At 43.2% G+C, this 121,896-nt stretch overlaps 1 protein-coding gene across 1 annotated transcript; it reads right to left on the reverse strand.

Moving 5' to 3' along the window:
* Nucleotides 1–34,399: 34,399 nt before the first annotated feature.
* On the reverse strand, nucleotides 34,400–121,270 carry MCHR2 (melanin concentrating hormone receptor 2). The gene is made up of 6 exons (XM_075126191.1): nucleotides 120,821–121,270; nucleotides 89,108–89,315; nucleotides 73,624–73,833; nucleotides 39,017–39,211; nucleotides 37,881–38,000; nucleotides 34,400–35,433 (listed from the first exon to the last, which is right to left on the reverse strand). Exons 2-6 carry the CDS (start codon nucleotides 89,287–89,289, stop codon nucleotides 35,109–35,111), a joined length of 1,032 nt encoding a protein of 343 aa, XP_074982292.1. The 5' UTR covers nucleotides 89,290–89,315; nucleotides 120,821–121,270; the 3' UTR covers nucleotides 34,400–35,108.
* Between the last annotated feature and the right edge of the window lie 626 nt (nucleotides 121,271–121,896).

The raw sequence follows: 121,896 nt of genomic DNA on the forward strand, positions 1-121,896 counted from the left end.
CTGTTTGCAAGTCAAGCTATGTGGGTTGTTTCTTGCTTAATATGTATTCTGTAATAATTGTTTAATTTATCAAAAAAGAACTAGATAAATTCCTGGAGGATCGGTCCATAAATGGCTATTAGCCAGGATGGGCAGGGATGGTGTCCCTTGCCTCTGTTTGCCAGAAGCTGGGAATAGGCAACAGGGGATGGATCACTTGCTGATTAGCTGTTCTGTCCATTCCCTCTGGGGCACCTGTCATTGGTCACTGTCAGAAGACAGGATATTGGGCTAGATGGACCTTTGGTTTGACCCAGTATGGCCGTTCTTATTTCTGCATAGACTAGTACATACAAAAAGCTACATTGAAAGAATGTTAAGGTTGCAAAGTCAAGCACTCAAAAGTTAGGAAATATCAGACTTAAGATTGCCTGTGCAGCCTCAGTTCGTCCCCCTGATGTGTATGCATTATGATAGTATGTGATTGTGTAATTAAAAACTATCTTTTTCCAGAGGACCCCTGCCTCATTCCATTCACAGCCTTAGCTGTAGCAGTGCTACCAGCTCCACTTATAATACCTCTTTAGATAAGATTTAAAAGGAACTGGACAGAAATCTATCATCTCAGCCATTATTGTAAAGACAGTTCTTTGCAGGTTCTGGAACACAGGCTTATGTCCGCTGCTAGGCAGCAGATGTCATTTATCTTTTGAATTTGTTTGCTACTAAGACAGATGATTTTAATAGCTGCCAAGTTCCCTCCTTTCACACAGAATGCAATATTCCAATCCCTCATTTTGCCCATTGTAGTTATGTCCGAACACTGGTTTCAACAGTGCATAGCAAAACTTCTTACCAGATCTAGCCACTTCTCTGCTTCACTAATTTCATTGTGCATTAGGACTGTAGAAACCCACTTGAGGTTTTTTGCACACAGTTTTAGTTAACGTAAACCAGTGTGATTTAAACAACTATGGAGTTTGTTTAAATTTTGGTTTGGGAGGAACCCAAAGCAGAACTGAAGCCAATATGGGTATAACTTGCTGGCTTTGTTACAAATCAGGTGAGTTATGCCATCACCTCCTTCAGCAGGTGCTGAGCCCTTTCTTTGTCTGTAGAAGTGCTCCACTCTATAACAGATCTGAGTTCCCTTTTAGGTATTTTCCAAAGGGTGCATTGGCTTGAAAACCCACTCTTCTTTTCCAACATCTTTGAGAATCACGCAGCTGGCTTGATCCTACCTATCCAGTTTTTTTGCTTAGCATGATAGTGCCAATCACTTGTAGTACTTAAGGAGTACATATTGCCCATCCACTCAGAATCAGTGGAACCCTCAAGCCCTTTCAGCCCCCACCCTGCCCAGGGAAGAGCTGAAAAAGAAAACAAAGGAAATTAGCTGTTGCCACCAGCTAATCAAACAGCATGTGCACAAACCTCTTAGGACACCAAAAATCCAATCCTGTTATTAAAAAAGGTAAATTTTATTAAAAAGAAAATACATCTGGAACTTAGGCTTTTGCTAGATTTTAAAAGAGCAATTCCAAAAATCAAGCACCAAAATAGCTTTCTTGGGGGTTCAGTTTAAAGGTTACAAGCAAACAAAAGCATCTGGGGTTAGTACAGAGAAGATCCACAAGCCAAAATAAACCTGATTGTGTCTGTCTAAAGGTTCCCTATCCAAACTTTTTCTAGGTATGGAAGATAAATTTTCATACCTGGTTCAAGCCTTACATAGCATTGCTGCTCCATGTCCCTGCAGCCCAGAGAACAACAAAGAGAATTTTTTAGAATTGGGAAAAACTTTCCACCTTCCCTTTGGCTCTTTTGGTCAGGTAAAGCAAGCAGAGAACAGACCAAGAGGGATTTTACGGCTGGCTGGCTGGGTGTCCCTCAAAGGGAGCTACTCCCCCTTCATGTATTACACTCCTCAAGGTGCTCCTTTAAAAAATCCGAGCAAGATACACCTACTGTTCAAGGATTTCATCCAATTTTGATAAAGTCAAGATACTGAAAGCAGTGTAAATTGCTGTAGTTAAGCCTAGCGTTAGCTTCAGTATCATGCAGTGATAGGGCATTATTTCAGAGCTGTGGAAAGTTATTGCCTTGATAATGCCAGTAGTGTTGAGACGTCAAGTATTGTTAAATTGGGTTTTCTGAGGAAAAGATCACAGATGGCAGTCCAGGGTGTAAGGTCAGGTTAAGGTAAGTATAGTCCTACCCCTACAGACACCCTTTAGGCACAAAGAAAAGGAGTACCTGTGGCACCTTAGAGACTAACCAATTTATTTGAGCATGAGCTTTCGTGAGCTACAGCTCACTTCATTGGATGCATACTGTGGAAACTTCTTCTGCAGTTTCCACAGTATGCATCCAATGAAGTGAGCTATAGCTCACGAAAGCTCATGCTCAAATAAATTGGTTAGTCTCTAAGGTGCCACAGGTACTCCTTTTCTTTTTGCGAATACAGACTAACACAGCTGTTACTCTGAAACCTTTAGGCACACTTGATTTCAGAACAGAAATTCAAATGTTTGTTTCATTGGAAAAAATCAGTTTTTCATTTTTTTCATGGAAACCTTAACATTTTCAACAAAACTGGACATGTCTTCCAACAAAATGGAAATTGACAAAACATTTTCTGTAGGAAAAAATATTTTGGTGGAAAATTTTCAAGAGCATCTAATTCTCAGTCACAGGCACTCTGGAAACATGTCAGAACTCGGACACATTTAGAAGGAGATGTGCCATGTTTTTAGTTTTTCATCATATCTTCTGTAAATGAGACACTAGCACTTCCCAACAGTCAGGCTGCTGATAAGGTCCCTGAGCTCTAAGGATGCTTCAGTTGATCGGGGAGTCTTGTGTGGGAGGGAAAAATCTTGTGGCCTCTTGTGGGAGGAAATACTTGATATGGTAGTTCAACTTCGTACAGTGAGTACGATAAGGCAGTCCCCTCCGGGGCATCCTCCAGAAGCAGGCTGTGGCACAACAGGTGCTGGTGCCTCTGTTTCCCTTTCCTTTTCCCATGAAAGGAACCTGGTCTCTGTGTCCAGTTCCAAGGCATGCATCTGGGCATAACTTATTAATGTACATTCCAATTCCCACATACAACATATCAAGGTACAGTGGTTGTTTTTTTTCCATTCCCCTCTTAAGGGACATCATTTTCAGGTCACCTAACGCTCAGTTACCAATTCCTTTATGCCCTTGTTCCAGGGCCCTGCGGTCCCAGCCATCCACCCAGGAGTGTGACTAGCCTCATGATGCTTCTACCCAGAATAAGGCAGGAAAGGGAAAGATTGCAAATACCTGAGTATATATCCTACATCCAGAGGCTAACCGTTATTGTTCCATCAACATGAGCAGCAGTGGTCTGTTTGGGTCATTGGGCTGTCTGATTTGAGAGGCCAGACTTCTCAGGCTTAGTGCCTGGGTGTGCCCAGTCCAGCCTCTAGTCCAGCAAATGAGCCTGGCCAGGAACCTGCAAGTGTCTAAGTAGTGTCTTTCACTGGGGCCCCTCTGCTCTGGCTCCCTGCTGAGATGCTGCTCCCTTATACATCCCTATGATGGGGTATATAAACCCCACACTAGCATGGAATGGGTTAAGGAGCTACTTTGGACTGGAATGGCTCTGCCCTTGCAAATCATGCCAGGACTGGAGGAGGAGTTAAAAGGGAGCAAACTCTTTTCCAATTTGGGCAACGCTGGGAAGAGAACAGGCAGTTGAGCCTCTGCAGTCCTGAAGAGAAGACTGACAGCCTGTCGAGTCCCTGCTTTTGCAGAAGGAAGGTGCAGGACCCCTTAAATAAAAGGGGAGAGAGGACTGATACTTACACTGGAGCCCCAGTACACTCTGAGGTGGACAATGATTCTCCAAGGACCCTCTCTGCAGTAAGAGAGGTCCATACCCTGGAGGGAGCTGCTGACAGGTTTTCCTTTTCCTTTCTTTGGTTTTAGCCTGTTTATTGCTTGCAGGCTGTTTGTAGTTGTGCCTCTGAGCCTGAGAGGGGATTAGACTCCAGAGGCCTCAGTTGGAGAGTTGAGCGCCAACCTGCTAGAAAGATGCCCTGTAACACCTGCTAGAGTGGGGGATAATTGGACTTACATGTATGCACTTCCCATGTAGCTAGGGGTTGTGCTCTACCATGGACAGATTTGTGACCATCCCAAACAGACCTGCACACAGCTGTATCATTCAGCAGTCACAGCCTGTTGAAACATACGACTTTGTCCACAATTCCTTGGGCTTCTCTCCAGCACCCTGATGCCATGTGACTCCCATTGCCAAACCGAGCCCAACCACTGCTACATTCAGGACCTTTCCCCTTATTCAGCCAGGTAAATGGATGTGAAGTGAGGAGGGGACTGATGGGGATTGTAGTCCACTGCTTTTCAGATCCATCACACAAGTCTGGTTTTTTGTGTGTGTTTTTTTTTTTTTCCAGAGCACTCTAAAAAACCCAAACCACCTCTGGCTCCTGGCAACCCCACTCAGTGCCCTGGTGCTGAGGTTCCATTGATCTGTTGCAGGAGTGGCGTTACAATAAAAGGGGACATGGATTTTAAAAGTAAAATCCCAACAAACCTCACAGCTCAAATGAGGCATGAGGGGCCTATAAACTATTAGGGACTCTGAATTCTAATCCCCTTTTTTGGGGGGCAGGGGGAGATTCTATTTAAAGAAGATTCTGGGAATACCTCTTAGAGATTTAGAACTAAATTCTGCATAATTGGTCAAAGGTAGGCAACAGCTCTTGCCAGACAAGCTAATAACAGGGCTTCATTGAATTCTTCATCCTTTATTCTTAAATGAAATTATTTATTGATTATATTACAGTAGCACAGAGTCCCCAACCTACCTCAGGGCCCCATTGTGCTTGGGACTGTGTGTATATAATTACACAGTCCCAAGTGTTTATAATCTACATGAACAAGACAAAAATAGTGTTCCCATTTTACAAATGGGAAACTGAGGGACAAAGATTAAGCTACTTCCTAAGGTCAAACAGGAAGTCTGTGACCATGCTGGGTGTGACACTCGCAGCTAGCTAGCTTAGGACAACTACCACAAGGACTCCTTGTGTGGTTTGTGGTGTTTGGTTTTTTTTACAGGGGGTACAAAGGAATGTAAATAGGTTAGCAGACACAAGGCCATTCACTTGTGTTAATAAAGATCAGGAATAGACGTTAACTGTATTTACCTACATCCTGTTAGATATATAACAGTGTAACCAAATTAACCTGTAGTTGCTAAATCCTTTTCATGTCTTATAACTCTGTAATACCTCTACCTTATGTACGCAACTATACTCAATTGTCATTATATCCAAAGAATTTACTTAATGGAGTATTGTTTGGCTTTCACATTGCATTTACAAGACCGAAGCCTTAGGGCTGAATTATTGAATCTTCAAAACAAGTGCCACTGGGACTTTTCACAGACTCCAGTATCTATTCTTTGTCTGAGGAAAGCACATACTGTGATGGGTTTTCTGTGAAGACACCTGTCAGCTTGCTTTCTGTGCAGGAGAGCTACAAATACAATTCATGGGAATGATTCAACATCTCTGATCTACTGAACTCTAAACAGGGGCAGTTTAAGCCATTGGACTGAGATTCCCCTCTCCCCACTCCCCCCAAAATTTTGGGGTCCCCTGAAAGATTCATGGAAGGACTCCTGGGAGAATTAGCAGACCTTATATCTCTAACAACTGGACTTGTATATTGTGATTCAACTTGCTTTGACCTTTTAGTAACTCATTTCTTCTCTTAGCTAAAACTTTAGTTTTAGCTACTAAAAAAATTGGCTACTGCCTACCAGTGTTGTCTTTAGGAAGATCTGGAGTATATTTTGACCTGGGGTAAGTGACTAGTCCTTTGGGAATAGAAGAACCTAATGTGTAGTGAATTTTTGTTTTAATAACCTTTTATCGTAAAGTCTTGTTTGTCTGGGTGGTGGTAAGGGGCTGGAATGCTAAGGGGACTTGTCTTTATTCCAGGGTAAAACTAGTATACTGGTCTAAGAGTACATTTTTATTTCTGATTTGGTGAATTCTAATGCTTGGGATATCTGCCTTATTTTCTGACGGTCTGTCTTGAGTTCGGCATTCTCTGCTGTGAGTCACTCCAGCAGGCATCATGACAATGGGTGTTGAACTTCTTACCAGAAGAAAACTAAAGAGATGTTTTAAGGACCCCTGCTTTCAAAATCAAGCTTAATTTCTCCCTCCTCCCCCCCATCAAATTAGGGTCAATCACTGTAGCCACAGTAAAAGAAAACTTAAGCACCTTTAAAGGATAAACTAAAACAGTTTAACAGGGAAGGTAAAACAGATATAAGGCAGGTATGGAACAGATCTAAAACAGACATGAAACAAACAGGTAAAATAGCTTGATGGTTTTACCAAACACAATGGGGCATGAAGTCCAGACCCAACTAGGATAAATGGGCTAACAAATAGCTTTAATGTTACAGTTAGGGCTTGTCTACACTAACTGCCAGATTGGCAGGCAGAGATCGATCCAGTGGGGGTTGATTATTGCATACAGTGTAGACACAATAAATTGACTGCTGAACACTCTCCTGTCTACTCGGTACTCCTCCAGAACGAGAAGTGCAAGCGGAGTTGACGGGAGAGCATCAGCTGTTGACTTACTGCAGTGAAGACACCACAGTAAGTAGATCTAAGTACGTTGACTTCAGCTACGCTATTCACATAGCTGAAGTTGTGTATCTTGGATTGACCCTGTGCGGTAGTGTAGACAAGCCCTCTCGCTACAGTCTGGATGGACTCAGCTCACTTCTTTGTCGCTCACAGGTAAAGGGGACCAGGACCAGGGAACTTGGAGGACCATGCCACCAGGGATCAGAAATCGCAGATGTCTGGCAGAGGTAAGGATCACTGGATGGATCGCAGGTAGGTGGTTGATGTTCTCTCGAAGAACTGCATGACCCGAACACAGGAACGGGGTGCCTCTTGAAAGGACGGCAATCTGTCACATTATGTCAGTCCCTTATATCATGTCCTGTGTGACGTTATCTGGATAAAATACTACCATGTAGATCATTGTTGCTACCACTGTTATATAATTGCAACAAATCTGGTACAAAATGTGTCATGTAAGATGTCTATGGAAAGGTTATGGTTTGCTGAATGATTATACTATTAGTATGCATGTATCATTTTTGTATTTGAAGTTATGAGTATTGGCTCTATACCTGGATTTCAAATATATTTGCTCCTGGGGTACTGCCCACAAGGTATTTAGCCTGCACTCATCAAGGAACACTTAACTCACAATGGACCATGCCTATCTACACTTAAAGGGCTTTCCTGCTATGACTAAGCAAAATCATGCATGGACATGTGACCTGCCCATGTGACTCCAAATACCATCTTGCTATCTGTAATTTTGCCTTAGCTATACTGAGGGCTTTGTTTGAAACAATGGGCTTCCCTCCACATGGCAGAAGCTATAAAAGGTGCTGGAAACATTTCTATTTTGCCTCTTTCCAGCTCCAGCCTCTTTCCTGCTCAAACCTCTGGACTAATACTAATGGGAGCATTCTAACCAAAGGACTGAGGACCTTCCAATGATTTGGAAGCAACCAGAGACTTGACTTAAGCCAGCAGTTTATTCCATTACTGCTACAAACACTTTGAACCAAGAACTTTGCATTTATTGTATGTATTTGATTCCTTTAACCAAATTTAACTCTCACCTTTTTATAAATAAACCTTTAGATTTTTAGATACTAAAGGATTGGCAACAGTGTGATTATTGGGTAAGATCTGAGTTGTATATTGACCTGGAGGTGTGTCTGGTCCTTTAGGATCAGAACTTTTTATTTGATGAAATTGGTTTTAATAACCACTCCTTTTTAAATATAGGTCAGGGTGTTGAATCTAGGACTGGAATGCCTAAGGAAACTGCTTTTCTGACTTCTTGTTAACTGGTGTGGTGAAACAGAAGTTTACTTTTGTTGATGGTTGGTTGGTATATGTTAAAGGAGGAATAACCACCAGTTTTTTGGGGTGTGTCTGCCCTATTTCTCAGCAGTAGTCAACTTTGTCCTGAGTTTGGTATTCTCGGTTATGACCCACAAAGACACGGCATAGGCGCCAACTTCTCCTGGCACCAGTGTGTACTCAACCCTCCCCCTGGCCCCACCCTGACTCCGCCCCTGCCCTGCCCCCATTCCAACACCATCCCCTCCCTGCCCCTATTGGATTCCTTCCCCAAAATCCCCAGCCCTGCCTCCTCCCCTGAGCACACCACGTTCCCACTCCTCCCCCCTCCACAGCTTTTATGCCATGAAACAGCTGTTTTGCAGCAGCAAGCACTGGGAGAAGAAGCATGTGGCATGCTTTGGGGAGGAGGCATAGGCAAGCTTGGGGGGGGGGGGGGCAGGAAGCTTGGCTGCTGGTGGGTGCCGAGCACCCACCAATTTTCCCCTGTGGGTGCTCCAGCCCAGAGCACCCACAGAGTCAGCACCTATGAGGCATGGTGACATCCTGTTACCAGGCAGATTACTCAGGATCCTGTGACCCTTTCCCGCTCTTTTGTCTGAGTTTCCTGCCTTTGTTCAGTTGCTGGGCAGGATTACATAAACAGTAACAAGAAAAGGAGTACTTGTGGCACCTTAGAGACTAACCAATTTATTTGAGCATAAGCTTTCGTGAGCTACAGCTCACTTTGGATGCATAGCTCACAAAAGCTTATGCTCAAATTGGTTAGTCTCTAAGGTGCCACAAGTACTCCTTTTAATTTTGCAAATACAGACTAACACGGCTGTTACTCTGAAACCTGTCATAAACAGTAACCAATCAAAAATTGGACACCACCAAAAAGGCACTGCGCCAAGCATGAAGACAGTGCACTAAAATGGAGGGTAAAAGACCATGACAAAAACAAAATGGCTCAAACTCCCAACAATCTTAGCTCTTCTGAAAGCTAGCTCACTGCCTTAACCATGTGATCAGTACTGAGCAGATTGATATTGTGATGGAGGCTGGGTAAAACCTCGTTGAAGTTGGTGGGCATGATAGCTGCTGGTTGTTCAGGATAAAAGTAAGAAGCAGTTATGCTCCTTTTTGGAGTAAGATAGCTGAAATAATAGAAGCTGCTACCCAAAACAAAGGCCACATTCAAGGCCAGTTAGAAACTAAGCTATATGGGCAGAGGGTTTTCACTGGCTATTGTTTGGTGGATGTCTGTGTCTGTGAGCAAAAGCACGCAGAGAGAAGCAGCCAAAAAACAAACACAACCCCCAAACCGAGCAGACAAAAGAACCTCTGGAAAGTGGTCCTTAGAGAAAGCGTAGACAGAGCGTTTTGGTCTGAGTGCTGGATGGAAAGAGGCTTGGAACCATGAGCAAACGAAGTAGCCTCCTGTTTGATGCCTACTGTGGTCAGAGAAATGTGACTGTACATTCTAAGTAAATGAACTGGCTCATGTCAAAAATAGCTTACTATATCAATTTCTCCTCCTAATGGGAACAACCCTCAAGACTCTGATTAGTGGCTAACCACTTGGGTCAATAAGGGATGACAATATCATGAAACATTAAAGAATTTTTCTGAGTGAAAATACTGGTTCTTATACCGGTCATGGTCTCAGGGTAGGCTGCCTCTTCTGAGATCCTTTCCCAGTCCTCCATGTGGCAGGTTTTTGCCTCCTCTTCTGTTTGGGGTCAAATCCCACAATCCAACCACTCTCTGAGTCTCCAGGTTACTTCCCTTGTGTCCAACCATGTTACTTACAGGTCCAGCTGGACTTGGACCCTGCCAGAACTCTCCTTCAAGAGCTTGTGACACAGAAGCAGTTTCTCCAAAACAAATTATGATTTATTTTGCCCAAACAATATGCAGTGCTTAGAGAAGAACCTTTAAAAATAACAAGACAACATGCATGTAGGTGTCTGTTTGGCATTCCCCTCAAGCCCCCTATATAGACATGACTTATGCTTGATGTCCCCTCTTCCCTTTAGGCAGTGAGTTACAGCGCATTTGCTGCAGACCCTGAATGTTAGTCAGTCTGTGTGTGTCGGCCTTACTGCATGCTGACTGTCTCTCTGTCAACTTCCAGCAGGCCTGAGCACACCCCCTCCCTTTCTGCCAGAGGGCCTTTTTTAACCCTTCAGAGTCCTGTAATCTCAGGCCTAGCCCACTGAAGAGGAAAAACATCTTAATATGGATGGTGCCAGCACAGTAGTTTCTTCCCCCATTTGATGTCTCAGACATTGTCTTAATTCCTTTGAACTGGGTATCTGAGAGGCTGTCTTATCTGTGCCATTGTCTTACCCTCCCTAGGTTCCTTAATATCCCCCTTTTTAAAGCCTCCTTTATCTGAATATACTGAATTGAACAGGGAAACAGGGTCATAAACATTTCCCCCAATTTGTTAGAACACCCTCAATACTTTGTGTACTCTGTAGCATGATGCTAAGCTTCAAAACTATGAGCAGACACTCAGTTTGGTCATAGAATATCAGGGTTGGAAGGGACCTCAGGAGGTCATCTAGTCCAACCCCCTGCTCAAAGCAGGACCAATCCCCAGTTTTTACCCAGATCCCTAAATGGCCCCCTCAAGGATTGAACTCACAACCCTGGGTTTAGCAGGCCAATGCTGAAACCACTGAGCTATCCCTCCCCCTAAAATATGAATGTTGTTGGAGAATGCAGGCATCAATCCTGCTACCTCTCACATGCTAAGCGAGTACACTACTGTTTGAGCTAATTCCCCATCTTTTCACCTCTTGTTACTTTCAGATGTTTTTTTGACCCATAAGGGTAAGTTTGATGGTCTCTTCAGGAGAGGAGAGAGCAAAAAGATAACACAGCTGGGAGGAACCAAATTTCTTCCTTGGTTGGACACTTCTCTATGTACTAGGCTCTCTCCTCATTCTGGACTCTGGAGACAGTATTCTGGAGAGCAAACTCTTCCTGGTGTAACAAGGGAAAGCTAGTGTCCTCCTGCCCAGTGCACCACATGCAAAAACTAGCAGCAGTTTGGCCCTTTATAATTATACCCTTGTTATGCTACTATCATTGCATTAGTTGTCCACTCTTGTGCTATAATGTTTTAATTAAAGATAGGTGAAGCAGAAGTAAAAACCACATGAAATCTTTTTTCATTCTCCTTCTCTGGAAAGAATTAAGAATAAGCAAAGAAATGGAGGTGGATGTTTTGACACATTCCTTTTGACATATGTTTGAAAGGTCTTGTTTCCATTCCAGTGCGGAACAAAAATGAATTTCAAAGCCTCCAAAATTGCCACAAAACAGCATTATCATCCAGCCTGTTCTAACAATATCATTTTGGAACACAAGTACTGTACTCAATCACCGTTTACTTATGGATTAAAACTTTTCATTTTCTTCTAAAAATGAGGTCATTGTTCTTTAAGTGACATGTTAGTGTAGTTATCTGTACTTTTAAAATATTAGCAGACCAAGTGCAGGATAATAAATTAAAATTCTAAGTCAAGCGGACTAGAATATATATATTTTTTTCATATTAGTGAATGATGTCCATGATTGTACACCCTTTCTGTGGTCCTGACTCAGTAGTAATTTCCCTCCTGATTATCATTTAAATGTGGTTACTTATCTCATCAACCTATTTTAATTTATTCCCTAGCCCACAAATAGTCTTTTTTGCTCATACAATAGCTCTTTCTACCAATTACTTTTCTGTTCATATGCTGTTTGATTTTAATCATTTTGTCTGTGGTTCCTTTATCGTCTTTGATTCTCCTCCTGGGGTTTCTGAAAATTGAAGTCAAATCAGCTAGTAGAAGGTGTCTCAAACTACGTTGACCAGTGACTTATCTGTTGGTAGATGTAGAACACGTCATTAGTTTCTTAAGATAGAACTGCTGCAACTCTCTCCTTTTTTTTTTTGAGTGGCTTCTTTTTAATGTGGGTCTATCTCTGATCTTTTCTTTCTATGCCTTTGGACCTTTTATTCAGTTCAATTATTTGAAATCAGTTAGAAGTAATTTTTTTAAGACTGGTAAAACACTAGGGCAAAAATTCTGATATAAATGGAAGCCAGTGGAGCTGTGCCAGTTTATACCAGCAGAGAATTTTACCCTAGATATTATCTAAATATCTATAGAATGGGTTTCCAAGGGAGCTGAATACCCAAATCCCATTAAAATTGAATGGATTTGGGTGTCTAACTACTTTAGGCTCCTTTGACAATCACAACTGTAAATAACACCTATAAAATGTCACTTTTTATAACTCTTTAGGGTATAATGTGAGAAAATACCAGTTAATGCTGGTAACTAACCTGTGCTTATAGGAAAAAATATTTTCTGATTGCCAATTACCATAACCTGTGTCTGGGTAGGCAATGTTTCCCATAGTTTCTAGTTATGTAGATAACACTCACTAGGCCAGTGTAGTTTCTCCCTGTAATGGCTGTCCTAATGGTTATGCAGTTTAGTACTACCTCACAGCAAAAGGAGATTTTAGCCAAAGTGGTCAGTAGGTCTGTACTTTGGCTGTTGAAATTCCTGTAGCATTTGACCCCTATTTCCTTTCTTGTACATTCTGTTGTTGTTCTTCTTCTTCCTTCTGAGTTTTTTCTCCTCTTCTGCTTTTATAGTGACTTATGAAAGCATATAACTGAATCTGTCACGAAGGAAAAATGGTTCTTTTATTTATTAGAAATCTCCATTTCCATATCTGAGAGTATATTTTGTTAATGTTAAAACCTTTGGCACTGGGAATGGAGTTATGGAGTCAATATTTTATTTTGCTGCTGATGGTGTTTAGTACATCCATTTTGGGTGGATTACTCATAACGCCCAGCCCAAATAGTAAGACCAGGTGCTGATCTGAATCCTCTCCCACAGGCAGTGAAATGGCTTTGGGGCCACTAGTCAGTGGAGTAGCTTCTACAGGGCTAATAGCCAGCAAGTTGTGCCTAACCCTAATCAGGTGATTTGTCCCATTTTTTTGTTTTCATTTGAAAATGTTCTTAAAAAAAACCACCATTTTTTTATTGGAAAAACTTTGACAAAAGCTTTTTTCAATGAGCTGTACAAGGCAGAGCTTATACCATATGAGGACCTAACTTGAAGTGTCTCTGAATCCACTTTGAACTCCTCACAACAGTTAATTCTTTCTTGTCAAGCCTCTGAAATACTTGTTCGTTCTTCAGAGTTTTTTTAAAAAAAGCCCTGTCTCCCCTTTTCAAGCTAATTACAGTTAATTGTGATTAGGAAATGTTCAGATCTATTTCTTCAGATATACAATAACACTTGAGGGCATCCAAGATGCAGTGTTGGTTAACAAAGCGTATGATGCCTATACTCTTGGTTAACTACAGGAATGGACCAGGGAATATGGTGCCAGGTTCTTCTATACACCAAACTCAGTTTCTTCAATAGTTCTGGAAAAGTCAGCATAAAGTTAAGGCCAAATTAGCCAATATTTAATCACCAACATAGCCTGAAAACACAACCTTATTTTTAAACACTACTACTACTATGAGGATTAAGGGGCTCCTGCCCTGGGGCTCTCCAACTGGAGGACACTCAAAATGAGGGAGCTTGCACACCTCCATAGTATCATTCCTCTCCCCACCCATACCAACCCAGCAAAGAATTCACATGTAGGTTAATATAGGCAGTATTGATAAAGGCACAAAATGAAGAACGCCTAGCAAGAGACATCTAATGTATTTAAAGAACCTCTTCTTGCATTTTAAGCAAGAGAAAGACAAATGAAAGTGTTGGTCTTCTATTTAGGGGGGAAGGAGAGCTAATAACTCATAACCACAAAAGGGCTGAGGTGTTTAATGCCTATTTCACTAAAAGGTTAATGGTGACCAGATACTTCACACATTTAGTGTTAACAAGGTGGAGGGAATGGAAGCCAAAATAGGGCAAGAACAGTTTAAAGAACATTCTGTACAGTGAAATCACCCTTGAAGGGCTGCTCCAGGGCAGCACCAGACAGAGGTGTCCCTAGTAGCATAACTTCATTGGAGAAACACATGGGTACTAGGGATTGCACTCACTAACCTGCTCTGTTAGGAGGCTATCTCTATCCCTTCATTGCTACTTTTGATATTATGTTGAAGATGTTCCCCCTTTGCAGAAGCCTGAGTGTGACTCTGGTGGTGGAAAATTAAGATGAATAATTCCAGCCACAAACACAAATTGAGGCATTTGAAGGTAAAAAATGAAAGATTTACACAAAATTGAGACTACTATTCTTAGCAGGATCCAATAAAGTTCTAATTATGATAGGCATTTAATGATCTTGATTAGAATTCTGCAAGGGTAACCATACAAATAGTAAAGGAGTACTTGTGGCACCTTAGACTAAAGTGCCACAAGTACTCATTTTCTTTTTGAGAATACAGACTAACACGGCTGCTACTCTGCACACTATTTGTATGGTTTCAATCAGGGAAATGACAGTGAACTATAGTCCTCCTCCAATTTGGATTTCCAGTGTTCCATACTGATATCCGATGAAAACTTATGCTCAAATAACTTGGTTAGTCTCTAAGGTGCCACAAGTACTCCTTTTCTTTAAGCTTAAACTGAGTTACTAGAATGCATCATAGAACTGAGAACATGAGCTCTAGATATCAAGGACCAAATTCTGTTTTCAGCTGTAGCCGTTCAACCCTATTTAAGTCAATGGGAGCTGCATCAGGAAACTGAGGACAAAATTAATTTATACATATAGGGGTTAAGTTAATTATTAGCTACACTTAGGTTTCATGATCTAATCCTGCTACTCATGTGAGTGTACCAAATGACTTCCAGTCCACATTTGCAGCTCCCTATTTACTTCCCAGGTGATTATCTGACCCCTTTTGTTGTCAGCCTCGATGACCATGATGTGGCATGTTAATTGTCTAGACCAGCGTAACACCCTGACAAGGTAGGTCTGCTTTTGAAGGTATACACTTATAATTCTTACCCTGTATTAAAATGGAATCACAAGTCAGATTAATGTCCATTTAAGTCATTAGGCCTACTCTTACGCTCAAAATGAGGCACATGCTTAAGTACCTTGTTGAATTAGGGCCTGACTGATCTGTAGCTCCATACTGCAGGTTTGGCTACCGATTGCCATAATAATCATACCACCAATTAATGTTATAATGAATTGACATAATATAAAAAGTAAATTATAAATGACTTAAACCTGAAGAGCTCTGGAAGATATGTTTTTATGAAAGTTTCTTTTCTGAGGAAGAGCTCTGTGTGGCTCAAAAGTTTCTCACCAAACATGAGCAAATAATGGCACAGATCCTCAGCTGCTGTATGTCAGCATGGAGCTATGGCATCTACACTAGCCCCAAGACCTGATCCAAAGCCTTTAGGAAATACATCAGTAATTTTTTTTAAATTACTTAGGGTACAATCCCACATTCCTTGTATTCCCAAAGGTGTCCACAGGAATTCAGATTGATCATCATTTGCTGTACATACCACTGGAAATATACACTTTTCTTTAAAAATCAGATGCATTTTAGCATAGCAATTTGCTCAAATCTGAATTCCAGTTTTAAATAGCTAATGAACTCTTCGCCAATGTTTTCTTTCCGCCCTGTATTGTAGCACACTGGGTTTTGACTTTGGTTCAGTGCTATATAGAGTAGCTCTTGGCTAACCATGCTCTGAAAACATTTGTCATATCTGCCACTAGAAGCTATGTGGGTTGCCTGTGGTCTGAATTGGTATTAGGATTTCTTGGCACTTCAGCATCTTGCACTTTTGAGTTGGTATCACATATCAGCTCTTGTTTCAGTTACCATTTTTAAAGCCTCTTTCCTCAGGTACTTCACTTTATATGGTAGACAAAATTAGGTGTAATATAAAAGATTAAATAAACAACTTAACTTCCTTAACAGAAAACTAGACACTCTGCCTGATCAATATCAAATGACAAAGGGCTTTACCCTGCAAAGTCCTGAGCACTCTGAAGTGCATTGAGTAGCCCCACTAAAATCAGATACATCAAGTTAAGCAACATGCTCCACCTTTTAGATGGGGACCAGAGTGCTTAGCACCTTGCAAGATCAAGTCCAACATGCATTTATTTGCATGCTGCCCTTTGTCCATCCATTGAAGATCTAAAGTGAAATGCTGGATCCTCAATCTGATATCATTTTCACTCATGGACCCCCACCCATTAAAGACAGGGGCAGACTTTTGCCAACTGCCTTCACAAGTTTTTGCATCAAGCATAGTGGGTATACATGTGTAATAGTATCAGGCTATATTAGTTCATTGAATGGAAACACATTAGTGGCAGGTGTAGGGGGAAAGAAGGGGAAATACAACTTATTAGGTTCACTTGAACCAAGAGGTAACAAGGGATATGGGCCAGAATTTTCAAGTCCGTTTATCTAAAGTTTGACACCTAAATCTATATTTAGTCATCTAAATAAAAGTGGCCTGACTTTCCAAGGTGGTGAGGACTCACAAAACCCATATAAGTAATCAACTCTTAAAAATCAGGCTGCTTTTATTTAAGTACTAAATTACAGATTTAGGTGCCTAATTCTAGGAATTCAGGTTGGAACTATTGTCATTTGGCCCTACTGCTCCAACTTGAACCTTGTCCTTAAAGGGTTCCAGCAGCAGTCATATTCAGAAGAAAAACTTTTTTTATTCACTAGCTTTGCTGCCATGACATTTCAAATCCATTTTCTCAGTTGGCCATGTCTTACAGATTTGACAGCACCAAGGTACATTTGAATCTGCTTTTACTGGGGAAGTTCTTCAAAGCTGTTGGCTGGACCTGTCTGTGTGTTGGAAAGAATATTGCAAGTTGATCTACTATATTAAAAGCTTAACCAAAAACTTTACTTTTCTAGTCTTCAAGACTCAATCCAAATTTAAAACAGCTCAGTGATTTTCTTTTTCTAGTTTCTATTTTATTCAGGTTCTTATACCACCGTTAGCATAGTAGTATCTGAGTGACTTTCAACAGTGCTGTAAGCCACATAACTAACATCTGTCACATGATTTGTTCTTTGTCTCATCCTTTCCCCAGAAATAGACACCCTTTTTCTTGATTGGTAATAGATATTTGATTACAACTTGCCTGCCTGCCTGTTTTAGCTGTGGTCTTTCATTATAATGCATTAAATTGTATGCTGGAGAAGTATGAAATAACTAAAAGTAGTTTGATTCAAAATACATGCTACTGTGCATTCTGACACAATACATAGTGGGAGACACTGAGAACTTGAGTCTCCAGTCTTACTGAAATTGAATAGTGTGACAGGTATGGCAATTTCCTGCCCTGTTCTAGACAAACCTTATTGAATTAAGTCAAATCTGTTTGAATTGAGTTTAATGTCTTTGGAGTCTGTTGTATTAAACAAATGATTTATGCATCTGTGTGGGTCAGGGATTTATGTATTTCCATGAAGTGTAGCTAGAGTTCCTCCAGGAATTGAGACCAATGGGGGTTGTTCAGGTAACTTCACTCATAAGAATGGCCAGACCAATGGTCCATCTCACCCAGTGTCCTGTCTTCTGATGGAGTTGATGCAAGATGCTTCAGAGGGAATGAACAGAACAGGGCAATTTTGAATATCTTCTCCATTCATCCAGTCCCAGCTTCTGGAGGTTTAGGGACACCTGGAGCATGGCTTTGCATCTCTGACCCACTTGGCTAATCTCCATTGATGAACTTATCCTCCATGAACTCAGCCAGTTCTTTTTTTAACCTAGTTATACTTTTGGCCTGCACAGCAATGAGTTCCACAGGTTGACTGTGCATTGTGTGAAGAAGTACTTTTTTGTTTGTTTTCATTAATTTAGTTCTTGTGTTGTGTTATCTTCCCAATTCACTTTCTCCACACCAGTCATGATTTTATAGACCTCTACTAAATAAATAAAAAAGCTGTGCTATCCCTTTTCCAAGCTGACCAGTCCCAGTCCTCTGTTTTTTTGGGTCTCCTTGTATGGAAGCTGTTCCATATCCTTAATCATTTTTGTTGCTCTTCTCTGTTGTAACACTTCCATAAAAGCATCACCAACTGGAGAGGCTTGCATATATTAGTTCAGGTTGGATTCTCCAGAGACCAAGGCAAAGAAAGGATTTTCAGATAAATAGCACAAGTTAAGCTGACTCAGGACCTTCTTTCCAATACAAGAAAAGGACAGGACCTTGTGTCCAGGAGGGAGCCCCAATCCTTCCTGGGAAAGGTTGGAAGGACTTGGCCTACTGTGTGCTTGTTCTGAACTGAAGCTATGATGATCTTGCAACCACAGGAAAAACCCATATGAGGGTTTTGAAGGACAAATCACCAAACTGGAGTAGGGATGATCTCTAGTAAGCTTATTAAAATGTATGTACATTTTTATTATTTTATTGTTTTGTCTGTAATGCTTTTACCTTAAGAATGGAGGTGCTTTCTTAGAAAGAGCTGTGGTGTAGATTAACAGATAAAACTATGGACAAAAATACCCTATCACATAAGGGTGAATACTTTTTACATATACTTTCACTCCATATCTGACCTCTCAGTCTTTGTCCTCTAAAGGAAACCTGTATAATGGTCCCTTCTGGCTTTAGAATCTTCAAAAGGTGAGCCTGGCCCTAAATTCATAACTTTGCTGCACACTAAAAAACATTGACTTGACTTAGACTGGTTTTATGGCTCATTACAACAATTTGTAGCACACCCTACTGCCTGCTAATCCTTTATTGCCCATGACATTAAGAGGTCTCTTATGGCATGTGTGAACTCCTTATGCTTAACATCTGTCCCACCTTGTATTTCACTTAGACACTCTAGTTACCTTCTCCTGACCTGACAAAGAGCTCTCTGTAGCTTAACAGCTTGTCCCTTCCACCAACAGAAGTGGTCCAATAAAATATATTACCTCACCTACCATGAATATTTATTGCCTCTTAAACCTTAATATTTTATTAAGTTGAAATTTCCATATAAACATCACAATGCAAAATGAAAATTATAAATTTAAAATGACCATCTGTGGCATGCAGCATAACATTAACATACATATGTTTGACATTATGGGGCTCACCCATATCCATAAGGGGCTTTATCATCACCAGCCATGTATCTTTGGGTACCTTCATGCTGTGCTGCTATGGTTCAGAACTCTGACACCAGTAGCCAGCTTACTAGCATAATGTTTCACCCAGGCTTTCACCTGCCTGGTTACTCCTCGCAGGGTGACTCAATAGCACCTCTCATCCAGAGTTTCCCCTAATCCATCCCCCAAGTTCTTAACTACCAGACATGCAGACTTTCCCCCTATGGTTAATCACCCACTAAGGCATGAAACCTGCCCCAAGTATCTGTTCACTTTAGCACACATCCTCCACACAAATTGCACATCAAAGATCTGCTTGGATGAAAAAAAATAAAACTTTATTTAATAGAAAAATCATAATTTCAAAGATGAAAGAGTGAGGGAAAGCAAATGTATACAAGTTACGTAGAAAGCAAACAAGATGTGATTCAGGCTTTACACTTCTATATTAGCTATTTTCCCTTCTCTAATACAAGTTACTATTGCCTCTGAACTGTTTCCGAGCATGCCCTCTGTCCTAGAGGGGATCCTGTGTTTCAAGGACAGTACTCACCTGTTTCTCTCTCTCTCTCTCCCTCTGGCATGATGACTCATGGTTATTTAGAGTGGGGAAAACTCACTCCTTTCTCAGTTTTCCAACACTGGGGGTTTTCTTTTCACTGTCTTTGCATTAACTTTAATGGTCCATGATTGGGTCTTCCTGGCTGAGAGTGGATGGGTATTTGAAGTTGGTTGTATTTAAACTACTAGCCTGGGAGGTGCCCCCCCCATCTGATAACTTGACCCCCTGCTGCGATGTGATGCTGGAGTTGCACCACAGTTACAATTAGAATTTTCTATACACATGTACATGCATACATTCATAACCATAACCTGTGTATATATCTCCTAATGTCCATTGTGACAAAGTTCCTGCTCTACCTTGGTGGGTCTTGTGCTTATTGGCGGATTTGCTCGCCTTGGAGCTTCATGGCAGCCCTCAGCTTGGCTGGTTTTCTGAACCCAAAGTCCAGGTCAACTCCTACTGTGTCTGACCAGGAGTTAGGAGGATTCGGGGGGAACCCAGGCCCACCCCCTACTCCAGGTTCCAGCCCAGGGCCCTGTGGAATGCAGCTGTCTAGAGTGCCTCCTGGAACAGCTGTGAGACAGCTACAACTCCCTGGGCTACTTCCCCATGGCCTCCTCCCAACACCTTCTTTATCCTCACCATAGAACCTTCCTCCTGGTGTCTGATAATGCTTGTACTCCTCAGTCCTCCAACAGTACACATTCTTACTCTCAGCTCCTAGCGCCTCACACACGCACCACACACTGAAGTGAGCTCCTTTTTAAACCCTTTTTAAAGCCCTGATTAGCCTGCCTTAATTGATTCTAGCAGTTTCTTGATTGGCAGCAGGTGTTCTAATCAGCCTGTCTGTCCTAATTGTTTCCAGAAGGTTCCTGATTGTCCTGGAACCTTCCCTGTTACCTTACCCAGGGAAAAGGGACCTACTTAACCTGGGGCTAATATATCTGCCTTCTATTACTCTCCTGTAGCCATCTGGCCTGACCCTGTCACAACGCATAGTAATAAATGTAACTCCCCTGCCTCTTTAGCTGGCTAAAAAAAAAAAAAAAAAAAAAAAAAAAAAACCTTCCCTGTTACCTTACCGAGGGAAAAGGGACCTACTTAGCCTGCTCTCCTGCTGCTGCCCTCTGGCCTGGGCTTTCCTTGCTTTTTGCCCCTGCTTTCTGCTTCCCCCTCCCCGACCGGGCCAGATGCTCTCCCCGCTTTCTTTTCTTTTTGTTGTTTTTTTTCTTTCTCTGCTGTTGCTAGAGTGCTGGCTGGCTGCCGGCTGGCTGTTAGCCTCCCCCGCCTGCCCTCGGACGCTGCTGCCACTCCAGCTGAAACCCTCCCCCCGGTCCGAGAGAGGGGGAGCCTGCTGGCCCGCTTCCCCGGAGGAGGGGTGTGGAAGGACCCAGACCCAGCCGCTTGCTGTTTGTCTGTGGACCCGTCTCCAGTCGAGAGGACTTTTATCACTTGCTCTGGCATTTCTGGAATGCAAAAAAGAAAGCCCGGCACAGACAGAGAAAAAGCTGTCCGCCGGAGGAACACCGCCCGGGGAATCTACAAATTGCTGTGGAGGGGGCCTAAGACTGAGTAACTTTCGAACTGTGTTCTTGTGTGGGGGGAGGCCTTGACTGTGTCTTAACTTTGTTTGTAGGGACACAGGGGATGTGGCACGGAGCTGCCCCCTTGATCCATCTGTGTCCTCCCAACCCCCACACTACGATCTTCACCCCCGCACTCCACCATCTTTGCTGGCTGTCTAACATCTGCCTCTCTACTCAGCTGCTCGCCCTGATTCCACCGCGTGGGCCGGAAGCACCAGCCAACCAAACAGGACTCTCTGGACAAGCGTATGGTGGTTCATGTGCTCCCCCCCACCCCGAATTGTCCACCCCACAGCTTGTCCCTTTCTACCTGATCCCAACTCCTGTTAATCACCTGCCACCGCCCCTGCTGGGGCACTGGCAATGGAGAGCACCGGGGTGACCTCCGCCACTGCCATACCCATCGCCTCCCCAGACTCTAGGGAAGCCCCCCCAGTCGGCGGGAAAGGCCAGGGCAAGAAGAAGGGGAAGGGCCCCGCTAAAACCACTGGGCCCTCCATGGTAGGGGCCACCCCCACTGCTGCAGCCCCGCCACCGACCACGGCGTCCTCCTCTGCTGCCCCCTCCACCAGCTCTGCAGATGTCCCTCCCTCAGCCCCCAGGATGTATGCCCGGGCGGTGGCAGCCCCCCTGCCTGCCGCCTCATCATCTCTCCCACCCACCACCTCCACCACCATCAATAGCGGCCGGGGCCCCTTTCCCACCATGACAAGGAAGCACGGTGTCCGATGCCTCCTGGTGCCCGCCTCGCCCCACGTGGAGACCTACATGCGGGTGTTGGTGAGGGTGTGGGGCCCTCGGCCATTGTGGCATACTCCAAAATGTATGGGAAGGTCATTTTCTTCTTAGCATTGGAGGCTGCTGCCCAGGAATTGGTGGAGAGGGGCCTGGGGGTGAGGGGGGATGTTTGTCCCCCTAGAGCCGCTAGAGGACCTGGGCGTCCGCTTGGTCCTGACCTCTGTCCCTCCTTTTCTCCCCAATGCTGCCCTGCTACCACCCTTTCCACCCTGGGGAAACCTGTTTCTGTTATCAGCCCTCTCCCGTTGGGCTGCAAGGACCCCACCCTCTGTCACATTTTTTCCTTCCGCCGGCAAGTGCAACTTTTACTGCCATTGGCGGCGCATGACGGAGTGGCATTCGAAGGGTCCTTCCTAGTCCCCCACCAGGGGACCCGTTACCTGGGGAAGCCCAGTGCTACCTCTGCCGGGCATCGGGGCATGTCTGGAGGGACTGCCCCTTAGCCTGGCAAGGAGAGGTACCTAGGATCCACGAGACCCGGCAGGACATCGGCCCCGTCATTGCCGACGCCCCTGGCCACCCGGTACCTGAACTCGCCCCCCCCCCCCCCTCTTCAGACCACCGCTACTCCCACTCAGGCCCAAGGGGCACCTCCCCTACAACACCCAGACGAGCAGGAGGGCCCTGCCCTCGCTGCTGACAATCTAGCGGGGCCTATGGAAGAGGGTCTGGCAGAGATACCACCAGGCATGGGAGAGAGCCTGCCCTAGGGAGAATCCTCCCTCCCTTATGCTGCCCCACTGTTCCCCCCTAAGTCCCTGAGCCATTGCCTTTACCCCCTGAAATGACCCCTGCTAACCAGCCCCCAGATGATGCCATGGAGGGCTGGGCCCTAGTCCAGGGGAAGTGAGGCAAGCGGAAGGCTCGAGCTCCGCCTCATCTACCCTAGGCAGAGGCCCCCGGGAAGATCAGGAAGGGGGGCACTGATGCCGAACCTTCCGCTTTGCCCACGAGTGCGTCCCATCCACCAGTGTCAGCTGGGAAAGACATGGCAGCACCGGAGGGTAGAGTCTCCCCTCCACGGGAGACCCTCCCCTCTGAGACCCTCGAGGAAGCCCCTTCTGTCCTGACACTACCCGAAGCCCCCGTGAACCCTAAGGCAACCATCGTGGCGGGTGCCGGCAGGGAGAACCCCGAGGCGGCGGAAAGTGTCCTCTCCTCCATGTTCGAGGCGATCGAGGCCTTAGATCTGACCCCAGTCGCCCAGGGGGAGGACAACCTTTTGCCAAAAAATCTCAATCTGGGCAACCTCACTCCACCCCTCTTTTCCCCATGCTCCCTCCCCTTAACTGCTGCTTCCGCTTCCACTTCCGAGGAGCCCCTGGACTCCTCCACCAACCCAGCCACTGATGGCACCCCGCTGACGACCACCAAGCCTGCTCAGGTGACAGTCGGCGCCACGTGGCCGGGGCACGAGTCGCCAGGGACACCCCCCGTTGGTGCGGAGCAATCGATTTCCTTCCCGGGCGGAGGCCTTACAGAAGATAATCCACCTCCTGAGGCTGTGGCCGCTAAATCCACCACAGAGCGTGCACCCAGTGTCACTGAGAGCTCCCTCCCCACCCCCTTAACCCTTGAGCCTGATCGGAGGCGCCACCATCCAGCTGCTTGCCTCCCGAAACCCAGAACCTCACCTCTGCCCCTACCCCTTCCCCTACCCCTATCCAATTTACCTCCTGCAATGTTATTGTTGCCCCCGGGGCTGTCTCCTTCCCTTTCCCAACTGATGACCCCCAGGGAGCGGCCTTTGTGTTCTCCTGCCCCGACCCACTAGGAGCTGCTGTTTTCCCTCCACCGCCCCCTATTCGCCCCAGAGCTTGAGGCGGGCCTAGAAGCTCCAGCCCATCAGACACCCTGTCGGGGGTCCGCACCCTGCTTGTCTGTTTTAGTGGACCACAGGGCTGCACCAAGGGCCCCACCGGGGAATAACCGGGAAACCGTAACCCCACCCCCCCATGAGCTGCGAGGAGAGCTGCGGAAGTTTTTAGAGGATGTCCGTGGCTCCCGCAACAAGGTACAACTTGCTCTCCAGCGATGGGGGGACTTTTCTCAAATCCTCTGGGCCACAAGGGCCCTCATGGGGAAAGGTAAAGGGACGGGGAAGCAGGATGCTGTGGCCTACTGGCAGGTCCGCGTCTTCCGTGAACAATTACTCACCTACGGGATGGGTCACGGACTGCTGCGCGGCCCGCTGGGAGATGCGAGCGTCCCTGCCAGTGAGGACGCCCCCGACCCTCCCCATGACACCTCTCACCATCGCAACATTGAACACCCGGGGTTGTAGGATGGCTCTCCGCAGGTCCCAGGTGCTCTCCTTCCTTCAGGAGGGAGGGTACTCTGTGGTTTTCCTGCAGGAGACACATACGGACCCGATCGCCGAAGACAGTTGATGGCTGGAGTGGGGGGACAGGGTCTACTTTAGCCATGCCACGGTTCGACAGGCTGGAGTGGCGACCCTGTTCTCCCCCGACCTACGGCCTGAGGTGCTAAGGGTTGCCGAGGCCGTGCCGGGTCGCCTGCTACATCTCTGGGTCCGTATGGAGGAGCTCGTGGTTAACCTCGTTAACGTCTATGCCCTGACATCGGGCCAGGAGCAGCTGCAATTCTACCAGCGGGTGTCCGCCTTCCTCGGCACCTTAGATTCTCATGAGTGCCTGGTCCTGGGAGGGGATTTTAATACCACCCTTGAGGAACAGGACCGCTCGGGGACCGAGCAGAGCCTGGCCACCTCAGACACCCTCCGGGAGATAGTCGAACAGTGGACATCTGGCGCGACCACCACCCGGATGACACTTCCACGTTCACCTTTGACCGGGTGGAAGCCCATCGGTTGAGCCACTCCCGGTTGGACCGCATTTATTTATCACGCTTCCATCTCTCACGAGCCCACTCCTCCAGCATTTGGCTGGCCCCATTTTCTGACCATCATCTAGCCACCGTGACAGTCTCCCTCTGTGCGGAGAGGCCGGAGCTGGCCTACTGGCATTTTAATAACAGCCTGTTGGAGGATGAGGGCTTCGTGACGTCCTTCTGGGAATTCTGGCTGGCCTGGCGAGGGCAGCGGCGTGCCTTTCCCTCGGCGTGGCGATGGTGGGACCTGGGGAAGGTGCGTGCCAGGCTTTTCTGCCGTGACTAAACCCGGGGCACCAGCCTACGGAGAAATGCGGCGATAGAGCAGTTGGAACAGGAGGTCTTAGAGCTGGAGAGGCGTCTGGCCGCCAGCCCTGAGGACCCGCTCCTCTGCAGAGCGTGCCGGGAGAAGCGGGAGGAACTCCGGGCCCTCGAGGACCATTGGGCCCGGGGCGCCTTTGTTCGATCCTGCATCCGCCTCCTTCGGGAGATGGATCGCGGCTCCCATTTCTTCTATGCCCTGGAGAAAATGAGGGGGGCCAAGAAACACGTCACCTGCCTCCTGGCAGAAGATGGCACCCCCCTCATGGAACCAGTGGAGATGTGCGGGAGGGCCCGAGCCTTCTATGCAAGTCTTTTCTCCCCGGATCCGACCGACCCTGGTGCTTTCAGAGTGCTCTGGGAGGAGCTCCCTACGGTCAGCGTGAGTGACCGAGACCAGCTAGAGTTGCCTCTCACTGTGGCCGAGTTCTCGGAAGCCCTCCGTCGTATGCCCACTAATAAGTGTCCAGGCATGGACTGGCTGACCGTGGAGTTCTACCGCGTGTTTTGGGACGTCCTCAGCCGAGACCTAGTCACCATCTGGGCTGAATCTCTGCAGAGCGGGGTCCTCCCTCTTTCGTGCAGGCGAGCTGTGCTCGCTTTACTGCCGAAGAAGGGGGACCTCCGTGATTTACAAAATTGGCGTCCCGTCTCGCTCCTCAGCACGGACTACAAAATCGTAGCGAAAGCGATCTCGCTGCGGCTAGGGTCCGTGCTGGCGGACATGATCCACCCAGACCAGACCTACACCGTCCCGGACCTCAGTATCTTTGATAACCTGTTTCTGGTTCGGGACCTTTTGGAACTCGGGCATAGAGACGGTCTGTCTTTCGCCCTCCTGTCCCTAGATCAGGAGAAGGCATTTGATAGGGTGGACCATGGGTACCTCCTGAACACTCTGTGAGCGTTTGGCTTCGGAACCCAGTTTATGGGTTTTCTCCAGGTGCTGTACGCCTCCACAGAGTGTCTGGTTAAGCTCAACTGGACCCTGACCAAACCGGTCAGCTTCAGGCAATGAGTACGGCAGGAGTGCCCCCTCTCGGGCCAGTTGAATGTTCTGGCGATCTGCCTCCTCTGCAGGAGGTTGACAGGGTTGGTGCTGTGGGAGCCGGAGCTGCGGCTGGTCCTGTCGGCGTACGCTGATGACATGCTCCTCGTAGTCCAGGACTTGGGCGACTTGGCGCGGGTGAAGGCTTGCCAGGCCATCTATTCGGCAGCCTCCTCTGCCCGGGTCAACTGGGTCAAGAGCTCTGGCTTGGTGGTAGGAGACTGGCGGTAGGTGAGCTCTCTCCCACCTGCGCTTCAGACCATCCGGTGGAGCGCGGGTCCGCTGCTCTACCTTGGCGTTTACCTTTCTGCCACGCATCCCTCTCCGCCAGAGAACTGGGAAACTTTAGAGGGCGGGATGATAGAGTGGCTCCAGAAATGGACGGGACTACTCCGATGTCTCTCTCTTCGTGGGAGAGCACTGGTGCTTAATCAACTAGTCCGTCCAAGCTCTGGTACTGGCTCAACACCCTGGTCTCGGCCCCGGGTTTCCTGACCAACCTCCGGACATTGATTCTGGGGTTCTTTTGGTCAGGAATGCACTGGGCCCCTGTAGGGGTTCTTCACCTACCCCTGAAGGAAGGAGGACAGGGCCTGAAGTGTCTGTACACTCAGGTCTGTGTCTTCCACCTCCAGGCCCTACAGAGGCTCCTTTATAGTGCAGGCAGTTCGGCGTGGAGCATACTGGTGCACGCCATTCTGCGCCGCATCCGAGGGCTCCGATATGACTGGCAGCTCTTTTATCTCTGTCTGGGAGGTCTTCCGCGAGACCTCTCCGGGCTGCCGGTCTTCTACCAGGACCTCCTCCAGACTTGGAAATGGTTTTTAATGACCAGGTCCATGGCGGCCACTGAGGGGAGCCCCTGCTACACAACCCCCAGCTCCATGTGCAGGTGGCGGAGTCCCGCTTGGTGCACCAGAGCTTGATCCTGGCAGAAGTCACGAGAGTCAGAGACCTCCTCAACTACGACTGGGGAGACTGGCTGGATCCCCTGATGCTCGCTCGGCGCATGGGGCTCTCCAGACCTCGTACCCCCCGGCGTGTACTTCAGGAGGTAAAGGCCGCTTTGCCGCCCGCTGCTAGAGCTTCCCTCGATCGGATCCTGCTTGAGGGCACGTCCAGCCCACCCTCTACCCCAGGCCCTCCGGACCTTTTAACTGGACCCCTGCCCCGTAGACCCAATCGACCCCCTCACCCCTTTACGGCGAGCCGGCTGCATGAACTGCAGCCCGTAAGCTTCCAAACCGCGCCAAGGAAACATCTATACACGCTCGTACTCCACACCCTTCATGCCCTCAACACAAAGTGGCGAGACCTTCTGCCACCTTTGGAGGGTGAGCAGCCCCAGTGGGCCAGCCTATATTCCACCTTGGTTCCGAGGCCCATCGGGGACCTCAGATGGCGGCTCCTTCACGGAGCTGTGATCACGGGCACGTACTTGGCGCAGTTCAACCCCATCCCAGATACTTGTCTCTTTTGCGGTGTGAGGGAAACCCTGGCATACGTATATTTGGAGTGTGCCAGGCTGAAGCCCCTGTTCTGGCTCCTCACAAATCTTTTATTACATTTTTGGTTGCATTTTTCCTCTCACCTTTTTATTTATGCACTCCCCATCCGTGGCCTCACAAAGTCGCGGGATATCCTAGTTAACCTCCTCCTGGCCCTGGCTAAAACGGCCATCTATAAAACCAGAGAGAGGAGGTTGGCCGATGGAGTTTCCTGTGACTGTGGGGCCATTTTCCGATCCTCGGTCCATTCATGTATCCAGGCGGAGTTCCTCTGGGTGGCATCCACCAACTCCCTTGATGCTTTTGGGGAGCGGTGGGCACTGTCCAAGGCTCTCTGCTCAGTGTATCCGTCCGGCTCCCTTTGTTTTGACCCTTTGATTGGGGGAGAGAGTAAGGGACCCCAGCCCCAGCCATTGCTGCTGTGGACACCACCATCTCAGAGGGGTCCTTTCACACGTGGGTGCACGTGCCCCCTCCCCGGGTTGTCCACCCCACAGCCTTCCCCTTTTGTTGGGTATTTTCAGAGGAGGGAATTGTTGGTGACACTCGGGCATGGCTCCAGGTAACTCAAGGGGGTGGCAGACCTTGAGAGTTGATGAAGCCCCCTCGCTCTGGACCACCAGGTAACTCGGAAGGGTGGAAGACCATGAGAATCGAGGAAGCCCCCCCGCTCTGGGCCCAGGCAAGCTTGAACACTTCCCTCCCCTGAAGCTAATGAGAAAACAATTGTGATTAGTTGCTGTGTTACACATTGCATATGCTGTTGTTTTGTTTTGTAAGTGTGTTATGCAAATAAAAAAATTACTCTCCTAAAAAAAAAAATTACTCTCCTATAGCCATCTGGCCCAACCTTGTCACACCATCAAGTTCAGAACTTTACAAGCTTTCATAAAAGACCTTACCTGACATTTATAATCCTATATATATATACACACAGACAAGCAGTTGATCAATTGCTTATTCTTTGGGGTTCAGACCCTCTGTTCTTCCCTTGGAACGTCTGGACCCTGACTGTTAAAAACATTTTTGCATATTGTAACAATTTTAATATTAAACCATAACTTCAGATAACTTGATACTTGGCAACTAACTGGGCAACAATGTAGACAAGGCAGGGAAGGGTAGTGTGAAGCAGGGAGAAGAAGCAGCGGGGTGGGGTGGAGTCAAGAGATGGGAGGAAGAGGAAGTGGAAGGAAGTCTAGACCAGCCACTGGGCCCTTGGGATTCCTTAGTTAAATGTTTCTAAAAATGGAGCCTCAGATTTCTTCAGACTTGTACAGTTGGTCCCTGTGGTTGAAAGTGACCCTTTCTTTTGTCAAAAGGTCAGAAGGTTCAGGGTACCATCATTCTATTCTGTGCATTGGTTTACTTTTCCACCATGATAAAATCATTTGCTTCGTGACCATGGCTGCTCTCAGAAACCCTGAACGCTGTGTTGATGAGAGGCCCAAATTCATGAGTAAATATCCTAATTTGCAGTTCTCGACCAATGTTTGACTGTCTAAGCACCGAATCATTTTAATTCTTGTGTCAACTTCTTTCCACATGTTTAACTAAAGTATATACTCACAATTCGAGTGGAAGTTTGCCCTTATTTTTAAGACAGCGCTAGCATGTATCTGAAGGAACAGCTTTAATTGTAAGCAGTCAGTGGTGTGTCCAGTACAGTCTTAATACATTTTTGTTGTTACACCTAAATTTATAGAAGTATGTTTTGCATTACATAATATAATTCATCACTGTGGAGTCTTTAAGGAATGCTGCAGCTCTTAATCTCAGGATTTAATAATACTGTATCTTCAAGACTCAGAGTCCTTTCTCTTCAGAAAGGCAGACATGGGTGACATGAGTCTCTGGAGTTTGTGGAACTGTAAAATTGACAAGAATTGTAGCCAACAGCTGATGTAAGTAACGCAGTGTCTACAAACAGACACTGCGTCACCCTACCTACACCAACCTAAGCCCTATGCCTCTCGTGGAGATGGAGTTATTATGACTGTGTAGTAGGGCACTTGTATCTGCAGGAGCAATGCTGTAGTGTGTACACTGACATAGGTAGATATAAGCTGCCTTACGTCAACCTAACTCTGGAGTGTAGATCAAGCCTAAGTTAGTAGGGGAGGCTCTCTTATTGGCTGAAGAGCCTCATTAAAGTCATCTGTAGTTATGATGGGGACATATGTATCTCTATGAAGCTCAGCAAAGAATATATAATAAGTCTGTCTTATCCATATTGAATCTATATATGTTAGCCAGGATCATTTCAGACTGATTTACAGTGGTTCTGAGTATGAGAAATCTACCCTAAGTATCAAAGATAACAGCAATAATATTTACTGTGAGTTTTCTGCGGAACAGCACAGAGCCTCCTCTAGATTTTGAAGTGTGACAGCAGACAGAGCGCTACCAACCCAGTCCTGTTCCAACTTGTGAGACTCTTCTACAGTTAAATGAGTTTACTATATAAATGCTATGGTGACATATAAATGCTATGGTAACAATGGCCTTTTTCAGCCAGGCTTAAACTTTCTTACATAGAACCCCATGTGTAGGGACAGAGGGTCCCAGACACTTAACATAGTTGGTCTAATAACCTAGCAGAGAGCACAACTACAGCCAGACCTCCAAGGAGCTGGGAAGTGGTGGAAAGTGTGGGATGAGGCACTGCTGGGGATGTTCTCCTCCCCATCTGCTGGGACCACACGGTACCAGTAGGACCCACACACTTGTTGGATTATGAAGGTCAGGAGGAAAGAAGGGGAGACAAGGAGGTTTGGGGAGACAATGGTGGATGGGGAACAGACACAAAAGGGAACCAGATAGAACATATCAGAAAGAAAAGAACAACCTAAATTATAACTATGAAGTAAAAATTTATGTGCTTGAACCAGTGCCATCCATTACTAGGCACCGAATGGAACACTAACTAAATATGTGTGTGTGTGTGTGTGTGTGTGTAATAATTATTTTGGGGGGGGATAATGTGGGGTAGGCAGCATGTCATTGCTCTCCCAGGTACTTTCCAAATTCTTAAATGGGTACAAAAAATATTATAAATGGCAACCCCACATGGGAAACATCCCCAACAAATTGGGCATAGAATATTTGGGCATAGAATTGGGCATAGAATATCCCTCGGGGGAGGGATAGCTCAGTGGTTTGAGCATTGGCCTGCTAAACCCAGGGTTGTGAGTTCAATCCTTGAGGGGGCCATTTAGGGATCTGGGGCAAAAATTGGGGATTGGTCCTGCTTCAAGCAGGGGGTTGGACTAGATGACCTCCTGAGGTCCCTTCCAACCCTGATATTCTATGATTCTATGATTTGCAGTTTATATTCCATGAAGTAGCATGCATCCTTCGGGTAGTTCTGAGAGTCTCTGAGATTGTGTAGGATGCATGTCTCAGCAGGCTTCTGGATCAGGGATCTTCTTTGTCTTATGATTACAGGTATGTCTTGTAATGTCAGAGTTCCTACACAGGGGGAATTTTCTGCTGGAGTTTCCTTTCCCGCTATTTCAAACCATTTTCAAATAATGAATCCAAAAACTATTACCCTAATCTTAATTGCATCCAGGTAAAGCAACATCTCCAGATGCATAGTTTGCATCCTGAACATATCTGAAGGTTGCATTATGTGTGACCTTGCAGCAAGATAAGTAGGTAAGGAAGAACAATTGTGGGTAGCTACCCTTATTGCTGTCTCTAGGTCCATGCTGCAGATATCCACAAATGATGGAATGGCACAGTCTAAGTCAGACGGGATCTTCTTCTGTTCTCAGGGTTCCCAACAATATGCAGTTGGCTCTGACTCTCAGCTGGTCACTGTAATCTGTATGTGATTTTGACTTAGGGAGGGGAAAGGGTGGTCACGCAGTGGTGGATGCAGGAGGAGGATGGTGGATTTCCCAGAGAAGTTGGGAGCTCACTGTGTCATGTTCCATGGCCCCCACGTGAATACAAAAAATGTCACTTAAATCTTAATAATAATTTATATTTCCTCAGCTAGTGTACATATGTCCAATATTAGTACGATTAAAACTAAAATATATAGTCTGCGTGCCACTACACCACATGTAGTTTGATTAAATTTTGAATATTCAGAACAAACTATTTCAGCTGTACATCCTACAGATTCTGATTGTGCAGGACTCCTCTAGAAAGATTTACATTTGCTACTTTGTATGCCTTTTCATGAAACTTCACCGATGGGAAATCATTGGGAGTGTGCTGGTTAGACGGCTGTTGGTGTTGACTGCATTGTTTTGCTCTGAAAATCCTCCCGAGCCTGTGGTCTTTCTTTTAGTGATTCTGATAGATGCTGATCATCGGCGCAGGAAAACAAAGACACTACTGCTCTGCACAGCCTGGCCCAGTACAGCATAGGCAGTTGCAGTGCACACTTACTTTATTAGTTCATCAGGGTGACAACCCAGTGCTGAAGGGAACTACTTCTAATGGTGAGAACATTTCATTCTCTGTAATCGTTCATCCTTGCACTTTCTGCTGAGATCACCACCAAGGATGTCAGTTACATTTATGATTGTTTTGTGAATACTTGTCCCCAGGGAACTGGACAGAGGCCACCAAGCCATTTCACACAGACACCTTCCCATCCCCCTAACACCTGTAAGATGATGGTGACTTTCAGACTCCATTGAGCTGGGCTGAATTTGGATGGATGGCTTGAGGCCCTGATGCAGCAAAGCCCTTGACCACATTCTCACATGCCGTCCCTGGGACTACCGCATACTTACAATTCAGTGTGTACTTAAGTGCTTTTGCTGAATGGGGGCTATAGCGGGGAACTGCTCCACATCTCCTCCCATTACCAGCTCCTGAGCTCTCCAATTTCCCGCTTAAAAGCACCCAATAACCTGTCACCTACTGCCTGGCAATAACTTAGTCTGGGCAGTGACATCACTGTTGGCATCATAATGAATATAACTTTATAGACGTCATGTGCTATGAAGATCTAGAGTGTTGCTATTTACTTCAATGGGAGTAGGATCAGGTCCTTAATGCCTCTGAGTGCATACTGCACAACAAGTCTAACAAGAGCTTGATTTTATTTTTGCCAGTTGAGCATCTTGGAAACTTTCAGGCGGAACATTCTAATTTAACCATCAAAGTTTCTCTCTAAACCTATTACCATAACTTTGAATAAAACAAAGTACTTCCAGTGCAGAGCTCTAAGGAGCTGCAGTATAGTGTTAATAGATCCTAACAGAAGGAGCTGTGTTTTAATTACAGTGTTTTGTACACATTTAGAAAGCAAATTATTTGAAGCCAGAGCTATAGTCAATACCTGCAGTGCTAACGAAATTTTAAATAAATGTCTTCTTCAAGGAAGTATTATGAAATTATAATCTCCTTGGAAAAATTACATCAAAATTATTTATCACTGGTGGGAAATACCCATATAACACATTGGTGGGTGCGTTTTACAGGCCCCACTCTGTGCCAGTTCCCAGAGGATATGAGCTGTTACAGCCCGCAGCTAAGGGGGTTTGCCTCTTTAGCTCAAGCTCTAACAGCTCATGATTTTTAACTCTGGAGGTGTCTGATTCAATTCCCAGTGTGTTGGCCAAGAAGGTGGCTTGTACACGTACACCCCCCACACCCCTGCATGCACACGTACATGTACACACGCACACAGTTTCAGTTTGACTACAGTAACAAAAGTAATTGCATTGCCTGTTACAATTTACCCCTGTAGACATGGACAGATTCTTCCTTCAGATCCATATATTCCCTCTTCAAAGTTACTTCAGCTGGAAGTAATACAAAATTTCCTACTGGACCTTCAGAGTAATTTAAAAGTAAATAGGCTTGTAAACCCCCCCCCCCCCCTTAATTAGGCTAGTTTCAATGCTTATTTCAGTAAAATGGAATACTTTAGATAAATCCAGAAGCTCTGGGTGGTTAACAAAGAAATACAAATTTAAAAATCGTTTATATTCCTTTATTAATTTTTATTAATGTAGAATTTTCCACTAAATAAAGGAATAAACATTTACTCTGCATAAATGTACTTGATATATATCAATTTGACTTTTGAGCTACTGAAATTAGAACAATGGGGCCTGGAAAAAAGGTAGGAAAAATGATGAGTTGTAAACTATTTAAAGTAATGTGAGCCCTGGCACCCAGGGCTGAAGACCTTGGGCTTTGGTCGCAGGCTCCAGCAAGTCTAAGCCAGTCCTGGAGACCCCATTAAAAGGGGGTTGCGACTCACTTTTGGATCCTGACCAAAAGTTTGAGAACCGATGTCCTAGAGCAATGTTCTATTGATCAAGCATAGCTTTGTTTTCAGTATTACCAAAGTAAAAATTAAATATTTTTCTTTTAGCCAAGTTGTGTAAACATGGTCCCAATGCACTGCTTATTCAGACAAAACTCTCATTGATTTCAATACTTCAGTGGATGTTTTGCTAATTTGATCAGGCCCCACAGTATTGTTTTACTATATTATGGTGATCTTAAGGAAATCAAACAGCTAAGATGCTGGCAACATTTGGCAATGTCAGGCCCAGTTCTTCCCCTATTGAAGTGAATGGATTTTTTGTCATTGACTCTAGCAGGAGCAGATTTTAGCTCTTTAGGGAGTGAGTACTCTTCTTAAGGCCGCCTTGGAAGTGGTGGTTTTGAAAACAAGAAACAATGATCCCAGAAACACACAGCTCTTTGTCAAAACATATGTTTATTATTTTCAGATGTACATTTAATATAAATATTAGTGCACTTATTTCATCGTTTGTAAGCACATGTACAAAGCTGAATTTGAAAGCATTACCCTCCTTCCTCTCCAAGTTCCTTCTGCTTTGTCTCTCCCCTGTCTCTTAATAGCTGCAGGAGTGGGCACCCAAGGGGAGATGATTGTCGAAAATCAATAGCTGCTAGTGCTGCTTTTAGACCGGTTGCAAGTTAGTACTTTTTGGCTTGTTATAAGTAACTAACCCATCACGTGCATGACATCGCACACAATGTCATGGACATGATGGGTTAGTCGCTAATAGCAATGTCAGTTCTTGAATACTTGTCTGAACATACCAGCCACAGACAGTCCTTTTATCATGTAACTGCCAGTGAACTGCACATTTTTAGAAGCTCACTTTGGTCTTTATGCTTGTAGTATTCACCATTAAGGAGACAACTGGACAATAACAAAGAATACTTTTGAACAGCTTCCTTCCACCACGTACCCTAATTTCCAAATAGTGGGCCTGATTCTTCTCTCCCCCTAGCTTTACACTGTTGTAAGTCCATTGACGATGATGAAGTCACTCCTGAGTTACAGTAGTATAAGTGAGAAGGGAATGAGGCCAAGTCAGTTTAACCATAAAAATAGACCTGTATGTAATACATCTCTCTCATTGAATAGCCCCTCCTTTTAAAAGCTTGACCTCAGTGTGTTTTCAATATTGTTAACTTCACGTTCTGTCATCTTGAGCTTGACATTGGTGCACCGAGGCAGACGCTTCCGAAAGTTCCCGCTAAGTAGTATGTAAAGGAAAGGGTTAATGCCACTGCTGGCGTAGCTGAGGCAGATGGAGAAGTAATAGCTCACATAGAATGCCAGTGATGGCTGAGAAACCTGAAGATTCACGAGCTGTATCACATGGTATGGGGCAGCACTTACAACAAATACACCGACCAGCACCAGCACCATCTTGGTCAGTCTCATGACCCTTCGTCTTGGGATACTGGTATTGTAACTGCAACACAAATGTGAAGATTGGTAACTGTTAAATGAAGATAATATAAAGGAAAGCACAGATCAGTAAGACAGTGTATTTTGGGCAAAATTTAGTCCTGACAGAAGCAGACACAACACAACTGAAATAAAAATGAAGTTCCTGGGAATTGTGTCTGCTTCAGTCAGGGCTCAATATGGTCTTATGGGTTCATTAGTATAGGTGGCACTGAAAAGATTTTTTTAATAGACCTGATTGATGGCAATTTGCTATCATTCAGAATATTGTGAACAAATATCTGCCCCTTCAGCATTGGGACTGTGCAGATTTGGGGCCCACAATTACTTCTGACTGTATTGTTTGAACTGGGGCACAAATACAGGGCACAAGATCATGGCTGGCCCTTATGTGGTCCTAAAGAGGTTGATAGGAATGATGCAAGGAAACTTCTCTCTACTATGCAAGGGTTGGCTATTTTTGAAGAACCTATGCACACTATTCCCTCTCTGCAGTCGCTGGAATGCAAGACACCACAAATGGAGTGGAGAAGAATACGGAAGAAGAATCCTCTGCAATAGGTGGTGGTGCCTGCCATGTATGCCATGTATACAAGGGATCTTGAGGAGAGATATGACTAGGGCTGGTTGAAGATTTTCTATTGAAATTGTTCTTTTTAAATGTACAATTGCGTTTTTGACTAAACAAATTTTTCATTAAAAGCATCTGCTTTCTGTGGAAAATTTGAAAAATGGAATGCCCCCAAACTGTAATATTTTGTCCGAAAACCAAAATATTTTGATGGCAATGCTGCTGCAAAGCCTCATGAATATTGTAGTTTGGTGGTCTCCTGTCCCCCTTCTCTTCTATGGGCTGGCTCCTTGGCCAGACTACATCTTCCATCCTTCATCATGTAGTGGAAAAATTAACCACTTGTTGTGTTTGGATCAGAACAAGCCTGAGGCTCCTTTATTGATTACAAGCGCGGGGGTGGAGGGGTGGTAACGACTCTCAGTAGCTACCCTCCAATGCAAAGCACACACAGCTTTTTAAAGCTTAAAACCACAGACAAATTACATATACTTCCGTATTAATTACCTTATTTGGAATACATTGCAAAATTAACATTTGTCAAAAGCAAAAACAAGTGTCTCCCCAACTAGGCCCCTCCTGTTAGTCACTGTCTGTTCTTTTGCAGTCAGTGACCTTTCTAACACAACTGTTATGGTTATATATTTCATAAGCGTGACTATTACAAATTTGTTCTGCCTGGGGACTTTTCCATCCTGCCCCTTCATGCCCCTTATGCACAGAAAACCATTGTTCCTTTTGGGAACTTTCCACTGTGACTTCTCCTACCCCTTGATACACATAAGCAAGCAGGATATCAGTTTACGGCCTGCAGGCAAGCTTGACCAAAGTCAGGGCCTTGACCTGAGTTTATGTCCTGTTATTTTTCCCTCACAATCATGAACAAGGATTTTCATGATACACCACCTCTTCTCTCTAAGAGAGAAGATCATGGTGCATTTTGGGAGATGTAGTTTGACCAGGTTGCCTGGCCCATAAAGGAGAATGGTAGCTTGAGAAACCTGAGCTACTACTCCCATAAGGCACCCACAGCATTTCCAAATGGAAATGTTTTGGCCAAAATATTTCAGGTTTTGACCAACATTTTTTTTAATATTTGAATTTCTGCCAAAAATTGAAATTTTCAATGGAAAATTTTAGTTTTTAATTTTCATTTCTGAACTTCCTATTTCTCCACCCCCACCTCCACCCCAATTTTCAACTAACTCTAATCAAGAATTTGGTCCTCGCTATCAGGAGTTCTAACTCAGTCAGCACCTGAAATCATTTCTTTTTAAAAAAAACTGCTTCAACCAAAAGACAAAACCACACCAATTTCCCATCACATTTTGGAGAAATAATTCTTTTTTGAGATAAAAAACTATATGCACAATTGCAGCCAGGAACCTATTTCTTTTGGATTATGTTATAAGCCAATACTGGAAATATTGTTATAATGTTATAAGCCAATGGAAATACTGACACAGCTCAGTGCTGGAATAGCAGGGGACAAAGCTCAGTACAGATATAACTGGGTGAAATATAATGGCCTGTGTTATAAAGGAGGTTAGACAAAATGATCTCATGCCTTTAGGGGTTTAAACTCAATGTGCATGTATAAGCCTTAATTCATTATGTTTTAAAAGAGTTTCTATTAATAATTCTGTCACATAGCTTCATGAGACAGCATTCGTATCTGAGAAGGTTTTTGCCCACCAAACCAAACCTAATTATGGGCCTGAGACTACAAGGTGCTGTGTGTCTGGTCTGAGGTGCTGAATACCCTCAGCTCCTACTGACATCATGGGAGTGAAGGGTATACAGCGCCTTTCAGGACTCGGCCCCCCGCGAACAAGTTCTTCCCACCCCTAGTAGCATATCTGAAATATAAAATACTTTACCATCCTGCTTTCTTGTTTTGCTGATACATCTCCCATGTGTAACATAAAATCAATATATAGCAAATGAATATCAGTGGTAATGGAAAAAAGAAAGTTGTTATAGTCAGATAAAGCGTGTACCTGGAAAACAAAATGCAGAGAGAACAGACAACGTGTTTACATAATGCATATAAATAACCTCAGAAATGGAAAAAAAATATATACAACATTTTTCAGAAAGTGGCCTCTGATTTTGGGTGTCCTAGGACCTCACTTTTGGAACCTCAACTGAAGTCAAGAGGAGCTGTGAGTGTTCAGCACTTCTGAGAATAAACTCCCAAAACACTCAAGCTAGGCCCTCAAAAACTGAGGCACACAAAATCAGAGGCCTCTTTTGAACATTTTGGCTGTGATTTAATTATAGGACAAGATATGTAGTGTACAGTTAGTGGCTCATGTACTCTGGGTATCATTCTGAAAGAACATGAAACATACAAATATGAACTCAGTAGAGTATCAACATTTTCGAAAGTGCTCAGGGTTGACCTAACTCGGCTGTCATTGAAGTCAATGGTAAAATTTCTATTGATTTCTTGTATCATTAGTTCCTAGCATTATTATGAATGCCAAGCACATCTGAAAATCCCAACCTTCATTTATTTTTCTTCCCAAATGACAATTCTATAAATAAGGCAGAAATCTGGGCAGGGCCTGATGCTGAAGGGCCATGTGTGTGTTTTGGAGAATGTAGGTTAATTTTTTCATGGGCCATAGCCTCAAACAAGCATAGCCTGCCTGGACAGACAGTGCACTGAGAGATCTCTATATGGAAGAGAAGGTACCTAATTCCAGCCAGAGACTCAGCACTCCAGGCCATATCCTCAGCTGCTGCACATCAGTGTAGCTCCATTGCATTCAGTTGTGCTGAGGCCATCAATATTCGTAATAATATCTAGGACTACTTTAGTGGAGATAGCACTCTGAACTGCCAAGCAGGACACCAAAGTTTGGCTCATTCTTCTGTTCCCTCATGTCACTGAAAGGAATGCTGCAGACAAAATGGGCTTGGACCTCAGCTGGTGTGAATCAGAACTGAAGTCAGTGGAACGACTCTTTCACCAACTGAGGGCCTGGCACTTGTAGTTTTAGAACCTTACCAAAGTACATCATCAGGTGACGTTAGATCGAAAGCACAACTCTCCAAGCCATCTTTGAATTTGATTACTTTTGAGTAGACCCACACAGGAAACACCAGGATCAGTGAAGCTGCCCACAGGCATATATTAACTCGAATAGCCTTGGATCTTGTTCTCAGGCTAGTGAGGCGAAATGGTTGTACAAGAGCCAAGTACCTGCAAAAACAGGTAACAGAACAATATAATGGAAAATATAAAATGAACTAGGAAGTTTATATAGTTGTCCCTAAAGTAATAAATAAAATATCCATTGCCAAAAGTGAAAGCTGCTTTTTAAAAGTCATATAATGCTACAAACAGGAGGAAAAAGCACTTTGAATCTGCAGTTTATTCAAGCAGTTCTCTGAACAGTCCACAACTGCAGTTATGAGTCATTACGCTTTGGTTACCACTATTAAAATATGACCATGTAGATCTTTGTTGCCACCACTGTTATATAATTGCAACAAATCTTACACAAAGTGTGTCAAGTAAGGTGTCAATAGAAAAGTTATGATTTGCTGACTATGATTATGCTATCTGCATTCATGTATCATTTTGGTATTTGAAGTTCTGAGTATTGACTTTATACCTGGATTTCAAATGTTTGCTCCTGTGGTAACATCCACAAAGTATTTAGCCTGCACATCTTTGTTAGGATATAGATATTCAGGCCTGTCTGCAAAGGTCTATACTTTAAGAATTTAGGTATATGTTTATCACTTAGCTATAGAGGTATGAAAGAAAGAATCAAAATCACTGTCTGACTGTATAAGGCCTTTTCTCACTGTGACAATCTGAGGCCCTGTTCTTAGGCTAAGGCCTCCAGCTAAGCAGCAGAGGCAGCCATAAGCTGGGAAGCGAATGGTCACATCCTTACATTCCAAACTAGTCACATTGAAATATGGTGCTATTGGGCTGTTAGGAATACAATCCTGTCCTGATAATGCCGATCACCTTCAGAGAAAGGGAAGTGCCTAGAAGATGTAAAAGGAAACTTACTTTGATAGCATCCTGTCTGGCAAGAACTCACTTATCAATAGCTGGGATGTGAAATCCTCATTTCTTTGTTGTTCTATCACTGTAGTCCCCATTTCCCTATTGTTTGTCTATATAATCTCTGTCTGGTTCTGTGACTGTTTCTGTCTGCTGTATAATTAATTTTGCTGGGTGTAAACTAATTAAGGTGGTTGGATATAATTGGTTAAATAATCGTGTTACATTAGGTTAGGATTGGTTAGTTAAATTTCAGTAAAATGATTGGTTAAGGTATAGCTAAGCAGAACTCAAGTTTTACTATATAGTCTGCAGTCAATCAGGAAGTAAGGGGGGAATGGGAACAGGGAATTGGGGTGGGTGAATTGGAATCATGTTTTGCTAAGTGGGGGGGGGGAATGGGAACAGGGAATGGGAACAGGGACACAGGTAAGGTTCTGTGGTGTCAGAGCTGGGAAGGGGGACACTAAGGAAGGAAATTGGAATTATTGCTTGCTGGAAGTTCACCCCAATAATCATCAAATTGTTTGCAGCTTTGGACTTCGGGTATTGTTGCTCTCTGTTCGTGCGAGAAGGACCAGGGAAGTAAGTGGGTGAAGGAATAAGCCCCCTAACAATCTTGAAGGGACTATTCAATAAAGTGGCCCATCAAAGAACACTTAACTCACAATGGAAGATGCCTATCTACACTTAATGGACTTTCCTGTGAACTTTGTAGCTGGAGTATGAGTAATGGTTTCTGCTTTGACTAAACCATATCAAGCATGGACATGTGACTTTCCCATGTGACTCCAAACACCATCTTGTTACCTGCAATTTTCCACAGTGAGAACAATGGGATTCCCTCCACATGGCAGAAGCTATACAAAAGGCTCCATTTGGCCTCTTTCCTGCTCAAACCTCTGGACCATGAACTTCTACTAAAAATGGGAGCATTCTAACCAAGGGACTGAGGACCTTCCAAGTATTTGGAAACAACTAGAGACTTAACAATCCAGCAGTTTATTCCATTACTGCTACAACCCTGATCCAAGAACTTTGCAATTATTACACGTATTTGATTCCTTTAACGAATTTTAACTCTCACCTTTCTTTCTTTTTATAAATAAACCTTTAGATTTTAGATACTAAAGGACTGGAAACAGTGTGATTGGGTAAGATCTAAGTTATATATTTCCCTGGCTATGGGGTTTGTCCTTTGGGATCAGAAGAACTCTTTTGTTTGATGAAATTGTTTTTAAATAACCACTCATCAGTAAGTCTAGTGTTTTTTGTGGTGATATAAGGACTGGAATGCCAAAGGAGACAGCTTTTCTGACTTCTTTTTAGCCACTGTGGTGAAACAGATGTTTACTTTTGTTGCTGGTTTGGTATATCTTATGAGAGAATAACCACCAGTTTTGGGGTGAGTCTGCCCTATTTCTCAGCAGTTTATCCTGAACTTGGTATTCTCAGTTGTGACCCACAAAGGCACGGTTACAACCACATCCTTTAACTGCTTGTGCTTTTAATAAATGATGGTACTGGAAGAAGTCAGTTTCAGGACTCATCCCTAAAAGAAATACACAAAAAGAAGACTTTAGACTGAATTATTTCCTGGAAGGGGATGGGGATATAACAGTGTACCTAAGACTTTTTTTTCAATATAATTAAAGGCCAATCTGACATATTTGAGTAATAGGATCCCTCAAATCTGCTGTAGTTGTGTCTGTAGAATTTAAAAGATTTACTATCACTACTGCCAACGAAATAGATTCTGAACAGTTCAGAGAGTTCACTAACTCACAAGTAAACCTACAGCTGTCCACAGTTTACAAATGCTACAATATAAATTCAATTGAAATTTCATGACCTACATATTTTGTAAAGCTCAAAGTGGATTAAAGTTGTCTCTTCTTGAGCTAAAATCCAGAAGATTAAATGAAACAATTTATATGGCAGAGATGTAACATTTAAATGTTTACTCAGGAATGTATAAGATAGACACTTAAGTACATTGCATTTGACATCCTTTTTCATTCCAGTTAAGGTCAGATCTTGAGGGTGATAATGCTATTACTAACATCGCAGCTGGGTTAACCTGTAAATAATTTCTTAGGGGAGAATGGTGCCAGATATTTTGGAATCTATGCAGGGAAATTCCATTTTCTCGGTGAAAACAATTAAGATTAAGTTCTACTTTTCTGTCTGCATCTTTCCACACTGCAGTGGCAGAGTCCGAGAAATGTGGGGCAGACCATGAATAGGGCCAAAATGCACAGAGTACAAATCAGCGTATGGTCTCCAGAGATGGTGTAAAGCTTCCACACGCACTGCCCTGGAATCTGCTGCCGCTTTTTGTATGTCTTCCTCATTAGAATCATAGAGCTCAGTGTTCTCTTTGGGACTGGACTCTTCAGCTCTGCTTCTTGAATAAGATTATAATATCATGGAGCCGAGGGATGAGAAGATAGAGATGGTCTTGTTGTTAAGACACTGGATGGGGATTTAGGATATCCTGCATCAATTCCTGGCTCTGCCACAGATTTCCTGTGTGGCCTGCGTTGTGCAGGAGGTCGGACTAGATGATCATAATGGTCCCTTCTGACCTTAGTATCTATGAATCTATGAATCGTGATTCTATATGCTTCATTAGAGAAGCCTGAGAATTACTGTAATATATACTAGCTTGTCACAGTCACAAGGGGATGTAAACATAGCTAAGGGTCAGTTTGGCACAATTACATCCCAACCAATCTACCCTCCGTTCCCTGTTGTGTATGTTGCAGGGAGAGTATATGGTGTACAAACCTCTATGGTGGCTCTGTCATTAGAATCACACAACAGAATCACCCTTGCACTGACATGATTCTCACTGTGCTGGTCAAAAAGTGTGTGCATTCACAAAATGCAGGTAGTGCAGTGCAAAGCAGCCACACTGCATCTGAGGAAACAGCCCATTGTTTTGTCAATTAAAAAAGCTGGGTTTGGTATAATTCCTTAGAGTTCCCATTTCTAGTTGGGTTCAGGTGTGTTACAGAGGTGATATCTTTGCTCTAAGTCAGGAAAAGGGAACCTCTGGTTTCCTTACCCTTTACCAACTGACTTATCAAGGGGGACTAATGATGGCATCGAAGGAGGCTGTATTTCCCACTAGTGGCTGTAGAGTAGTGCTTTAGGGCAACTGGCTAGAATGGGAAGGTGATGAAGGCAATGGGGCAGTCTCAGAGCTCTCTGCATGCCTTGCAAAAACAGCAAGTAATTAAAATATTTGATTTCCAAACCTAGGAAATGTGCTGGACAGTGCTCCCAAACAGTACCATAGCTCTGCATTTAACATGCAGGGGTAGATTCTCGCCTGCACTGGAGCACTCCTCTGAGGGAGGAGGAGGGCATCAGGGAGCTCCCTGATCCTGAGTCCGGTCCCAGCCCTGATGAGACTTAGAGCAGCAGCCAGCCTGCTCTAAGATCCATCACGAGTTTAAGGTCCTGTAATGAAACTTCTGCCAGCGGAGAATGGTTGTGGCAGAGCTCCACCACTTCTTCCCCCACAACACATCCTCTATGCCAGGAATAGGGGAGGCAGTGCAGATGTGCCAGCAGAGTTCTCTTTACCAGGGGAATGCTCTGTTGGGTATTATGGCAGTTTTGCCCCTGAAGTGGTGCACGGGGGCTATAACCCAGAAAGAAAATCGGGTCCTATTTCTTAAACCAATACCAAACAGCAGAGCTAGTTGAAAAGTATTGAATTTTAAAGTTTACCAAAAGAAAAAAAAAACCAGGCACTTAATAGTGAAAAAGATTTCTATTTTTTCAAACCAGCCCAGCTCTACCAAACGGTTCAACAATATTACTCTTCCTTGTCCAGATACCCCATGCCCATTTTCTACTTGAATGGATTCTGAACTGGAAAGAATTTTTAGATAGACCCAGTGAACCGTGTGCCTGATTCAATTCATATTGACTTATATGGGAGTTGGGTTGGCCCCTAATCCTTTAAGAAGACTGAAATAGTGGATTCATAATCACAGCAGCCTTCTGAAAATTGGGAATTCAGTATTTGCTAACTGCTACAAAGACGTCTGTATCAAGAAGCAAAACAATTCATAGAAATCATTTTCTAAGTTATTAGTAAATCACTTCCCCCCCCCGAACTCTGGAAAATTCCACCTTAATGTTTTGAAGTCAAATTATTTAAGACTCCTACTAGTGTAAGACACTTAAAAAGAGAAAAAATAAAAGGGACAATTGGTGAAAGGCTGATAGAATTTTTATTACTATTAACTGATTTTTAGTGCTCCTGGAATGGACAGGATTGACAGTCCTTCAGACTGAGGTACACTAGGCAACTACAATATCAGGCTGAAAGCTTTCACATACTGCCAAACAAGTATGCCTCACCCTTTTTCTAAGGCAGTGGTCTCCAATCTTTTTAAGCATAAGATCAATTTTTGAATTTAAGTGCAACCCAGGATCTATCCCGCCCCTTCCCTGAGGCCCCACCCCTCCCTCCATCTCCACCTCCCTCTGTTGCTCGCTCTCCCCCATCCTCACTCACTTTCACTGGGCTGGGGCAGGGGCTTGGGATGTGGGAGGGGGTGTGGGCTCTGGGCTGGGGCCAAGAGGTTTGGAGCGTGGGAGGGGGCTCCAGGCTAAGCTTGGGATAGGGGATTGTGGTGCAGGAGGCGGTGAGGGGTGCGAGCTCTGGGAGGGAATTTGGATGCAGGAGGGGGCTCCAGGCTGGGGCAGAGGGTTGGGGTGTGGGAGGAGGTTTGGGCTGTGGCCTCTGGGAGGGGGCTTAGGGTTGGGGTGCAGGATGGGATTCAGGGTGCAGGAGAGGGTATGGGGTGCTGGGGCTCAGGGCTAGGGCAGGGTGCAGGAAGGGGTACGGGGTGCTGGCTCCAGGAGGGGCCCAGGGCAGAGGGTTGGGGTGTGGGTGGGGGTACAGGGTGCTGTCTCTGGGAGGCAGTACAGGGTGCTGTCTCCAGGAGGGGACTCAGGACTGGGGGTTGGAGTGTGGGAGCGGAGGGGAGCGGGCTCCCGCCGGGCGGCGCTTACCTCAGGCGGTGGTGCAGCGGGGCTAAGGCAGGCTCCCTGCTTACCCTGGCCCCATGCCACTCCCTGCACTGTTGGCATGTTCCTTCATTGCAGCTCAGGTGTGGGGAGGCACATGGCTCTGTGTGCTGCTCATCCCTGCAGGCACCACCCCCACAGATCCCATTGGCTGCAGTTCCACATTCCTGGCCAATGGGAGCTGTGGGGCGGTGCTTGCAGGCAGAAGCAGTGCATGGAGACCCCCTGCCTCACCCCCGACTCAGGGACATGCTGGCTGCTTCCTGGAGCGGCATGGGGACAGGGCAGGCAGGAGTGTGCCCTAGCCTCACTGTGCTGCAGGAGTTTTAGTGGCTGGAGATTGCAATCGACTGGCAGAGGCTCCGCGATTGACCAGTCGATCGCGATCTATCAGTTGGTGACCACTACTTACAACTACTGTTGTAATTTCAAACTGGAAAACTGCAGAGGAAACACAACTACTTTATGCAATAAACGTTCTTTATCAGAAAACTAGTATCTCTGACATGCCATTTCACAAGGAAAATGTCATGTAGATATTGTATATTCAGTAAACTACAATTATTACAAATAAAGGACCAGATTATCCTCTCAATGGAGTTATTCCTGATTTACATGACTACATATAACAGCAGAATTTTGCCAGTAAACAAATATATAAAGCCACATATATGTATGATTTTAACAGTAGTCTCTGCAAACTGAGCACAACATTCTGCTTTCAGTTGCACTTGGGCAAATCTAAAGTAATTCTACTAAAGACAAATGAGTTACTATGGATCTTCACAGGCTGAGTTAAACAACTACCAGATGAAGTATCGATCATATTGAAACCTTGAGGTTAAGTAGACAATGGAATAACCTGATATGTGAGTTCATGGAATGTAATAGTGTAGATGCTATAAAAACCTAAGATTACTAACACTGTCTCCCACTATCACCCAATAATACAGGTGGATGGACTAAATGAGCTGAAATGCTCCTGTCCAAACTTAATGATAAATAATTGAAACTGTGGTTAACCACGTAGTAACAACTTTCCTATACTAGACACTCATACTCTATAGTGATAGATCCAGGAAAGTATACAGAGAGGTAAATCATCTTTACATTTTATGTGAATTAGATATAAAAGTATCTTAAGCCTTCATAGAGTCATAGTTTCATAGAGTTTAAGGCCACAAAGTACTACGAGATCATGTAGCTTGATCACCTGCATATCAGATACTGTTAAATTTCATCCAGATACCCTTATATTGAGCCCAGTGATGTCAGCATTTCAAATCCTCAGGAATCTAATCTGTTGTGTGCCACTGGGAGAGAACAGAAGAGACTGAGGTGCCACCAATGTTAGAGGCCCCTGCAATGGCAGGGAATTGGTTGGTGAGATGATCCTAGCAGGCAAACCAGTCCCATGCTGCAGAGGAAGGAGAAAATTTCTCAAGATCCACCCCACTCAGACGTTGGGGAAAAACTGGCAATCAGTTTGACCCTGAGCATTTGAGCTGAACACCCAAGCCAGCCATCTAGAAAGTGGCTTCTCTGTACCTCCTCAGAACACTGATCCATCCCATAAACAGTATATTGTTTATTTTACTTCAGAGCAATGAAGATTCATGTTTCAGCTGACTGCTACCCTTTTCAGTCATGCCTATGGCTATAAAACCCATTCTTTCATTTTTCAAGTTGTGTAATGAACCGAGCTCTTTTTCACTGGAATCTGACAGAATATGACATGTAACAAAAAATTATGGCAGTTGTTTTTCCCATGATTACTATTAATTGTGGTCTCACAATCACAATGCTGGAGACAGAAATAACAGGCTGTTTGAGTGATCTGGATATGAGACGATATGGGTTATATGCCAAGGGTTGTTTGAAATGCTCCACATTTATAATGCAGCTGGCATTGATTTGCCCTAATTTGGGTAGATCTGGCTGTACTAATCTAATTTTTTGGGTCACAGAATCAGATCCTGATATCACTGGTATCAGTTACATTAGTGCAAATTGGGACTAATTCTATCTTACCTCTTGATAAGATGCTTATAACTTTGGAATTACTCTGGATTTAGACCATGTAATTGAGATTGGAATTTGGCCCATTCTCCGTACACAAATACAGTGTCCTAGTTACTCATTTTTATTTAAATTTGCTTTCATTATTCTATGTTGTAAAACAACTAAGCTGGTTCACAAAAAAATATGGTCAAAATAACAGTCTTTTTCACTAGAAGCTGTAAAGGCATTTCTAGAATCTGACATAAAAAAGGGATGATTGACAGTATGAAAAATCTTAGAATAGTTGCAAGTCAGTGTAGAATGTAAATATATTGAGGCATTTAAAGTATGGGGGAGCAGAGCAAAGTGCTGCTTTCCCTCTTCTGCTGACTTGCATAATAACAATACTAATACTAATACTTATTGTGGTAGAGCTCCGACCTTGTCCCCCCCGTGGGTCCCGCACTTCCAGGCGGTTTATGCTAGCTTCAGAGGCTCGCTGCAACTCTCCACGTAACCCTTCCCTCTCTAGGGCCAGGGATACAGTCTACTGAGCCCTTTTCATCATAAGCCAACAATGGAGGTTGGTGAGAGAGTTCCCACAGTCTCTGTTGCTCCTACAGCCTCATGCCAAAACAGTGTAGGTCCCTTGAGGGTGTCTTCATTAACCAGCCCTTTCAGCCACACTTCCTTTCCTCTGGCTCCTCTCTGCCTGACTGGAGTGAGCCCTTTTATATTATCAGAGGGGCCTTAATTAGAGTCAGGTGGTCACATTAGCTTAATGGCCTCACCTGACTCTTTGCAGGTTAATTGGAGTCAGGTGTTCTCATTAGCCTGGAGCAGCCCCTGCTCTGGTCAGTCAGGGAACAGAAAACTGTTCATCCAGTGGCCAGTATATCTGCCTTCTGCTACTCTGCTGTATCCACCGACTCCCTTGACGCCTTCGAGGAGTGGTGGGCGCTGTCCGGGGTTCTCTACTCGGTGTCCCCGTCCGGTTCCCTTCGTTTGACCCTTTGACCGCACTCCCGTCCCCGTTTTTCATGAGTTGTCCCCCGTAATCATTTGGCTCTCCAGGCCCTGTGGATCTCCCCCTTAGGCTGGGGGGGGATCCTTTCGTAGTGGACGAGCTCTGCCCGCCCACTTCCTGGATCCCAATAGGGCTACTCTGCTGTATCCACCGACTCCCTTGACGCCTTCGAGGAGCGGTGGGCGCTGTCCGGGGTTCTTTGCTCGGTGACCCCGTCCGGTTCCCTCCGTCTGACCCTTTGATTGAGGGGAACAGCAAGAGACGCCAGCCCCAGCCGTTGCCGCTGTGGATACCATCATTACTGTCATCTAGGAGGGGTCCTATAATACATGGGTGTCTACCCCCCCCACCCCTAAACCGCCCACCCCGCAGCCGTGCCCATCTTGCTGGGCACTCTCAGGAGAGGGAGGATCGGTGACACTGGGCACGGCACTAGGTAACTCGAAGGGGTGGAAGACCACGAGTGTCGAGGAAGCCCCCCCGCTCTAGGCCACCAGGTAACTCAGGAGGGTGGAAGACCACGAGTGTCGAGGAAGACACCCCGCTCTGGGCCCAGGCTAGCCTGAACACTTCTCCCTCCTGAAAGCTGCTGTGTTATACCTTCTGTTTGCGTTGTTTTGTTGCATAGTAGTTTTGTTTCCTTTGGTAATTCTTGTAAGTGTTACCAATAAACTTCTTTTCTGTTTAAAAAAAAACAAAAAAAACCCAGAAAACTGTTCATCCAGTGGCCAGTATATCTGCCTTCTGCTACTCTGCTGTATCCACCGACTCCCTTGACGCCTTCGAGGAGCGGTGGGCGCTGTCCGGGGTTCTCTGCTCGGTGTCCCCGCCCGGTTCCCTTCGTTTGACCCTTTGACCGCACTCCCATCCCTGTTCTTCATTAGTTGTCCCCCGTAATTATTTGGTTTCCCAGGTCCTGTGGATCCCCCCCTTAGGCTGAGGGGGGATCCTTTAGAAGTGGGCGAGCTTTGCCCGCCCGCTTCCTGGATCCCAATAAGGCTACTCTTGTGTATCCACTGACTCCCTTGACGCCTTGGAGGAGCAGTGGGAGCTGTCCAGGGTCCTCTGCTCGGTGTCCCCATCCGGTTGCCTTCGTTTGACCCTTTGACCGCACTCCTGTCCTGTTGTTCATTAGTTGTCCCCCGTAATTACTTGGTTTTCCAGGTCCTGTGGACCCCCCCCTTACGCTGGGGGGGGGGGGGGGATCTTTAGCAGTGGGTGGGCTTTTCCAGGTCCTGTGGACCCCCCTCTTAGGCTGGGGGAGGATCATTAGCAGTGGATCCCAACAAGGCTATTCTATTGTACCCAACTGGCCTGGGTCTATCACATTATATAGAGCTTTTCATTAGTAGATCTCAGTGCTTCCCCTCACCTCCTGCTTCTCGTTGGCTGGAGTGGTAAGAATTTCGCCTCACTGTTTGAATCTACTATAAGCACTGAATATATGAAATTGTTGGACAGCAGGTTTAAAACAAATAAAAGGAAGTTCTTCTTCACACAGCGCACAGTCAACCTGTGGAACTCCTTGACTGAGAAGGTTGTGAAGGCTAGATCTATTACATGGTTTAAAAGAGAACTGGATACATTCATGGAGTCCATTAATGGCTATTAGCCAGGATGGGTAAGGTCCCTAGCCTCTGTTTGTCAGAGGGTGGAGATGGATGGCAGGAGAGAGATCACTTGATCATTACCTGTTAGGTTCACTCCCTCTGGGGCACCTGGCATTGGCTACTGTCGGTACACAGGATACTGGGCTGGATGGACCTTTGGTCTGACCCAGTATGGCCATTCTTAAGTTCTTATGTTCTATATGACTACAAAAAGACCAGTAATATTCTCTTCTCTTCACAGTACTGTATTTCACATAGAACTGTATAGTATAATATACCACAGTTGCCATCAGTCATCGGATCAAAGTGTTGTCTAGATCAAAGCTATCAAGTAGTCAGTACTTGCATTTATTTGTATTTGTGATCATATATTTCTTAAGTTTGTTAGGTGCCTGAGAGTCATTAACAGGGCTGAAACAAGGCAAGGCCTGTCATATAATGGAGCGGTGCTTCCCACTTCATAGCCAAGGTTGGAAATAACTTTCTGTTATGCCTGGTTTTCTGACTTCTGCATTGCTCAAATTTTCCCCAGAGAAGCCAGACCCCCTTGAAATTTTACATGCTGCCTCTAAACCCTGGGTAGAATTTTTCTGGGATGTTTGTAAAAAAACAGGTAAGGAGTTGTAAAGATATGGGAATTTCAAAAAGTGCCCATTTCCTTTTTTGGAAAATGTTTCTGTACTTTAATGACAGTGTATTCAAAATGCATCTACCCTGAAATGTATCTGTACTATAAAGTGTATCAAAATTGTGTAACTTTTTGGGGCCCATCATAGCTGCAAAATGGTTTGGCCAAGAAACTCCAGATTTGTTTTATGTTGTGGGCTTCGTTGAAGAGAGGAGCAATTTAGTGTTTTCTTGGGACCTTTTCTCCCAAGCACCATTTACTGGCATGCTTAGTGCAGACCACCATTGAATGTTCACCAGCATTCATACTCTCCTCTTTCAACAAACTACTGTAAAACAACCCAAGTTCATATATTTTAATATTACTAAGATATCACCCTCTACCTGTCCTTCAAAACACTCAAGATATACAGCACATGCTTCATTCTATTTTCTTCATATTTTCTTGTACTCTGTTAATGATAGTCTTTAGCTTTTTAACTCTTTGGGTCATGTTACCTGTCAGCTCTCTGTGTTCTTGGGGAACCAGAGCTCAGTACCCAGCCTGTCTGACACATGAAAGACCTCCCCCCACCCTGCCACAGCCTCTGCTTGAACCAAAGAGGGTCAGAAGAAAGACTTACAAAAAGCAATGAAAAGACACACCTAAACGCCTCTGGACAAAGGTGACAGGATTAAGGAAACTCCCTTCGCCTCATTTGCATCAAAGATGGGACAGGGAGGCATCTCCATGAGCATACAGAAGGGAGAACAGAGATTCCAAGGCAAGAATGGCAAAGAACTCTGGGACCAGAAAAGCAGGGAAGCACTGCATGATGTGGAATCTCTGCTTCAGATGTTAATGAACCTACGCCTGCACACACCTAGCTCAGTAGTTATCAGACCAATTCTAATAATTATTTATTGCTATCCAAAATACTGAAGCTGCCTAATTGCATTGTGAGCTCCCTGGAAGGAACGCTGCCCATATCCAGGTATGATCAGTTCCTGTTGTCTAGCCTGAACAAAACAACTTTGGTATACTCCCTTGAGCCATCAGTTTACCCATAAACAAATCTAGTGTTCCCCCTTGAACCATTGTTCTTTCCCTACAAAACCCATGCTCAAGTAAGTGCTCTGATGCCTGGATCTAAAATCTGCATCAGTTCCACTGGGTCTTCATCTTCTCCTGATTGATTGTGCTGGGGGCTCTGCCTGTCTCCAGCACTCCGGACCCTCAGCTACCACCACCACCACCACCTCAGAACCCCGATCAATTCAAGCTTTATGGAGTGGTGAGAACCTAACTCTCTCACTCTCTCTCTAGCAATACTCCTTGTACCTAAGCTAAAGATCCCTGCAGCGCCCAAAAATCCTATGGGATTTGCTCATCAAGTGGGTTACGACCAGAACAATTGTAACGGGAAAGTGGGAATAGGGATGTGATGAACCTGGGGCATATGAGGGTGGCAGATTGAAAGTGTTGCTCCACCCAGCCTGCTAAGTGCCCACGGCATATGAGGGTGACAGCTTGGAAGTGCTGTTTGACCCAGCCTGCTAAGTCCAGGACATACAAGGGGTCAGCTTGGGAGTGCTGATTAACCCGGTCCGCTCAGACGCGCTCTGTTAATGTGTGTGTGTGTGTGTTCATCTGATTCTGGGGCTGGAAGAACCCAGCCCTGGGGAACCTAGGCCCTGCAGGATAGCTCCATTGGGAGGGAACTTGCAGAAGGGAGAAGTAGAGCTCCATATGAGAACACAAGTGACACAAGCCGTACATTGATAGAATTACAGAACTCCATCCCCCCACAACCCCAGAAGAGTAACCCTAATAAATGACAGGTTTCAGAGTGGTAGCCGTGTTAGTCTGTATCAGCAAATGAACGAGGAGTCCTTGTGGCACCTTAAAGACTAACACATTTATTGGAGCATAAGCTTTCGTGGGCTAAAACCCACTTCATAGGATGCATGCCGTGGAAAATACAGTAGGAAGATAAATATACACACAGAGAACATGAAAAAATGGGTGTTGCCGTACCAGCTATAATCATAGTAATCAGTTAAGGTGAGCTGTTATTAGCAGGAGAAAAAAAACCTTTTGACAGGCCAGTCCTTGCTTACAGACAGCTCCCCAACCTGAATACTCACCAGCAAATACTCACACTCAAATACTCACCAGCAACCACACACCACACAACAAAAACACTAACCCAGGAACCTATCCTTGCAGGAAAGCCCATTGCCAACTCTGTCCACATATCTATTCAGGGGACACCATCATAGGGCCTAATCACATCAGCCATACTATTAGAGGCTCGTTCACCTGCACATCTACTAATGTGATATATGCCATCATGTGCCAGCAATGCCCCTCTGCCATGTACATTGGTCAAACTGGACAATCTCTACGTAAAAGAATAAATGGACACAAATCAGACGTCAAGAATTATAACATTCAAAAACCAGTCAGAGAACACTTCAATCTCCCGGGTCACTTGATTACAGACCTAAAAGTCACAATTCTACACCAAAATCTTCAAAAACAGACTCCAACAAGAAACTGCTGAATTGGAATTAATCTGCAAACTGGACACCATTAAATTAAGCTTGAATAAAGACTGGGAGTGGATGGGTCATTACACAAAGTAAAGGTATTTCTCCATGCTTATTTTCCCCCCTACTGTTACTCACATCTTGTCAGCTGTTGGAAATGGGCCATCCTGATTATCACTACAAAAGTTTTTTTTTTCTCCTGCTGATAACAGCTCATCTTAACTGATTACTTTCGTTATAGCTGGTACGGCAACACCCATTTTTTCATGTTCCCTGTGTGTGTGTGTGTGTATATATATATATCTTCCTACTGTATTTTCCACTGCATGCATCCGATGAAGTGGGTTTTAGCCCACGAAAGCTTATGCTCCAATAAATGTGTTAGTCTTTAAGGTGCCACAAGTACTCCTCATTCTTTTTCCTAATAAATGAGCATACCCCAAGGAAATGGGCAAATTTGGTAACAAATTGCTGGAGGAACACGGGCAGCATGTGACCCTAATCATGTGGTACTTGTTAAGTAGTTGCTCCGGAGTGGGAAAACTGAGGCACAGACCTGAGCAAACTCTCTCTTTCTTTTTCAGACTAAGCTTCTTTAGCGAGGTCCCTCTCTCATAGAATATTTGGTAATGACCTGTAATGTTTAAGTTAAGAATAAACTTATTCTGTGCTTAGAATAACTGTGGGACTGTGCAATAAGGAGTTAAGAGTTACTTTTACTTTAAAAGTAAAGATTGTATAGCAATACTGTGACTGCGTGAAAGGGCTTTTGGTAGAGACCAAGAGTGAGATAAGGGAAATAGAGATGGCTGAAAAAAAACCCTTGGCTGTTCTCTTGAGACAGGAGAAAAGCAATAGGTTAGAGAGATGGGTAATGAAGAAGGGGAAACACCCCTGAGAAAGGGGGTGCTTTAAGGGTGAGAATCCTCTGGTTGAAGTGAGTCTGAATAATATTGCACAACCATTATGCCATGGGGTAGCGCAAAGGATGCGGCTGCTGCATGAGCATTATTTTATGTACATCTGGACATGGCTGAAATGGTAAAGGGAAGGCAGGAACTGGAGATGGAGAAAAAGCAGTTACAAGAGCATTTGAACTGAGAGACAGTCGGGTGTGAATTTATAGCAGAAAAGCTGAAAATGGTGACCCTACTTAGAAATTTGCAAGAGGAGAGAGACAAATCAGCAAAAAGACTACCTCAGAGTCCATACAGGCTATCGCATTTGCGAATAATGGTCCTCACTCTGCCAGTCACCCTCCCAATTATAATCCCCTACCTCCCACAACCCTGGGCAGTGCTGACCCAAGGAGACCCTTAGGAACGTGATTTGGAAGGAGCTGGTGAACTTGGGGGAGGATATGGGAATATATGATCATCAGCACCTCAGCATCCTGATTAATGCTTTGTCTTGGGACATGAGAAGAACAGAGTTAATGCAGGGAGCCCCCCCTCAGTCCACTGCCCTGGTACGGACTGCGTCCCCCATGCCCACTACCTGTCAAAACCAGATCCCTGCTCCCTCTTTTGAATGGAGGTTCTCGAGGGAGTTGGCCGATCGATAGTGGGCCTCCCCAGCTGATTGCAAGACTTCAGTGCAACGTATTGGGGACACCTACTGTGAGGGCTACAGTGGGGAACCCAGGGATATTAGCCTAATTGCTAGTGGACACTGGAGCATCAGTAAACATTCTAAGTCCCCGGTGGATCTCCGGAGGGAGACCCACCACTAAACAGGTTCAGCTCAGCAGGTATGGGGGAGAAATCCAAGAAGCTTTGATCTGGCAGGATGTTCCCTTGCAAATTGACAGACTACAGGGGAAAGTAGAATGCTGTGCTCATGAGGGAAATGCGAAGGGAATCCTAGGTGTTCCTTTCCTCTGAACATTTCAGCTAACTGTGGATCTAGCTAATGGTGAGTTATGGAGGTGAGAAGGGCGGGGTGGTGGTGCAGAAATCTCTGCTGTGCATTGTTGTGCTGCTAAAAAGGCACCCACAGCCACCCTAACCTCCATTAATGATGCATGGGTAAAAGAATTTCACAGGGGATGGACTAAAAATAAAGTTGAGTGTGGAAAAATAGATGCTGATATTTTGATTGAGGGAAAAGATCCCCCCACTCAAAGGCAATATAAATTCTCAGCTGCAGCAGAGGAAAGCATTAAAAATACTATAGACTGTCTTTTGGAACAAGGGGTGCTCGTGCCTATGCAAAGTATCTGCAGTTCACCAGTATGGCCAGTCCTTAAGGTGGATAGTGTCACTTACAGAATGACAATGGACTTGCATGCATTAGATGCAGCTACCCCTGAAGCAGCCCCTGTAGTAGCTGAATACAATGAAATCGTAGCAGTGGTAGCTCAAAATGGTTCTGTGTGATCGATTTGGCTAATGCTTTCATGGCTATACCCCTCCATCCTTCATGTTGGTATAAGTTTGCTTTTACCTATAGGGGACAACAATATGCCTTCAGCTGGACTCCCCAAGGTTTCCATTCTTCCTCTAGTATTTGTCATGCCCACGTCTCTGAAATGTGGAACCATTTGCGCCCTGACCACCACTCACACGTAATTTCAGATGTGGATGACATCCTAATACATACCCTCACTTTGGAAATAGGGAAATCACCAGGGAGGTATTTACTATAGTGTAGGAAACCGGATTTAAGGTAAATAGAGAAAAGGCTCAGTTAGTACAGCAACAAGTGAAATACCTGGGTGTGTGTCTTGGGGACAATGGCTGGACTCCCAATCAACAAAGGGTAGAAATGATAGGAAAGCTACCTGCTCCTACTAATATGCACTCCCCACGAGCTCTCTTGGGAACTTTTAATTTCTCCAGGGAGTTCACTGAAATGTTCTCTGACAAAGCCAAGCCTCTGTATTCATTACTAAAAAAACCCAGGATTTGGGAATGGGGAGCAGACCAACAGACTGCCCTGGCCACATTGAAACAAGGTTTGGCTAAGGCTCCTGCCCTGGCTTATCCTGATCCTGCCCTGCTCTTTGTAATTCAATTGGCCTCCTCAGAAACAAGCATCTGAGCTACTGTTAACCAGAGGCAATGCGACAAGCTCAGAGTCATGGCATATGCCTCCAGGCTCCTGGATCAAACAGAGCAAGGCTTTACCCACTGTGAAAAAGAGTGTCTTGTGTCAGTCTGGAGCCTCACTCATTGGGAATTTATTATTGGAGGGTCAAAGCAGATACATCATATTGGGGAAAATACAGGATGGCCAGATCTCTAACCCCAGCATTGCTCAAGAGACTCTCACCCTAGTAAACCGAGGAATCAAGTTTAAAAAAGAGCAAGTCATTTCATCAGCCCCGTTTTGGGCTAATTATAGAAGGAGAGGAGCATACCTGCCTCCTCCCCCTTGTAAAACACCTTGAATGTCCAGTCAAGGGAGGCCTGAGGCCTGCAGATGCTAAACAGAAGTGGTTTGCAGATGGCTCAAGTTTCTACCTTATGGATCATCCCCGAAAAAGATATAGAGACATCTGCATAAATGATGGAGAGATGCTCCAAGGACCAGCTCGCCTCCATTCTGTCCAAGCAGCCGAGGTGGAGGCAGTGAGAGCTGTCCTAGCTTATGAATCCCGGGACACTTCTGTTACTATTTACACTAACTCTGACTGGACAGCCAGAGCAATCACTGTGTGTCTCCCCCTTTGGTTGAATAGAGAAATGATAGCCGCAAATGGGTGCTCCATTTCTCATTCAGAAAAATGGAGACAGATAGCAAGTCTGATCAAGGAAAGAACTGGAGACACCTGGGTGACTCACACAAAGGGGCATCAGAAAAATCACTCAGAAGCAGCACACTGGAGCAACAGAGCTGATGCCTTAGCCAAAGCTGCTGCTTCTAGTAACCACACTAGAGACACAGACCAGGTAGAACAAATAGAGGCTGTAACTACCAGGGGAAAAACTTTAGACAAAGGAACAGATACCTTGGACTTAAGTACCCTTCAAGATGGGGGATATAGAAATGGTCCTTAGCCAAGATAGGGAAAGATCCCACAGGAAAATACAGGATTGAGCAGGTTGGAAATGTCTGGTGGGCAGTGGATGCAGGTGGTCAAAGGCACTGGTAGTACTCAGCCAGGTATGGGGGGACCTGATTTAATTTGTGCATCAGCAAGGGCATGGAGGAAAACAGGATACTTTAAATAAGGTTAAAGATACAGGGTGGTGATCAGGCATGAAAGCGGATATAGATCAGTGGTGCGATAATTATCTGCACTGTGCCATGGTTAATGCTGATTGTCAGGTTCAAAAAAATGCATTGGAACACCAAAGAATAGAGGGTCCCTGGTCCCAGATTCAGATAGATTACATAGACCAGTGGTTCTCAACTCTGGTCCACCGCTTGTTCAGGGAAAGTCCCTGGCGCACCAGGTCTGTTTGTTTACCTGCCGCATCCGCAGGTTCTGCCGATTGCGATACCATTGGCCGCGGTTTGCCACTCCAGGCCAATGGGGGCTGCTGGAAGGGCGGCCAGCATATCCCTCAGCCCGCGCTGCTTCCTGCAGCCTCCATTGGCCTGGAGCGGTGAACTGCGGCCAGTGGGAGCTGCGATCGGCCGAAACTGTGGATGTGGCAGATAAACAAACCAGCCCGGAGTGCTGGGGCTTTCCCTGAAGAAGTGGTGGACCAGAGTTGAGAACCACTGACATAGGCTGTGTAGTGGGGCAGCTGCCCCACTCTGGTGTGAAAGGAGTTAAAACAAGCCAGAGACGCTGCACAGAGCCCCAGCCAATCCTGGAAGGGCTTATTGGGAGCCAATCAAGTGGAGGCTTGAAAGCAGCCAATCAGGGCCAGGCTGAGCCCTATAAGAAGGCTGTAGGGCAGAGCGGTGCAGTCTCTCCCTAGAGGGTAAAGGCAGAAGAACTGGCTCTTAGAGAGAAGCACCTAAGATAGGGTCAGGTCAGCAGAGGTTGGGAGAGCTCTAGGCTGATGACTGCCAGACTGGGGCTCTGACCCAAAGGGGCAGAGAAAGTGCTAGGGCAACAGGGAATTGGCCCAGGGAAGCAAGCAGTAGAGGAGAATTGGAGGAGGGCAGTAGGTGGCTGTTGCTAGAGCATCTCTGGTTTGAGGCCCAGAGTAGTGGATGTGCCACCCCCTACCCTTTTCCCCTCCACTTGCCAGTGATGAGTGGCTAAGCCAGACTGCAGTTTGTCCAGAAGGTGCTGGTACCCTGGAAGGTGGGGAGAGCCAACGGAGCGGGCACAGCCAGAGGACAATGTCCAGAAGTGTATGCCATGGTCTGGGAGTGATATGCATTCAACTGTGAGGACAGTGGAGACTCATAGAGTAACGGTGGGCAAGACACCACTCGTGAAGGTGCACCTCTGAAAGAGCTAATTCCGTAATCAACCAGCAGGAGGTGCTGCTGTGGTGAGCCTGCACCCTGTTAGAGGCCCTTTACCCACTAGCAGTAGAGGGAATAAATACTGTAGATCCCTTCTCCAAATGGGTGGAAGCCATCTCTACTAAAACCAACACTGCCTTGGTCACAGCTAAGCAGCTCTTTAACATAGTTTTCTCAAGAATGGAAATTCGGAGAGTAATTGATTCATCCCATCAATGGGGGAAATTATTACCTATCAGCTCTGTGTTCTTGGGGAGCCAGGGTGCAGTATCCAGCCTGTCTGACTCACAAAAGACCTTCCTGTCTTTCCCCCAGCCTCTGCTTGAACCAAAGCTGATCAGAAGAAAGACTTACTGTGATAAATGAAGGGGTGGGAGGGTAGCTCCCTTTTATGGACACCCAGCGAGAGAGTTAGCTATAAAATCCCTCTTGGTAGTTGTTAGCTACTTGTTTTATCTGTAAAGGGTTAAGGAAGCCCATAGGTAAAAGGAAGGGAGTGGGCACCTGACCAAAAGAGCCAAAGGGAGGGCTTTTTAAATTGGGGAAAAAAACTTTCCCTTTGTCTCTCTGTCTGCTCTCCAGAGAGAGGAGACAGAGCAAAAACAGGGCTGAAGCTATGCTGTAAAAAGCTGTGAACCAGGTATGAAAATCACCAGATGATACCTAAAAACTACTCAATTTGAAACCCCAGATATGTAAGTAGATCAGGAAATGTCTAGAAAGATGCAATTAGGTTTATCTCTTATTTCTGTAAGGCTTCTGGACTCCTCTGTGCTAACCCCCAAATGCTTTCGTTTTGCTTGTAACCATTAAGCTGGACTTCAAGAAAATGATTCTTTTTAAATCTAGCAATAGCCTAAGTTCCAGATGCGTTTCCTTTCTTTTTGTTTTTAAGTACAGGTTTGGGATTTTGTGTCCTAAGAGGTTTGTGCATATGTTTAATTAACTGGTGGCAACAGCTGATTTATTTTGTGTTCTTTCTCAGCTCTTCCCTGGGGTGAGGGAGCTGAAAGGGCTTGAGGGTGTGCCTTCCTGGGTCAAAAGGGGTTTTCTGCACTTGGATGGTGGCAGCATCTACCCATCCAAGGTCAGAGAAAAGCTGTAACCTTGGGAGTTTAATTCCATAATCCTTATGGGCCCCCACCTTCTACACTTGAAGTGCCAGAGTGGGGAATCAGCCATGACGCTTACAAAAAGCAATAAAAAGGCAGTGGAAGACACACCTAAACCTCTCCGGACAAGGGTGACAGGATTAAGGAAACTCCCCTAGCCTCATTTGCATCAAAGATGGGACAGGGAAGCATCTCCATTAGCATACAGAATGGAGAACAGAGATTCCAAGGAAGAACCACACTGAACTCTGGGACCAGAAAATCAGGGAAGCACTGCATGATGGAGAATTGCTGCTCCAGATGTTAATGAACCCATGCCTGCGCATACCCAGCTCAGTAGTTATCAGACCAATTCTAGTAATGAATCCTTTATTGGTATTCAAAATACAGAAGCTGCCTAATTGCATTGTGAGCTCCCTGGAAGGAACACCACCCATAGTCAGGAATGATCAGTTCCTGTTGTCTAGCCTGAACAAAACAACTTTGGTATACTCCCTTGAGCCATCACTTTACCCATAAACAAATCTAGTGTTCTCCCTTGAACCATTGTTCTTTCCCTACAAAACCCATGCTCAAGTAAGTGCTCTGATGCCTGGATCTAAAATCTGTATCAGTTCCACTGGGACTTCATCTTCTCCTGACTGATCATGCTGGGAGCTCTGCCTGTCTCCAGCACTCCAGACCCTCAGTTGCCACCACCACCTGGGTACCATGATCGATTCAAGCTTCACCGTGTGGTGAGAACCTAACTCGGTCTCAGTCTCTTTCTCTCGGTATAGCCTTCTGACCCTGACTTGTGTGATCAGTTATAGTTTTCTAAACCTGACTTATGTGATCAAATTTAAGTTAGATTTAATATTATAATGGGTTTATTTGGCTCCCCTTGTATGGTTATTAACTGCCAATAAATAGCTTTCATGGTTAAGCTGGTTGTTTGTGTCTCTCTCTCTGTCTGTGTGTGTCTCTCTGCGTGTGTCTGCAGCAACACTCCTCATACCTAAGTTAAAGGTCCCTGCAGTGCCCCAAAATCCTGTGGGGTTTGCTTATCAATTGGATTACTACCAAAACAATGGTAACATGAAAGTAGGCATAGGGTCATGCTGAACTTGAGGTATATGCGGGTGGCAGCTTGGAAGTACTGTTCAACCCAGCCTGCTGAGTCCAGGACATATAAGGGGTCAGTTTGGGAGTGCTGATTAACAGAGCACATCTGAGAGGATTGGGTTAGTGTGTGTGTGTTTGATTCTGGGGCTGGAAGAACCCAGCCCTGGGGAACCTAGGCCCTGCAGGATAGTTCCTTTGGGAGAGAACTTGCAGCAGGGAGAAGTAGAGCTCCATATGAGAACACAAGTGACACAAGCAGTACATTGATAGAATTACAGACACCCCTCCCCCCCCAAGAAGAGTAACCCTAATAAATGAACATATCTCAAAGTAATGGGCAAATCTGGTAACAGTCAGGGACTCTTATTTGTTTGCACATTTTACCTATTTCACAGTGTGATGTACATCTGTAGTGCTAGATAATGATATAATCATAATGAGTTTTGAAAGCGATTCCTGTGTATGAAAATGCATTATTTCTATACTTTTTACCAGTCATCTGTTTTTTTTTTATAGCACACAAGCTGTATGCTAAATTTTTGGAAACATCTGCAGTATATTCTGAGATGGAGACCATCATTGCTCCAAAGACTGAATTAATGCAACAGTCTTTGATTTGTAAATGCCTATGAATCTATTACTTCGAAGGTGGCTTTAAATTAGAGAAGACAATAATGTGCAGGTGCATGTATAGTAAACTTACAGATCATTACTTTGTATTTTCTTTAACCAAGGCAACTATTGTTTGGAAGAAATGGATTCTTGAGGCCTTAGAGAGGAGCAATGCAAGTTTAGCAGCCTTTTTAGCTTATCAAAAACAAGGTTGAGAGATGACTTGATTACAGTGTATAAATACTTTCATGGTGATAAAATACTGGGTACTAAATCTAGTGGGGAAAAAAGCATAACTAGACCAATAGCTGGGAGGTGAAGCCAGACAAATATAAACTGGAAAAATGTTATTGAGGGTGATTCAGGAAGGGAATAAACTCCCAAGGGACATGGTGGATTGTCCATCTTGTATGTTCTTCAGATCAAGACTGGATGCCTTTCTGGAAGATATGCATTAGCCAAATACAAGTTTCGGGGCTCAGTGTGGGGCATCTAAGTGAAATTTAATAGCCTGTGATATACAGGAGGTCAGATTAGATGATCTAATGGTCCTTTCTGACTTTGAATTCTATGAATCTACGCTGCCCTTTCTCTACTATGTACTCTGTTTGAATAGAGAATGGAGTTTCATTTTAAAAGAGTGAAGGCAAAATAAAAAGGGGGGAAAAATGTACTTGCAAATTTGAGCACTCCCTGATACTGCTTTTAAAAAGCTTATATTTTCTTATGTTTTAGCATAAATGTGTTTTTTTTTCAATCCAAGATGAAGAATTCTGAAGCAGTTCAAAGGTGAATGTCTGCTATCTAAACATTTTAATACAATTTTATTCATGGTGGGGAGGGGAAGAGGCTGATTTTCATTTTACACCATTTTGGCAGTGTAAAGGGGCTGTAAAGTGGAATAAATTATTTACATCTACTTTAATGTCTCTTTACCTGACCAGAGAGGCATAGGCAGCCTTAGGGCAAATGAGATTTCTGGTTGAGCAATGGACTGGGAGCAAGGAGACCTCGGTCTAATCTCAGTTCTGCTGAGTCTGTATGACCTTGGACACACCACCTCTCTGTGTTTCAAGTGCCCAACTTGTAAAATGGGACTAATAATATTTATCCACCTTTTGTATAGTACTTTGACATCTTTGTATGAAAAGTGCTACATAAGTGCAAAGTATGTCAGTATTATCATCCCAATTTTGTAAACTCTAATTTAGAGATGCCACCAAAGTTCTGGGTGCTTATTAGACTGGAATTCAAATGCTAAAGCTTTTGAGATTGGCCCATCACTTTTCCATCTGAGCTACAGAAAAAGAGATCAACCGAATTCATGATATCATAAGACCTGAAGTTGATTTACTGGACATTTAAACAGGCAAATCAGGTTCACAATTATTTAGATAGCGATACATTACTCAGACTGAGTAGTACCTTACACCAACGGTAATCTCATTGATTTCAATATGATTAATCCTAGGGCAATGAACTACTTGATGTGAATAAGGATATCACAATCTGGCCCTTAGATAATTTTTATTCCTTTAAATGTTTTATGATGGCTTTACTTTCTGGATCATTTAATTATTTGTTTGGGCATTTTCAGCAATTGAAATTTGACTGTAAAGGAAATACTGCTTCCCTGTGTGTCTAAATTCATTAAATTTTCAAGCTCTTATTCCTTGAACTCATCAATGCAGAACCCAAAGCTGACAAAATGAAATCTAGCATAAGGGAAATCACTAAATTGACTGACACAAGTATATCCTCATGTGGCTAGATTTGGCCCAGGAGATGCACCAGTAGTTCCCTTCCTTGGTGTGAATCAAACTTACCCCTGAAAAGCATGAGTTCAGGCTGGTGCAGGAAGGTGTAACTTATCCCTTCCTGTAGCAACAAGAATGAATCTGGCTTGAAATATTTCTTCACTTCCTTGGCTTTAACAGTTTTCCTTTCTGTGAATGCTGCTTTTCTCACTGATTTCAGTTTTGTCTGCCATTCACATTCAGTGTACACTGCTACAGAAGGAACCAGACTCCATCTAATCTAATTCTACTGTCAGTCAAGCTCCTGGGAAGGATGTGTTAGGATAGGCAAACTAAGTCTTCTCAGAACAGCCCTGATGTCCCATCCCAGGAGAAGAGGAATGCATGGTCCAGTACTAACATCTCTGACTGAGCTCCACTTCAGAAGGATCAATGAAGATGTCATTCTCAAGAGTCTTCCTCCCTTTCACCAAAGCTTTTGTAGGAGAAAGCCCTCCTCAATTGTGGAAACCCTTGCCAACTTCAGCAAGGTGGCAAACCTCCAGTGCTGTGTTACCTTCAGTGTTATGGGGAACCTTCCCAAATGCCTACCAAAGAAAGCACAGCATGTTAGAGCAGCTGCATTCTCCTTAAACCTCTCTCCTCCATTTCCATTGAACATTCACACATGTGGACCCCAGACAGCTCTGAGTGTGTCAAGATAGGGGCAGGGCCAGCACCAGCGTTCCAAGCAGGCACTTGGGGCGGCAGTTAGCAAGGGGCGGCAGTTCCTCTGGCCGTGGTGGCAATTTGGTGGCAATTTGGTGGCAGCTTCTCCCCTTTGTTGGCTGCGGTGGCAAATCGATGGCAGCTTCTTCCTTTTGCCGTCCATGGCGGCAGTTTTTTTTCACTGCTTGGGGAGGCAAAAATTGTAGAGCCGGCCCTGGGTAGGGGAGATATGCCTCATAGCTTACAGCCCCTTTGTCTTTTTTTCTCCATGTTTACTTCTGTCCTTGCCATTCTGTAGAGGGGAGTATCTGGCTTCCCCTATACTATAACACTTTAAATCCTAGATGTGTTTAATGATTAATATGTATTATACAATAGATAATTTTAAGATGCTGAACTTGCATTCTCTCAAACTGTGAACTAACTGAGTATAATGGAGAATTTAATCAGGAATACTGGTGTAGCAACAGGGGATGGAACACTTGATGGTTGCCTGTTCCACTCATTCCCTCTGAAACATCTGGCACTGGCCCCGATCGGAAGACAGGATACTGGGCTAGATGGACCTTTGGTCTGACCCAGTATGGCCATTCTTATGTTCTTATGTAGAGACTGGGGATCTGCCTCAGTGCTGGCCTTACCATGTGGTGAACTGAGGCAACTGCCTCAGGTGCCAGACTGTGCCACATTGTGTGTCGGAGGGTGGGGCCACTAGGACCCAGAGTGTAGAAAATTGTCTGCTGCTGGTGTATATGTATTCTCTCTAGATGCACACAGATGGTGGAGTGCCATGCTAGAGGAAGGAGGGCACAAGAGACATAACAGGCAGGCAGGAGAAAAGGTGAGAGGGAATAACAGAAAGCAGCAGGAGCTGCAGGGACAGGGAGGAGGAGGAGCCTCTTATGTACCTCTCTAGCACCCCCAGGAGTCTGGACTGATTAACACCAGCTTCTCAGGGAGCTTCCTGTTTCCTGCTGCTTCCCTGAACCCACTTGAGGAGAACAGGCAGTCAACTGAAATAGTAGGAGCCAGTTAGGCCTTTAAGACGCTGATATCTTCCCTCACTCAGGCCCTGCTACCAGTCTGCTTATTGGTCCCCTTGAATTGAGTGTTGAGAGCCACTATAGCTGGCACAGAACAGCAGCCATGAGTGAAAGAAGAAAACGCCCCTCTGGGGCAGCATTCAGAAAAAGAAAAAGAAAGCAAAGGAAGCTTTTCTATCTAAACAGAAAGGAGCTCTCCTGAAATACATAGACACAAATGTTCATGGTGAGCCTTCCGGCCTCAGTGAGGATGTGAGTGGTGAGGAGATGCCTGATCTTCCAGTTAGTAAGAGTGCAGGTGACCTGGCAGCTACTGCAGCATCCGTATCTCCAGCTCAAATGGATGTAACCACGCACATTCCTGAAGAAAAGTGTAGATCAGAGAAGAGTGTGGTGGAGGCACAAGAAACAGCTGCTGCTGAGTTTAGTTCCTTAAGTCTAGATGATCCAGGACTGTGGAGCCACTTGAGCAGTAGCCTGAGGGACTTCCTTGTACTGCATGGGCCACAGCAAGTGAAAACTTCATGTTCCCCAAAGACAATGAAAATAGAAGAAGTTTCCATCCAACACATTACTGGCGTGAAATCCCCAATGGTGACAAAGGGGAGAGGCCATGGCTTATGTACTCCAACCCTCAAATACTGCATACTGTTTTTGTTGCAAACTCTTCCAATCTAATGTTCCAGCCACATTGGGTTCTAGGGGAACCAAGGACTGGAAAAATCTGGCTAGAAATCTGGCATGCCATGAGAAGGCAACAATCTGGGACTTCCCCTCGTGGCGAACGGGGGAAGTCCCAGATGACTGGAAAAAGGCTAATGTAGTGCCAATCTTTACAAAGGGGAAGAAGGAGGATCCTGGCCAGTCAGCCTCACCTCAGTCCCTGGAAAAATCATGGAGCAGGTCCTCAAGGAATCAATCCTGAAGCACTTACATGAGAGGAAAGTAATCAAGAACAGTCAGCATGGATTCACCAAGGGAAGGTCATGCCTGACTAATCTAATCGCCTTCTATGATGAGATTACTGGTTCTGTGGATGAAGGGAAAGCAGTGGATGTATTGTTTCTTGACTTTAGCAAAGCTTTTGACACTGTCTCCCACAGTATTCTTGTCAGCAAGTTAAAGAAGTACGGGCTGGATGAATGCACTATAAGGTGGGTAGAAAGTTGGCTAGATTGTCGGGCTCAACGGGTAGTGATCAATGGCTCCATGTCTAGTTGGCAGCCGGTGTCAAGTGGAGTGCCCCAGGGGTTGGTTCTGGGGCCGGTTTTGTTCAATATCTTCATAAATGATCTGGAGGATGGTGTGGATTGCACTCTCAGCAAATTTGCGGATGATACTAAACTGGGAGGAGTGGTTGATACGCTGGAGGGCAGGGATAGGATACAGAGGGACCTAGACAAATTGGAGGATTGGGCCAAAAGAAATCTGATGAGGTTCAATAAGGATAAGTGCAGGGTCCTGCACTTAGGACGGAAGAACCCAATGCACAGCTACAGACTAGGGACCGAATGGCTAGGCAGCAGTTCTGCGGAAAAGGACCTAGGGGTGACAGTGGACGAGAAGCTGGATATGAGTCAGCAGTGTGCCCTTGTTGCCAAGAAGGCCAATGGCATTTTGGGATGTATAAGTAGGGGCACAGCGAGCAGATCAAGGGACGTGATCGTTCCCCTCTATTCAACATTGGTGAGGCCTCATCTGGAGTACTGTGTCCAGTTTTGGGCCCCACACTACAAGAAGGATGTGGATAAATTGGAAAGAGTGCAGCGAAGGGCAACAAAAATGATTAGGGGTCTGGAACACATGACTTATGAGGAGAGGCTGAGGGAACTGGGATTGTTTAGTCTGCAGAAGAGAAGAATGAGAGGGGATTTGATAGCTGCTTTCAACTAACTGAGAGGTGGTTCCAGAGAGGATGGTTCTAGACTATTCTCAGTGGTAGAAGAGGACAGGACAAGGAGTAATGGTCTCAAGTTGCAGTGGGGGAGGTTTAGGTTGGATATTAGGAAAAACTTCTTCCCTTCCAACCCTGATATTCTATGATACTATGAAATCATCAGAGAGCATTCCATAGGTGGAAAGAGCTTGAGATGAGACTAAGGGTAAAGGCCACCATAGATGATCAGCATCAAGAGAAGATTGCATCAGAGTCTCTTTACTGGGAAAACGTTCTGAAAAGACTCATTGCCATTGTGAGAATGCTTGCTACCCAAAACCTAGCACTGCATGGCACTTCAGATCAGCTGTATGTGCCAAACAACGGAAACTTCCTTAAAATTGTGGAGCTGATGGCTGAGTTTGATGCTGTGCTCCAGGAGCATCTAAGAAGAGTCACCACCCAAGAAATGTACACACACCACTACCTTGGAAAAACCATTCAAAATGAGATCATACAGTTACTGGCAACAAAAGTCAAACAGAAGATTGTGGCAGATCCGAAGTCAGCAAGATATTACTCTGTTGTTCTGGACTGCACACCTGACATCTGCCATACGGAACAAATGACTTTAATGGTGTGTCTTGTAACAACAACAACAGAACCTAGTGAAAATGTCCCTACAATGGTGACTGTCAGAGAGCATTTTCTAGAATGTATGGACATTGATGATCCATACCAGGAGCTGGTATGACAAATGTGCTCCTTCAAAAGCTGGAAGATACGGGAATTGGGATATCTGACATGAGAGGTCAGGGCTACGATAATGGTGCCAACATGAGAGGAAAGAACAGAGGAGTGCAGACATGGATCCGAGAGTTTAAACCCTCGCTTTTTTTGTCCCAGCAGTTCTTTCATTGAGCTTGGTGGTTTGTGATGCAGCATCAGCTTCTAGTGAGGCTGCTGAATTTTTTTAGTGTAATTCCGAGCACCTATGTATTTTTTTCTGCATCAACCCATTGAAGGCAAATTTTGAAGCAACATCTGGGAACATCCTCTCTGACCCTGAAACCACTGAGTGCCACACGACGGGAAAGTCGAGTGTAGGCGATAAAGCCTATTGAACACCAAATTGAGAAGATAGATGATGGCATCGTTACCATTATGGAGGATAATGCTATGATAGGAACTGTTTGTGGGAGAACAGTGGCAGAGGGAAATGGAATCACCAGAAACATACATAACTTCAAATTTCTGTGTGGCTTAGTGTTGTGGCATGACATACTGTTTGAAATAAATGTTGTAAGCAAGAGACTCCAAGGTGCTGACCTTGATATATCTGGAGCAATGGAACAACTGGACAAAGCAAAGTCATACCTATAGTCTTACCGGTTAGATGAGGGATTTCAAAATGTTCTGAAGAGTGCACAGAAGTTGGCAGAGGAACTTCACACTGAAGCTATTTTTCCCACCCATTCAAGAATACAAGAATCACTGAAGAAGAAGAAGACATTTTGATTACGAGGCACGGGATAATCCCGGAAGAGACCCCAAACAACAATTCAAAGTTGAATTCTTTAACCAGGTGCTAGACTGTGCAATACAGTCAGCTGAAGAATGTTTCATGCAGCTCAAAGAACACAGCAGTATATTTGGGATGTTGTATGATATTCCAAAACTCTTCACTATACCTGAAGAAGACCTACACCAGTAATGCAGGGCTTTAGAGAGAGTGTTGACACATAATGATATGTGCAGTATTGATGCAAATGATTTAGGTAATGAACTGAAAGCCCTTTCAAGATACATTTCAGCAGGATCAACTCCAAAGGCTGTTCTGGAATAATATCTGTGCACAGATAAGACGACCACCTTCTTTCCAAATGCTTTTGTTGCTCTGTGCATACTTCTAACACTTCCTGTAACAGTTGCCAGTGGAGAACGCAGCTTCTCCAAGCTGAAGTTAATAACACATCTACGCTCCACAATGACACAGAAGAGGCTGGTCGGTCTTGCAACCATCTCAATAGAGCACGAGCTGGCTCAGACTGTGGACCTTCAGCAGGTAGCAGTTCAACTCTCTGCAACCAAGAAGGCATGGAAAGCACCACTTTGATTATTCCAACAGCTAAAAATGCCAGTGTTTACTATGCAGACAAGAAAAGTTACATTTGTTGTTCAGGCGTTTGAAAGTTTAGTGTTACTTAATTTTTGAACAAGGCATTTTAAGGTGTGTTTTCCCTTTTATTGGGCTAGGTAGCAGAGCAGTACCCTGAGAGGAGTAGAACAGGAAGAAGGCAGAATTGAGACCTTTCAAAGTTTTGGCCCAAGCGAGGGGGCATGGGGGCATCTTTTGAGCTCCCTGCCTTAGGTGCCAAAATGTTGTGGGCTGGCCCTGATCTGCCTGAACAGGAATACTTGACCAATTTTTGTTCCACTGACTTTAGGTATGTTTGGATATGAATTTACATCACAAACTCAGCTTCATGGCTCAGGACTCTTTCTATAATGGGTCTTAACGGCAACACCAAACTTTAGGGAAGCTCATATTTAGATCTGAATCTAAAGTGTCTTATCCTGCTGCCCCCACTGAAATCAATAGGAGCTTTGCTGTTGACTTTTGCAAGACCACAGACACATAGGACTCAGCCACGGAGCCCAGATCTATCTCTAACAGTTTTATAACTGTTCCAGTGTCACACATTCCAGTGTAAATCAGGAATAAATCTTCTGAAGACAGTAGAGTGGAACCAGTGTAAACTGATGTAAGAGTGAGTCAGGCTCACAGTGATTGGTTTTGCTCACATCTTGACTAAGATATTTTAGTTTTATGACCACATTTAATTTACTAAAATACATTTTTGAATACTAATAACATAAAGCAAGGAGGCTTTTTTTCCCCATAGGGAGAGGCAGGTGTTAATTTTTGGATTATCTGCACATTTCTGTCTGGCAGATAGAAACAGAAAAAAAATGAGTGATTATATGAGGTTTTCATATCTGAATTTAACCTCTGGGATTTATATTGTCTGTCATGCTCTGGTGTGTTAAAACATTTTCAAATCAGACTTTTTTTGCAAAAGAAAACATGTTAATGAAATGAATTTTATCTGAAAGGAAATCCATTGAGATAAGAATGTATCTGAAAGAACTCATTATACCACTAATCCTTGGTTATCTGAAAGATAAAATTAACCAGGCATAACTGTGATTTGAAGTTTCAGGATACTTTTCTGTAAACATGACTCAAATGTCATTGAGTCTGCCATTCTAATTTAGTGTCCCAAATTCCTGATTTACTTCTTGATGGATTTAGATAACATGGGTTGGATCCTGCTCATATTTAAGTGAACTGGAGATCTGACCTTTCCTTCACTAGGAGCAGAGTAAGACTGTCTTCAATTAAACTGCTAGAGCAGCTGCTTCCATCGACATAGTGTTATCTACACTAGGGGTTGGGTCATCTTAACTGTGTCACTCAGGGGTGTGGATTGTTGACATCTTTCAGTGATGCAACTGGGTCAACCTAACTTGTTAGCGTAGGCTTGACCTGAGGCTCCATGGACAAATGTAAGTTTGACTTCTAAATTGATGTGAATTCAATTTACACGCCAAGAGGATAGAAGAATAGGATTGTAACAGGAAACACCAACAGAAGCTTTAATATATAATATAAACCAAGTCCATGTACTGTGATGAGTGGAAGTGGAGAAAGTAAGGTTGCAGAGGGACTTAATTTTGTGTGCACCAGGAGCTGAGGAATGCAAACCAAGGTTGCTGACACTCAAACAGCAGAGCCTCAGTGTATAATACTGGACTTTCAGTTTGTTTAATACAGTTCTTTTCCAACCACTCACCTGCAGTAACCCTTGTTGCTAATGAAACAGCCCCCTGAAGAAAAAAAAAACACACATCTCTACTTATCTTTGTCTTTCCATTATTGCACCTCCTGTTCCTGTCCAAGGTGCATGCCCTTCTTGAGGAGGTCTAACACCCAGGAGCAGATCCACAGGCCTGTCAAATCTGTCTCATGTGCTCCATTGATATAAAAAAATTCCCCTCGGTTTTGGGGGTCTGACTAAAGAAAATGGGTGACCAGAGTTCCCTCCCTCTCCAGCAAACCCCAGCTGCCAGGACAATTTAGAAGAGTTTTGAGGCTGTTATAAACACTCCACAAGACTGGAGTGAGGTCTAATGTCCTGAGAAGCAGAAAGCCACACAGTGACCTCCTCCAACTCAACTCCTGAAAGGTTCTGGCCCCCTCTATACTAGTGTACAGGTAATCTTTCCACTAAACGTCCTCGCCTAGAACATTCCCCAGAAGGACATAATAGTCCTTCTAGATCATGCTGGTAGAGGCTGGGATCATTTGTTGATGGACTAAATAGTCATAGAAAGGAAGCTACTCAGTTGACTTAATAATGTTTGTATATGAACCTTTGCTTGCAGATTCATACAGCAGCACTTGTGAAGTGGATAAGTTAACTTGCCCTTTAGATGGAGCTGTAAAAGTGGTGGTCAAAGAAGGCGAGAGGAAGAGCTGAATTTGGTACAGTCACAAGCACTATTAATAATTCTTTGGGGAAAAAATCTGCTTCTCTGTAGATTGTTCTGGTGTCCCCTAAGCCAGTTTTACACTGATGTAACTCCACTGACTTCAGTGGATTTACTCTTGATTTAAAGGACATCAGAATAAGCTCTGATGTGTGTCTCCACCTCCACTAAAAGGACAGGAGCTGTGAGTTGTTCCTGAGGATGTGTCCCTTTAGCAACAGACTAAAGTTCTTCTGCCATGGCTTCAGCTTTGTGTTATGTACTTAATGTTTGCTGGTGACATTAACATTAATCTATATTAAGCAGTGCAAATGTCTCAGTGACACTGTGGGAAACCTTGTTGTAAATGACAATATGCATTAGCAACCCAAGTAGTTTTTACAGTTTTGCTTAAATGATTTATTAAATATTAAATCAAGTAAGTGAAAGGCAAACCCTGCTAGGCTGCCTGTACAATTTCCAACTAACATTGAGAGGCAGCTGTTTGTCACTTCTTGAAGCACTCATCTATAAAGTTGTTTTTTAGGGAGAAAAGGCTATGATATCAATATCACGACTGGATAGCTCTCTAATGTAGGTCATGAAGGACCACTTCTGGGGCAGTGTTTCTGGGAAAAATAATATTATCCAGCAAGGTGACAGACACTAATGAGGATCTGGTAGCCAACATGCTCAACCTATCTTTGTTTGGAAGTGGCCACACAGTTCTGAATTGATTCCACACTTCTTTGAAGACATTTTTATTTTTGGAAATCTAAAAGAGAATATGAAACTACTAGAGTTATGTAAAACATTTGCCACAAAAGTTACAAAGAAAACATAGGTGGGGCTAGTAGGGGAAACAGTCATCTAAGTTCCTCTGATGTTTTAGTTCATTTCCTGGGTGGGTTATTCATCCCCACACCTGGAGCAGCTCCCTGCCTCCTCCTAAGGATCTGACCTTTAGATTTTTGCTTTTTATCAAGAATTTGGGATAATCAATTGTTAAAATGAGCTAAGTTCTTGAAAATATACCTATTTTTAAATTTTCACTTAATAAACATTTCTGGGTGGATTTGAAGCTGCTGGTCTTAACCTATCAAACCCTGAATAGTTTGGAAGCCAGTTACCTGAGGGACACTGTCTCCCAAACCATACTGCCATGATTGGGATTAGGGAGAGAAAATAAATGGGAGTTAGGCACTTTGAAAACCTTCCCTCAGATAACTACATTTTAATAGCTAAACTTGGTTCAAAAGAACTTAGAAATGCAGGAATGGGGCTCCCACACCATAAATGTTACATTTAGAAACAAGTGAGGCTGTCTGGTTGAAGTGCTGGCTCTACAAGTCCTGCCTGGGAACTAGTTTAGTTGTACACCCTATTTTTATATTTTGGTTCATTTTCAAATGACTTGGCTTGTTTCTGCCATGTTCTTCTCTACTTCAGGTTTGTGCATGTCCCAGAACTTACCTTACCTCCCCTTTGCACCAAACAATAAGATGGTGAATAATGTTGTGCAGAAATCTTTGAGGAATAAAATTGAAACACGGTTTTCCTCACAAACGATGAGCAAATTCATGAACAGAGCCTTAAAAATTGGATTTGAGTGACAATTATCATTTTCTCATTTTTTTTATTCAATTTCTTGTCACTCAATTGTTATGTCTAATGTTACTACATTTATCTATCCCATAAAAACTGGCTGTAGTTACCTACTTTTAAAGCTGTTTCTAGATTTTATTTTTCTGTTTTATTCTCCATTGATATGCCTTCAAGTTTCTATCCTTTAGTCCTCTCTTTTTTTCTCCTCTGATGATATGATCCATGTCCGTGGTTTTAGTCAACACCTATCACAGCAACAGCTTGCAAATCAATCTTTCTACCCCTCACCTCTTAATCCTAACTCACATCTCTTTTACATTTCCTTAATGCTTTCCTTCTATTCCTGAATCATTGGGGTTTTTTTTGTTCACACTTTCCACTATACTTGTGAAAGCATCCTGGGTTCAACATATTACTTACCCTTCCTGTCCATGGTCATATCTCTCTTTAAGATCACAACTACACAAAAACTGCTTTTGGACCTTGTTGACATGATTAAAATTGAGATTCCTGTTGTACAGTCAATACTGTCACTGATTTCCAATAAGAAAAATAGTTTTCAGAATTAATGTAAACAGATATACTATTTCTCACCTCTTTATTAAAAATCAAGGTTTCTGTAGTTCACCTTGAAGTCATTTTAATGATCATTACACTATAATCATTAAAATATATATAGTTTCTTTGGGAAATTGACTATTAATGTAATCTGCACCCACAATGAAGCAACCTGCATAAGCATGTACTTAACTTTAAACCCAAGCTAGTTCCACTGAAGTCAATGGGATTGCTTCCATGCTTAAAGTTAGGCATGTGTTCAAGTACCGTCTTAACCCGGGGCCTAAAATAGCAAGAAAAGGGTATTCATATTGTTTGTAAACTAACACCTGCAGGAAAGAGAACATTTCTTATTCTTGAATTAATAAAGATGAATTTGTGGAAAGCACTTTTTAAATGTGAAATTAAAATAGTGTTGCATTTGTTATACAGAATTAGGATATATTCAGATTAAACCACGTACCTGTCCAAACTCATGACCGTCATAATAGCGCTGCATGCAAACTGGTTGCATGTGTCTAAGGATGTAATGATGGTACACAGAGGGCTGCCAAACACCCACTCTCCTCCACGGGCCCATTGATGAATGAGAAAGGGCATGCCAATGATATGAACCAAATCTGCTACAGCCAGATTGCAGATATAGATATCTGGAATGGTTTTTTTTCTAGACCTGAAATAAATGGGGAAAACAGATTACTTGACAAAGTCAATAGCAATGTTGCTGAGCTAATGTTGTTTAGTTTTTAATGCCAACCCAAACTTCTCTTTGAAAAACTGAATAAAAGTTTAAAAAGTCTCTGGGCCTGATTCTCCACTCTCAATACTTCCACTGTAGGTGATGGAGCTCCATGAGGTAAAGCTACTGTAAGAGACGAGACTCAGGCACTCTGACCTGGGTACTAGATTATGCAGTGAACCAAGGGCTAAATTTTTAAAGGGACAATTTCGAAAATCCCACTGGGCCCCTTTCAGCACCTTTATAAATCTGGCCCAAAAGCACTAATTGGCCACCTCCGATTGTCTGGATTCTAGTTGCAGTTTAGGTCACAAGTGAAAATGATTTTCAGTAGCTCCCACAAAACATTTTCCATGCAAGTCACCACACTTGAAGCAAGTAAGCAGACTTACAAATGCTGAACATATCTCCTCAGATGAAGAAAAGTGTATAATTATATATCTGGGAATGAGAGGAATCTCCTTTGCTAACAGGGCTGCAAGGGGATGCGAGACATGGCAAGATTTGTTTGTTTGCTTATGTAAAAGAGAGAATAGAAATAATAGCGAGGAGAGGAATGAGAGAGGACAGTGAATTTTGGTACTTTGAATTAAAACACTTCTATTGTTATTTTGGCCATATGCCATCATAATGCCTCAACTGTTATCAGTTATCATAAATACATCCTTCCATGTCCCATTATATAAGAACGGCCATACTGTGTCAGATCACTGGTCCATCCAGCCCAGTATCCTGTCTTCCAACATTGGCCAATGCCAGGTGCTTCAGAGGGAATGAGCAGAACAGGTAATCATCAAGTGATCCATCCGCTATCACCCATTCCCAGCTTCTGGCAAACGCAGGCTAGGGACACTTCAGAACATGGTTTTGCCTCCCTGCCCATTCTGGCTAATAGCCAGTGCTGGACCTGTACCTCCATGAACTTATCTAGTTCTTTTTTGAACCCTGGTATAGTCTTGGCCTTCATAACATCCTCTGACAAAGAGTTCCACAGGTTGACTGTGTGTTGTGTGAAGAAATACTCCCTTTAGTTTGTTTTAAACCTTCTGCCTATTAATTTCATTTGGTGACCCATAGTTCCTGTGTTATAAGGAGTAAATAACACTTCCTCATTTACTTTCTCCACATCATTCATGATTTTATAGACCTCTATCATATCGCCCCTTAGTTGCCTCTTTTCCAAGCTGAAAAGTCCCAGTCTTATTAATCTCTCCTCATAAGGAAACTGTTCCATACCCCTAATAATTTTTGTTGCTCTTTCCTGTGCCTTATCTTCTTCTGGCTCAACTAGCAAAGATGACCCTGCTCATTCTCAGAGGGATTATCATATAATTTCTTCATCTTAAATTGTAGCTTTTTTATTCTCTGGCTGGTGATGTGTATTCACATTTTTAAAATATATTACACACATGTTAAACTATGTTAAAAGAGCATTATTAAGTTTGCAAAGTCAAACACTCAAAAGTTGCAAAATACCAGAATCAAGGTTACCTATATAAACTTAATTTGCCCCCCCCCCCCCCCCCCCCCCGCAAATGCATTATGATACAGTCTATAATTACATGATCACATATTTTTTTTCCACAGTACTGCTGCTTTGAGGAGTGAATCAGGGTCGTGTACTGAAGGAGGGTGTTGTCTCTAGGACCTCTGCCTCATTTATTACAGAAGCTGTGTAGTGAAAGAGGCAGGAAAGGGATTGGAGGAGATCAAAGATTGTCTCCTAGTTAAAGCAGCTGAATACAACCCTGGAGAACTGGATTCTACTCCAGTCTCTGTGACAGAGTTCTTGTGTGATGTTGGGCAAGTTACTTAAACCAAACTCTTCACAGGTGGTTACTAGTTGTGTGTTCCTCTTTTCTGGATGCCCAAGTCGATAGCCTGGGGTCTGATTTGCAGAAGGGCTAAACACTCTCAGCTGCAAGTGAAATCAATGGGAGCTGTTCTTGAATATATAAAGTGCTAGATAGTGCAATGAGAAGTTGGAAGATCAGGTGTCTCAAATTGGGCACCCAGTTGTCCTTAATCTCTGTGCCTTAGTTCCCTGTCTGTAAAATGGGGATAATACCACCCCTCATCTCACAGGGTTGTTGTGAAAAAAAATTGTTTGTGAGGCACTCAAATGTTATGAGAAAAGGAGGACTTGTGGCACCTTAGAGACTAACAAATTTATTTGAGCATAAGCTTTTGTGAGCTACAGCATCCAATGAAGTGAGCTGTAGCTTACAAAAGCTTATGCTCAAATAAATTGGTTAGTCTCTAAGGTGCCACAAGTCCTCCTTTTCTTTTCGCGAATACAGACTAACACAGCTGCTACTCTGAAACCTGTCAGTTGTTATAGTGACTAGTACAGTACCTAGCACAATGGAGTCCCAGTTCATGAGTGGGGCTCTATGTGCTATGATAATACAAATAACTAATAATAAAAGCCCATTCTGTCTTTGGATCAGGGTTTGAATAGTGTGCAGTAAAAAAAGCCCTGGGGACATGCACTGAACAATCCAGAGAAAACAAAATATTGAAGAGCTGCTCATTCAGTGAGCACTGTCCATCCTATTCATAGAAGGAGGCAGGGGTTGTGTAGGGAAAAAATAGTGTGTGATCATATAATTAAAGATTTATCATAATTCATTTCTATAAAGGGGCTGAATTAAGGTTGCACAGGCAGCCTTAATTTGGCATTTTTTAACTTGGAAGTGCTTGACTTTGCAAACATAGTTAGGTTCCTATAGCACAGCTTTTGTGTGTTCAATGATATCTGCAGACAGTGGGTGAGAGCCTCAGGTAGTGTAAATTAGAGAACTCCTCAATGGAGGATGAGGATCCGGTCCTTTACAAAAAATAAGTTCCTAGCTCAGCACAGGCCTCAGTTGTGTGTGGGGAGGAGAGAGAGAGTGAGTGAGTGAGTGTGTGTGTGTGTGTGTGTGTGAGAGAGAGAGAGAGGGGTGTGTGTGCAGGAGTGGTGTTTGTAGATGGGCTGTGCTTCAGCATGTCACCTGTGTAACTAACAGGCTCTCTGACTTTAGATGGCCATATTGTTACATAAACAAACCAAGAAGCACAGAGACAGAAAAGTACCTTTTCAAAACACATTTAAGAGATATATTTTAATTAAAAACCTCATGGGGGTTATTACAGAGCATTAGCTAGTTAATCTGGGCACTTAGGCCCCAGTCCACCAAAGCCCTGAAGTACATGTTCAACTTTAAGCATGTGAATAACAGACCCACTGACCACAGCTGGTGAGAACAGTCCCACTGGGTTACTTGCATGCTTAAAGTTAAGCATGTGTTAAAGTGCTTTGTAGCATCACGGGTATATTCTGAGTATTTATCTTTTCCCCAACAAAGAGCAGACAACCCAATACAGGCTCAAAAGGTTTTCTGAAAGCAATGGGTGCCCATAGTATTCCTTTTCAGTCTACTTTCCAGTAGAGGCTTATTTGTCAATCTCACTGCAAAACGCAAAAGGTACGAAGGCAGATCTGCAGGCAAGAAAATTCATCTGATGAAGTGAGCAGTAGCTCACAAAAGCTTATGCTCAAATAAACTGGTTAGTCTCTAAGGTGCCACAAGTACTCCTTTTCTTTTTGTGAATACAGACTAACACGGCTGTTACTCTGATTTCCACTTGTTCATACTGCATTCAGCACACTGATCACACTATTGGCACTTCACGAATAATATTAATAACACCACACAAACAGTGTCCCAAGTTTCTTATTATTTGTACTGCAGCCACCACGTCTTAGAATGTATGAAATAAGAGTATTTCAAAAGACACAAATTATAGCTCAATGGAACCAGCTAGACATAAATGATTGTTTCACACATCTCTAATAAGTAATGAAATATGCTCCTACCTCATCTGGCTATGATGTTGAAAGAACAGAGGTACAAAGCTATAATGTTTGTTTGCTGGAACTGATGATGAAGCATGTGGAGATGCTTGTTTGTGTTTGTTTGTTCTTTCCTCCCGTGTTTATAGACAAACAGTCTATAACCTTGTCTATGCTGAAAGAGCCTAGAAGATCTCCAGAAAACCCCTTGTTGCTCTTCAGGCATCTAGTGGTTCTATTATGTTTAAACACTCAGACTTTCCAGAGAAAGCTTTTGTATGCTCCATGTAAACATGTTTACCAGAAAGTTAAAATTTTCCTTGTTGTAGGGCTTTTGAGCACCACTTCATACATAATAATAGGAGAGATCCTGCCAAGCATTTCTGAACTTACACTTGGAAGCTCAGATTCTCTACTCTGTCAAATGTTATGTTACGATCATCTCAAGGCAACTGAAGCACTATTAAAGGCAGTGCAACTGAAGAGCATGAGACAAGTTCTTGAATACATGAAAATAAAAGATGTGAACCTTTCAAGTGCAAATATTTTTCTCTGGATGTTTTGAAAACACAGGTCTCTGTTTCTGTTTGGCTCCCCCCGCTGATAGCTCCAACATGGAATTGTCAGAGAAGGTTGAAGCCTGGGACCGAGTGTAAGACAAAGAACACCCCCCCATACTGAGAACACAGTAATTGTTGTGGGAGAGATGACATGCTTTTTTCCATGGTGTATGTCAAGGTACAAGGATCTATGGATATTTAATTAGAGACCAGGGGATAGGAGGGTACAAAGGATTGGGGAGTGAACTTGTTTGCATGCTGAATTTTGCACAGCTCTCTTCTGGATACTGAAAATTCCTGTAGTTTGTCAGAGCTACCACAGTACTGAAGTATAGACCCATTTGAAACACGTTATTGCCAACATCATTTTAATACCAATGTATTGGTTACAGTTTACCTATATTTTATTTAAGAATTGTTGTCTATAATCTGTCAACATCACCATTTCTACCCCTATCATAAGAACGGCCATACTGGGTCAGATCAGTGGTCCATCTAGCCCAGGATCCTGTCTTCTGATAGTTCCCAATGCCAGATGCTTCAGAGGGAATGAACAGAACAGGGCAATTTCGAATGATCCATCCCAGGTCATCCACTCCCAGCTTCTGGCAGTTGGAGGTTTAGGGACACCTGCAGCATGGAACTGTGTCCCTGACCATGTTAGTTAATAGCCATTGATGGACCTATCCTCTAGGAACAAATCCTGCATTTTGGCAGATGGTTAGATTAGATGACTCTTGCAGTCCATACTAACCCTATCGTTCTATGATTCTATCTAATTCTTTTTTGAACCCAGTTATACTTTTGGCCTTCATAACATCTCATGGCAATGAGTTCCACAGATTGACTGGGCGTTGTGTGAAGAAGTGTTTCCTTTTGTTTGTTTAAAACCTACTGCTTATTCATTGGTTGATCCCTAATTCTTGTGTTATGTGAAGTGCTAAATAACACTTTCCTACTCATTTTTTCCATATTATTCATGATTATATCAGCCTCTATTATGTCCTCCGTTAGACATCTCTTCTCTAAGCTGTACAGTTCCAATCTTCTTAATCTCTCCGCATACAGAAGCTGTTCCATATCCCTAATAATTTTTGTTGCTTTTATCTGAACCTTTTCCAATTCGAATATATCATTTTTGACATGGGGTGACCAGAACTGCATGTAGTATTCAAGACGCGTGGGTACCATGGATTTATATAGTGGCATTATGATATCAATGAAACACCACCAAAAATGCAGCCTAAAGACTTGATTGCAAACCCTCTTTCTCTCTTTTCAGTTATGTTTCCTTTTCCTTTATTGAGTTTAAAACTCTTTCAGCAATTGCACAGAAATTACATGGGCAATCAGCTTTCTGCCCAAGCCATGATAAGCCATGTGGGCAATTTCCTGTTCAATAATTGACACATCCATATAGCCACATGAGAGATAACTTAAATAATCAAGATTTCAGTTCTACAGATTCTGTAAATGTGTCATTTCTCTAGCTAGTTCAGTCTTATAGCTAACACTCTTCCTCCCAGTCACACAAATCAGGAAATCACTGAAACCTGTCACCATGCAAGGCACTAAATTTAGCCATATGAAGTGGAAATCCATCAACTTCATGAAAAAACTCGTGCAGATACAGACAGACATCATCTTCCTTTCCAAATGCAAACAAATGGACATAATACCAAAAGGACTGAAAGTAAAAAATCCATTACAATCAACATACCACACAGATTATAGTGAGAGATTATGCCACACACTCTCAAAGAAACCGCGGAACCACCTGATCAACATCCTATACAGCAAACAAGAGAAGATCAAGAATGAACTCTCAAAACTAGAAACTCTCTTAAAAAACCAAGCTTCCACACAAACTCCCTCGTGGCGGGACTCCACAAAAACTAGACAAGTCATATACAACACACACTTTGCATCTCTACAGAGGAAAGCGGACACTAAACTATCTAAACTCCTACATGCCTCAAGGGGCCACAATAGTGCTTCCCTTAACTCACCTAACAATATTGTTAATCTATCCAGCTATACTCTTAGCCCGACAGAAGAGTCTGTCCTATCTTGTTTCAGAGTAACAGCCGTGTTAGTCTGTATTCGCAAAAAGAAAAGGAGTACTTGTGGCACCTTAGAGACTAACCAATTTATTTGAGCATGAGCTTTCGTGAGCTACAGCTCACTTAGCTCACGAAAGCTCATGCTCAAATAAATTGGTTAGTCTCTAAGGTGCCACAAGTACTCCTTTTCTTTTTGTCCTATCTTGGGGTCTCTCCTTCTGCCCCACCACTCACACAAACATGATACAGTTCTGTGGTGACCTAGAATTCTACTTTTGACATCTCCGACTCAAGGAATATTTCCAACACACCACTGAACAGCACACTAACACACAGAAAGCTTCCTACCAACACTACAAAAAGAAGGATTCTGCGTGGACTCCTTCTCGAGGTTGAAACAACAGACTGGACTTCTACATAGAGTGCTTCCATCAACATGCACGAGCTGAAATTGTGGAAAAGCAGCATCACTAGCCTCATAACCTCAGCTGTGCAGAACACAACGTCATCCACAACCTCAGAAACAACTCTGACATCATAATAAAGAAGGCTGACAAAGGAGATGCTGTCATCATCATGAATAGGTCAGAATATGAACAAGAGGCTGCTAGACAACTCTCTGACACCGCAGTCTACAGGCCATTATCCTCTGATCCCACTGAGGAGTACCAAAAGAAACGACACCATCTGCTCAAGAAACTCCCTAAAGAAGCTCAGGAACAAATCTACACTGACACACCCATAAAGCCCCAACCAGGGGTATTCTACCTGCTACCCAAAATCCATAAACCTAGGAATCCTGGATGCCCCATTATCTCAGGCATTGGCACCCTGACAGCAGGATTATCTGGCTATGTAGACTCTCTCCTCAGGCCCTATGCTACCAGCACTCCCAGCTATCTTTGAGACACCACTGACTTCCTGAGGAAACTACAATCCTTTGATGATCTTCCAGAAAACACCATCCTAGCCACTATGGATGTAGAAGCCCTTTACACCAATATTCCACACACAGGTGAACTACAAGCCATCAGGAATAGCATCGCCGATACCATCATGGCAAACCTGGTGGCTGAACTTTGTGACCTTGTCCTCACCCACAACTATTTCGGATTTGTGGACAATTTATACCTTCAAGTCAGTGGGACTGCTGTGGGTACCTGCATGGCCCCTCAATTTTTATGTCTGACTTAGAACGCTTCCTCAGCTCTCGTCCCCTTATGCCCCTACTCTACTTGCGCTACATTGATGACATCTTCATCATTTGGACCCATGAAAAGGAGGCCCTTGAGGAATTCCACCAAGATTTCAATGATTTCCACCCTACCATCAACTTCAGCCTGGACCAGTCCACATAAGAGGTCCACTCCTAGACACTACAGTGCTAATAAGCGATGGTCACGTAAACACTACCCTATACCGGAAACATACTGACCGCTATACTTACCTACATGGCTCCTGCTTTCATCCAGACCATATCACATGATCTATTGTCTACAGCCAAGCTCTAAGATACAACTGCATTTGCTCCGATCCCTCAGACAGAGAAAAACACCTACAGAATCTCTATCAAGTGTTCTTAAAACTGCAATACCCACCTGGTGAAGTGACGAAACAGATTTACAGAGCCAGAAGGGTACCCAGAAGTCACCTACTACAAGACAGGCCCAACAAAGAAAGTAACAGATCGCCACTAGTCGTCACCTACAGCCCCCAACTAAAACCTCTCCAGCGCATCATCAAAGATCTACAACCTATCCTGAAGGACGACCTCTGACTCTCACAGACCTTGGGAGACGGGCCAATCCTCGCTTACAGACAGCCCCCCAACCTGAAGCAAATACTTACCAGCAACTACACACCACACAACAAAAACACCAACCCAGGGACCAAAACCTGCTACAAACCCCGGTGCCAACTCTGGCCACATATCTATTCAGGGGACACCATCATAGGACCTAACCACATCAGCCACACTATCCAGGGCTTGTTCACCTGCACATCAACCAATGTGATATATGTCATCATGTGCCAGCAATGCCCCTCTGCCATGTACATTGGCCAAACCGGACAGTCTCTACATAAAAGAATAAATGGACACAAATCTGACATCAGGAATCATTGCATTCATAAACCAGTAGGAGAACACTTCAATCTCTCTGGTCACTCAATAACAGACCTCAAAGTGGCAATTCTTCAACAAAAAAAACCTTCAAAAACAGACTCCAACGTGAAGCTGCAGAACTGGAATTAATTTGCAAACTAGATACCATCAGATTAGGCCTGAATAGAGACTGGGAGTGTTTGGGTCATTACAAAACCTAAACTTAATTTCCCCAATACTAATTTCTCCCTACTTTTACTCACACCTTCTTGTCAACTGTCTGTAATGGGCCACTCTCTTATCACTTCAAAAGTTATGTCTCCTTCCTTGGTATCCTGCTAATTGATTTATCTTGTTAGACTGACGTAACACTAGGTAAAGCAACCCCCATCCTTTCATGTATTTATACCTGCTCCTGTATCTTTCACTCTATGCATCCGATGAAGTGGGTTCTAGCCCATGAAAACTTATGCCCAAATAAATTTGTTAGTCTCTAAGGTGCCACAAGGACTCCTCATTTTTTTTTTGCTGATACAGACTAACACGGCTATCACTGAAACCTAATCAGGAAAGGATTTGAAAGACTGATCCCAATTCTCTTACAAAAAGGAGTATTAAATAGTACTTTGAATGGATATTGCAATAATTCATACACTAATTGTCATTTCAATAACAACTTTGGGGGACCTGGCAAGTGCACTGTGTGCTGTCACAAATCATAATTCATCCTATTCCCGTCCAAGAGCCTGCACTAACTAGTACCTTGAGCTCTCAGCAGATGTTCTGAATCTCAAAAGGATTTGCTCCCAATCAGTGGCTCCTCTCAGCTTAAACACCAGACAGACGATCTATACCATTGCATACACAAACACACAAGGAAGTCTCTCGAGGGATTGGTTACAGACCAAAATTAACTGAATCTCAGTCAAACCAGAAAACATCATTTACAGATACCTAATGGTTCCAATATTGATGCAATGCATGAGGAATTCTAAGCCTCCAACATTATTATTGCTTTGGTTTCTGAAATCAGTCTAAGGGAGAAACAAGGAAAACAGGCTATACTTTCCAGTTCTTTCTTGGTGCAGAGGAATTGTGCACATCTCTCTTCCATCTGAGCAGAGACATACAGCAAAACAGTCCAGGATCACACTTCACACAAACCAAGGTGCCATTTGCATAATTTTGCCCTTCCTCCCTTCTCAACCTTCCTTAGCAGGTTCTGGACTGCTTCTTTGTACTTGGGAATAGAGAAGCTCTACTCTTCCTTCCCTGTGGGTGAAATCCACTCTTGTTCAGAAGGCCAGTACAAGGTCATTGAGCCATTTAGTAGGGCTTTTATGGGACTTTAGTGCTGACCTTCTGCATATGGATGAATTTTGCCCAAAGTGCATTTTTGGGGAGCTTTTAAAAATTGCATCATACGGTCCAGATCAAATTAGCTCCATTTGCATGTAAAAATAATTATTTTCTAACTGCCAATCCTGCAAGCTCAAACTGCAATCTGAAAGTACAGGATTCTTTCTGGATCTTGTATCACTATTAATAAAAATTCTGCAACTGGAACATGGTTCATAATCTCATTGATGACATAATAGCAGGGACAGAATCCAGCTTCTATCTCAGCAGTTGATTCTTTGATGCTAACTGAAGAAAAAAATAGTAAAAAAATGTATTCAGTAAAGAAAGAAGATATGACCTGACACATATTGGAAGCAGATCTTTTCAGCAAAAGGTGAACATTTTATATAGTCCTGTTTTGGAGTAGAGCCAAACTTTAAATATAAATTTTTCTACAATCTCTTCTGTTTGCTTATCTACTGTAGTCAATGTCAATAATTACAACATTGAGTTTTTAACTGCACTGTTTTCAGATCCTTCTCCTTTGTGTTAGTGTTCATGTCCATACATTTCAATAAGTAAAATTTTCCCATGGAAATGCAGTTTAAATGATATTTGTATAAAGTCAGTGTCTGTCTCTATTCTCTTCTGCCTCTTGTTATTCATGCCAGACAAAGGCCTTTCAAGAGGAAAAAAAAAACCCTTTGTTCCTTTTTAGTTTTCCTTTATTATAACATTTCAGAGACTATATTATGAATTTTAAAAGCTCAGTGAACATTCTCTTCCTTTCTATCCATTCATTCATTTTCACAGACATATCCCCCTTACTTCCAGCCCATACAAACTCCCATGGTCTTCTCCACAAAGATCAGGAGCTGTTTTTGGTGCTAACTTCTACAGTACATTAGACATTTGGGGCTAGATTCACAAAAGGACTTAGGCACTTAGCTGCCATTTTAGGTACCTAAGTCCCAGAATCAGGCCCCACTGGACTTCACAGAACCTCTTCTAAGCTGCTGCTGCTGAACTCTGTAGGCATCTAACCTCACTTGGCATCTAAATTTTTGCAGTCAAAGTTCCCTAGACACCTATGTCTCTGCTTCTGTGCATGCGGAATGCAGCCTCTGACCAGGCTTTTCTTCACCTGCCTTGCCTGCAGGGCTCTGTCATAAATATAAAGGGAAGGGTAATCACCTTTCTGTATACAGTGCTATAAAATCCCTCCTGGCCAGAGGCAACATCCTGTTACCTGTAAAGGGTTAAGAAGCTCAGCTAACCTGGCTGGCACCTGACCCAAAGGATCAATAAGGGAACAAGATACTTTCAAATCTTGGTTGGAGGGTAGGGAGGAAGCCTTTTGTTTGTGCTCTTTGTTTAGGTTCTTGTTCTCTCTTGGAACTGAGAGAGGCCAGACAGAAATCCATCTTCTCCAACCCATCCTAATCCAAGTCTCCAATATTGCAACCAGTATAGGTAAGCCAGGCAAGGTGGATTAGTTTATCTTTTGTTTTATGTGAATTTTCCCTGTGTTAAGAGGGAGGTTTATTCCTGTTTTCTGTAACTTTAAGGTTTTGCCCAGAGGGGGATCCTCTGTGTTTTGAATCTGAATACCCTGTAAAGTATTTTCCATCCTGATTTTACAGAGGTGATTCTTTTACCTTTTCTTTAATTAAAATTCTTCTTTTAAGAACCTGATTGATTTTTCATTGTTCTTAAGATCCAAGGGTTTGGGTCTGTGTTCACCTGTACAAATTGGTGAGGATTATTATCAAGCCTTCCCCAGGAAAGGGGGTGTAGGGCTTGGGGGGATATTTTGGGGGAAGACATCTCCAAGTCTCTTTCCCTGTTCTTTGTTTAAAACGCTTGGTGGTGGCAGCATAATGTTCAAGGACAAGGCAAAGTTTGTACCTTGGGGAAGTTTTTAACCTAAGCTGGTAAGAATAAGCTTAGGGGGTCTTTCATGCAGGTCCCCACATCTGTACCCTAGAGTTCAAAGTGGGGAAGGAACCCTGACAGGCTCAATCTGGTAAGCATGCTCCATGATGGGGCATCCACCTCACACTGGTCAGTAAAGGAGTAATGGAGCCCTTTACTGCGCAGAAAGCAGCCAATAGGAGAGAGGTTGTGAGGAGCAGCCAATCAGGGTTGGGTAGGCCCATATAAGAAGAGCTGCAGGGCAGAGCAGAGGCAGTAAGTAGCTCCCTGGAACTTAAGGAGGGAGGATGAGCTGCCTTAAAGAAGGAAGAAAGCTAGCACCCTGGACATAGCAGTGCTGGGCAGGATCAGGAGAGTGAGAGCAAGCTCCTGGATGACTGCTAAAACTGGCATTTTGAGGCCCTGCGATAAGGGTGGAGAAGGTGCTGGGGTGGTGGGGAAGCTACCCAGGGAAGTAGACTGAGCGGTTGGAGGGGATGCAGCTCATGGCTGCCATCTACAAGGTCCTTGGGTCAGGACCTGGAGTAGTGTATGGGCCTGGGTCCCCCTCTCACCACTGAGGAAGTGGCTGGACCATCAGTCTGCAGGACATTCCCCTGGAAGGGGGGAGCACAGAGTGCGGCACAGGTGGAAGTATGTGTCCTAAGGAAGACATCACGGTCCTGGGAGTGATGTAGGTCCTGGAGCAGAAGTGATGACAGCAAGACATCAGCAGAAGAGGGTGCACTGGTTGGCAGAGCTAATCCCCAGAACAACCAGCAGGAGGCACCGCAGTGGTGAGTGCACCGTGTCACAGGCCCCTATAGGTGAACTTACTCACAAAACAGTGGGGGGAGGAGGGCCTCCCTCATAACTTTTAGCCCAATGATAAGGTACTCACCTGGGCCATGGGAGACCCCTGGTTCAAATCCTCCCTCTTCCTGAGGGGGAGGAGGAATTTGAACTAGGCACTGCCATTTCTCAGAAGAGTGCTCCACCCCTGAGCTATGGGACATTCTGATGTGGGTGTCTCTCAATCTCTCCTGCTGAAATTCTTCCACTGTGACTACATAATGTAAAGTCATTGGAGCAGGGGGACTGCCTCTCCCATATCCTGGGTGAGTGCATTAACCACCAGGCTACAGTCACCTCTCTCTGGCCTAGTGATCCTATCATTAGTTATTCATAGTAGAACAGCTTTGACAGGAGAGACTGAGGGAGTCCCACATCAGAATATCCCATCGCCCAGTGACTAGGGTACTCCCCTGAGGGGTAGTAGAGGCAGGATTTAGGACGCACCCCTCATGTTGGCATCTCCCATTGGCTAGCTTAGGTGTTTCCCTGTTTAGTGTGTTGGCTTTTGTGAATCTCATTCCGAGGCACCTATCTCTTCCCATTCATTGTATAGGGAGCCTAGGTGCCAAACTCAGGGTTTGTAAACACCAGTGATTTTCTAGGTGCATAAAATGCAGTCAGTGTCACCACACCTAAGCTCCTTTGTGAATGTAGCCTTAGTGCTTTAGAGGGAGATTTTCAAAGGCAGAACAGGCTATTAGGTGCCTAATTCCTTTTTGTGTCGTTGGAAATCTGCCTCCTTAAAGTTCACTCTGTCTATGGACAGAGTTCATTTATTAAATCTTGCTGATGCTGACATGCATTAGCCTTAGTCTATCATGTTTATTACAATTTGCATTACGGGTGCTTAGATCAAATCAGCTTCTGATGAAATGTCTTTCAATTTTGTGATGAAATCATGCAGTTGAGAGTCTCACTGTAAAAGTGTTGATAGAATCAGGAGATTAAAGATATTTTCTTCTTGCACAAAAATATAATTCATAATTGGGCCAGAGGCTGAGGTCCAAGAAGTCTGCTTGACATTGCTAGATCACAGCAAAGCAAACTTAAAGATACAGCTAGGGATTTCTCTGACACAAAGGAATCTTCATCTGGCAGAGAAGTTCTTGTTACTGGGAGTAGGGGGTAATGCTGGGGAAAGTGATGAAATCCTGGAAGGCCATTATTAACCAGAAGAGTGTAGATAGTCTGCTATAAAAAATAAGCTTAGGTAGATTCTGTTTTGAAAAAGTGTATGTTTAAGTAATATTTTTAAAGTAATTCTATAAAAACAAAAACAACTCAGTCTCAAAATAAGTCGTGTGGCTTCCAAATGGATGTCTGAGCAAGAAAACAATCTGTATGTAAGGGTCAGATGTTTGCATTTATATTTTTTGTTTGAATGTCACAGAGTAACAAGTCTCTTGCACAGATTATCCCTCTTAATCATTTTGAGTCCTGAGAGAAAATGCTAACTGGATCAAACTACATTGTTAGAGAGGGAAAGTGTAACAAAGTCAAGACTCACTGGAGTGGCGCCTCCTGCTGGTCAACCTGGGAATTAGCTCTTTTCCAGCCTTGGAGCTCCCTTTGCTGGCTGATGGCTCACCTGCCTCACGCCCCCCCCATGTCCCTCCCAGTGCCCTTTACCTCAGGGTGCTGCCCCACCCTCTGGGTCTTCCCTCCCAGGGGAACCCCCAACCCTCTAAACCCACCTTGCCTCAGTGGCTACTGTCAGTAATCATCTAGCTCTCTTTCCCTGGAGCAGACTACAGTCTATAATGGCCACTCATCATTGGCAAGGGGGTAAGACCAGCTGCCGCCACCTAACCCTGAGCTACACTTCTGCAACCCCAGTACCTGCTTTAGCCTTTAGCAGGGTTTGCCAGGCTGGAGCACCTCTTGCCTTTCCCCAGTACTACTCTACTTTGGGTACCCTAAGCTCCCAGGCAGCCAGGTCCTTCTCTCTCCACAGCTAGAGAGAGACTCACTGCCTTCTGGACCCACAGCTCTTTTATCTAGGCCAGCTGTGGCCTGATTAAGCCAGCCACACCTGGGGCCAACTACCTCGCCAACCTCCCTCAGCTACTCTTAAACCCTTTCCCCATGGAGTGGGGCAACCACCCTACTATGGAAGGTGATGACTTTTTTTGATAAAACTTAAGGCCCTACGCTACCCAAGTTAATGGGAATTTTGCCACTGAATTCAGTGGGAGCTAGATCAGTTTCTAAACTCTCAATTCAAAAAAGCATCCCTATTGCGGAAGAAAGCTTACATGTGTGCTTAAGTCCCACTGAACTCAATAAACATGTGCTTGAAGTGAAGCATGTGCTTAAGTGCTTCCCTGTGAAGGGAGGGATCTAATCATATGTTTATGTGCTTTCCTGAATCGTGGCCCAAATTTGGTTAGACAGAACTGTGTGTCAAAATGACTACCTAGATCATGAATTATTTATTGTACTAGTCTTTGCTGGACAATTCCATTCCTTAAGGTATTCAAATGATTTGTTTACAGCAGTAAGTCTCAGTTGCAGCACATGCTAAATTCCATACCTTACTATGGTGAACACAATGAGGATATTGCCAACTAATCCCATTGAACAGATAATCCCAATTAGAGAGGGAAGGATGATTGTTTCTGCTGCACTGATCACTTGGTAGTAATGCCCTCCACTCCAGGATCTGTTGAACAAGACAGGTGTGCTATTCCAACAGGAAGGCTGGATTTCATTCATTCTTCAGAGATGTTAGATGCTTAAATCTGTAACAGCAACAGAAAATAAATTATTCATAGACTCTTACAATTTGAATGTTTCATTAGTCAAGCACACTATCTTGGGATACATGATTTTTAATTACAGTTTGAATTTCATAAATACAATCTTCCAAGTGGTTGTTTATGTTCATGAATGAACTCAACAGACTTAGATAGTATTGCTTCAAAACATATCCCAGATTTTTTTTTATACCTATAGTAAAATATACAGAACTTTTTTTAATGAGTCATTTTAGGTCACAGCATTCATACTGATCATGGAAATTCCATGGGCATCTATTCCTTGATCTCCCACAGACTTATGAAATGTTGAATAAGTCATGTAGGCCCAAATTTTCAAAAGGGAGCTCTAATTTTAGGTGCCCCACTTGAGTCAATCAGAGCCTGATTTTCAGGCCTGATTGCTCACCTCTCAATTGGAGTTCATTTGCCAATGAGGCTGATTAGTGCTTCCAAGAATTAATCCTGAGATATTATCTCACCTTGTGTACCCAAAAATTGAGACTCCCAAAATTAGAAGACGTTTGGTAAGTTGTTCCAATGGTTAATTGCTTTCACTGTTAAAAGTGTATAGCTTATTTCCAGTCAGAATTTGTCCAGCCAGATTCTCCATAGATTATGTGATTTTTTTTTTTTTCTGGTGCTTGGAATGTAAATTCTGGGATATTATTTCTCATTTCACTGAGATGAGGAAAGTGATTTTAGAAGTGAAGTGGATTGCTGCCTATGGCCTGGGCTAAGAAACAATGATGCAATTTGGCGGTTTTTGCTTCTGAAGAGGGGCACTTAATTTGTAAGGATGCCTTCTAGCTTAAGGGAGCAGGTTGTCAAAAATGATATGAAAACAATGCAAAGAGGGTTATAAAGAAACGTATGTGTTCTGTCTGATGTGGTTCAAAGAAGAATAGTGGCTTTGAGGTACTTGGGGAATTTGGCAGGATCTGTGCAGAGGGAATGGAGGATTCATGAATTCTGCAGAGTTTGGTGTAGCGGATTTGTCTCCGGGTGTTTTAGAGACTGAAACATGAATCTCTTCAGCGTGAAGAGATCTACATTCTGTCTCACAAAGCTGTCAGCCAGAAACCCTGAAGGAATACAGGGGATGAACCTTGGAAAGTTATAGCTTAAAGGAGAAATCTAGCAGAACAATTCCATTTAAAAAAAAACAGTCCCAGCAGTGAGAACTGCTGGAGACAAGGTATTAATTATTATGATTGGAAATGTTAACAATAAACCACATTGAATTCATTCACAATCCATAGTCTCTCACGTTTAACACAAACACAATTGCAAGTAAAAATAATGAGTCTGAGTTCTGTGGGGTAAATCTTCTGATTCGATAGGGTACAAGGAGAGGTCTTTAACTAGGACTAGTTGTTTTGAAACTAGACTGCAGGATTCCACTGCTGAAAACTGTCCAATCTATACCAACAGGCTGTAAACCGGGATCAGGGCATACCCCTTTATGGAGGATAAACAGCAGTACCTGGTCACTCAGAGCAAGTGGCTGGGGAGCAGCTACAAAAGATCTAGCCCCAGGGCTGGCCCACAACATTTTGGCACCTGAAGCAGGGAGCTCAAATGACACCCCCATGCTGACTCGCTTGGGCCAAAACTTTGAAAGGTCTCAATTCTGCCTTCTTCCTGTTCTACTCCTCTCAGGGTACTGCTCTGCTACCTAGCCCAATAAAGGGGAACACACACCTTAAAATGCCTTGTCCAAAAATTAAGTAACACTAAACTTTCAAATGCCTGAACAACAAATGTAACTTTTCTTGTCTGCATAGTAAACACTGGCATTTTTAGCTGTTGGAATAATCAAAGTGGTGCTTTCCATGCCTTCTTGGTTGCAGAGAGTTGAACTGCTACCTGCTGAAGGTCCACAGTCTGAGCCAGCTCATGCTCTATTGAGATGGTTGCAAGACCGACCAGCCTCTCCTGTGTCATTGTGGAACGTAGATGTGTTATTAACTTCAGCTTGGAGAAGCTGCGTTCTCCGCTGGCAACTGTTACAGGAAGTGTTAGAAGTATGCACAGAGCAACAAAAGCATTTGGAAAGAAGGTGGTCGTCTTATCTGTGCACATATTATTCAGCCTTTGGAATTGATCCTGCTGAAATGCATCTTGAAAGGGCTTTCAGTTCATTACCTACATCATTTGCATCAATACTGCACATATCATTATGTGTCAACACTCCTTCTAGAGACCTGCATTACTGGTGTAGGTCTTCTTCAGGTATAGTGAGGAGTTTTGAAATATCATACAACATCCCAAATATACTGCTGTGTTCCTTGAGCTGCATGAAACATTCTTCAGCTGACTGTATTGCACAGTCTAGCACCTGGTTAAAGAATTCAACTTTGAATTGTTGTTTGGGGTCTCTTCCGGGATTATCCCGTGCCTCGTAATCAAAATGTCTTCTTCAGTGATTCTTGTATTCTTGAATGGGTGGGAAAAATAGCTTCAGTGTGAAGTTCCTCTGCCAACTTCTGTGCACTCTTCAGAACATTTTGAAATCCCTCATCTAACCGGTAAGACTGTAGGTATGACTTTGCTTTGTCCAGTTGTTCCATTGCTCCAGATATATCAAGGTCAGCACCTTGGAGTCTCTTGCTTACAACATTTATTTCAAACGGTATGTTATGCCACAACACTAAGCCACACAGAAATTTGAAGTTATGTATGTTTCTGGTGATTCCATTTCCCTCTGCCACTGTTCTCCCACAAACAGTTCCTGTCCTAGCATTATCCTCCATAATGGTAACTATGCCATCACCTATCTTCCCAATTTGATGTTCGATAGGCTTTATCGTCTACACTCGACTTTCCCGTCGTGTGGCACTCAGTGGTTTCAGGGTCCGAGAGGATGTTCCCAGATGTTGCTTCAAAATTTGCCTTTGATGGGTTGATGCAGAGAAAAATACATAGGTGCTCTGAATTACACTAAAAAAATTTAGCAGCCTCACTAGAAGCTGATGCTGCATCACAGACCACCAAGTTCAATGAAAGAGAACTGCTGGACAAAAAAAGCGAGGGTTTAACTCTCGGATCCATGTCTGCACTCCTCTGTTCTTTCCTCTCATGTTGGCACCATTATCGTAGCCCTGACCTCTCATGTCAGATATCCCAATTCCCGTATCTTCCAGCTTTTGAAGGAGCACATTTGTCATACCAGCTCCTGTAGGATCATCAATGTCCATACATTCTAGAAAATGCTCTCTGACAGTCACCATTGCAGGGACATTTTCACTAGGTTCTGTTGTTGTTGTTACAAGACACACCATTAAAGTCATTTGTTCCGTATGGCAGATGTCAGGTGTGCAGTCCAGAACAACAGAGTAATATCTTGCTGACTTCGGATCTGCCACAATCTTCTGTTTGACTTTTGTTGCCAGTAACTGTATGATCTCATTTTGAATGGTTTTACCAAGGTAGTGGTGTGTGTACGTTTCTTGGGTGGTGACTCTTCTTAGATGCTCCTGGAATACAGCCTCAAACTCGGCCATCAGCTCCACAATTTTAAGGAAGTTTCCGTTGTTTGGCACATACAGCTGATCTGAAGTGCCATGCAGTGCTAGGTTTTGGGTAGCAAGCATTCTCACAATGGCAATGAATCTTTTCAGAATGTTTTCCCAGTAAAGAGACTCTGATGCAATCTTCTCTTGATGCTGATCATCTATGGTGGCCTTTAACGTAAAAACATAAGAATGGCCAAACAAGGTCAGATCAAGGGTCCAGTCAGCCCAATATCCTGTCTACTGGCAGTGGCCAATGCCAGGTGTCCCAGAGGGAGTGAACCTAACAGGTAATGATCAAGTGATCTCTCTCCTGCCATCCATTTCCACCCTCTGACAAACAGAGGCTAGGGACACCTTTCCTTACCCATCCTGGCTAATAGCCATTAATGGACTTAACCTCCATGAATATATCCAGTTCTCTTTTAAACCCTGTTATAGACCTAGCCTTCACAACCTCCTCAGGCAAGGAGTTCCACAGGTTGACTGTGTGCTGAGTGAAGAAGAACTTCCTTTTATTTCTTTTAAACCTGCTACCCATTAATTTCATTTGGTGGCCTCTAGTTCTTATATTATGGGAACAAGTAAACTTTTTCCTTATTCACTTTCTCCACACCACTCATGATTTTACATACCTCTATCATATTCCCCCTTAGTCTCCTCTTTACCGAGCTGAAAAGTCCTAGCTTCTTTAATCTCCCCTCATATGGGACCCGTTCCAAACCCCTAATTATTTTAGTTGCCCTTTTCTGAACCTTTTCTAATGCCAGTATATCTTTTTTGAGATGAGGGGACCACACCTGTATGCAGTATTCAAGATGTGGGTGTATCATGGATTTATATAAGGGCAATAAGATATTCTCTGTCTTATTCTCTATCCCTTTTTTAATGATTCCTAACATCCTGTTTGCTTTTTTGACTGCCGCTGCACACTGCATGGACATCTTCAAAGAACTATCCACGATGACTCCAAGATCTTTCTCCTGATTAGTTGTAAATTATCCCCCATCATATTATATGTATAGTTGAGGTTATTTTTTCCAATGTCCGTTACTTTACATTTATCCACATTAAATTTCATTTGCCATTTTGTTGCCAAATCACTTAGTTTTGTGAGACCCTTTTGAAGTTCTTCACAGACTGCTTTGGTCTTAATTATCTTGAGCAGTTTAGTATCATCTGCAAACTTTATCACCTCACTGTTTACCCCTTTCTCCAGATTATTTATTTATGAATAAGTTGAATAGGATTGGTCCTAGGACTGACCCTTGGGTAACACCACTAGTAACCCCTCTCCATTCTGAAAATTTACCATTTATTCCTACCCTTTGTTCCCTGTCTTTTAACCAGTTCTCAATCCATGAAAGAGTGTTCCCTCTTATCCCATGACAACTTAATTTACGTAAGAGCCTTTGAGGGACTTTGTCAAAGGCTTTCTGGAAATCTAAGTACACTATGTCCACTGGATCCACCTTGTCCACAGGTTTGTTGACCCCCTCAAAGAACTCTAATAGATTAGTAAGACATGATCTCCCTTTACAGAAACCATGTTGATTTTTGCGCAACAATTTATGTTCTTCTATGTATTTGACAATTTTATTCTTTATTATTGTTTCAACTAATTTGCCCGGTACTGACGTTAGACTTACCGGTCTGTAATTGACATGATCACGTCTAGAGCCCTTCTTAAATATTGGTAAAAAGAAAAGGAGTACTTGTGGCACCTTAGAGACTAACCAATTTATTTGAGCATGAGCTTTCGTGAGCCACAGCTCACTTCATCACCAACACTTGCACCCCCCTTTCCTGGGAAATGTTGGATAAAAAGCCTCACCAATTTGCATAGGTGACCACAGACCCAAACCCTTGGATCTGAGAACAATGAAAAAAGCATTCAGTTTTTTACAAGAAGACTTTTAATAAAAAATAGAAGTAAATAGAAATAAAGAAATCCCCCCTGTAAAATCAGGATGGTAGATATCTTACAGGGTAATTAGATTCCAAAACATAGAGAACCCCTCTAGGCAAAACCTTAAGTTACAAAAAAGATACACAGACAGAAATAGTTATTCTATTCAGCACAATTCTTTCCTCAGCCATTTAAAGAAATCATAATCTAACACATACCTAGCTAGATTACTTACTAAAAGTTCTAAGACTCCATTCCATCTGATGAAGTGAGCTGTGGCTCACGAAAGCTCATGCTCAAATAAATTGGTTAGTCTCTAAGGTGCCACAAGTACTCCTTTTCTTTTTGCGAATACAGACTAACACGGCTGTTCCTCTGAAACCTGTCATTAAATATTGGTGTTACATTAGCTATCTTCCAGTCATTGGGTACAGTAGCTGATTTAAAGGACAGGTTACAAACCATAGTTCTGCAATTTCATATTTGAGTTCTATCAGAACTCTTGGGTGAATGCCATCTGGTCCCAGTGACTTGTTACTGTTAAGTTTCTCAATTAATTCCAAAACCTCCTCTAGTGACACTTCAATCTGTGACAATTCCTCAGATTTGACACCTACAGAAGACAGTTCAGGTTTGGGAATGTCCCTAACATCCTCAGCCGTGATGACTGAAGCAAAGAATTCATTTAGTTTCTCTGCGATGACTTTATCGTCTTTAAGTGCTCCTTTTGTATCTCGATTGTCCAGGGGCTCCACTGGTTGTTTAGAAGGCTTTCTGCTTCTGATGTACTTTAAAAAGTACTTACCCTTAGTCTTATCTCAAGCTCTTTCCACCTATGGAATGCTCTCTGGTGATTTGCTGCCTTCTCATGGCATGCCAGATTTCTAGCCAGATTTTCCCAGTCCTTGGTTCCCGTAGAACCCAGTGTGGCTGGAACATTAGATTGGAAGAGTTTGCAACAAAAACAGTGTGCAGCATTTGGGGGTTTTGAGTACATAAGCCATGGCCTCTCCACTTTGTCACCATTGGGGATTTCACGCCAGTAATGTATTGGATGGAAACTTCTTTTATTTTCATTGCCTTTGGGGAACATGAAGTTTTTCACTTGCTGTGGCCCATGCAGCACAAGGAAGTCCCTCAGGCTACTGCTCAAGTGGCTCCACAGTCCTGGATCATCTAGACTTAAGGAACTAAACTCAGCAGCAGCTGTTTCTTGTGCCTCCACCACACTCTTCTCTGATCTACACTTTTCTTCAGGAATGTGCATGGTTACATCCATTTGAGCTGGAGATACGGATGCTGCAGTAGCTGCCAGGTCACCTGCACTCTGCCTAACTGGAAGATCAGGCATCTTCTCACCACTCATATCCTTACTGGGGCCGAAAGACTCACCATGAACATTTGTGTCTATGTATTTCAGGAGAGCTCCTTCCTGTTTAGATAGAAAAGCTTCCTTTGCTTTTTCTTTTTCTGAATGCTGCCCCAGAGCATCTTCTTTCACTCATGGCTGCTGTTCCATGGTGCCAGCTATAGTGGCTCTCAACACTCAATTCAAGGGGACCAATAAGCAGACTGGTAGCAGGGCCTGAGTGAAGGAAGATATCGGCATCTTAAGAGCCTAACTGGCTCCTACTACTTCAGTTGACTGCCTGTTCCCCTCAAGTGGGTTCAGGGAAGCAGCAGGAAACAGGAAACTCCCTGAGAAGCTGGTGTTAATCAGTCCAGGCTCCTGGGGGGTGCTAGAGTGGTACATAAGAGGCTCCTCCTCCTCTCTGTCCCTGCAGCTCCTGCTGTTTTCTGTTATTCCCTCTCACCTTTTCTCCTGCTTGTCTGTTATGTCTTTTGTGCCCTCCTTCCTCTAGCACAGCACTCCACCATCTCTATGCATCTAGAGCAGAGAGAATACATATGCACCAGCAACAGACACAATTTTCTACACTCTGGGTCCTAGTGGCACCCCCCACACTCAGCCCAGTCTGGCACATGAGGCGGCCGCCTAATTTCGCCACATAGTGAGGCCAGTCCTGTCTAGCCCTGTGATGTCCCGGTCACAGTAAGGGGACAAAAGTTGTCTCTTTGTCTCTAAGGGTGCCTCAGCTTAATATACTGAGTTGAAGAGGAGTGAAGGGTAAGATAGTCAGGGAAACTTCAAAGAAACACCATTGTCAAAGTGGAAGCCATTGTGTGGTGTCATAAATATTTCTGGGCTCAATTCTGCCTCTGAAACCTTTACCCAACAGCTCTGTGTGCAAGGAATATAGATCTCCTGAGTTGAAAAACCATCCTGATGTACTCCCAATTTTTGGGGAGGCCGAGGTGTGAAATGCAGAAGTTCATCAGAGGGTCAGATTTCAAGACTATGAAGATTTATCCCATTGCTTAGTATGTGTACGACACTGTAATCCACAGTGTGCAATGTTCTAGAAACAATTCTGGTTTGTATGAAATTATAAATCACATTATTTAACAAAAGCTTTAGAATGCTACAAAGAGACCTTATTTGAAAGGCAAAAGAACAAGGGGGATACAGTTAATGTTGAGCTTTCAGTCTTAATTCTGCATTCCTAGCTTATGATTGTTTGATTTTTTTTCAACTTTGCATTAATTCTAGTTTTGTGCCTCTACTATAAAATGCTTTTTATGTAGTACTACCAACTTCAAGCATTTAAAAATCCTGAATAAGCCCACTCCTTACCATGTGGTAATAATTTGGCCTACAAATTTACCCTATTTGTAAGATCAGCTGTAGAAAGTATGTGATCCCTAAGGGTTGATGGGTGCTAAAAGGCTTAACCAGGGGGCAGGGCTACTTAGGGAGCCCAGGGTTTTAAAAAGCCCACTCCTAAGCAACCAGAGGAGCTAGCAAACAGGAATGGCTAACCGGGGAGTTTTGTGAGAGATCTTAGAGTGTGTGGGGCGGGGAGGGGGGCGAGAACTCAACATTTGTTAAACTTAAAAGCCAATAATATCCCCTTGGTATAAACAAAACAACAAAGGAACCAGCTGCAGGTGTAAAAAGAGAATGCAGGCAGAGGTCCAGCAACGGCTTGGGGGCTACCCAGTTTATTGCACCCAATGCAGCATGTATAATTACCTGCCCTATGGGCAGGTGGCGGATGTGTGGATTTGGTGCAAGGAGCTTCTGGCCCTCAGAGACCATGTACGGGCTTTGGACACCAGAGTAGCTGAACTGGAAGAGCTGAGGGAGACAGAGATATAATGAGACTTTCTGGGACACAGTAGAATGGTCCCAGCTCTGGTCTGACAGCTTCTGTGCTGTTGAGGAGGATGAAAGTCCCAGGGAAGGAGAGCATCTAACTGGAGCAGAGGGAAATGATCCCATAGTTGGGACCCTCCTTCCAGATGATGATGTGGTACCCTCTTGCACTGAGGATACCTCTCCGGGGGAGGGAATTCCAGCTATTAGAAAGAGACAGGTATTAGTAATAGGCTATTTGATCATTAGAAACACAGATAGCTGGGTTTGCGATGACCGGGAGAACCGTATGGTGACTTGCCTGCTTGGTGTGAAGGTCGCGGATCTCTCGAGACCTCTAGATAGACTTATGTGTAGTGCTGGGGAGGAGCCAGTGGTCATAGTACATGTAGGTACAAATGACATACGGAAGGATAGGAGAGATCCTGGAGGCCAAATTTAGGCTGCTAGGTAAGAGATTAAAGTCCAGGACCTCCATGGTAACATTCTCTGAGATGCTCACAGTTCCACACGCAGGGCCAGATAAACAGGCAGAACTGCAGAGTCTCAATGCATGGATGAGATGATGGTGTAGAGAGGAGGGGTTTAGATTTATTAGGAACTGGGGAAACCTTTGGGAAAGAGAGCCTATACAGGAAGGATGGGCTCCATCTAAACCAAAATGGAACTAGGTTCCTGGCACTTAACATTAAAAAGGTCATAGAGCAGTTTTTAAACTAAGGGCTGGGGGAAAGCCGACAGGTGTGGAGGAGCATGGTTCGGACATCCCTTAGGGGAGGATCTATTGATAGAGAATCTCTATGTCCCAGTGAGAACAAGAGGATGGAAAATGATAAAATACAGGCAGAGTCTGATCAGAAACAGTCAAATAAGAAGGAGGGACCTTAGAGACTAACACCTTGTGGCACCTTGGAGACTAAAAAATTTATTTGAGCATAAGTTTTTGTGGGCTAAAACCCACTTCATCGGATGCATGCAGTGGAAAATACAGTAGGAAGATATATATATATATACACACACACACACAACATGAAAAAATGGGTGTTACCATACTCAATATAACGAGAGTGATCAATTAAGGTGAGCTATAATCAGCAGGAGGAAAAAAAACCTTTTGTAGTGATAATCAGGATGGCCCATTTCCAACAGTTGACAAGAAGGTGAGAGTAACAGTATGAGGGGAAACAGGCTTGGGGAAATATGTTTACTTCGTGTAATGACCCATCCGCTCCCAGTCTTTATTCAAGCCTAATTTAATGGTGTCCAGTTTGCAAAAGTCACAATATTTACTCGATTACAGACCTAAAAGTCGCAATATTACAACAAAAAAACTTCAAAAACAGACTCCAATGAGAGACTGCAAATTAATTCCAATTCAGCAGTCTCTCATTGGAGAGTATACCCCAAATTAAAAACCAGAGTAAGAGAACCAAAAAGTGCCACCGTGGCTAAACAACAAAGTAAAAAAAGCAGTGAGAGGCAAAAAGGCACTCTTTAAAAAGTGGAAGTTAAATCCTAGTGATGAAAAATGGAAGGAGCATAAACACTGGGAAATGAAGTGTAAAAATACAACTAGGAAGGCCAAAACAGAATTTGAGGAACAGTTAGTCAAAAAGTAATAGCAAAATTTTTTTTAAAGTACATCAGAAGCAGGAAGCGTGCTTAAACAACCAGTGGGTACACTGGACAATCGAGGTGCTAAAGGAGCACTCAAGGACAATAAGGCCATTGAGGAGAAACTAAATGAATTCTTTGTATCAGTCTTCATGAACGAGGATGTGAGGGAAATTCCCAAACCTGAGCCATTCTTTTTAGGTGACAGATCTGAGGAACTGTCCCTGACTGAACGGTAATTAGAGGAGGTATTGGAACAAATTGATAAATAAAACAGCAATAAGTCAACAGGACAAATGGTATTCACCCAAGAGTTCTGAAGAAACATGTGATTAATTTGAACAAACGTATTGTCAAGCTAGCAATGAACAAGCAATATTTTTTTTTAGCAATATTAGGCCTCAAAACTTCCAGACGCTTCAAGAAAACAAGCTTTGCAGAATTAAACTGTAACTTGTGGTCAGGATGCGCTGCAACCAGATAACACTTTGTGTTGACTTCTATCTACTTATCAAACCCACATTAACCACATTTAAGACCCAATTGTCTACAGGAGATAAATATGTCTAACTTGTATGATTAACTGAAATTGGCTACAAGGAGATAAGTATGCATCAATTATAAGCCATACTAACCACATTAACAATGTGGTCTACCATGATTGGTTGGTCTGTTTTATTTTTTTATTTGATCTGGCTGATGGATCAAATAAAAATATGAAGGCACAGAACTAAGGTGTGTGAATTGGTATCGGAAAAACCTGACCCACACTCCCTGAAGTGAAGGGACATGCACTTCTCGACTGTCTGTACCTGACCAGTGCAGAAAAATGACCGACTAAAGTAAGCTGCCACAGGATAAGAGGGAAGGTGCTCTCATTGATTGGTAACTGGTTAAAAGATAGGAAACAAAGGATAGGTATAAATGGACAGTTTTCAGAATGGAGAGAGCTAAATAGTGGTGTCCCTCAGGGGTTTGTTCTGGGACCAGTTCTATTCAACATATTCATAAATGATCTGGAGAAAGGGATAAACAGTGAGGTGGCAAAATTTGTGGATGAAAAAAAATTACTAAAGATAGTTAAGACTCAAGCAGACTACGAAGAACTACAAAAGACTCTCTCAAAACTGGGTGACTGGGCAACAAAATGGCAGATGATATTTAATGTTGATAAATGCAAAGTAATGCACATTGGAAAGCATGATCCCAACTATATATATAAAATGATGGGATCTAAATTAGCTATTACCACTCAAGAAAGAGATCTTGGATTCATTGTGGATAGTTCTCTGAAAACATCCACTCAATGTGCAGCAGCAGACAAAAGAGCAAACAGAATGATGGGAATAATTAAGAAAGGGATAGATAATAGGACAGAAAATATCATGTTGCCTCTATAAATCCAAGGTATGCCCACATCTTGAATACTGTGTGCAGACATGGTCTCCCCATCTCAAAAAAGATACACTGGAATTGGAAAAGGTTCAGAAAAGGGCAACAAAAATTATTAGGGGCATGGAATGGCTTCCATATGAGGAGAGATTAATAAGACTGGGACTTCTCAGCTTGGAAAAGAGATGGCTAAGGGGGGATATGATAGAGGTCTATAAAATAATGACGGGTACGGAGAAAGTAAACAAGGAAGTGTTATTTACTCCTTCTTATAACACAAGAAGTAGAGGTCACCAAATGAAATTAATAGGCAGCAGGTTTAAAACAAATAAAAGGAAGTATTTCTTCACACAATGCACAGTCAACTTGTGTAACTCCTTCCAGAGGATGTCGTGAAGGCCAAGACCATAACAGGCTTCAAAAAAGAACTAGATAAATTCATGGAGGATAGGTCTATCAATGGCTATTAACCAGGGTGGGCAGGAATGGTGTCCCTAGCCTCTGTTTGCCAGAAGCTGGGAATGAGCGACGGGGGATGGATCACTTGATAATTACCTGTTCTGTTCATTCCTTCTGGGGCACCTGGCATTGGCCACTGTTGGAAGACAGGATACTAGGCTAGATGGACCTTTGGTCTGACCCAGTAGGGCCATTTTTATGTTCTTAAAGTTCATAAGATGTCCACAATAAGCTATAATAATAAATGTAAATGAGAAAAGGTGAAAAAATGAGATGGACTAAATTAATTCAAACAAAAAGATCTACTGATATAATTCAAGGACTATATTAAGATCATTGTTGGTAAACAAGAGAAGTGTGGAACCAGAAACCAGTGACCCCAAATTGGTGTGTTGGAAACTAGACCTAATTGGTGGACAAAATAATGAGGGGATTGACTGTTCCACTCATCACTCCCTTTTGGGGTCCTTAAAGAGACTTTGGGGAGAAAAAATGCTACTGGAGCGAGTTTTACCATCATTGCTGCTACCCCATCATCTTCTGGGATCCTAGGCCTTCTTCGATACTAATCCTGAAAGATGTGCTGACCACACCGAGCCAGAGAGAGGGAGGCAGATGACAACACCACCTCTGCCAGTCTCAGCTAAATCTCAAACACCAGCTGGGATGTGAGGCTATGTCCGCCCCCCCATGTGTCCTTTTCTTTCCCTACATTATTTCTTCTCTTTTTTTTCTATCTCTCGCCCCCTTTCCCCCTCTGTTTAAAATGACTCTGGCTTAGCAGCCAAGACTGCATATTTTGCAATTTTGCTGTGAGTCTGACTGGAAGAGGCATCTAACAGCAGTGCCCTAAACAGCCCGATGTGGTACAAGTTTGCCAAGTCTTGGAGTGAGGTTGCAAGTAAAAGTCAACCACCAGACACAGAAGCTGCATCTTCTATCATTGCAGTTCTTTCCTCTTCCCTCTTGTGTTTTTGTCTTATTAGGAAATGGGATAAAATTTTAACAGCAGCAGCAGGAATTACCTCTCCAGCCCATCTCAACTCTTCTTTCCCTCCAAAAGAACAGTTATTACCATATTTGATACCATCTAAATGACTGTCAAACAAGGGTCTTTTTCCTTTGAAAAACTCTCTCCAGCTAAAGAGAAAGGGAACAAGAGATGTTGTTAAAATGAAAGCCCTGTTTAATATTTTAAATTTCAATTACTTAAACTGTTTTCCCTTCTTTTTTATATATCTTTAATAAAATGTTAAGAGGAATTTTAATGGTGTGTTTGTCATGGGACTAAGCAGGCTGAGGTTTCTGAATACCAAATCCCAAACCTTGTTTAACATTGGACAGTCAGGGTCATGTTAACATCTTTAGCTCATATATTCCATCTAAATTAATACAACACATGATTGGCTTAAAATCATGAGATTTTAAAAAATAATAAATCATTGCTTTTCATCTACCTTCTGTTTGTTGAATGTTTAGGGGGAAGCTACCCACCCACAATTCATGTGGGATTATTACAGGTTGAAATCTGTAGATGCTGACAGACCCCCCACTTAAAATAAAAGTTCAGACCAATATTTAGATGCATAAAATCTAAGTTTAACAGCCTAAATTTAGGTTCCCAGTTTGAAAATTGTGGCCATGGGGCAGTCACCAAGCCAATGACCTTGGTATATTTGATTTCTCTCTCTGGCTTCCTATTCTGTAAGTTACCAGTTATCCATCTTTGTTCTCTCTTTCAGTGTCATGTGTTCAGTTATCTTAAATGTAGCAGTAGGAAGCATACAAGGAAATTGGATGCTTTGGTGCTTGGCAGATGAATGTCAACTTCAGTTATTGATCTTAGCAGCCATGTTGAGATGGAAAAACAGTATGTATTTATTGGCATTTAGAAAAGCACTTCCCAGTAGTACAGTTATAGACACATCTGTTTCAGGCCGTGTGCAAAAAGAGTGGTAGAATCTGGTCCCTTGATGATTAATTACATCAACAGATTTGGGATTTTCTGTTGTCTTAAAGCATTTAATGCATTAAGATTCTTGTAGTTTACGAAAACAGGTTGGTAAAGCCTTACCCAGGACTTAGAAATTTGATTTTAAGTAGCACAAGTAGATAGAGACTCATAACAAAATATAACTAAATCACTCAAAAAGCACAATAAGAAGAGATGGTATTGTTGTAATTTTTGAGTATCTAGTATCTTTATTTCCAGGTAGGTTGATGTTTTTGTACAGGATGCTAATCATAGAATATCAGGATTGGAAGGGACCTCAGGAGGTCATCTAGTCCAACCCCCTGCTCAAAGCAGGGCCAATCCCCAATTTTTGCCCCAGATCCCAAAATGGCCCCCTCAAAGATTGAGTTCACAACCCTGGGTTTAGCAGGCCAATGCTCAAACCACTGAGCTATCCCTCCACCCATATGCTCTATCTAGGGATAGCTCAGTGGTTTGAGCATTGGCCTGCTAAACCCAGGGTTGTGAACTCAATCCTTGAGGGGGCCATTTCGGGATCTGGGGCAAAAATTGGGGATTGGCCCTGCTTTGAGCAGGGGGTTCATTAATCACCCCTCTTGTCTTCTAGAAAAATATTTGTTTTACGTTGTCAGGTAGCTATTCAAGAGCTGTTGTGGACTATTTTAGTCATGATTCCTCGTGTACCAGCAGGGGTATATCACTACACAGAAAAGCATAGAATTAACTCCATAGAAAAGGCCATTTTATTGTAATATGACAGACAAGATTAAGTCTAATGATGATTTCAGTGCAATGGGCAAGGTGTGTCTAATTGCTTGTGATTAATAGGATAGACTTTGGTATTTATTTTTTCTGTAGCTTACAAAGAGAGTTGGTTCCAGAGGTATTGCCAGAATTCACTTTAGTACAGTAACATTCTTATGCCTTTTCTGCCCATTGCCTCTTTGTTGATGGAGCTTAATTGATTTCTCCTGTGTTGCCTCATAGATCTTTCTAGGATGGAACAATTATTCATTGTGTGCCCACCTTCCATCTCTAAATATAATAGCTTATTGGCAAGGCAGAAGCAAATGGAAGCACTTAAGGGCTGTTAAGTTGTGGGGCAACATATGTAAAAATAGTACTCTGCAGTTACATGGGCTGTGCTATGCCATTTACATCAATCTGTCAGGACTGAGGAGTCCCTGGCATCACCTCTGCTCAGTTACACTTAGATCTCTTATCACTTTATCACGGACATTTTCAATTGGACAGTCAGCTAAGATTCTCTGCTTTATCTGGTTTCTGCTTGGTGCAGTTGAGTTGGAAGGAGGGTGGGGGGCAGAACTTGACATGGGGCTGCTTATGGCTCTCTGATTCTCTAGACTAATCTGGGCCCTGAAATGCTTAGATCATCCTGGGGTGATCTAATACTCAACCAGGGGTATGGTGTACCCCTGGGGGTACACAGAGGTCTTCCTGGGGGTACATCAACACAGCTAGATATGTAGCCTGTTGTAAAACTAGGCAAATAAAAAGCACTAGTGAAGTCAATACAAACTAAAATTTATACAATGACTTGTTGATACTGCTTTATACACTGAAATTTAAGTACAATATTTTATATACCAATTGATTTATTTTATAATATGATAAAAATGAGAGAGTAAGCAATATTTCAGTAATAGTACTTTTGTATTTTCATGTCTGATTTTGTAAGCAAGTAGTTTTTAAGTGAGGTGAAACTTGGGAGTAAGCAAGACAAATCAGACTCCTGAAATGGGTACTGTAGTTTGGAAAGGTTGAGAGCCACTGAGCTAATTTATGCCAGCTAACAATCCATAAGGGACTGTATACCAGTTGAGTTTAACAGGAATGCAGCGTGCTTCAGCCATGTCCTCAACACAACTCCAATGCCAGAAGTGAGGGATGGGCTGGAGGTACAGGTGCTGGCTACATCAGCTCAGAGCCACCTGAGAGCTCATTCACAGGTGTGTGGGGTGCGGGATCTCAGATAGCGAGATCTGGCTGCACCTAGGCCCTCTACTCTGCCTAAGCAGTGCAAAGGGCCAACAGAGAATCTGCCCCTCAGAGTATAAGAACAAAGTCCCAGATCCTCAAAGGCATTTAGGTTCCTAACTTTCAATGAAATAAATGGCATTTAAGAGCTATATATGTCTGGGGATCTGGGCCAAAGGCATTATAATAACTATACAATAATAGATGTACGGTGTCTCTCATCATGTATGTGGATTACAAGTTCTTTGGGGCAGAAGCCATCTTGTACATGTGTTCAGTGCCTAGTCCAATGGAGCCCCAGTCCTGACTAGGGCCTCTAGATGATACTGCAGGATAAATTATAATAAAGGTCTGCAATGAGAAACCAATGTTTTTTGTAGATTGTGAGAAACATTTACAATAAAATAAACAACCAACCAAAAAATCTCCACTATGCGGTATGTTTCCACTCGCTGAAGAATTTATATTCAGTTGGGTTCATTATTAGAATGACACTTTATCGTTGGAAAAGGCAGTGACACTTGAATTGCTCATGCCAAACTACATTAGTGTACACCACATGCATAATCAAATATGTTATCTCACTAAAACAGGGCAAAATGTTTCTGACTGGAATTTTAAAATTCCTTTGTTTTGGAGACTAAAAGCACTCTGTTACCAATTTTCAAGGGGAAGAGTTTCACTGCCATTCATTGTCACCAAAAGCTCAGGAGCTGGGTACTATTAGCTTTATGTGAAATGTGAGACCGGCACTAGTTAATGAAAATGCACAGGTGTAATTTTCTTGCAAAAACCAGGAGCCATACACCACCAATAGAACAAATTAATCAAACTGAAAGGCAAAAAAGATTTCTAAAACGCATCATCTAAAAATTGCTACAAGAGTCTTCTGCAGCATTCCTAATGCACATAGAAAGCTTCCTTTCCTATTTATTAATGCTGTATATAAATAAGATACACCAGAATAGTACACTTGTTACTACTGTGAACAAGTAATGTAACAATTATTTACACCTCTATACTGCCTTTAATTCAAAATTATCAGAGCACTTTTCAAACATTAATTACTAATTATTATTTATTATTTGTACAATGGCATCTAGAAGCCTTGATCATTGACCAGGACCCCACTATATATGGGTGCTGTACAAACACAGAACAAAAAGACAGTCCCTGCCCCAAAGATCTCACTATTTAAGTACAAAACAGGAGACAACAGATAGATACAGACAGTCAGATTGGGATCATAAGGAAACAACCCAGAAGATAGGTAAATATTATGCACATGTAAGTGATGAGTGATCTGAGGGACAAAGAGATTAAGTAATTTGTCCATGTTGTGAATAAAATATAGCCAGCCCCGTGCTTTAACCATTAAACCTCACCCTCTGCTAAGCTAAATAAAGATTGACTATTACAAAATGTCTGGTTTTTGCTCATTACTGTACATTACTCAAAAGTGTATTAAATACATTAGAGGCATCACTACTAAATATATTAGAGGACTGCAGCTGATAGGAAATTTTGTAAAAAAGTAAAATGCTTTGTTTGTTTGTTTTTGAACTACATTTCTCAGTCCTATAACCATTCAATTTAAACAACTGCTTTTGACTGAAAAGGGAATTTTGTGTGTCTGTTGCGTCTCCTGACATCATTAGGGGATTCTGTATGCCAGTGTGGTGCAAGACTGGGCTCTGAATGTTTAAAGGGACACAGTCAACTTCAAAATCACATTTCTGTATCAAAATTTTGGATCTACTGTAGTTACATGTAACATCTAAAATTACGGTACCTGAAAGAAGTTAGCAGAAAAGAAATGCCTTTGTCAGCACTATAACTCTTATACACATCAACAGAGAAGCAGGAAAACTCATAATTTTTAAACGTTTTTCCCCCCCCCAAATTCAGGACATACTGTTCCAAGAGTTGTGTTAGAAAGTCAACTTTAAAAAAAAGCGCTGATTTCAAAGAGTTCAAGTTTGCCAGCTTCTCTTTGTAACCTCAAATTCTAAAAAGTTCTGTTCAATATCTAGGATACTCAGTCTGACAACACGTTACCTTACAAATGGCTGGATGAGTCATAAAACTAATGCATAATCAAATAATCTATTTCTGGTGTCATATAACATAAATCAGCACTCAACTACAAAGACAAAACTGCATAATGTCTGCTTTGCTAAAATGGACAACATTTTTTTTTATTACAAGTGATACTGGAGTTGTGGCATAGTCCTTGCCATACTTCTCAGTCCCACACAAACACAAGCAAAGGATCAAACTTTAGCAAGTACAGCAACAGTCAAAAAGCACAAAAATCCAAGATAATATTAGGACGCTGAATTTTTACTCTTAATGACAAATCTTGTCCTCATGTCTATGGTATGGAAGGCTTCCATTTTCAACAGAATCAAGATATGTCCACTGTGTAGAGGAGCAGTTTTGGGGAATTCATATAGGTAATGGTTGTTTGTGACTCAGAACCCAGCTGTGCATGGGTACCCTATGAGGTCATAGTACAAAGGCAAAATGTGTGTATCTATTACTTGTGACATCACATCAGAGGACGTTGGGACAGTGGTCAGAGAAAATTACCTGATTTAAAGAAGATACATTATGCACTCAGCACAGGTCACATGGTGCCATTCCTACTGCTTTCCAAAATTAGGGAGGAAATGGATAGGAGAAAAAGGGTTATGTGATAGAGCACATTACTGAGCTGACAGAGTGGTATGCCCATATAGCGCCTGTTCTGCAAATATATGGCCATGTCCATCTCTGCATAAACCAAAAAAAGCTTGATTGAAAAAAGATATATTTTTCCCACCTTGGAAGATATAACCTCCAAGTTAATTGTTCAACACCATTCCCCAGACTAGATCCGGCTTATGGATTCTAGCAACTTCTATTCCACCCTCAGAGTGCCAAATTGTCTATTTCTATACAGCTATTCAGAATACATTGCTTTTCTTGCCTCCTGTTTACAATCCCAGTTTCCTAGAAATCTCCCAAAGGAAAATGAGCCAGATTCTGCCAACCTGGAAAAAGCAGAAATTTATATGGATGACATTTTAGTTTATGGGAAGAGGTTAGATATCATGGTGTTAAGTGCAGTGTAAGAACCTAATTAGAACAGAATTCCCAGTGCTGATGTCTTACTATTTTTCCAAGGCTACAGCTGCATCAGCCAAAGTTAGCAGCTATAGTTACCCATTCCAATTATATAGCAATGACTGGAAACCCAGGGTATGTTGGTTTAGGTGGCTTTCAAATGCCCAAGACAAAGTATGCCCAAATACAGAATACTTGGTGAATGTATGGGGAACAAGAGGTTCACAAGATCTGTAATTTATTATTAAATACTAATTTTGATAAAGACAGAAGAAAAAAGGTGTGAGGGTTGGAGATTTGCAGGGCTCTGTGTCCTCTTTGTTTATACTATACTCTTTTGTAGGAAATGAGGAAGAAGGAGAAGTGGGGAAATTTCTAGACAGAAGTTCTATAGCGAAGCAGAGAGAGAGGAGGAATAGACTTATGAATAATAACTTATTCTAATAAAGTTCCTTGTTCAGTATCTTTTTCTGTGATCTTTTTTCACTGTCACATGAGAAAGTCACAGATATAACTAACAGACATAATCCTACATGGCTTGCAGTTCTTGTTTTTTGGTTTTTGCTCAAACCTTCTGCTGTCAGAGCTCTCTTGGATATGTTACTTTATCCTACCCTTTCCTAGCGAGTTTGCTACTTTATTTTGAAACACAGAATCAAGGAGTTAATTTGCTGCAAGGCTGGGCTCCCTAGAATCTTTCAATTTCTTTGTTTTCTGTTTCATTCATTGCTAATTTCATTAGTTCACATTAGCTTCATAGAGCAAACTAAAGCAGTAAACTATTTGTTGTCCTCTGGAATCTCTTTCCTTTTATAGCAGAACACACTTGCAATATTACTAACTCTTTTCTGAACACTGGAATTTCCCCCTCTGATGTTATTTAAATTACTTATTTAAAGGAAATTCCATTCACATTTTAGTTACTTCTGCAGTTCTCTTCCCCCTCCATATTGTGCTGGTTCCTCAGATCTTAGACATTTTCTAGCCTATTTCTCTGTTCCCATTTATTTCTTGAGTATTTGAATGTATGGCTTAGAGCCAAGTGACAATGTTTTTTTTCATGACTCTGACCTTGACGACTATGAAACCTGTCAGTTGGGATTTCAGGTTGGTAATTCCATGGAAACTACTTTAATTTAAAGCTTTTAAAGATTTAAGGTGGTGGAATATGTTTTAAATGCCTGTGTAAATCATGGGGAAAATGGGATGAAATTGCCTAGGAACCAGAAATGAAATTTCAGTCACTGTGTAAGACATTGGCAGGTGTCAGGTAAAGTCAGTTGGGGCTGTGGACTTCATTGATAATGTGTTTGGCTGTGACGGGTTGCACCCCTGTATTCACATCCTACACACTGTTGTAGTAATCTTTCTACAAAATATGCCTTGTGAGGTTTCGTTTGAAAGCAAATAACTCTCTGGTCAATAATATGATGAAATGTGTGTGGCAACATTATGAACATATGTTGAAATTAGGTCTGAAATCTGTTTACCAGACAAGTGTGGGTAAACCAGTTTCTCAAAGACAAAAGAACAAGATGATGTCTTAGCCAGGTGTCATCAAAATTGATGAGCCATCACCTATTCAGTGGCCATTCTTCGGCAAAACAGGGGGACAGGAACAAACAATCTACATCTTAGCAAACAACAGCATGGAACCTCCTTCACCAAGAGAGGCCTTGTCTCCATCCTCACAGCAGGAATGAACTTCATCTAGGGGTAACCCTTAGGAAAATACATTTCAAAGGGCAACTGGACTGTATAGTGGGGGGCAAAAACATTCCAAGGTATCTCTCCCTATTGAGCTCTCACTCTTGCACCTAAAGAAGACAAAAGAAACTAGCCTATTTGACTTACAGAGAAATCCTGACCTGATGTTTGGTCTGTCCTGTTGCTGGGAGCATGTGGTAAGAATTTTATCTTGAACCAAGTCTAGTTTGTTAAAATGCTTCCCAGTGATTAAACTTATCTTATTTCTCTTGTAAACATTTCCAACTTTAATGCCGTAAGTTTTACATGAGTACAAATAGATCTCCTTGTAGTTAAAGAAACTTGTTTTATTCTTTAATTAAAACTAATCCAGTGTTGTCTTTAGACTGAACTGTGTGTAGGAAACTCAATTTATGGTAGCAAACGGATGTGTATTGATCAACTGAGAGAGGCAATGGACATAATATATCTGGACTGTGTAAAAGAGGGATGGACAGTGCAGAACACATGTTTTGGGGGAAACTCCAGGTCTGGGAGTGTGTTGGGGTCACCCTGCAAGTGGAAACCAAGGCTGGTGGAAGCCAGAGTGTGACTGATGTGTGGCTGGCAGACTGCCAGGTGTCACTTGTGTGCTGGAAGGCCGTTTGTGAGCAGCCCAGGTGCGAGCTACAGCAACAAAGAATTGTGATGAACCCACTTTTGCAGGGCAGGGGTGACACAGCCCATCAGTGGTCTGGATTGCACCTTGTAATGTCACAGGTTATGTCCACACTACAATTAGACACCCAAAGTTGGTCCATGCCAGCTGACAAGCTCACAGGGCTCTGGCTACAGTGCAGACATTTGGGCTCAGGTGGCAGGTTTTTAATTGCAGTGTAGACATACCCATAGTGGCTTCAACTCAGAGAGGACTCAAAGTGGGGTGATTTAGGCTTCAAACAGAGCCTAAAAGCAAGAAACTGGAGTCTCTAGCTGGTTCCTTCTTTAGACCACAGAGCCAGGGATTTCTTTGTGGTCTGCAAGCCAAACTGTCAGAGAAGAATGATCCATCAGTGGTTTGTCTAAGGTAAATGTGGAGCCCCTTAAAGAGTTTATGAGGCTTCTTAGAGGGAAGAGTTTATTCTTACTGCCTAATAGTTTGTGTATTTTTTATCTATTTATTTTTGTCTATTTTTTTATATTTGTCTCTTACTATTTACATACAAATATTCTCCTGGTTAACAGTCTTCCTGCTTGCTTTTAATTAGCCCATAGATTTGAAAGCTAGGATATAGTTATATTTTTAAATATTCCCTACCATTGTAAGTGATTACTCATAGCTGTAAGGGAGTATTATATGGGAGAGTTTGGCCTAACACTGATTTGCTTTCAATAACACATCACACATTTACAGCTAGAAAGAGGGAGATTAGCTGCTTTCTCCTACAATTTATACAAACTGAATGAGGAGTTGGTGGCAACTTAATCAAATAGATATCACCTTCTTATTAGACCCCACCTTGCCATGGGCTGATTTATGCATGGAGGAGCTAATTGTGGCATTTATCTGTTGCTATGGGCCAAGTCGGATATCCGTTATAATTCTTGATTTTTCTGCTGCCTTTGACATTATCAAATTCTTATTTTGAAAGGTGTACTCACTTTTTCTTTTTCAAGGCTCTGTTGTGAATGAGCTTGTTTAACATTTATCTAGTCAAGCATTCTGGATGTTGTGAAATAAAAACTCATCTAATTTTAACCATTGCAAGAGTTCCACTGGACTCATTGTTGATCCTTTGTTTTCTCTGTAACCCTGTTGCCTGTGTTCTATTGGATGGAGCTACAGTTCTGGGTGGTAAAAGAGCTGGGTTCAGTTCTTTTCTTAGCCACTTGAGCAGGTCTCTTATGCTCTTTCTGTCTCAGGTCCCACATCTGTAGAAAGTGGACAATGATGTTTCTTTGTAAAGTCTTTTGAGATATACAAAGGAAAAATATTCTTTGTAATACAGTAGAACTCAGAGATCTCAGTTAAGATCTAGGCTCCATTGTACTGGGCACTGTACACACACAAAATACAAGGTTAAAAACCCTACAGTCTAATTTAAGACAAGACACACCAAATGAGTGTAACAAACAATGTGTGGAAAGAGGGAAAATGCGGTTAACAGACGTGTGCTTATAAAGACACACCATGGAATCCTGTCTCTAGCGATGTCAATGGGAGCTTTGATGTTGACTGCAATTGTACCAGGATTTCACCCATAGCAAGATGACTGCAGGAGCTTTATTTGTTGTTTTTTTAAATGGTAAAGAATGAATAAAATTGATATCAGTATTCCTTATTGCCTTGATCAACTAATTAGCTCATGTAGGTTTGAGTATCTGGAGGCCAATAATTTACAGATTACGTTTTGCACGTGATACATCCTCCTTGATGCAGGGAGTTGTAACTTGCAAAATGGGCTGGGTTGTGTATTGTTCTGCATTCTAATCAGTAGGTTCCATACTCTGCCCAACAACTCAGCAGTCTTTGAGCCTCCGACTCACCACCTGGTGAGGGAGAATGAGAATTAAATAACCTGGCTCTTCCCACAACCCTTCCAGGTAACTCAGTCTATATCCTCCTCTAACTGGCTGTACTTGGTTTGATGTGTGCTATTAAAATGCTTGATTCAATATATTCTTTTGTAAATAAATTTATTAAACATTCAGACATATGGAGGGATAAAGAGAAGTGGACTGTTGATAAATGTTGCTGAGCTAGACAATGAATACATCTGTTTTAAACATGGTCTCTCCCCACAAACATTCAGAGAAGTGGGGGTGAGGTCTAGTGTCTCTTTGTTAGTGGGAGTTGATACTGATGCCAGAGCATTGATGGGAGAAAACCTCAGTCCTGGAAATGTGTGCACATGTTTAACATAAAACACATGCATACAGATGTGCAGGACTGGGGCCTTATTTTGTACTGTAATGACTGACTTTGAAAGGCTAATACTTTGAAAGTTCAGGAGAAGTCATGCTTAACAGTTTTAATGATGGCATTGTTTAGCACTTCATGTTTGTCAGTATGGAATTACTATCAAGTCTTTAGGTTGCCTGCGAAGATGAAGTTCCTATATTCCAGTAATTTTACCTAAATGTGCTGAATGCCTGATAATCAGGCAAAGGGGGATATTCAGCACATTTTGGTGACGTTTTTGGAATGTAGTAATTTTAATCTGTGAAGGGCATCTATGATTCACTCCACATTTTTATGAAAATATTCTTATGATATGAATATGACATAACTGAGTTATACTTTATGCAAGATGGCTCATGTGAGATATCATTGGAAAGGTTTCAAGTGTCAGGAGGTAGCCATGTTAGTCTGTATCCACAAAAACAACAAGGAGTCCGATGGCACCTTAAAGACTAACAGATTTATTTGGGCATAAGCTTTCTTCAGATGCGTCTTTAAGGTGCCACCGCACTCCTTATTGGAAAGGTTATGCTTTACTGAATGTGATTATCCAATTTGTATGCCTGTATCACTTCTGTATCTGAAGTTAGGAATGTTAACTATGTAACTGTATTTCAAATGTGTTACTTTGGGTGTCACCCCCAACTAGCGTGTCAGGTACAACAATTGAAAAGCCAGACAGGGCTAATGGACCATTAGCAGAGAGAATGGACTGTGAAAGAGCTTAGTCTTCCTGTGGATGCTGGAGACAACCTACGAGCAATGGCTGCTACAGCCATACAGAGACATGGGTCTGAGTCACCTGGGACTAGATACCCCTCCTTCCCTTTTGGAATGGCAGTGGTTTTCCTCTAGAAGACAAAGGGTTCCCGCCTTACACAAGAGATATATAAGGCAGGGGAGTGACATCATCATGGTTCTCCTCTGCTTCCCTCTCCTAAGAGACACTGAAAAAAGACTTGGAAGCAAGAAGTGAACTGGGGCGATGTTACCAGATTTGCCTGTTACTTTGGGGTATGCTCATTTAATACGGTTATTCTTCTGAGGTGTTTTTTTTTTTTTTTTTTTGTAATTCTGTTAATGTACTGCTTTTGTTACTTGTGTTTTCATATGGAGCTGTACTTCTCCCTTCTGCAAGTCCCCTCCCATGGAGCTATCCTGCAGGACCTAGGGTCCCCAGGGCTGGGATCCTCCAGCCCCAGAATCAGATGCGCGAGAGCGCGCACACACACAAACAGCAAGTCTGAGTGGACCGGGTCAGTCAGCACTCTCCAGCTTACCTCTTACATGTCCCTGGCCTCAGTGGGCGGGGTCAAGCAGTACTTCCAAGCTGCCACCCTTATATGCCACAGGTACTGCACTGGAATAGAATAAGCCTGACCAGGCTGGGTCGAACAGCACTTCCAGGCTGCCACCCTTGTATGCCCCTGAACTCGGCGGATTGGGTCAAGCAGCACTTTCAAGCTGTCACGCTCGTATGCCACAGGTTCAGCACGTCCCTATCCCCACTTTCCCGTTACAATTGTTCTGGTAGTAACCCACTTGATGAGCAAACCCCACAGCACTTTTGGCCGCTACAGGGATATTTAGCTTAGGTAAGAGGAGCGTTGCTGAAGAGTAAATGGGGAAGCAAGAAACACAAAAGAGTAAAGTTCAGAGACGGAGGGAGGGAGGGAGGGAAGGAAGCAATCAACTTAACCATGAAAGTTATTTATTGAATAATAGTGAGAACTACACAAGGAAAGCCTAAACAGACATAACAGTTACATTATTAAAGATTACAAAAACTGATCAAACAAGTCAGGGTTAAAAAGTTATACCTGAGGTAGAAAAGAAAACAGAGAGAGAGAGAGCTGGGGTCTTACTACTCCATGAAGCTTGAACTAGTCAGGGTTCCCAGGTGGTGGTGGTAGCTGAGGGAGACAGGCAGAGCCGCCAGCACGATCAGTCAGGAGAAGATGAAATCCCAGTGGAACTGATTCGGAGTTTGGATCCATGCATCAGAACACTTACTTGAGCGTGGGTAGGGCTTTTTTGTAGGGAAACAACAATGGTTCAAGGGAGAACACTAGATTTATTTATGAGTAAACTGATGACTTAAGGGTTTTCTTTAGGCTAGACAATAGGAACAGATCATTCCTGTTTATGGGTGGTATTCCTTCAAGGGAGCTCACAATGCAATTAGGCAGCTTCAGTGTTTTGGATATCAATCAAGGATACATTACTAGAATTGGTCTGATAACTGCTGAGCTGGGTGTGTGCAGCAGTAGGTTCATTAACATCTGGAGCAGAGATTCCCCCATGATGCAGTGCTTCCCTGCTTTTCTGGTCTCAGAGTTCAGTGCGGTTCTTGCCTTGGAATCTCTGTTCTCCATTCCGTATGCTAATAGAGATATCTCCCTGTCCCATCTTTGAGGCTAAGGGAGTTGCCTTAATCTTATCACCCTTGTCAGGAGGGGGTTTAGGTATGTCTCCCACCGCCTTTTCATTGCTTTCTGTAAATCTTTCTTCTGATTGGTTTTGGTTCAAGCAGAGGCTGGGGTGGGAGGTGTCTTTCGTGAGTCAGACAGGCTGTATACTGTGCCCTGGTTCCCCAAGAACACAGAGCTGACTGGTTTCAGGGAGAAGGGTTGAGCCCAAGCTGGAAGGGCATCCAGCTTGTGAGTAATAATACCTGAGGTCTCAAGAGGGAGACCAGTGCAGCTGCCTTTTAAGACTTTCTGTAATCTGCCTGCAACACTATCTAGAGTGAAAAATATTATTTGTAACCCATTTCTTTAGGGATACTAGCTTATTTTGCGTGTTTGGTTTCATTTGCTTAGTAATCTGCTTTGTTCTGTCTGCGATCTCTTATATTCACTTAAAATCTACCTTTGGTAGTGTGCCGGGGCAAGGCCAGCTGGCTATAGAAAAGTAGTGGGAGATAGATATATTAGCTCCAGGCTAAACAAATCCCTGGTACCAGGATAAGTGAAATGGCAGCTGCTCCAGGTCAATTAAGACACCTGGGGCCAATTAAGAACTTTCCAGAAGGCAGGGAGAATGCTAGGTTGAGTGGGACACCTGAAGCCAATCAGGGGCTGGCTGAAACTAGTTAAAAGCCTCCCAGTCAGTCAGGTGGGTGTGCATGTCAGGAGCTGTGGGAGGAAGTTGTGCTGTTGGAGAGACTGAGTAGTACACACCATATCAGGCACAAGGAAGGAGGCCCTGAGGTAAGGGTGAAGTGGAGCTTGAGGAAGTGAGGGCTGCTGTGGGGGGAAGTAGCCCAGGGAATTGTACATGTCATGTTTCTAAAAGGTCAGCTACCATAGCTGATACTATTAGGGTCCCTGGGCTAGAACCCGGAGTAGAGGGTGGGCCTGGGCTCCCCACTCCACCTTTGCCTCCTGATTAATCACTAAGACTGGGAGACAACAGAGACTGTGCAAGGAAGGATAACTTCTCCTCACCGGCTTTTGATGAAAAGGGCTCAGTAGACTGTGTCCCTTGTCTCTAGAGAGGGGAGAGTTACGTGGAGGGTCACAGTGAGCCTTTGAGGCTAGCGAAATCTACCAGGAAACATGGGGCCTATGGAGGCAAGGACAGAGCTTTGTTACAGTAGTTAAACTTATTTCTTGTTTGTAATAAAACCCAGTTTACACAGTTTCTAACTGGGAGTGGGGGGAAGAAGTGTGCACATCTCTCTTCACTTTAAGGAAGAGGGTGGATTTTTATAAGCTTGCACTGTACAGATATTTCTATACAGTACAAGACAGTATTATTTTGGGTTTATCTCCCAAAAAGGGGTGTGCATGTGAGTGCTGGGAGGGTCCTCTCACACAGAGCTCACTTCAGTCTGTGCCTGCAGTGGGGTATGGCCCTACCTGTGTATGCATGCTGCAAGAGGCCAGAGAGCCTAATTCAGCAAAGCAGGGAGTACATCAGGTGGTATCCCAGAAAGGGGGGCCAACTTGTCACAGCATCATAAAAGCTTTGGGACTGGTCATATGTGAAACTATTCATCTAAAATTATTTTTTCTAATGTTGATGTACCTTGTATAGCCCAATCAATAAAACAATGAATTCTACAAGCCACTCATGTTTTAATCCATTTTAGATGTCATAGGGCAGAGGGAGAGAAAGAAAACAATCTGTCCTGGGACATTTGTCCTGAAGTCCTTGTAATGTAGAGGTAGTTTATCTACTGGTTTGTAATAACTTTTTAAAAAAAAAAAGCTATAGAAAATATGCAAAATTCAGAAATCCACTGCAATCAGAGACCCATCCAGAGGGCTACAAGGGAATAATATTAATACTTAATGCCTACAGTACATACATCACTATTCAGCAGGAGATCTCAAAGTACTTTTACATGGGCTAGCAAATATCCTTATTTTATTGATAAGGAAACAGAGGCAGAGAAAGGTTAACATACGACTTATTCAAGATCACAGAATGGGTCCCTGGTAAACCTAAGGAAAAGCCCATGTCTCCTGTGTCCAGTGCTTTCTCCACTGGAACATACTATTCTACCTCCAAGATGCTAATGATGTCAGCCTTCATTGCTTACTGGTTACATTTTCAAACAAGCATCTTCATGCTTTTTCCCCCAATACTGCTACTCACACTTAGAAAGAGGTACATATCAAATCTTCTTAAAACTTTGTCTACAAAAAGCTTGACAACGGCTATGGAAATGCTGAAACACTATCCATCATGCTGACCCATATGTCTCATTGTTTCCTTGTGTTCCCCCATCTGTCTGTATCCACCTCTTGTCTCATTTTATACTTAGACTGAGAGTTGAGAGTCAGGGCCCTCTCTTTGTTCTGTGTTTGCACAGCACCTAGCACAGTAGGGTCCTGGTCCATGACTAGGATTCCTATGTACAATCACATTACAAATAATAATAATAGCATGCCACCAATAGATTGTAGGATTACAGACTTCATAAACTCTGGAGTTCTTAGTTTGTTCAAGATGACTAGCTTCCATGCATTTCCAGGGCAAGAAGTTATTGCTTAAGCAGTGTCCACTCCCTGCAAAAAAAAAAAAAAAAAAAAACCACAAACCACACACACACAAACAACCCACACACCCCAATAGGAGAGGCAGGGTACTGAGCTAGAACCAGGGATTCTCAAACTTCATTGCCCTGCATCACCATTCTGACAAGAAAAACTACTACATGACCCCAAGGGGGGGGGGGGGGGACTGAAGCCTGAGCCTGCCCAGCCCCACCTCCCTAGGTGGGGGGAAGAGGCAAAGCTGGGGGCCTGCACCCAGGGCTGATGCCCTCAGGCTTTGGCCCCAGGCAGTGGAGCTTGGGCTTTGGCCCCAATCCCAGGGGACCCCCATTAAAACTGGGTAATGATCCACTTTGGGGTCCCAAACCACAGTCTGAGAACTGCTGGGCTAGACCAAACAATGAAAATATAAGAGAAATGCCAGTTTTCCTATGTACCATGTTATTCATGACAGCTAGATTCTGTTTCATACTTTCTAGGACTTTTCTTCACAGGAAGCAAACAGGAATGCTCATCAGCAGAAGTGACTTCCATTAATACTCAGGCCATGTTGTGCTTTCATGACTGAACATTGAGTGTTTTGAGCTGCTAATGGAATTGGGCAATGCATGGTAAAAAAGGAAAAGTTGAGCAGAGGCCTACTTGCTTGGCTCAAGTAAGGAAACCTGGGTTCTAGAATAAAAGCCTCAGCTGTAGCTGCTAATTGATCAGAGACCTGTGTAAACCACAGCTAACAAGTGGTTTCACTTTCATCCACTGCCACCAGCTGTAATATGGTGAGTAGATCACTGATTATTTGGCTTTGCAGGGTAGACATCACTTTAGAATTATCTATATCTGACCATTGAGGCAGGGAACATTGTATAAGCTGCTGTGTAAATTTATGGTATTAGCACAATATTTTACAATGGAAGATGCTGGATGTGAGATCTCTGACCACTCAGACATTGAGTGGCCCACAAGGAGAACAAGGGACTGGCCACAGGGCAAAGAGTGCAGAAGGAAGGAATCACCTTTTAGTCTGTACGGGAGCTGCTCTGCAGAGGCTACTTCAGCCTGGTAGGCTGCTTCTAGAGCTAGAAGAATCTCCAGTTAACAGATCTTCTGGCCCTGCCTATGCCTCTCCTTTGGCCTATGCTCCACCCACCATATACCTCCCCTGTATCTTGGCCCCCACCTGCCATGCAGTAGAGCCCAATTACTTTGCCTCAAGGACCAAAATTCAATATCAGCTAAAGAGTTTAGCAGTGTCCACCTTTGTGTATTTTAAAAAACTTATGTCAAAGCTAGGGAGTCTGGCATTACACACCATAAGTGATGCAATACCATATGGCAGACTGAGGGAGTCTTTGGAATGTCCTTGCTTGAAACAATTTAACTTGTGCATTAATATGATGTTTTCATGGTAACCAGCTGTTTGTGTTCTTCAATTTGAAAAATATGTGCCGAGATAAATATCAGTATTTCAGTTCCATAATCACTATTGCTGCTTTTATGCTGTTCCTAAGATTTCCCCTGTGAAATAAGGACTATGGGCTTGCAAGGCAGCTTGTTGAATATAAACTGCTTTTTGAATAGGTTCATTTTATAATACATAATGACAGAAAGTGAAAATAGTGGACATTGCGCTAATATCTAGCTAAGATAATCTTTGATTCATGACTAATTAAATTGTAAGAAGTTATTTTTATTGATCTTTTATATAGTACCTTTTAAAAAATTCTAGTGGAGGTATCCCTTAAATATCCATATTTAAATATAGTATGTCCCAGTAAATCTGCAAGTGCCTTTTCTTTAACAATACAAAGCAGATATTTATTTCTATTCTGGTGGTGAAAGTATACTGAAGCAGACCACATGGGAAATATTCTTTATGGTCTACTCTCATATCAAAATGGAGATGTAATTAATAAGTGAATACACATTGTGGAGCAGACAGTTTTTTAAATGTGGTGGTAACCTCCTCTTATATTGTTAAATGTGCTCTTAATGATTAACTGTACAGTACAACTTTTAAAAAATACATTTAATATTTTCCTGCTGAATTCTCAAAGCACTAGATTCTTTAATAAAATGAGGCAATTTTACCATGAAAAATTTAATCAGAAAAGGTCATTCTAACTCATCTCATAAGGAAATTGAGAATATGATTTTGTTCTCATTTAAAAAAATCTAGCCCTTTTGATCTACACTTTTAGCTCTGATGTCCAAAAGAGTTCCTCTGTGTTCCTTATTTACAAAGCACTACCAGATCTACATGTTAAAAAGTCATCCCTTAATTCACTTTAATGCATCCTTGTCTAAAACATCCTTATATTCTGATTTCTTACTATTCCAATTTTAAACCAACCTTCTTCAGCTTATGGTGGTTTATGTAACTTTCTACTAATAGCAGCTCTTAATGAAGAAAGTAGAGAAGAAATTTTAAAACATCATTACAGTCTGGTGTCACAAGTGCACCAAAGCAAGACAAAAGTTTAGAAAAAAACCCCCAAACTTTAGGCTTAAGCTCCCTGTGTTAAAATATTTTTCAGTAATTAAGATCCACAAATAATGCAGTTTTAATTAAGAAAAGGATCAAAGTTAAACATTCATCAACTCCCTCATTAGGATACAGAAAATTGAAAATAAATGCACTGTTACACGTACCTTATTCAGACAAATTGTTCCAGAGAATTGGCATGGTTTAGAGGGTGCAGGTCACCAAACTGGTATCAGAACAAATGAGAAAAAACATCCTAGAGGTTCAAAGGACACAAGCAACACAATCTCCTGTTGGGGTCTCCAGAAATTTAAACTTTCCCTTCTCTGTATTATCTTGTTACCTCAATTGATTTTTTGCAGGGGATGGCAGGCAATGAAGACAAAAAAACAAATAAGTAAAAGACCATCCAGAAAATGATCATGCTATAGGAAATGTGCTTTCCCTGCTTCGTGCTTCTCTGCTTCTTGACCGACTTGTGCCAGGTCATTGACTATGCCCTCAACATAAAAGGAAGGCAAAGCTCTGCTTAGACTGATAAGGAGTGCTAAGACCTGCATCTACAATGCTGCCTCAGAGAATAGCAAGCTAACACTTACTATGGATGCAGTAGCAGCAGCATCTGATCATTCATTCTTGTTTCCTGACTCCTCCCCATCAAGCTGCTTGCTTCTGTACCATATTGTCCCTCACCTCATCAGCTGAGAAACGGGGACAAAACCTAATGAACAAAACTATCTGGAAATCCTCCCTTTTACGACATGCTGTGCAAATGTGTAACTCCTGTAAAGATAAGGGCAAAGCAGTTCACCTCAGTCCCAACCTACAAACAGGACTGGCTCTAGGCACCAGCAAAGCAAGCACGTGCTTGGGGTGGCACAATTCCAGGGGTGGCATTCCGGCCACCCTTTTTTTGCTTGGGCAGTTGCACTCTTGGAGCTTGGGGCAGCAAAAAACCTAGAGCTGACCCTGCCTACAAATACAGCTGCAGCTGTGAGGAAACTGAAGCAAGTGGCTAGGGGGAATGAATGTTGCCTGCTGAAAGCAAATGGGGCATTCTGATCATTGTGGCGTGTGTGAAAGTCCCACAACGGAAGCTGACTTAAGGACTCATCCTGCAGACAGAGGTGAGGAGTCCCACTGACCTCAATGGGATTATTGACATACATAAAGTTATTTATATAGATGTTTGTTAGATCAGGCCCTTCTGTTGTATTTGGCACCCACCTACCTTGTCATTGTT

This window comes from Caretta caretta, chromosome 3 (assembly GCF_965140235.1).
Source record: "Caretta caretta isolate rCarCar2 chromosome 3, rCarCar1.hap1, whole genome shotgun sequence".
Taxonomy (NCBI): Eukaryota; Metazoa; Chordata; order Testudines; family Cheloniidae; genus Caretta; species Caretta caretta.

What these genes read in the sequence shown, in the direction of transcription:
- MCHR2 (XM_075126191.1), bottom strand. Translation starts at nt 89,289, where the DNA reads ATGAATGAAATCCAGCCTTCCTGTTGGAATAGCACACCTGTCTTGTTC. An exon ending in TCACCTGATGATGTACTTTG is followed by an intron (nt 38,001 to 39,016) that starts GTAAGGTTCTAA and finishes TTTGTTTTCCAG; the next exon opens with GTACACGCTTTATCTGACTA. An exon ending in CAAAACAAGAAAGCAGGATG is followed by an intron (nt 35,434 to 37,880) that starts GTAAAGTATTTT and finishes TTTGTGTTGCAG; the next exon opens with TTACAATACCAGTATCCCAA.